Here is a 106276-nt window from a genome sequence, read left to right as displayed (position 1 = left end):
AGGAGTGTTTGGGGCCCTGAACAGTGGGAAGGGAGGCTCTCTCTGCGACACCCTGGTCCATTCCTCTATCACCCCTTCCCCTTCGCCCGGCACCTTCCCGTGCAAGCGCAGGAGATGCAACACCTGCCCTTTTACCCCAGAGTTAATGGCCGAGATTTTCCTTAAGCGGGTCTGGGGCGGGCGATTTCGGTGCCGGGACACGGCCCCACTGCTTGTTCCATCCAGCTCTGGAAAATGAATTTATGTTAAAGGGCTTGTTCAGCCCGCCCAGCGCATTTCCCGGTCTGATTAGAAGGAGCGGGTCTAGTGAAATCATTCATGACGCGTCTTAAGTCGGTTTCCTTAAAGGGACCATAGCCAAGTGTTTTGTGTTTTCAGTGTTCTACAGCATTGAAGTGCTGCAAACACTGCCAATGACTGCACAGAGATGCAGGGCTGCACCCGGGTTCTCCCATGACTCCCTCCATATGCTTATGGGGGAGCCAGAGCATGCAGGGAGATCCTCTTCCCTTCCCATGGGCGGAAGACACCTCCCTGGAGACCAACACAGCCTGGTTCCACATTGCAGAGGAGGTCACCAGCAGGGATGTCATCAGAATGACCTGGGTGCAGCGGCGCAAACCTTTCAATGATCTCATTAGATCAGGAAACGTTAGTCCAAAGCCACACTCACCTTCATCCTGCTGTGCCTCTCATCACATCCCCATCACTCTGCCTTTCCTACCCTCCTACTGCACATCCTTACTCACACCAACTTACCTTGCACTTCCACCCATCCCCCTCTATCCACATTATCACATCCCCATCTCACTAGCTACCCCTCACACTCGCCCTCATCCTAGTGCAATCATACCAATTAACAACATACAAGGGTAGGCACTTGGGTGTTTTATCCAAAGTTCATGTAAAGCTTCTGTTAATGTGCTGTCAAACACTGAAACCTTTATTTTCAACACTTTCTGTTCTTGGACAGATTTGTGTGCACCTTTGGAAGTGGCTTAGTGAGTTGTAATGAATGGTGAGGCATAACGGTAACCCCCGCAATGGTGGGGAAGGTGAAAGGAATGGCTTGGATATGCTTTATGGCGTTGCTGAGGGGTGGTGCCAACCTGGCACATCATGTGAAGTAAATCTGGCCATGGTGAGGCCATCCCTGGCCTCCCAGGCAGCAATGTGGTCGGGTGCTGATGCCCTCTGTCCTGTGCAGCATCAGGTGATTGCGGAGGTGGTTAGTGGTGTTGTTGGTGCTGCTGGTGTGCCTGGTGATGCTGGTGTTGGGGCTGATCGTGCTCAGATTCTGAGGACCAAGGTGAGAGAGTGTAAATGGCACCCACGTTGATGGAATAAATGGCAAGTGAAGTAGAGATGACAGAACCATTCTGTCAATGGTGAGAGAGTTCTTCCAATGAGGTGAGAGTGGATGGAAAGTGGAAAGCCTGCAGAATCTGTGCTGGAAATGGACTGAGAAAAAGCTTGTGGCTGAGGAAAGTGATAATGTGTCAGGTGGGAGCTTTTACTGTACATCTGAAGCTGTCAAGTAATCAGCTGGAGCAATGGCCACGGAACTCACGCCTCAGGTTGACAGCTGTGGTCCCTGAACAGTGTGGCAACCGTGGTCATGCAGTTAAAGTCAAAAGGTAAGTTTAAAAAAAGCCTGTTAAGCATCAGAAGTTAATGATTTTAATTGGATCGCCCGCCACTGCCGGTTGGGCGCGTTGCGGCGGGTTGACAGCGAGTTCCCAACCTGCTGTCAAAAATCCCATTTTCCCACCTGACCTGCCACCGATCCCACCTGCTGACATCCCAGAAAATCTCGGCTAATATTTCAGGTTGATGACCTTTCGTCAGATCTGGAAAAAGTTAGTGATGTAACAGATTTTAAGCAAGTGCAGGGGCAGGAAAAGGGGGGAGGGGAGGAAAGAACAAAAGGGAAGGTCTGTGATAGGGTGGAAGGCAGGAGTGATTAAATGATAAAAGGTATGATAGTACAAAGCAAAAGGAGATGGTAATGGGACAAGTAAGGAAACAAATGATGAGTCTAGAAGAGGTGTAAATGAATTTGGAGTGGTAGGTTGCAGCACAGAGAAGGTAACAAGAGATGGGCTGTGGTGAACCCATGAAAGAATTTAAACACCAAATGGGAATTTTAATTTTGTGACCTCGGAGACCAGGAGTTAACGTAGGTCAGCGAGTACAGGGGTGATGGGCGAGTGGGATTTGCTGTGGGACAGGATACTGGCAGCAGAGTTTTAGACAAGCTGAAATTATGGAGGAGTGGAGGCTGGCCAGGAGAGTATGGCAATAGTTGAGTCTGGAATGACAACGGCAAGGATGAGACTTTCAGCGGCAAATGGGCTGAGGTAGGGTGGAGGTGGACAATGTTACAGAGGTCATAGTAGGCGGTCTTTGTGACGGAGAGGATATGAGGCTGGAAGCTCAGCTGAGCCGAACAGGTTATTAACAGTCTGAGACAATGGCTGGGGAGGGGGTGAAGCAGTAGCGATGGTACAAAGTTTGCGATGGGTCGAAGATGATGGCTTTGGTTTTCCCAATGTTTGCTAATAGGTGGAGGAAATTGTTGCTCATCCAAGACTGGATGTTGGGCAAGCAGTCTGACAGCACAGAGGCAGTGGAGGGGCCAAGACGTGAAATAGGTAGAACTGGACATCAGCAGCAGATGTCAGTGATAATCCCATGTTGGCAAATGTCGCCACGAGGCAGATGAGGAAGGAGGGAGCCAAGGGTGAATCCTTAAGAAACTCTCATGGTGATGGTGCAAGGATGGTAAGAAAAGCCATTGGTTGATATGCTCTGGCTATGATTGGATAGTTAAGAGTGAAACCAAGCCATTGCACTCCCACCGAAGTAGACAACTTTCGGTGATCAAGGTCTTGATGTCTTGGTGCAGCAAAGGAGGGTGACACTGCATCAAAGCTGACACCTTAACAAGGCTGACATTTTTATAAATGCCATATTCATAGTCACTAACCATCTACTTTTCACACAGGCATAAGTGTTTCTGGCCCCCATTTGTGCTATTCACACAAGGGCCCACAAATCAGCCTATTTTAAATTGCCCAGTAATGTATTGCGGACACCTCTTCTGCGTAGGCATGATTTGACTACATGTGCAGAAGTGAACTTTGTGTGTTATGGGGAAATGCAACTGTCCCAATATCAACATGTGACCAGCTCCTACACAATTATTATCTATTGAGTAAAACATAATACTCTTGTTGCAATGTTTTATTAATAATTTGATACTTTCACGTTGAAAAAGCAGCATGTCTATAATCAGCAGATTTCCCTGCCCTGTACTCTTGGAAATCAACTTCTTGCAAGTTTCATGTAAAGTGAACCTATCACCTACCTCAATCTGCTTAATGGCACTTATTACACATACATTATGCCCAAGTTAAAACCTGTACCGTATTTTTTGCCTAATGCAGTGGTGTTTTACTGGCTTCTGGCCATCTATAAGTGAACTTTATTTTAGGCAATCATTTCTGCATTACCACAACACACAAGTCAGGTCCCAAGGATAGTAGTTTAATAAATGTCTTTAACATGAGCAATTTGTGCTCAATACAGTTTTTCTTTTTGCAAATAGAAAGCAAATATTGTGTAATAATTAATATTGGCAACACAACTATTTTATTTACATTCACCTCTTGGAGCTATACTTGTATTTCTACAGATGTATCTTCATCTCAGCTGATACAAACGTGCCTATACAGTCGCAAAATGGGCAGTGCATCTTCTGTCCATATTGTATCTCAGCTGCCCATCTCCAATGTTTGTTGAGTAAATAATGTGCTTTTACTTACAACAGGTCAGCTTCTGAGCATACGCACAATAAATGCCATCTTGGGAATTTATATGTTGTCTCAAAGAGAAATGTATCTATTCTTGTCGTAAAATACACAGAGTTGCTTTAAATGTGGAGTTTGCTGATCACGACTGTTGATGGTGACATGGTTGCCAATGTAGAAACAGTGGGAAACTGGTGCAACTAAAGAGAAAAGTGCTGGCCAAAATCTTCAAAACCAGCTCAGATTTTTGAAAGGCAGTGCCCAACAAATTTATTAGGATTGTATTTGAAATGTAGGGGATATTATATGCATAGTTTTCAGAAAATGCTGACGCACAGTAGCTGGTATGTTTCAAAATATTTGATTTATGATTTTTAAACTTTTGTTATGCTTCTGAAGCAAGGGATTGTTGTTCTATTGCCCAGCACCAATTTTACATAGGAACAAAAGTAGACCATTTAGTCCCTTGAGCCTGTTCCGCCATTCAATCAGATCATTTCTGAGCTGTACCTCAACTCAATTTGCCCGCCTTGGATCCATATCCCTTGATACCCTTACCTAACAAAAATCTATCGCTCCCACTTATGAAAATTTCAATTCACTCAGCATCCACAGCCTTTTGGTAGAGAGTGCTCCAGATTTCCACTACCCTTTGTGTGGAAAAAGTGCTTTCTGATTTCACTCCTAAATGGCCTAGCTCTGATTTTAAGATGGTGTCCCCCTTGTTCTGGATTCCCCCACCAAAGGAAATAATTCACTGTATCTACCCTGTCAAATCCTTTTCATAATTTTAAACACCTCAATCACATCACCCCTCAACCTTCTAAACTCAAGGAAATACAAACTATGTTTATGCAACATGTCCTCATAATTTAACCCTTGAAGCCCTGGTATTCTGGTGAATTTACACTGCACCCCCTCCAAGGCCAATATATACTCCCTGAGGTGTGTTGCCCAATACTCCAGATGGGGTCGGACCAAGGTTCCATACAACTGAAGCAAAACTTCATCCCCTTTGTATTCAAACCTCCTTGAGATTCCATTAGACTTTTTGTACCTGTGTACGAGCTTTAGTGATTTCTGTACATGGAACCAAATCCCTTTGTTCCTCCACAGTTCCTAGTCTCTCACCATGAAGAAAACATTCCAATTTGCTTTTCCTGGATCCAAAGTGGATGACCTCACACTTCCCCACATTGAACTTCATCTGACACAGTTTTACCCACTTACTTAATCTGTCTATGTCCTTTTGCAACTTCCCGCTCCCATCTACACAACTTACTGTTCGTCTTAATTTAGTGTCATTTGCAAACATGAATATATTCTATTCCTTCATCCAAGTCATTAATATATATGGTGAAAAGCTAAGGCCCCAGTACAGATCATTGTGGAACACCACTCATCACACCCTGCCAATCAGAGTACATTCCCTCTATCCTTAATCTCGGTCTCCTACATCCCAACCAATTACCAACCCATGTCACAAGGTTACCTCCAATTGTGTATGTTTTATTTTTGCTAATAATCTCTAGGCGGAACCTTATCAAATGACTTCTGGAAGTCCATATAGACAACATCCACCATGTCAGTGACCTTAAAAAATGTAACTAGATTAGTCAGAGATGACCTACCCTTCACAATCATGCTGACTCTCTGATCAGCTCATACTTGTCCAAGTGCTCAGTCACTCTTTCCCTGATGATAGTTTCTAGTAACTTTCCCACAATTGATATTAAACTGGCAGGTCTGTAGTTTCCTAGTTTCTCCCTCACCTACGCCTTAAATAATGGAGTGACATTTGTAATTTTCCAATCCAAAGGCACAAATCTTAAATCTAGAGAGCTTTGGAAAATGTAATACCCTGGGGTAAAAACCATCAGGTCCTGGAGGTTTGTCTATCTTAAGTCCCATTATTTTCTCCATTACCATTTTTAAAAATTTGTATTAAATCCAATAAGCTCCAATTACTTATTTTTAGGTTCACTTGTACATTTGATAATGAACATTGAGCACTCTCAATTCGAGCATGGAATACCAAGCTAAGGTGCAGAACAAAGCTTTCCACCCCACCAATGTGCCTTAAACCTAATTTCATAAGCTACTGCTTCAGTGTGACATTTCCATTTCCTACTTAACCATTCTTAATGACCAGTTTGACATTGTCAGTTTGATGTTCTGAATTCTTAGTTTTTCAAATGAAATCACAATTTGTGAAATTCATGACTTTTATTTTATAATGCAACTGATGGAATATTGGATATATCTGCAGCTTAAATCATAACAAGTTCATGTTCCACTGCACTCCCATTGTAACTACTTTTTTGTATGTTTTATGTGAGGCCATTGGGTTTTAGTTTTCACAGAAAACAAACTGAATTATGGAATATATTCCCAAAATACTAATAAAAATCCTGAAATTCAATGTAACAAAAAAGAATTGAACTTATTCTGTCACCTTGAAGCAGTTATGTTTGTCTTAGTCCTTTATTCAGGATTCTTTTTCAGTTGTAATTTTTTTGTTTGTTTATCAGCTCTTTTAGTGTTGTGTCAGCTTTTCCAAGCTTTGTAGGTTGTCATATGCATATTCAATAGCTAATAATCAAGTGCCTTCCATGCTTAAATGTATCTATCAATTAGTTTGAAAACTCATAAAATGAAATGCCCATCAACTTACTGAAATTAACAGGTTCCAAAGGTTGATCAGAAGGTTTGCTTTCTGATGTGGATAATTACGCTACATATAAATAATGTGACATAATAAAATGACTGTAGAAGGGTTGGCTTTTTGTTAAAGTGAAGTGACAGGTTGATTGTGTTATTTTTATTGCTTTACAGTTTGTTGAACTTGTGCTGGTAATCCAATTAATCTATTGCTGGGTCATTGTCAAACAGTTTGCAATATGCCTGAGAGGTGAGTTCATTTGCAAAGTTTTTTAAATATTTCACATGTTCTGGATTTTCCTCCACGTTTGCCTTCGCCACTTCCTTCACCTGCACTTCCTACTCCTCCATTTGCTGCTGCAGGAAGATAAAGCGAGTGAGATCTCAGTTTTGTTTATATTGACTTGATACATAAACTAGTTCTAAAAAGCTCAAAGTGACAACATTCTGCAATAGGATTATGAAATAAAGTATATAATTAGAAAGATCTAAAGACTTTTCTAAACAATAATAATCCTAGTGTTCATGTAACACTTCTGACCCCTATATTGTTTTTTGGGTTCTGCTGTTGTCAACATGAGACAGTTTGTGTTTCTGTCACAAAGGAGAAAATACTCTTAAAACTTTGTGTTTGTATTGTAGAAAAATTGTAGCCCATCACACTGCACTCTTATTTTCAAGCTAATCTACCTGTGTTGAGATTTATCATATCATATAATCAGTCTCTCTCTCTCTCTCGCTCTCTCGCTCATCCTCTCTTTCTCCTTCCCAACTTTGTGACCACTAGTAAAGTATGGTCAAGAATTTGTTCTTAATTTTTTTCAGTCTATTTAAAACGTTTTCTCCCCTTCCCCACTTCACGTCTCCTTTTGTACCCAGGGAAGATGGCATCAACTTTGCCTGCTATTTTCTATTCTTTTGTGAACATCAACTAACTCATTTAACGCACCAACTACCACATCTAATTCACACTAAAACTGTGCATTGCACAAGTCTCCCAGGATCTCAAGCCTCCACAGAATGAAGTTGTTTTAAAGTATTGAGGCCACATAATGGCTTTACAGAAAAAAGAAATTGTTCAGTAAGATGGCCTTCATAACACATTTGCTCTTTGGGTTTCGAAGTTATGCCCTGATGTCAGTCTATGGTAAATTTATTGTAAACCAACAAATCCCAAAGTATGTCCTCAATTTTATCGTTGTTAGACCAATGGTCTTTTTTTGTGAACAATACAACCAAGGTAAAAATGTGCCATTCTGGTTAAATTAATACTGGGTGCACTTAACTAAAGTGAGTCTCATTGGAGCTTAATGAGGAAAAAAATGATAAATTGAAGAGCCTCCTAACCTTTTTTGGCTGCCATTTATAGAAACATAGAAACATAGAAGATAGGAGCAGGAGTAGGCCATTCGGCCCCTCGAGCCTGCTCCGCCATTCGATGAGATCATGGCTGATCATCCAAACTCAGTACCCCATACCTGCCTTCTCCCCATATCCCTTGATACCTTTAGCTCTAAGAAATATATCTAACTCCTTCTTGAATATATTTAAAGACTTGGCCTCAACCGCCTTCTGTGGTAGAGAATTCCACAGGTTCACCACTCTCTGGGTGAAGAAATTCTTCCTCATCTCTGTCCTAAATGGCTTACCCCTTATCCTTAGACTATGACCCCTGGTTCTGGACTCTCCGACCATCGGGAACATTCTACCTGCATCTAGTTTGTCCAGACCTGTCAGAATTTTATAAGTTTCGATGAGATCCCCTCTCATTCTTCTAAACTCCAGCGAGTATAAGCCCAATCGACCCAATCTCTCCTCATATGTCATTCCTGCCATCCCAGGGATCAGCCTTGTGAATCTTCGCTGAACTCCTTCCATGGCAAGAACATCCTTCCTCAGATAAGGCGACCAAAACTGCACACAGTACTCAAGGTGTGGTCTCACCAAGGCCCTGTACAACTGCAGCAGGACATCCTTGCTCCTGTACTCAAACCCTTTCGCTATGAAGGCGAACATACCATTTGCCTTCTTCACCGCCTGCTGCACCTGCATGCTTACCTTCAGCGACTGGTGCACAAGGACACCCAGGTCTCGTTGCACTTCCCCTTCTCCCAATCTATTGCCATTCAGATAATAGTCTGCCTTTCTGTTTTTGACACCAAAGTGGATAACCTCACATTTATCCATGTTATATTGCATCTGCCACGTTTCTGCCCAATCACCCAACCTGTCCAAATCATCCTGGAGTTTCTCAGTATCCTCCTCGCGGCACACACGCCCACCCAGCTTTGTGTCATCTGCAAACTTGGAGATATTACATCTAGTTCCCTTATCTAGATCATTAATGTATATTGTGAATAGCTGGGGTCCAAGGACCGATCCCTGCGGTACCCCACTGGTCACTGCCTGCCACTCGGAAAAAGACCCGTTAATTCCTACTCTCTGCTTTCTGTCCGCCAACCAGTTCTCTATCCAAGTCAATACCTTGCCCCCAATCCCATGTGCCTTAACTTTACGCGCTAATCTCTTATGCGGGACCTTATTGAAAGCCTTTTGAAAGTCCAAATACACCACATCTACTGGTTCTCCCTTATCTATTTTCCCAGTTACATCCTCAAAAAATTCCAGTAGATTAGTCAAGCACGATTTACCTTTTGTAAATCCATGTTGACTTTGTCCGATCCTGTCACTGTTTTCCAAGTGCTCAGCTATTACATCCTTTATAATGGACTCTAGCATTTTCCCCACTACCGATGTCAGGCTTACCGGTCTGTAATTCCCCGCTTTCTCTCTACCACCCTTTTTGAATAGTGGGGTAACATTAGCTACCCTCCAATCCATGGGTACAGTTCCAGATTCCAGCGAATTTTGGAAGATGATCAGCAATGCATCTACTATTTCTAGGGCCACCTCCTTAAGTACCCTAGGATGTAGATTATCAGGCCCTGGGGATTTATCAGCCTTCAATCCCGTCAATTTCCCTAACACCATTTCCCTACAAATACTGATTTCTTTCAGTTCCTCCCTCTCATCAGACCCTATGTTCTCCAACATCTCTGGGAGGTGATTTGTGTCCTCCTTTGTGAAGACAGAACCAAAATATGCCTTTAATTGGTCTGCCATTTCTTTGTTCCCCATTATAACTTCCCCTGCTTCTGACTGCAAGGGACCTACACTTGATTTCACTAATCTTTTTCTCTTCACATATCTATAAAAGCTCTTACAGTCAGTTTTTATGTTCCCTGCAAGCTTACTTTCATATTCTATTTTCCCCTTCTTAATTAATCCCTTTGTCCTCCTTTGTTGAATCCTGAACTGCTCCCAATCCTCAGGGTTACTGCTTTTTCTGGCCAATTTATATGCCCTCTACTTGGATCTTATGCTATCCCTAATTTCCCTTGTTAGCCACGGTTGAGTCACCCTTTTTGTTTTATTCTTATCCCAAACTGGGATGAACAACTTCTGTAGTTCATCCATGTGGTCTTTGAATGTTTGCCATTGCCTATCCACCATCAACCCTTTGAGTGACATTCCCCAATCAATCCTACTCAATTCGTGCCTCATACCATCGTAGTTTCCTTTATTTAAATTCAGGACCCTAGTCTCCGAGTCAACTACTTCACTCTCCATCCTAATGAAGAATTCTATCATATTATGATCGCTCTGACCCAAGGGGCCTCGTACAACAAGATTGCTAATTAATCCTCTCTCATTACGTAATACCCAGTCTAAGATGGCCTGATCTCTGGTTGGTTCCTCGACATATTGTTCCAGAAAACCATCCCGTAAACATTCTAGGAATTCCACCTCCACAGTATTTTTACTAATTTGGTTAGCCCAATCTATATGTAAATTAAAGTCACCCATGATGACTGCTGTGCCCTTACTGCATGCTTCTCTAATTTCCCTTTTAATGCCATCCCCAACCTCCGTATTACTGTTTGGAGGTCTATATACCACTCCCACTAACGTTTTCTGCCCCTTGATATTTCTCAGTTCTACCCATACAGATTCCGCATCATCAGAGTTAATATCCTTCCTTTCAATTGTGTTAATCCCCTCTTTAACCAGCAATGCTACCCCACCTCCCTTTTTGGCCTATCATTCCTAAATATTGAATACCCCTGGATGTTGCGGTCCCAGCCTTGGCCACCCTGGAGCCATGTTTCTGTAATCCCAATCAAATCACATTCGTTTACCTCTATTTGCGCAGCTAATTCATCCACCTTGTTCCGAATGCTCCTTGCATTAAGACACAAAGCCTTCAGGCTTGTTTTTTTAACGCTCTCGGGCCTATATGAATTATTATTTACTGTGACCATGTTTGATTTAAACCGTTGAGTTCTTTGCCTTCTAATTTTGTTTTTCTCCTTCCTGTCTTTTGCTTTTTTCCTTGTTTCCCTTTCCTCTGTCTCCCTGCTCAGGTTCCCAACCCCCTGCCACTTTAGTTTAAACCCTCCCCAACAGCACTAGCAAACACTCCCCCTAGGACATCAGTCCCGTTTGTACTGGTCCCACCTCTCCCAGAACCGGTTCCAATGTCCAAGGAATTTGAATCCCTCCCCCTTGCACCATTCCTCTAGCCACGTATTCATTTGAAATATCCTCCTATTTCTACTCTGACTAGCACGTGGCACTGGTAGCAATCCTGAGATTACTACCTTTGAGGTCCTATTTTTTAATTTACCTCCTAACTCCCTATATTCTGCTTTTAGGACCTCATCCCGTTTTTTACCTATATCGTTGGTGCCTATGTGCACCACGACAACTGGCTGTTCGCCCTCCCCCTCCAAAATGTTCTGCAGCCGCTCCAAGACGTCCTTGACCCTTGCACCAGGGAGGCAACACACCATCCTGGAGTCTCGATTGCGGCCGCAAGAACGCCTATCTATTCCCCTTACAATTGAGTCCCCTATCACTATAGCTCTTCCACTCTTTTTCCTCCCAGCCTGTGCAGCAGAGCCACCCATGGTGCCAGGAAGTTGGCTGCTGCTGCCTTCCCCTGATGAGTCATCCCCCCCAACAGTATTCAAAGTGGTATATCTGTTTGAGAGGGGGATGGCCACAGGGGATTCCTGCACTTCCTGCCTGCGCCTCTTACTCTGCCTGCTGGTCACCCATTCCCTTCCTGCCTGTACACCCTTTACCTGCGGTGTGACCAACTCGCTAAATGTGATATTCACGATGTCCTCAGCATCACGAATGCTCCAAAATGAATCCATCCGCAGCTCCAGTGCCGCAATGCGGTCTGTCAGTAGCTGCAGCTGGACACACTTCCCGCACACATGGTCATCAGGGATGTAGGAAGCATCCGTGATTTCCCACATAGAGCAGGAGGAGCATACTACAGGGCTGGGTTGTCCTGCCATGACTTACCCTTTAATTAATTAATTAAAATTAAATGAATCCCACCAATTTCACTTCAATTAAATGATATACTCAAAGGCCCTTGCTTAATAGTAGTCCCCGCTACACAACAGAGACCTTAGAAACCACAAAATTTAAGTTTAGAAAAATTTAGAAAGAAAATACTCACCAACCAATCACTTACCTGCTTCTTGGTGACGTCACACTTCGATTACTTTTTGCTTCCCTCTCCCGGAACCTGGATTGGTAAGCCGCCTCTGGTGCTCCCTCGCAGGTCCGCCGCCTCTCCGCTCTCTCGGGGCTCTGGGCTTCGCCGCTCGCTGCCTCGGGGCTGCTCCTTAAATACCGCCGCTGCCTCTGGTGCTCCCTCGCAGGTCCGCTGCCTCTCCGCTCTCTCGGGGCTCTGGGCCTCGCTGCTCGCTGCCTTGGGGCTGCTCCTTATGTACCGCCGCCGCCTCTGGTGCTCCCTCGCAGGTCCGCCGCCTCTCCACTCTCTCAGGGCTCTGGGCCTCGCTGCTCGCTGCCTTGGGGCTGCTCCTTATGTACCGCTGCCGCCTCTGGTGCTCCCTCGCAGGTCCGCCGCTTCTCCGCTCTCTTGGGGCTCTGGGCCTCGCTGCTCGCTGCCTTGGGGCTGCTCCTTATGTACCACCGCCGCTTTTGGTGCTCCCTCGCAGGTCCGCAGCCTCTCCGCTCTCTTCCTGTTCCTTTTGTTCTTCAGTCAGCTTCATCTTTGCTTCATAATCATCAGCTCGTGTTTTCCATTCAACTCTGTTGTTTTGGAGCCCATCATACATTGGTGTTATTTCTTTGTGGAATCTTGAAAATTCCTGCAAAAGACATCAGTGTAGGAACTGGGGTTCCTAGCCGAAGAATTGAGATCAACTCAGAAAATCAAAAACAATAAAATTTAATGAACAAACGAAGCTGTACAGGAAACTGTAGGATACAATGCAAATAGGTCTGGTCTGCTTGAAAGCCTCTCTGGAAACTGCTAGCAGGTTCCGAGCTCTACTGCTAGAAGGTTCCGAGCTCTGACGTCATGACGTCATCACGTTCTTCCCGCCGTTGAGAGATCACGTGACGGACGGCATGACGTCATCACGCGGAGTACAGGAAAGAAGCCCTAGTACAGTTAACAGATACATTAAAGGTGCAGCCCCCAGCTGTACTACATTGCTGTAAAAGGAATTATATACAATTGTCCGTAATCCTCTGGTGGTTCCGCCACATCAGCAATTAAATGCCAGTTTAGTGATAATTAAATGGTGTTAAACATTTAATGAATAAGTCTGTATTATAATGATAACTAAAAAATAACACCAATTTAATAGAATTCAGACTAGATAGGGAATAAAACAGTAATTGCACCTACTTTATACACAAAAAGGTGCACACAAAGTCGATGAAACCAACTTGTAGTTTGGGGAGTTTGCCTCCTTTTGTTTCTGTCCATCATGGGCTGTTTAAAACAAAAGAATCAGAAGAGATTTTTTAAACTGATGTGTATTTTATTAGACAGAGCTTTATTGATGAAGCAGAAAATGATGAAGCAGAAAAGGAGCATGTATGACAGATGTCAGGTTGCAAATACATCTGAGAATCAGGCTATATATAGAAAGGTCAGAGGAGAAGTGAAAAAGAAAATAAAAGGGGCAAAGAGAGGGTATGAGAATCGAATGGCAGCCAACATAAAAGGTAATCCAAAGGTCTTCTATTAGGCATATAAATAGTAAAAGGGTAGTAAGAGGAGGAGTGAGGCCGATTAGGGACCAAAAAGGAGACCTATACATGGAGGCAAAGGGTATGGCTGAGGTACTAAACGAGTACTTTGCATGTCTTCACCAAGGAAGAGGATGCTGCCATAGACATAGTAAAAGAGGAGGTAGTGGAGATACTTGATAGGCTAAAAATTGATAAAAGAGAAGTTATTAGAAAGGCTGGCTGTACTTAAAGTAGATAAGTCACCAGGAGCGGATGGGATGCATCCTAGGGGGGGATGAGGGAGGAAATCATGGTACTGGCTATAATATTCCAATCCTCCTTACATACGGGGGTGGTGCCAGAGGACTGGAGAATTGCAAATATTACACCATTGTTCAACAAGGGTGTAAAGATAAACCAAGCAACTACAGGCCAGTCAGTTTGACCCCGGTAGTGGGGAAGCTTTTAGAAACAGTAATCAGGGACAAGATTAACAGTCATTTAGACAAGTGTGGATTATTAAGGAAAGCCAGCATGGATTTGTTAAAGGCAAATCGTATTTGATGAGGTAACAGAGAGGGTTGATGAGGGTAATGCAGTTGACATAGTGTACATGGATTTCCAAAAGGCGTTCGACAAAGTGCCACATAATAGGCTTGCCAGAGAGTTGAAGCCCATGGAATAAAAAAGGGACAGTGGCAGCATGGATACGGAATTGGTTAAGTGATAGGAAACAGAGAGTAGTGGTGAACGGTTGTTTTTCAGACTGGAGGAAGGTATACAGTGGTGTTCCCCAGGGGTCGGTTCTAGGACCACTGCTTTTCTTCATATATATTAATGACTTGGACGTGGGTGTACAGGACACAATTTCAAAATTTGCAGATGACATTACAGAAACATGGCTGCAGGGTGACAATGCCTGGGAATTAAACATACCAGGCTATTTAACGATCAGGAAGGACAGGCAGGAAGGAAGGGGAGGTGGGGTGGCTATGTTAATAAAGGAAGGAATCACTGTAATACAGAGAAATGATATTGGGTCAAAAGATCAGGATAATGAAACAGTTTGGGTGGAGATAAGGAATAAGGGGGAAAAAACACTAGTGGGCGTAGTCTATAGGCCTCCGAACAGTTGCAACTCTGTTGGACGGAGTATCAATCAGGAAATAGTTGAGGCTTGTAATAAGGGAACATCTATAATTATGGGGGATTTTAACTATCATGTTAATTGGACAAATCAAATTGGGCAGGGCTGCCTTCAGGATGAGTTCATTGAGTGTATTAGGGATGGGTTTCTTGAGCAGTATGTAACTGAACCAACCAGGGGGCAAGCAACCTTAGATCTGGTCCTGTGTAACGAGACAGGATTAATTAAAAATGTCCTAGTAAAGGATCCCCTTGGAATGAGTGACCATAACATGGTTGAATTCCATATTCAATTAGAGGGTGAGAAGGTTGGATCTCAAACAAGCGTGCTAAGCTTGAATAAAGGAGACTATGAAGGTATGAGAGCGGAATTGAGTAGAGTGGATTGGGGAAATAGATTAAAGGGTAAGACGATACATGATCAGTGGTGTACATTTAAGGAGTTATTTTACAACTTCCAAAAAATATATATTCCACTGAGAAGAAAAGGGTGTGAAAGAAAAGACAGCCATCCGTGGCTAAGTAAAGAAATTAAGGAGAGTATTCGAATAAAAACAAGGGCATATAAGGTAGCCAAATCTAGTGGAAGGATAGAGGATTGGGAAAACTTTAAAAGACTGCAAAATATAACAAAAAGATTGATTAAGAAAGGGTAGCTAGATTATGAAAGTAAATTAGCAAAAAATATAAAAACAGATAGTAAGAGTTTTTATAGTTATATAAAAAGAAAAAGGGTGACTAAAGTAAATGTTGGTCCCTTAGAGGATGAGACCAGGAAATTAATGGTGGGAAATATGGAGATGGCAAAAACACTGAATGAATATTTTATATCAGTCTTTACAGTAGAAGACACTAAGAATATCCCAACACTGGACAAACAGGGGGCTAAAGGGGGGGGAGGAGCTAAACACGATCAAAATCACAAAGGAAGTGGTACTCGCTAAAATAATGGGACTCAAGGCGGATAAATCACCTGGACCTGATGGCTTACATCCTAGGGTCTTGAGGGAAGTGGCGGTAGGGATTGTGGATGCATTGGTAATTTTCCAAAACTCCCTGGGCTCAGCAAAGGTCCCGGCAGACTGGAAAACTGCTAATGTAACACCCTTATTTAAAAAGGGCAGTAGACAGAAGGCTGGAAACTATAGACCGGTTAGCCTAACATCTGTGGTAGGTAAAATTTTGGAGTCCATTATTAAGGAGACAGTAACAGGACATTTGGATAATCATAATTTAATAGGACAAAGTCAGCATGGTTTTATGAAGGGGAAGTCATGTTTGACAAATTTGCTGGAGTTCTTTGAGGAAGTAACATATAGGGTGGATAAAGGGGAACCAGTGGACGTAGTGTATTTAGACTTCCAAAAGGCATTTGACAAGGTGCCACACTAAAGATTATTGCTTAAGATAAAAAATCATGGGATTGGGGGTAATATTCTGGCATGGATAGAGGATTGGCTATCTAACAGAAGGCAGAGAGTTGGGATAAATGGTTCATTCTCAGACTGGCAATCAGTAACAAGTGGTGTTCCACAGGGGTCAGTGCAGGGTCCCCAACTCTTTACAATCTATATTAACGATTTGGAGGAGGGGACCGAGTGTAACATATCAAAGTTTGCAGATGATACTAAGATGGGAGGGAAAGTAGTGAGTGAGGAGGACATAAAAAACCTGCAAGGGGCATAGACAGGCTAAGTAAGTGGGCAGAGATTTGGCAGATGGAATACAATACTGGAAAGTGTGAGGTTATGCACTTTGGCAGGAAAAATCATAGAGCAAGTTATTATCTTAATGGCAAGAAACTGGAAAGTACTGAAGTACAAAGGGATCTGGGGGTCCTGGTGCACGAAACTCAAAAGGTTAGTATGCAGGTGCAGCAAGTGATTAAGAAGGCCAATGGAATGTTGGCTTTCATTGCTAGGGGGATAGAATATAAAAATAGGGAGGTATTGCTTCAGTTGTACAAGGTATTGGTGAGACCGCACCTAGAATACTGCGTACAGTTTTGGTGTCCATACTTAAGAAAGGACATACTTGCTCTCGAGTCAGTACAAAGAAGGTTCACTCGGTTAATCCCGGGGATGAGGGGATGGACATATGAGGAGAGGTTGAGTAGATTGGGACTCTACTCATTGGAGTTCAGAAGAATGAGAGGCGATCTTATTGAAACATATAAGATTGTGAAGGGGTTGGATCGGGTGGATGCGGGGAGGATGTTCCCGATGATGGGTGAAACTAGAACTAGGGGGGCATAGTCTTAGAATAAGGGGCTGCTCTTTCAAAACTGAGATGAGGAGGAACTACTTCACTCAGAGGGTGGTAGGTCCATGGAATATGCTGCCCCAAAAAGCTGTAGAAGCTACATCATTACATAAATTTAAAACAGAAATAGACAGTTTCCAAGAAGTAAAGGGAATTAAGGGTTACGGGGAGCGGGCAGGAATTTGGACATGAGTCTAGGTTCGGATCGGTCATGGCCCTGTGGGTAGCAGAGCGGGCCCAGGGGCCGTGTAGCCTGATCCTGCTCCTATTTCGTGTGTCTAATTCTGTTAGATTCAGGAGATGGTTCTGTGATAGTAGATTGGCGGTTAGGATCAGATCAGCCATGATCTTATTGAATGGCGGAGCAGGCTCGAGGGGCCGATTGGCCTACTCCTGCTCCTATTTCTTATGTTCTTACTTCAGGAAGACATCGACAGGCTGGTGAAATGGACGGACATGTGGCAGATGAAATTTAACGCAGAAAAGTGTGAAGTGATACATTTTGGTAGAAAGAATGAGGAGAGGACATATAAACTAAATGGTACAATCCTGAAGGAGGTACACAAACCGAGAGACCTGGAGGTATATGTGCACGAATCGTTGAAGGTGGCAGGGCAGGTTGAGAAAGCAGTTAAAAAGGCTTACGGAATCCTGGGCTTCATGAATAGAGGTATAGAGTATAAAAATGTGGAAATCATGATGAACCTGTATAAAACACTGGTTCGACCCCAACTGGAGTACTGCGTCCTATTCTGGGCACCACACTTTAGGAAGGATGTGAAGGCCTTCGAGATGGTGCAGAAAAGATTTACGAGAATGATTCCAGGAATGAGTGACTTCAGTTACGTTGATAGACTGGAGGAGCTGGGACTGTTCTCCTTGGAGCAGAGAAGATTAAGAGGAGATTTGATAGGTGTTCAAAATCATGAGGGGTCTGGACAGAGTAGATAGAGGGAAACTGTTCCCATTGGCAGAAGGGTTGAGAACCAGAGGAGACAGATTTAAGTGATTGGCAAAAGAACCAAAGACGACGTAAGAGAAAGCTTTTTTATGCAGCGAGTGGTTAGGATCTGGAATGCACTGGTGGAGGCAGATTCAAACACGGCTTTTAAAAGGGAGTTGGATAAGTATGATGAAAAGAAATTTTCAGGGCTACGGGAAAAGGGTGGGGGAGTGGGACTAGCTGAAGTGCTCTTGCAGAGAGCCGGCACGGGCTCGACCGGCCGGATGGCCTTCTTCCGTGCTATTATGATTCTATGATTGGTATGAAACATTATACTACACTGTACACCCTCAAAGTTACAAATACAGTGCTGCTATATTAGTGTAGAGTTACAAATGTAATGCAACATAAGCTGTGTTTTTTTGCTTTTTCCCCTGCTAACACTTTTTATATATCACATCACTAATTATCCCCCCAAAAAATTGTGGATTTAAAACAATGTTACATCAGCATTAATTTAAGCTTTGAGATCTTACAATTGGTTGTTGCTGTAAAACGGTCCGTTCCAGATCACCCTGCTCCCAGAATTAATTAGAAACCATATGCAACCTGGAATGAAAACACAGAGTGAAATATAGCTGAAGAAAATATTTAATTGCAAATCTAACTGGCATAACACAAATAGTGGTCTTGTAGAAACAAGTTTTAAACAGGCTTAAAGTCTCTCACAGCAAACAAAGGGCACATTGAGCATCCATACACTAATATGGCACAAAGTAAATTCAAGGCCATGTGAATCCAAACTTTACATAAAATTCCCTGTGACTGCTTTTCCACGTGTCATAAACTGAAAGCACAAGTTTCCTTTTAAACACTAAGTGTCACAATTTCATAAAAAAGAGTTTGGCAAACCATCGTTTCATTGGTTTATAAACACAGAGATGTAAATTACATCAAAATGCATCATCCTGGCATTTGTATATGACACCATCAGGATAAAAATTACACATACATATTTCTGTCCAAAATATAAAAAGGTTTGTCAAATCTCTCTCATTCTATGAAATTCTGGCATATGAAGATGATTATGTTTTCATGGAGTAAGTTCAAGATATTATTTAAAAAAGAAAAAAATTCATTCAAAAACACTGGCATCCATCTAATCAAAGACATTGAGCCATGCTAAAATACTTGGAACAATAGAAAACCTTTAAGATAGTTGGGGAATTTTAAAACAAAATAAATATGAATGCCCTGCAATCATTTTTATTTTTCATGTTGAAATTTCCAATACCAATCCATTTATTGATTTAAGCAATTGTTAGACTGTAATAACTTAAATCGTAACATTTTGTGCTCATTGTCTTTTCAGACTTCTCAATGTAGTTGGTTGGAAATTCAAAATAGTGCATAATACCAACTGCAGTAAGGTTAAGATTGGCATTTTTGCATACCTTGCATACCTTCCCAAGGCTTGGTAACAGCAGACAAATCACATCCTGTCATCATTATTGCCCTGCAAAGGTACGAGAAGATAGTTGGTCAATAAAGCCAAAGAAATACAAAGGCCGGAATTTTTCAGGGGGTCAGGGGGCATGTTTGGAGCCGGGTCAGCTGAGAAAATTGGTTTTTTTTGACAGCGGGTAGGGACCTGACACCACCCAGCAGGGGAGGCAATTTAGATCATTAGCTGGATTGTTAAGAGGCAATTAACTAGTATTTTAATCTTACCTTTAGATTTTTAGAGTTCGCCAACGACTTTCCCGCTGCTTGGGGATCATGTCAGGTAAGGAGGTCGGGCATTGTGTCAGCATGGGATGATTTCTAAACTTGACAGCTGCAAATGGTCTATAAAAGCTCCCATTTCACAGGTCTTCATTCTCCAAGGCTAGAAGCTGCTGCTTGCTGCATTTGGAAGACAGATTGAGCTTTATGCAGCTTGCAAGTGTTTGGAGTAAACTCACTATCCAGTGTCATCTCATTGGAACAACCTCTCACCATTGACAGGTCGTTTCTGTCATCTCAACCTCACCTGCTGTCTATTCCATCAGCATGGGTGCCCTTAAAAAAGTCTCACCTTGGTCTGCAGAATCCCACCACAATCAGCCAGCAGCACCAGGCACACCAGCAGCTCTGACAACAACATCAACCTTCTCCGCAATCAGCTGGTGCTGAATAGGACAGAGGGCATCAGCACCCGAGCACATTGCTGCCCGCGAGCGACAGGAATGGCCGCACCATGGCCACATTTACTTCACTTGACACTGTACACCCTGGCTGCCACATGATGCGACAGATTGGCAACACCATAAAGCATCCCTACAATGCCCAAGCCATTCCTTTCACACTCATCGCCATTGCGGGGGGTAGCGTTATGTCTCATCATTCACTGCAACTCAGTAAGCCACTTCCAAAGGTGCACACAAATCTGTCCAAGAGCGCAGTATTGAAAATAAAGATTTCAATGTTTGACAGCACATTAACAGAAACTTCACGTGAACATTGGCTAAAACACCCAAGTGCCTACCCTTGTGTGTTGTTAGTTGATATGATTAGACTAGGGTGAGTGTGAGATGGGGAAGTGATGGGTGGAACATAAGAACATAAGAAATAGGAGCAGGAGTAGGCCAATCGGCCCCTCGAGCCTGCTCCGCCATTCAATAAGATCATGGCTGATCTGATCCTAACTGCCAATCCACTATCACAGAACCATCTCCTGAATCTAACAGAATTAGACACACGAAATAGGAGCAGGATCAGGCTACACGGCCCCTGGGCCCACTCCGCTACCCACAGGGCCATGACCGATCCGAACCTAGACTCATGTCCAAATTCCTGCCTGCTCCCCGTAACCCTTAATTCCCTTTACTTCTAGGAAACTGTCTATTTCTGTTTTAAATTTATGTAATGATGTAGCTTCTACAGCTTTTTGGGGCAGCATATTCCATGGACCTACCACCCTCTGAGTGAAGCAGTTCCTCCTCATCTCAGTTTTGAAAGAGCAGCCCCTTATTCTAAGACTATGCCCCCTAGTTCTAGTTTCACCCATCATCGGGAACATCCTCCCCGCATCCACCCGATCCAACCCCTTCACAATCTTATATGTTTCAATAAGATCGCCTCTCATTCTTCTGAACTCCAATGAGTAGAGTCCCAATCTACTCAACCTCTCCTCGTATGTCCATCCCCTCATCCCCGGGATTAACCGAGTGAACCTTCTTTGTACTGACTCGAGAGCAAGTATGTCCTTTCTTAAGTATGGACACCAAAACTGTACGCAGTATTCCAGGTGTGGTCTCACCAATACCTTGTACAACTGAAGCAATACCTCCCTATTTTTATATTCTATCCCCCTAGCAATGAAAGCTAGCATCCCCCTAGAGATGCAAGGTAAGTTGGTGTGAGTAAGGACGTGCAGGAATAGGGTAGGGAAGGCAGAGAGATGGAGATGTGATGAGTGGCACAGCAGGATAAGGTTGAGTGTGGCTTTGCAGTAACGTTTCGTGATCTACTGAGATCATTGAAAGGTTTGCGCCACTGCAGCCTGGTCGTCCTGATGACATCCCTGCTTGTGTCCTGTGCAATGTGCAACCAGGCTGTGTTGATTTCCTGTGGAGGTCTCTTCCACCCATGGGAAGGGAAGAGAACCTCCCTGCATGCTGTGACTCCCTCCATAAACATATGGAGAGAGCCTGGGTGCAGCCGTGCTCCTCTGTGCAGTGCCTGTCAGTGTTTGCAGCACCTCAATTCTGTAGAACAGTAACAGCAGGACTGTCAAACTAAATTGGCGCATGGTCCCTTTAAGGAAACTGACTGATGACACGTCATCAAGTGACGTCATCCGACCTGCTTCCTTCAACTGGCCGGGAAACGTGCTGGATGAGCTCAACAAGCCCAATCAGTGTAAAAAAAATTTCACAGAGCGGGATGGAGCCAGCAGCGGGTTTGCACCCCGACCGCACCGTACCCGCCTTGGAAGGCAAAATCACAGCCAAAGTCTTAGCAATAAAATATACATATAATAAAGAAGAAAATACATACATGACAATTTCTTTCTTGGTTGGGTCAGAAGAAATATACTTTATGGCCTCTTCCTCATTCTCTGTTTGTTCGACATAGTCAACAATTTTTTGAAACATTGTCCTTTTCCTTTAAAACATTTCAAAAAGTATATTATATTAAAATAGTTTATTTTTCCAATCAACTCCACTTAATTTGTTTCCACTGAGAAGATATCACAATGCAGACTATAACTTTTTGATGGCACTATACGTAGTACTCCGTGGTTAATTACTATGCCAATTACTGTCGCCTCTGTTAATGGAAAGAAAAATCGGGTGGGATGTAAAACAGCTGCCTATTCGTTTTTGCCCAAGACTAATTTTACCCCAGTCATGCTTTTTGCTCATCCAAAGGACCAGAGGCCCAGCAATGCACTGAGTAGTCGCCCCATCTTTAAAGCACCAGGCTTAGCAAATGTCTTGGTCTAACTTTGAAATCAAATTCCTTCAAACATCTATTCAGTTTACTTTCCTTTATTATATTGGTGTTTCGGAGACTTGTATATGGTATGATCAACATTGCTGAAGATTCAAGCAAAACAGCTCAGTTGAAATGACAACTGTTGTGTATGTACCTTTAAGGAAAGAACTGGTTTTAGACTGCAGTACCGGCAGTGACCACCCCTGTATAAAAGGCCCTAGCAGGCTTCTGTATTTCAGTCTGACGTTGCCCTCCTGTTCAGTAAAGTGCCTGTTAAACTGTTCTCCCGAAGTCCGTGTATTATTGAGGCGCGGACTTTACAGTGGCGACGAGTAAGTTCGGACTCACCTGCAGTGTTGCATCATCTCACGGGGATCTCACCCTGAGAGGAGGTTTCTTGGAGGTCGTAGTCTGAGCAACGGGCGTCGACCGCGGGCAACCGCCCAAAGGATTCATCGGTGTTCGGAGAATTGCGGGAGAGGCTGTGGAGAGCTGTGCTTGGCTCCCCAGTTAAGGTGTTCCAGCAAATCGTGCTGGTAGCAGGTAGTGCGCTGACCCTTCCGGACTGCGGCGGGCTCAAGCTCGATCGAGCGGCTCTACAAAACGGGCTGCGCAGCGTCGCCGGGAAAAGAAAACAAGAGAGGGTGGAGCGCACAGCGCGCGGTCGGTGCTCAAGAACTGGGCAGCGGAGAGAAAATAAACGGGGGGAAGGAAAGCGAGACGCGCCGAAGCCGCGGGTCGCCGCCATTACCCTGTAGAACGCTAGGAGCAGCGTGGCAGCAAGGGGAAGAAGGAAAAGCGTGGGAGGCGCCATTTTATCCCGTTGGGGAAGAAGGAAAAGCGCGGGAGGCGCCATTTTATTCCATTGGGGAAGAAGAAAAAGCGTGGGAGGCGCCATTTTAAATCACCCAAGATGCCGAAAAGTGGCAGTATCACTGCTTTCGACAACGAGGTAGAAGACTGGACCACGTATGTGGAAAGAATTGAAGTGTACTGCAAGGCAAATGAGGTGGCCGATGGAAAGAGGGCGTCGGTATTATTGAATTTGATGGGCGCGAGTACGTACGGCCTATTGCGGAATTTAATTACCCCAGCTAAACCAATGGAGAAAAGTTTTGAGGAGATTGTTAATATCTTACAGGAACACCTAAACCCTACACCGCTGCTGATAGCAGAAAGATTCAAGTTCCGTAAAAGAAACCAGCACAAAGATGAGAGCAATGCTGACTATCTTATGGAACTACGCAAGTTATCGAAGCACTGCCAGTTCGGAGCAGGACTGGCAGACGCCTTACGGGATAAGTTTGTCTGCGGGCTCCAGAGTGAAGGAACCCAGAAACGACTACTTTCGAAAAAGGACCTGACGCTAGAACAGGCTTTCAGCGTGGTAGTATCCTACAAAGCAGCAGCATAGGGAGCTGCGGAAATACAACGGAAACCACAAGAATACAGCGCTAACGAAATGGTGTATGGAGCAGAAAAGTGCTATCGCTGCGGCAGAACAACCCATGAGCAGAAGGACTGCTGGTTTAAGGACAAAGTATGCAGGCAATGCGGAAAAATGGGACATATAGCAAGAGTCTGCAGGTCGGGAAAGAAAACCAACACGACAAGAACTACTAAGGAAAAGTACAAGAAAGTAAAGAAATTGACAGACAGTAGTTCGGAAGATCAGGAGAGTGACAAGGACTCCGGGAGCAGGAGACTAAGTTGTCTAAAGTTACACAACGTGATCGCAAAGGAGGATCACCGAACCATTTGGGTCACCCTCATGATAGCAGGGTCCCCAGTAAAGATGGAATTGGACACAGGATCAGCCCTAACTGTCATGAATCGACGAGACTATGAGCGGCTATTCTCACACATACCCTTAAAGGACACGTCCATTGTATTGAAGACATACACGGGGCAAAAAGTCTACCCCAGAGGAAAAATAAGGGTGCCAGTTAAATATAACGGCAAGGAAACACAGAAACTATATATGTATATACTACGAGATGGAGGACCACCATTATTGGGACGTGAATGGATCTGAAAAATACAATTGGATTGGCATTCCATTCAGGCGCTAACTGTGACTGACAAAAAGGATGATGACGTCGCACCTGGACGTCTATCACAAATTCTATCTGACGCGGAAGAGGTGTTCCAACAAGGACTTGGGACTCTAAAAGGAGTAAAGGCAACCATAAAGGTTGAAGATAACGCAAACCCAAAATGTTTTAAGGCCAGACCGGTGCCATACGCGATCCGCCCAGCCGTTGAAGCTGAACTGGAGAGTCTGGAGCGTTCGGGTGTGCTGTCCAAAGTGGACTGGAGCGAGTGGGCCACACCCATCCTTCCTGTAATGAAGAAAGCATTGAGCAGCTCGTCTGGGGAGCCGAAGAAGGTTCGCATCTGTGGGGACTTCAAGGTGACTGTGAACCCAGTCCTGCACACAGTACAGTATCCACTTCCGTGGATAGAAGATATTTTCACCTCACTATCTGGAGGGAAACGTTTTACAAAGATTGATCTGGCCCAAGCGTATCTACAAATGGAGGTGGAAGAAGCATCTAGAAAATACCTCACGATAAACACTCACAAAGGCCTTTACCAGTACAATCGACTGGTATTCGGGGTAGCATCAGCCCTGGCTATTTGGCAGAGGGCGATGGAACAAGTCCTGCAAGGGATCCCGGGGACCCAGTGTTATTTGGACGACATCCTGGTTACGGGCGAAAATGACAGTGAACACCTTGCCAACCTGGAGCAGGTGCTCATGAGATTACAGGAATATGGGCTACGAGCCAACCGCCCCAAATGCGAGTTCTTCAGGAGACAAATCTCGTATTGTGGCCACATGATTGATGAGGAAGGGTTGCATAAGTTGCCGGACAAGATTGAGGCTGTAGTCAAGGCTCCAGCACCAGAAAATGTGTCGCAACTGAGGTCATTCCTCGGGTTGGTGAACTACTACCATAAGTTCTTGCCGAATTTATCTACAATTCTGCACCCACTGAACACCCTACTGCAAACTGGAGTAACATGGAAATGGAGTGATGAGTGTAAGCGTGCCTTTCAGGAATGTAAATGCCTAATCACTTCAAAAGAAGTATTGGCCCACTACAACCCAACACTACCGATTCGGTTGGCATGTGATGCGTCACCCGACGGCATTGGAACGGTGCTGTCACACAAATTCCTTGACGGTTCAGAGAGGCCAATAGCCTTTGCGTCGCGCTCGCTAACCTCAGCCGAGCGTAACTATGCCCAGATTGACAGGGAGGCCCTCGGCCTGGTGTGGGGGGTGAAGAAGTTCAATCGCTATCTGCACGGGCAGAAATTCACCCTACTGACTGATCATCAGCCCCTGGTCTCCATTTTTAACCCAAAGAAGGGCCTTCCGGTGATGACGGCGCAACGGCTGCAAAGATGGTCACTTTTTCTAGGGGCACATCAGTATGACATAGAGTACAAGGGTACGAAACAGCATGGAAACGCTGATGGGCTGTCGCGCCTACCGTTGCCTACGGTAGAAGAAGCACCTGCAGTGGACCCTGTTGAGATATTCCATGCGACCATAGTCGAATGTTTGCCTGTTACAAACTCGAGTATAGAGAAGGAAATCCGAAATGACCCGACACACTCTCGGGTCTATGATTTGACGGTGAAGGGATGGCCAGCATATGGCGACTCACTGTTGCCAGCATTCTCGCCAAGGAGAGAACAGCTGTCAGTGTGCCGGGGGACCTTGATGTGTGGATCCCGAGTGGTAATTCCACCTAAGTTGAGAGATAAAGTGCTCAATGAGCTTCATGAGGGTCATCTGGGAGGGGTAAAAATGAAGAGCCTAGCCAGGGCATTTGTGTGGTGACCGGGAATCGATAAAGAAATCGAGGATATGACCAAGAGATGCACAGGATGCCAGAAGGGTCCAAAACGCTCCACCACAGGCCCCGCTACATCCATGGGAGTGGCCCTCATCTCCATGGCAACAGGTACACATTGATTTTGCTGGTCCATTTATGGACCCAATGTTTCTAATCGCTGTGGACGCCCATTCGAAATGGCCAGAGGTCATTAAAATGTCCTCCACCACCACGGAGAAAACTATTGCAGTCCTAAGGACCATCTTCGCCAGGAATGGGTTGCCAGAACAGATTTGCTCTGACAATGGGCCACAGTTTGTGTCTGAGGATTTCCGGAGGTTTCTGAGGAATAATGGGGTGAAACATTACACATCTGCCCCATATCATCCAGCCACAAATGGATTGGCTGAGAGGTTTGTTCAGACCTTTAAAAAGGCCATAAAGCCAATGTATAATGACGACATACCACTACAACACAAGGTGGATAATTTCTTGTTTGCTTACCGGAATGCGACACATGCAGTCACCAACCAAGCTCCAGCCGTACTGTTCTTCAACCGAAGGCTAAGATGTCGCCTGGATTTGCTCAAACCAAACATAAGACGAGATGTTGAGGATAAGCAATTCCAGCACATACATGAGAAGCCAACCAGGAGCTTCAAGATAGGGCAACCAGTCTTGGCCCGCGACTACCGAACAGAAAAATGGCAGCCAGGAACGATATGCACACAGCAGGGACCACTAATGTACACAGTGGACGTTGGAGAGAGCATCGTGAGGCGCCATGCTGACCAGATTCTAGAGTCACAGGAACAAGCCAAACCCATACCACGAGAAGGTGCACCCGGTAATCAACCCGAAGTACAGATTGCGTCTACCTCAGAAGCAGTGGTATTGGAAGCTGACGAACCAACGAATGACAATGAACCAGAATCAACTCCGCCGCAAGAACAGGATACTCGAGAAAGGCGCTATCCAGTCAGGATCAGGAAGCCTCCTCAAAGATTGAACTTATAAATGATTATTTCAGTTGATGTATACAGTATCCAGAAAATTGTAATTAGTTATTATTTAGTTGTTAAATGAATGTTATGTACTGTTTAGCTAAAAGGGGAGGAATTGTTGTGTATGTACCTTTAAGGGAAGAACTGGTTTTAGACTGCAGTACCGGCAGTGACCACCCCTGTATAAAAGGCCCTAGCAGGCTTCTGTATTTCAGTCTGACGTTGCCCTCCTGTTCAGTAAAGTACCTGTTAAACTGTGCTCCCAAAGTCCGTGTATTATTGAGGCGCGGACTTTACAACAACATATATGCAATTTATGCATAGTTAAACTGAGGACATGGGTCCATCCCAAACAACAGATAGCTTTTGTGACACTCGATTCAAACTATTTTATTGGCTAAAACAGTGGTTCCTTTGTAACATTAGTTCATGGATCAGAAAAACCATTCAGCATGTCCAGGCTCCTCCTTCCAGTACATTTAACTTTTCCTTCAGCATGATAACTAATTACATTTTGAAATACCCCAATATTTTGCCTCTATTGCCTTGCTTGGTAAATGATTCTGTATTCCAAACATTTTTGGGGGAAAAGATGTTTTTCTTGATATCTTCTAAATTTATTTCCATTTATGTCCTATGGTACTATTTTGTTGGTTTACTTTGAAGTAATAATTGAGTTTAACTTATCTATACCTTTTAATATTATTTATACTTCAGTGAGATCCATCTCCACAACACCTTCTTTGTAAGCTTGTGCTATACAGACTTTTCTCATGGCTCATCCCCTCAACACTTGGGAACAGTCTTGCTGCTCCTTTCTAAACACATTCAAATATAAGGTTTTTTTTTGTGTGGTGGTGGTGAACAAAACTGAACATAGTGTTCTACGATAAAAAGAAAAAAGTGAAATCCTGCAAATAATAGCAGGTCAGTCAGTAAAGAGAAAAGACAAATTATGACATTTTGGGTGTGCGAGCCTTCATCAGAACAGTATTAGAGTCATAGAGTAATACAGCACGGATAGAGGCCCTTCGGCCCATCGTGTCCGCGCCGGCCATCAAGCCCTGTCTAATCTAATCCCATATTCCAGCATTTGGCCCGTAGCCTTGTATGCTATGGCATTTCAAGTGCACATCCAAATGCTTCTTAAATGTTGTGAGGGTTTCTGCCTCCACAACCCTTTCAGGCAGTGAGTTCCAGACTCCAACCACCCTCTGGGTGAAAAAGTTCTTTCTCAAATCCCCTCTAAACCTCCCGCCCTTTACCTTGAATCTATGCCCCCTAGTTATTGACCCCTCTACTAAGGGAAAAAGCTCCTCAGCATCCATCCTATCTATGCCCCTCATAATTTTGTACACCTCAATCATGTCCCCCCTCAGCCTCCTCAGCTCCAAGGAAAACAAACCCAATCTGCCCAGTCTCTCTTCATAGCTGAAGCGCTCCAGCCCTGGTAACATCCTGGTGAACCTCCTCTGCACCCTCTCTAACGCGATCACATCCTTCCTGTAGTGTGGCGACCAGAACTGCACACAATATTCCAGCTGTGGCCTAACCAGTGTTTTATACAGCTCCATCATAACCTCCTTGCTCTTATAGTCAATGCCTCGGCTAATGAAGGCAAGTATCCCATATGCCTTTTTTACCACCTTATCCACCTGTTCCGCCGCCTTCAGGGATCTGTGTACTTGCACACCCAGATCCCTCTGACCCTCCGTCTTGCCTAGGGTCTTTCCATTCATTGTGTATTCCTTTGCCTTGTTAGTCCCCCCAAAGTGCATCACCTCGCACTTTTCCGGGTTAAATTCCATTTGCCACTGTTCCGCCCATCTGACCAACCCATCTATATCGTCCTGCAGACTGAGGCTACCCTCCTCGCTATTTACCACCCTACCAATTTTTGTATCATCCGCGAACTTACTGATCATACCCTTTACATTCATATCCAAGTCATTAATGTAGACCACAAACAGCAAGGGACCCAGCACCGATCCCTGTGGTACCCCACTGGCCACAGGCTTCCAGTCACAAAAACAACCTTCGACCATCACCCTCTGCCTTCTGCCACTAAGCCAGTTTTGTATCCAATATTCTAAGTGTGAATGACCAGTGCAATGCGTAACTTTTGTCGAAGTTTATTTTATATTCTGAATTATATAATCCCAGCATTCTATTTGTGTTTTTTAATTGCTTCACCACATTGTCTGGATATTGACGATGATGAGTGTACTAACATTTTCAGGTTGCTTTCTAGTTTTCCTGGATGCTAATTCAATTCCACTCATAAATGTATTTTGTGCAATTTTTCCATTTATCATTGATAAACTGTGTCTGCCAATTATTTAACCTTTGAAAATGCTTTTGTAAATCCATTCCCTTGCTCTAACAGGGTTTGTGAGCTATGCTTTAAATCCCACACCGTATCCATCACCAAGAATGCTTATTTCCATCTCGGTAACATTGCACACTTCCACTCCTACCATGGCCCCTCCATCACTTATACATACCTTCAATTCAACACCTCCAAATTCAACTATTCTAATGCACGGGATAGGTTCATGATTTAGGTGTTGACCCGTTGCCAGAGCACTGCTCTGTGTATGTCCAGATAGTTTGTTTTCCTTATAAGATCATTCATTAGAATGTATTTTTATGACTAAAAGAAATGTTTTGTCTCCTACAATCTCCAGTCATCGAAAATGTGCCCTTTGCACTGCTTCAGCTAGCTAATTATTAGTGAATAACAAGAAAAGGTAATGTAAATGAGCACTTACTTGAAATACAAGGCCAAATCAGTCGCGATTATAGCAACTTCCATTAAATGGATGACTGTTTCATGTTGACGTTGGTTCAGGTTCTGAAAAATGTTTATGCTCTGCCCGTTGAAGAGAAGTAAAGGGAAAACAGTAAAATCAAGATGTATATCCTATCAATATTTAAAATAAAGATGTATATCCTATCAATATTTAAAATAAATAACTGCACTTTTATGTGAAATGTCATGCTAATATACTCAGAAATGATTGGCATACTGACCTCATCCTGAAGCAACATTTTACTGTATTCAAGGTGATGTCTTTCCAAAATAGAGGACCCATGCAACCTTGCTAGAGGTGCTTGTGATCTGTGGTTGAGCATCATTTTAATATATGATTCAGACTTTATAACATGCTTCATAGACCTCAGTATTATCAATCAGTAATTGATTAGAATATCCACAGCAAAGAACATGATCTTTTATGTTTTGGAGAATAGGAAAAGAATTTATAAGCTATTACTTGTGTGAGTAGTTGCAACTCCTAGGCCTAGAAATTCGGTAGGCTTAGCGCCGCATTTGAGGCGCTAGAGGGCCTAGCGCCGGAGTTATGGCCAGTTGAGAAATTCCCTGGGGCCCTAAATCGGCGTTGCACCGGTAGCGCTGCGCCGGCACCGATGACGTCATCGGTGTGCGCAGCGTCCCGGTTGCCGTGGTAACCCGGCCCCAAGCCGAAATTCAGTTGCGCCCGCCTCGCCCGTGGCAGGCGCAACTAAGACTCTGGCAACAGAGTCTTCCCCCAGTGTGCGCCGGCGCATAAAGGTGGAGCGGCGGCCGGCCGCGTTCCCGGCGGCCGCCTGCCCGCACCTCCCTTCCCGGACTCCTGCATTCCCCCCCCGCGGCCCTGATCAGTGTCTCATGCGAGCCCGGCACTTCCCCGAGGTGCCGGGCTCAGATGTCGGGTCAATCCGCCGGACAGTTGTCGGCTGCAGGCAGCTCCTCCTTAACAGGAGGAGGAGGCCTGCAGTTCCCCCGCCTGCCGCACCGCATCGGGTGCCGCAGCGGGGGATTAGCGCTGGGAAACCCAAGTTCACGCCCGTTTTGAGGCGCTAAAGGAGGGTTTTAGCGCCCGCCGCCGTCTGGGCCCGGCGCACCCGAATTTTCGTCGCGCGCTGCCGCATTACCGCTGGCGCAAACTTTCTGGCGCTACAGCCCTGGCAAGACCAGAACCCAATTTCTAGGCCCTTATCTTTGCTAGTCTCATCTCTGATTTGACTGAGCTTTGTAGGGGTAACATTCACTAGGTGGTGGATTTTTACTGTTAGGCCCTGCACCTCGTGTTTCTCATATGGTGACAATCGAGACAACGCATCTGCTAGCACCATTTCCTTTCCTGGCTTATATTTAAGTGTGAAGTCATAGCTTTGGATCCTTAGAAGTAGTCTTTGCAGTCTTGCAGGCGCTTTGCACAGATTCTTCTTATAGATCTGTTCTAGTGGACGATGGTCACTCTACTGTAAATCGCCTGCCATATAGGTATGTATGGAATTTCTCGCATCCGTACACTACTGCTAATAGTTCTCTTTCTATGTTGGCGTATCTCGTCTCGGCTGATGTCAAGGCCTTTGATGCGAAAGCTATCGGCTTTCCTTCCTGCACCAGAGCTGCCCCTAGTCCTCTGGTAGAAGCGTCTACTTGCAGAGTGACTGGTTTTCTTCTGTCATAATATGACAGACTTGTTTCTTTGCACAACAGTTCTTTAAGTTGTTTGAAATTCCTTTCGTGTGATTCAGACCACTGGTATTCGGCGTCTTCTTTCAATAGCTCTCTGAGATTTGTTGTATGTTCCGACATGTGTGGGATGAAAGAACTCGTGTATTGGACGAAGCCGAGTTAACTCCTCAGCTCTTTCTTGCCTTTGGGTGGTTTCATTTCAGCAATCGCCGCAATCTTCTCTGGATTTGGCTTGACTCCCTCTGGTGTATAAATCATACCGAAGAATTGGCATTCCTTGACTTTAACTATGCACTTATCTGCATTTAACTTGATGCCAGCCTTCCTGGTACTCTCCATGGCCTCATGTAGGTGCATGAGATGGTCTCTTTCATCTGCTCCATAGATCTGAATATCATCAGCTATTCCTATAGCTCCTTCACAGCCTCTGTATGTCTCGTCTATTTTCTGTTGAAAGATATCTTGACTGACCTTTAGCCTGAATGGTAGCCGCAGGAATTTGTAACGCCCAAATGGTGTGTTGAATGTTGTCAGTGTTGTTGATTCCTCATCCAACTTCACGTTCCAATATCCATTTCTGGCATCTAGTTTTGAGAAAACCTTGGCTCCTGCCAGTGATGGCGTAATCTCCTCTAGCGTTGGGGTGGGATAGTGGTCCCTCTTTATCGCCTGGTTTAGATCTTTGGGGTCCAAACATATTCTGAGACGCCCGTTTGGCTTTTCTCGTACCACAATTGAGTTTACCCAGTCTGTGGGTTCAGTGACCTTTACGATCACTCCCTTTTCTTCCATCTCCTTTAGCTCTCTTTCAAGCTTTGTCTTCAGCTCGATGGGTACTTTTCGTGGAGCATGGATAACAGGCTTTACCTCTGGATCGATGGTGATGGAAACATCCCACTGTATCATCGAAACATCCCGGATACATGTCCATCAAGTCTTTTTTACTCTTGATTTGTGGGCGGTTCTCCAGTGGGGTGTTGCTGTCTATCTTCAGTGGCGTTTCCATCAGCTCGTGATGCACTGAGATCAATCTCAACTTCTCGCAGCTGTTTAATCCCAGGATCGCAGTTGATCTTTTATGTGTCCCTTTGATAAAGGTTATTCTGAGTTGTTTAATCTCACTCCCCCCGTATGCTGTCAGCGTGACATTACTTGCCTTTAAACAACCATTTTTCGGGTAGCCATCTTCTCTCAGGTTTTTGGGAAAGATCTGCTGGTACAGTCTCAATGGGAGAATGTTTCTCTGAGCCCCTGTGTCCAGCTTCAACTTTAAGTTGATGGTTTTGGGCCGACCTTTGACTTTTTTTTAATTTGGATGATGGTGTGCAATTCTCTCCTCGGAGTATTTTCTGCTCTGGACATCTCGTGAAGCTGTATCTTTATGGTTTCAATGTTTAGTGCATTGTCATGATCATCATCATCATCCTGCTCATCCATGGCATGGATATTGTGTTTCTTTCTCTGGTTCTGCTGTCCGCCTTTGTTTTTGATGTATGTTCCTTCTTTCCTCATTCTACACCTCTTTTCCCAGTGGTTTAGTTTGCCACATGCATTGCAGCTTGTTCCATATGCTGGACATTTCCTCTTGTCTGTGTAATCGTGCAGTCTTCCACAATTTCTGCATATGTTTCCCCCGTTGTCATGTGCATGTCTTTGTGTGTTGTACTTTTCTCTCACTGCATCCACTCTGTTGTCTGTCTCAGAAGCCGTCCACATGTCAGCCGTTGGAGAAATCAGCGTTTTCATTTGCTGCTTCATGAGCTCTCGCAGTATCTACAGCCTCTGTTATTCCGAGCTTTTCTTTTCCTATCAGGGCTTTTTGTACCTCTACATGCGCTGACCCCCATATTAGCTGGTCCACAAGCCTTTCTTCCATTTCCTTAAATTTACACTTGCTGGCTTCATTTCTCAGCCTTGTCAGGAAATTGTCAGCTGTTTCACCGGGTTCCTGTCTTAGACTCTGAAATTTGTATCTGTGTATACGGTGATTGGATTTAGGCTCTAGATGGTTGCTGAATTTATCAAAAATTGTCGCAGGGTTTTCCTTTTCCTCTTCAGTCAAACTCCAGCTATTATACAAATCTAGACCTTTTTCTCCTGTCCACAACAGAATGTAACTAACCTTTTCCTCGTTGGTAGCGCCCTTCAGGAAGCTTTTGAATGTAAGCTCACATTTCTGTTTGAACTTGCGGAATGTTTCTACTATATCGTCGGCTTCCCAGTTCATGAGGGGTTGCATTTGCACAGTTGTCATTTTAGTTTCCCGTACGATTCACTCTCAAATCACCGCAGACATCGGCACTCACAATCAGCTCATAAAATCACTTCGTCTTATTCGTAGTTCGTATAGCACAATTTTGTACTCACTTATATCGCTGCCACCATGTTGTGTCTCCTTGTGTTCTTATACTATAAATAATACAGACACTTTTAGCTCGTTTTAGTTACTGCTTTTACTAGCTGTATCCTTGCCTTGTTTCTCTGCTGCCGCATGGTGTGGAGTGATACAAGATGTCCGACGCTGCACTGTGCACTGCCCGTGCACAGTGTGCCACATAGCAATATAACTATACCATACCAAAGTAGTTCCATACCAAAGTAGTTCCATTTAACGATGTGATACTATAACAATGTAACAGAGTGGAAAAGCCTTTTTGAAACTTAGTGTGTATATTTGTTTTGGAAAGATGCTACTACAAATGATGCATATAAATTCAAGTTCTTTCTTCAGGTATGCTAATCATAGCATATTCATTTACGCAAATGATTTTGTTTATAAAATAGATTTACTTTTATAATCTAAAGTACTGTTACACAGCCAAAGTGCTGTATCATTGCTATTTTAAAGGTAGTATATTTAAAAAGAAAAAAGACTTGTATTTATACAGCATCTTTCACGGCCACCGGACGTCCCAAAGCGCTTTACTGCCAATGAAATACTTTTTGAAGTCTAGTCACTGTTGTAATGTAGGAAACACAGCCGCCAATTTGCGCACAGCAATCTCCCACAACAGCAGTGTGATACTGACCAGATAATCTGTTTTATTGATATTGATTGGGGGATAAATATTGGCCAGGGCACACAGAACATTTAATTCTTTTCCAGTTTCTTTCATCTATATATATAAATCGGTACTTCTGTCATTCTGTCTTTCTGTCTATCTGTCTGTCATCGCGTGTGCGTTGCGGGTATGCACTCGAAAGTTACAGGGCGTACCTACGCGCGCATTACCTCCAAAGAAAGCTTACGCTTCCGAGACGGTTTTAAGCGTATTTACGTTTCGGCCGGGCTAAAGTTGCGCCCGCGGTATCCCAAAAACCTTCAACATTCCGCTCATTAGCATCTCATTATCCGCTCATTAGCGACAGAGTGACCTCGAGCTCGACCAATCGTACGCCGGGCCAATCGGTGCGCGTGTGGCCGGGCTTTATCGTTCTGAACCGAGGTGAGTCGCCGCCATCTTGATTCCAAACTTTTCCTTTTTCCCGCTTTCTGCGTCTTAAAAAAAAACGTTGCTTTTAAAACACATATTGTTTTTTTAAAAAATGATTTAGAAAGTAATTAACTTATCTAATCTCATTAATTTTCCTACCTTTCCCCGTTTTTCCAGGTAGGCCTAGAAGCCTCGGCGTCTCCTCCGCACACACGCCCGAGCTAGGCACCTCCCGGCCCCACTCGAAGGCTGGAGGGCCGAGCCTCAGCCCAGCGCCGCTAGGGTGCGCGCGCAGCAGGAGCTGAGACGTCTCTCTCTGCCGGGGCTTGCTGAGCGTCCAGCGTTACCCTGGCAATGGGCGCAATCGGCGGTCTTCACCTCGGGGGGAGGGGGGGCGGCCGCGACCCTCGGGGGGGGGGGGCTGCGCACGCAGCAGGAGCAGCTGAGACGCGGCGTCTCTCTCTCTGGCTTGGTCAGTGTCACGGTTGCCCTGGCAACCGGGCCCGCCAGCCGAGAGAGACGCCGCGTCTCAGCTCCTGCTGCGCGCGTAATCGGCGGTCTTCACCTCCGGGGGGGGGGGGGGGGGGCGACCCTCGGGGGGGGGGGTCGCGACCCTCGAGGGCCGCGACCCTCGGGGGTGGGCGCCCGCCGCCCTCCCTCCCCTCCGCCCTCCATCCCCCCTCCCCTCCCCCGCCCTCCCTCCCTTCCTCCCGCCCTCCCTCCCCCTCCCCCCCGCCCTCCCTTCCCCTGCCCTCCCTTCCCCCCCCTCCCTCCCTCCCCCTCCCCTGCCCTCCCTTCCCCTCCCCCCCTCCCCCCTCCCCCGCCCTCCCCTCCCCTCCCTCTCTTCCCCCCAGTCGCTCTCTCTCTTCCCCCCCAGTCGCTCTCTCTCTTCCCCCCAGTCGCTCTCTCTCTCTCTTCCAACAACAACATGCCCTCGAAAAAGCCTCGGCACCGCCGGGCACTTCAGCTAGTACTGCATACACTAAGATAAAAGTCCTTTCAACAGAGTAATGCATGATGAGCTGAATATTGATTATGAATGCCAGTGGCTGCTATAGTGAACCCATGTAATGGTAATAGGAATGGAAAGCAACTAATACCAACCAAGTTAATCATTGCCTTTATAAATCTACTTACAAAGCCATTTTCAGCGACGTAGGTTGGCAGCCCACTCGCAAGGGACCAATGATCTGCAAGGGGGGACCTTCAAGTTTAAAATGAAGGCAAAGTTATGACTTGTTAGTGCCTTTCTAATAAAATATGCTTTACCGGTTTGTAAAAAGCTGGTAGTACTTACGGGATGACTTTGATTTCCTCTTTCCCAGCCAGCAAATAATCAATGATCTTATAAAAGATGACTTCCTGCACAATTTGAGAGACAGTTGTTTGTTAGTAATACACATGATGTATTTCAGGGATTGAATATGAACTGATGATGATACACGTGTATAAACTTACTCTGCCATCTGGGGTTTTGGGGCCTTTGTAAGGGGGGACGTCTCCCAGCAGGATTGGCCATTCATCAAAGAACTCCTAAGATATACATAGTATTTCATTAGATCTTATTTAATCAAACAAAGCATAATCATATGTTTTAATTGTGGATGACATTTTTAAATAACAATCAAAAGAAAGATGTATAATTGTAACAGATAGCTCAACTACCTTTTGCTTGGTCATATCTAGAAGAGCAACTGAATATCTTTCGACATTTAAAGAAATTTGAACTGTGTACAAAGCTTTGTGAAACTGGCGTTCAATGTCTGTAAGTTCTTCAAACACCTTGTTGGCAGACCGCAATAGGATCTGTTGATGGGAAGCAAAGAGACATTTACAGAACACACAGGAAAAATGCATTTTATCACACTAAATCTGGTAATTACATCTTGGTTCATACAGTATCGATAGATTGAAGTATGAAGGGATTTGTACAGACTTAGATGGCTCTTTACAGTGAGGGCATTTAGATTGTTGGGAGTAAGGCATAGTCATATGGGTACAACAGGAAGCAGGAGTATGTGGGAACATAGGAACAGGAGTAGGCCATTCAGCCCCTCGAGTCTGTTCTGCCATTCAATTAGATCATAGCTGATCTGCACCTCAACCCCATTTTCCTGCCTTTGATCCATATTTTTTTTAAATTTGTTTATGGGATCTGGGCGTTGCTGGCAAGGCCAGCATTTATTACCCTACCCTAATTGCCCGTGAGAAGGTGGTGGTGAGCCGCCGCCTTGAACTGCTGCAGTCCGTGCGGTGAAGGTACTCCCACAGTGCCGTTAGGGAGGGAGTTCCAGAATTTTGACCCAGCGACGATGAAGGATCGGCAATATACTTCTAAGTCAGATGGTGTGTGACTTGGAGGGGAATTTGGTGGTGTTCCCACGCGCCTGCTGCCCTTGCCCTTCTAGGTGGAAGAGGTCACGGGTTTGGGAGGTGCTGCCAAAAAAGCCTTGGTGAGTTGCTGCAGTGCATCTTGTAGCTGATACACACTGCAGCCACGGTACACTGGTGGTGGAGGGAGTGAATGTTTAAGGTGGTGGATGGGATGCCAATCAAGCGGGCTGCTTTGTCCTGGATGGTGTCAAGCTTCTTGAGTGTTGTTGGAGCTGCATTCATCCAGGCAAATGGAGAGTATTCCATCACACTCCTTACTTGTGCCTTGTAGATGGTGGAAAGGCTTTGGGGAGTCTGGAGGTGAGACACTCGCCGCAGAATACCTAGTCTCTGACCTGCTCTTGTAGCCACGGTATTTATGTGGTTGGTTCAGTTAAGTTTCTGGTCAATGGTGACCCCCCAGGATGTTGATGGTGGGGGATTCGGTGATGGTAATGCCGTTGAATGTCATGGGGAGGTGGTTAGATGCTTGCTTGTTGGAGATAGTCATTGCCTGGCATTTCTGTGGCACGAATGTTATCTGTCACTTATCAGCCCAAGCCTGAACATCGTCCAGGTCTCGTTGCATGCGGGCATGGACTGCTTCATTATCTGAGGCATTGTGAATGGCACTGAACACTGTGCAGTCATCAGCGAACATCCCCATTTCTGACCTTATGATGGAGGGAAGGTCATTGATGAAGCAGTTGAAGGTGGTTGGGCCTAGGACACTGCCCTGAGGAACTCCTGCAGCGATGTCCTGGGGCTGTGATGATTGAACTTCAACAACCACAACCATCTTCCTTTGTGCTAGATATGACTCCAACCAGTGGAGCATTTCCCCCCCGATTCCCATTGAACTCAGTTTTACTAGGGCTCCTTGATGCCACACTCGGTCAAATGCTGCCTTGATGTCAAGGGCAGTCACTCTCACCTCACCTCTGGAATTCAGCTCCTTTGTCCATGTTTGGACCAAGGCTGTAATGAGGTCGGGAGCCGAGTGGTCTAGCGGAACCCAAACTGGGTATCAGTGAGCAGGTTATTGGTAAGTGCCGCTTGATAGCACTGTCGATGACACCTTCCATCACTTTGCTGATGATTGAGAGTAGACTGATGGGGCGGTAATTGGCTGGGTTGGATTTGTCCTGATTTTTGTGGACAGGACATACCTGGGCAGTTTTCCACATTGTCGGATAGATGCCAGTGTTGTAGCTATACTGGAACAGCTTGGCTAGAGGCGCGGCTAGTGTAGTGTATGTAACCGCTCCACCTTTAAGAGAACCGTTCCACCTTTAAGAGAACTATTTTAAGAGTTGCACTACTTTATCTTGGCTGCTGTATACTGTAATACCGGTGGTGACCACACCGGTATATAAGTGCTGTGTAAGGATTTATTGGGCAGTTCCACCCTGACCTTCAACTAGTAAAGACCTGTTAAAATTTACTCTTGTGGTCTGTGTAATAATTCTCATTATAACACACAGACTTAACAGTGGCGACGAGTACAATCTTACCCTGCGGCAGAGATACATCCAAGGCAGTTTAACGGGCGTCGAGAAGAGGCATCCGCCCTCATCATTCTGCTGAGAAAAGACTCGGGTCTGCAGAGCAAAGGAAGAATTCTGACACGAAGCCTTCCATCAGCAACAGGCAGTGATCATCCCTTCTATCACGGTGGTGGGTAAGCCGATCAGCGACGAGCAGCAAGTCGGCCACGTTGACTGTGAGTAGGGGAGAAAATAAAAAAAACGGAGGATATAAGGGCGGAGAACTCGACCACGGCTGGGGAAAAGAGCCGGACAGAAATCGGGGCCAGAGGCGCTGAGACTGGGGCAGTGTAAGGCACGGAAGCCGCGGTGAATGCAAATGCAGCCGGTGTGAGAGACCGGGCTACAAGCGGGCTGGGAGACGCAACAGCGTCGAGAGAGAGCTCGACCGCGACCGATGAAAAAGGCCGGGCAGCTACCGAGGCCGCAAGGCGCAGCGACCGGGACAGCGTAAGGCGCGGGAGAAAATAGCGGGCTGGGAGACGCAACAGCGTCGAGAGAGAGCTCGACCGCGACCGGTGAAAAAGGCCGGGCAGCTACCGAGGCCGCGAGGCGCAGCGACCGGGTCAGCGTAAGGCGCGGGAGAAAATTTTTTAAAAACCGCGGAGAACTCAGCCGCAGCCGGGGGAAAGGACCGGACTGCAAGAGGGGCTGGGAGGCACGATTTGAAAACCGCTGGGGAGGGCGAACGCAGCAATATGGCAATCGCCATTACAGCCAGCGGGGGAGAAAGGCAAACGCGGGAAGCCGCCATTTTAGTAGGCGGGGAAGAAGACAAGCGCGGGAGCAAACGCGGGAAGCCGCCATTTTAGTAGGCGGGGAAGAAGACAAGCGCGGGAAACCGCCATTTAAAAAAAAAAAGTTAAAGAAAAATTTCTTCTTGTTCCTCAAGAAGATTGCAAGGATGCCTAAGCGTGGTAACATCAACGATTTCGATCCCGATGTTGAAGATTGGGCCACGTATGTAGAACGCATAGAGATATATTGTAAGGCAAATAAAATATCAAATGAAGATAAAGCATTAACCTTACTAAACTCAATGGGTGCGAAGACATACGGGCTATTGAAGCATCTTCTATCACCAGCTAAACCGGCGGATCAGACTTTCGCTAATATTGTTGCTGTCCTGAAGGATCATTTGAACCCCACACCGCTGATGTTAGCGGAACGATTTAAATTTTATGTGAGAACGCAACTGAAAGAGGAAAGCAACGCGGAGTACTTAATTGAACTGCGTAAGCTAGCGAAATACTGTCAGTTTGGGGAAGGACTGACAGAGGCACTGAGAGACAAATTCGTGTGCGGATTGTCGAAAGAAGGAACACAAAAGCGGCTACTTGAAGAGAATGATCTTACACTTGATGAGGCTGTCTCTATTGCAGCATCGCACGAAGCCGCAGCGAGAGGCACTGCGGAAATGCAGTTGAAGGCAGCGGTACTCAGCGTAGATCAAATGGCTTTGGGTACAACAAAATGTTATCGTTGTGGGAAGACAACACACGATCAGAACCAATGCTGGTTTAAAAACCAGGAATGTAGAAAATGTGGCAAGCTTGGTCACATAGCTAAAGTATGCCGGTCAGGAAAGAAGACCAGCAACAAAAAGTCACCGCAGGAAAAGTGCAGCAAGGTACACAAGGTGGCTGAGAAGAGTTCGGATGAACAGAATTCAGATTCAGACTCCAACAGCAAGGAACTGGGTAGTCTGAGAATTCACAATGTGAGTAAGGAAGCTGACCGACAAACTATCTGGGTCACCCTGCAGATAGCAGGAGTCCAAGTGAAGATGGAATTGGACACCGGATCGGCGTTGACGGTCATGAATAAGCAAGATTACAAAAGGTTATTCACACATATTCCCCTACGGGATACGGAGATAGTATTAAAGACATACACGGGGCAAAGAGTATACCCCATCGGAAGGATAAAAGTCAAGGTGGTACACAAGGGCAAAGAACACCAAGGAATGGACATATATGTACTACCTGAGGGAGGTCCACCACTTCTGGGACGGGAGTGGATCAGGACAATAAATATGGACTGGCACCCCCTAAAAGCAATAACGGGAGATTCCGGAAAAAGAAAAGATGTCAAACCTGCACGATTGTCCAGAATATTGGATGAGGGCATATGCAGCAGTGACAGTTACAAAGCAGAGAGTGAGAACTCGGTGAAGACAATCAGCTCAGACCCTGGAACTGATGATGGTAAGACCAGCCCATGTGCAAAAGACAAGTCTAAAATGGACTTGCAGACTAATGATGGAAAAACGAAGGAGTGTATAAATGCTTCAGGAGAGAACAAAGTATCAGAACAGAATTCCACTGAACAACAACAACATAGTTTGACAGAGAATTCTGAGTCTGTCCAGTCTACAGACATGCACATTTCTGAGGAACACCGGGCTCGAACTCAACTCAATTTCAAACTACAACAGCAATTAGAACAAATGAGTCGCCGTTTTGAGCAAGAGATGAATGCAAAGAAAAAGTTCTTTGACACAGAGTGGGAGAATCTGGAAAGACAGCAGAAGCAGCTGATTGAGAAAATGGAACAGGAACACACAAACCGTCTGCGCGATGAGGCCAAACGAATCAAAGCTGAGCAAGAAAGGGAATATGTCGAATTCATCGATCAGTTGAAAGCTAAGAAGAAAGAGCACCCTTTTGTGAGCAGTGTCAGCAGTAATAAGCCACTCAGGGAATTGGTGGCAGAGGCAAAACCTGAAGATGCTGCAGAGATCAAGTTTGTTGCTGAAAGCGCTACTTCCAGAGCTTTGCTTCGAATTAAAGAATTGCCAGTTAAAATTGTGAAACCCTTAAGAGAGAAGATTGGCATGGAGAAACATCGTGTCATTTTCGAATGCAAGGTTTCCAGGTCAAATGCTGCTGTCAAGTGGTATTACAAAGACAAAGAGATTCATCCCAGTAATAAATATGAGATTGTGAGTGAAGATGTGTACAGGAAGCTCGTTATTAATAATGTCGCTTTTGAAGATGAAGGCAACTACATGTGCGATGCCATAGATGACCAAAGCACAGCAAAGTTATATGTAGAAGAGCAATCAATTGCCATCATTAAACCCATATGTGATGTGGAAGTGACAGAGCCAAGTGACGCCATTCTTGAGTGTGAGCTTTCAGTTGCTGACGTGAAGCCTCCAAAATGGATACTAAATGGTGAAATTCTTCATGCTTCTGAAGATGTGGACATTGAGCATTGTGGCACTATTCATCGTCTCACTCTGAAAAAAACAATTTGTAAGATGACCGGCTTGCTGCAGTTTATTGCAGGGAAATCAAAATCTAAGGCGAGGCTGACTATTAAAGAGCCTCCGTCAAAGGTAGTCAAAGAACTACAGAACATTACAGTGGAAGAGAAGCATTCTGCTACTTTGAGCTGTGAGTTTACACCTACTCCCAAGATGGTCAGATGGTACAAAGACCAGAGCTTAATCGAATCTTCTGACCGATACAAATTTAAACAAAATAAGAATGTGATAGAACTTACCATTAAAAATCTCATACCCAAAGACTCTGGTGAATATAGCTGCAAATCAAGTAATGCACAGACCACAGCCACACTCATAGTTGAAGCTCCAAAAATAGAAATAATAAAACATTTGGAGGACGTAGATACTGAGGAGGACAGCAATCTAGTATATTCATGTGAGTTGTCCCAGGATGATGACTCATCTGAACCATTATCACCCCTACCAGGTCACGCACGTGGTCCCTCCGAACTGAGCCAAATCAGTCTGGACGCAGAAAAACTTCCCAAGGTACTCGAGCCTTTAGAAGTCAACAATGCTGGTTCTGAAGTTACGAAAATTCAAGCTGTTAAGCCCAGTGAAGGACTATTAGATGAGTCACCCCAGCAACGAAAACCTACTACACCACCGAAAACGACGACACCACCGAGGCGTTATCCGGACCGAGTCAGGAGGCGCAGGAGGCGCCGCCTCAGCGACTGAATCTGTGAACTGTTTTTACATGAAGTTGTGTATATATGTTATGATGTTATGTTTAATGGGAAATATATACTGTTAAGCTAAAAAGGGAGGATTGTAGTGTATGTAACCGTTCCACCTTTAAGAGAACCGTTCCACCTTTAAGAGAACTATTTTAAGAGTTGCACTACTTTATCTTGGCTGCTGTATACTGTAATACCGGTGGTGACCACACCGGTATATAAGTGCTGTGTAAGGATTTATTGGGCAGTTCCGCCCTGACCTTCAACTAGTAAAGACCTGTTAAAATTTACTCTTGTGGTCTGTGTAATAATTCTCATTATAACACACAGACTTAACAGCTAGTTCTGGAGCACAAGTCTTCAGCACGATAGCCGGGATGTTGCCAGGGCCCATAGCCTTTGCTGTATCCAGTGCACTCACCCGTTTCTTGATATCATGTGGAGTGAATCGAATTGGCTGAAGACTGGCTTCTGTGATGGTGAGGACCTCGGGAGGAGGCCGATATGGATCATCCACTCGGCACTTCTGGTTGAAGATGGTTGCAAACGTTTCGGCCTTGTCTTTTGCACTCACGTGCTAGGTGCCACCATCATTGAGGATGGGGATATTCATGGAGCCTTCTCCTCCCGTTAGTTGTTTAATGGTCCACCACCATTCACGACTGGATGTGGCAAGACTGCAGAGCTTTGATCTGATCTGTTGATTGTGGGATCACTTAGCCCTGTCTATAGCATGCTGCTTTCGTTTTTTAGTATGCATGTAGTTTTGTGTTGCAGCTTCCCCAGGTTGGCACCTCATTTTTAGGTACTCCTGGTGCTGCTCCTGGCATCCTCTTCTGCACTCCTTATTGAACTAGGGTTGGTCCCCTGGCTTGATGGTAATGGTAGAGTGAAGGGATATGCCGGGCCATGAGGTTACAGATTGTGGTGGAATACAATTCTGCTGCTGCTGCTGATGGCCCACAGCACCTCATGGATGCCCAGTTTTGAGCTGCTAGATCTGTTCTGAATATATCCCATTTAGCACGGTGGTAGTGCCACACAACACGATAGAGGGTGTCCTCAGTGTGAAGACTGGACTTCGTCTCCACAATGACTGTGCGGTGGTCACTGCTACCAATACTGTCTCGGCCAGTGGTGGTGCTACCGAGCCACTCTTGGTGCTGGACATTGAAGTCCCCCACCCAGAGTACATTCTGTGCCCTTGCTACCCTCAGTGCTTCTTCCAAGTGGTGTTCAACATGGAGGAGTACTGATTCATCAGCTGAGGGAGGGCAGTAGGTGGTAATCAGCAGAAGGTTCCCTTGCCCATGTTTGACCTGAAGCCATGAGACTTCATGGTCTGGAGTAAATGTTGAGGACTCCCAGGGCCACTCCATCCCGACTGTATATCACTGTGCCACCACCCCTGGTGGGTCTGTCCTGCCGGTGGGACAGGACATACTCAGGGATGGTGATGGAGGAGTTTGGGACATTGGCTGAAAGGTATGATTCTGTGAGTATGACTATGTCAGGCTGTTGCTTGACTAGTCTGTGGGACATAGAAACATAGAAAATAGGAGCAGGAGTAGGCCATTCGGCCCCTCGAGCCTGCTCCGCCATTTAATGAGATCATGGCTGATCATCCAAATTCAGTACCCTGTTCCTGTCTTCTCTCCATATCCCTTGATCCCTTTAGCCTTAAGAAATATATCCAACTCCTTCTTGAATATATTTAATGAATTGGCCTCTACTGCCTTCCTTGGCAGAGAATTCCACAGGTTCACCACTCTCTGGGTAAAGAAATTCCTCCTCATCTCTGTCCTAAATGGCTTACCCCTTATCCTTAGACTGTGACCCCTGGTTCTGGACTCTCCGACCATCAGGAACATCCTTCCAGCATCTAGTCTGTCTAGTCCTGTTAGAATTTTATAAGTTTCGATGAGATCCCCTCTCATTCTTCTAAACTCCAGCGAGTACAAGCCCACTCGACCCAATCTCTCCTCATACGTCATTCCTGCCATCAGCCTGGTGAATCTTCGCTGCACTCCTTCCATGGCAAGTACATCCTTCCTCAGATAAGGCGACCAAAACTGCACACAATACTCAAGATGTGGTCTCACCAAGGCCCTGTACAACTGCAGCAAGACATCCTTGTTCCTGCACTCAAACCCTCTCGCTACGAAGGCTAACATACCATTTGCCTTCTTAACCGCATGCTGCACCTGCGTGCTTACTTTCAGTGACTGGTGCACAAGGACGCCCAGGTCTCGTTGCACTTCCCCTTCTCCCAATCTATTGCCATTCAGATAATAATCTGCCTTCCTGTTTTTGACACCAAAGTGGATAACCTCGCATTTATCCACGTTATATTGCATCTGCCATGCTTCTGCCCAATCACCCAACCTGCCTAAATCATACTGGAGTTTCTCAGCATCCTCCTCACGGCACACACGCCCACCCAGCTTTGTGTCATCTGCAAACTTGGAGATATTACATCTAGTTCCCTCGTCCACATCATTAATATATATTGTGAATAGCTGGGGTCCAAGGACCGATCCCAGCTCTCCCAATTTTGGCACAAGTCCGCAGATGTTTGTGAGGAGGACTTTGCAGGATCAACTGGGCGGGGTGTGCCATTGCCGTGTCCTTAGCTGGTGCCGAGTGGTCCCTCGTTTCCAGTTTCATTCTTATTATTGTGTTTTGTAGCAGTTTGTTACAACTGAGTGGCTTGTCAGGCCAGTTCAGGGGGCAGTTAAGAGGCAACCACATTGCTGTGGGTCTGGAGTCACATATAGGCCAGACCAGGTAAGGATGGCAGATTTCCTTCCCTAAAGGACATTAGTGAGCCAGATGAGTTCTTACAACAATCTGATAGTTTCATGGTTACCATTACTGATACTAGGTTTTTTTTATTCCAGATTTATTTAATTAACTGAATTTAAACTCCCCAGCTGCTGTGGTGGGATTTGAACTCACGTCTCTCTGGATCATTAGTCCAGGCCTCTGGATTACTCACCCAGTGATATTACCACTGCGCTACTGGTCCATATCCTGCGATATCCTTACCCAACAAAAATCTATCGATCTCAAGTCTTGTAAATTAGAAGTAAGAATCTATCTTCCATTGAAAGGTGATGGTGCTGCTCTGGTTGTTATGCTCTCCATGGAATTTAGAGTTAGGTTTAGGATCTTTTTGCCATTGTCTCTATGTATCTGACTAGTCAGCCTTTACACCATTCATAGGAAAGAATATAGGGTTGCAGAGGTTAGGGGTGATAGGAGGAATCTAATTGAGTGGGCCCAGAAAGGGATCACCTGATATTTCTCCAGTTCTGGTTGTAGCCTATTCAGATTGATATATATGAAGAATTTAATCTAGATGTTTATTGTGGCGCAGTCCTGTATTCTGTCATACCTGCATCACCATCTTGAACAATGGGCTAGCTAGTGGGATATGGTGTTGGGTGCAACAAGTGCGGTATTATGGTTTCACATGGTGCAAAAAGCAATCGTGAATCTCTTTAGTGGAAGATACAAGGAGCATCCATCCTAAATATTGATTCATAGTGGTATCTGCAAGTTCTGGTGAATGCCAACTTTAGCCTGGACACAGTCCTTTGGGACTGCCCTGAGAAGCAACAACAAACACCTTGGTCTTTCTCTTCTTTCTTCAATGATAACAAAGTCCTAATGCAGGTTAAGATTGTAGTGTATAAGGTATGTGTCCAAACAGTTTTCCTCATAGTTCAGAACTCCTAGGCATTCAATAGAAAAACTTCCTTCAGGACATGTAAAAATCCAAGACCAAGTTGTGAGGTGAATTTGTAACAGAAAGGGAAAACAATTGTACAGAAGGAGGGTTTCATTCTACACCGACCTGTCACTGAACGCCCTTCAGGTGGGGTCAGCTTCACATCGAGCACATCTCTTTACCAAAGCCTCTGAATGATCTGAATTAAGCAGATGAGTAAACCTAATATGCAACGTGGGCCTTGGACATCTGGAATATCGAGGTGATCAGCATCTTGCAAGCTGTTCTGCGTAATTCTTTCCACTATACTGCAGGTAGACTTTTGACAAACCGCTGATGAGGAAACTCTGAGATTTGGGGTGAAAGCTTCTGGAAGGCATTACCAGGAGACTGGGAAAAGAAAGAAAGGCTTGCATTTATATAGCGCCTTTCATGACCACCGGACGTCTCAAAGCGCTTTACAGCCAATGAAGTATTTTTGAAGTGGAGTCACTGTTGTAATGTGGGTATGAGAAGATGTCCTCATATATCCAGCCTTCATGCCTATAATGATTGGCTTGTAGAGGCAAGCAGTTGTGGCTGAAGCTCTGCACCTGCCGCTGGTACAACCACCATTCAATAGGGTGTGGTGTGTACCTGTGCTGTGGTCAGGTGGATAGTGGCAGTGCATAACACATTTTATGGTGAACTGCGCTGTTCACCATGTCACTTACAAGGAGCTCCTGGTACCGACTACTCCCCTTCAAGCTTATCAGTTGTGTAATGACCAACTGGTGATTACTCTGCTTGGGGCAGGGAGAGTAGCTCCGAGATGACATGCCTGGCAACAGACGATCAGAACGGAATCAACTCTCTGTGGCAGGTTTGGTAATCTGATGCCCGAACAGGAAAGTCTGCAGTAAGGCGAAGCACGATGAATGATTGACCAGCCAGTCTGGCTCCCTAATGGGACCTAGAGAGGTAGACTTTGCATTGGGAACTGGCACTCCTGCCACTCAACACCAAACAACCCTGCAAGAGAGTACCCCAATGGTTAGGCTGCTCACCACCTGAGACAAATGGGCAGAGCGATCACTGAATAATGAAAGTGATCATGCTTATTTGTACGTTTAATGATTTGATAGAGGACAGTGTTGCAAACTTGCATTGAAAATCAAGTGAGGAAGTTTCTTTTGATTCTTGAGCAATATGAATTGAGAACAATGGATACCTGGAAATGATTACATGGTGGTTGTTATAAATCTCATCATTCATCAAGAAACTACTCGTGAAATAACGCTGGACGGCCAGCTGGTGGTGCCGTCCAAGGAGTATAAATACTCGGGCGTGGGCCCAGCTTGCCAGGGACATTTTGTAAGACAAGGAACTAGTGAAGTACAACTAGACCTCCATGTTCTGAAACAAGTTGATTAAAGCCTTATTTTATGCTCAAACCAAGTGCATAGTGAGTTTTATTACGTCAATTTAATCAACTTGATATCGACTCCACGCTTTGGGAACAGCCAGCTACGACTTGAACCGTAGAAGGGAACTCAGACAAGTAATCGATCCATCATGGAGAAACTACTCAGACCCGCCCATCTTGACCTGGACCCGAATTCACGTACCTTTAGCAACTTTCTTGAGGAGTGTGATGAGAATGTTCCTAACAAGTTACGAATGCTTGCTAATTATGTATCCCCTCATGTGTTTGATTATATCAAAGACTGTGTAGATATGACGCCGCTATCCAAATACTACAACAGCTATATGTCAAGTCCCAGATGAAATTTTTGCTCGGCATCTACTGGCCACAACTCGACAATAACCCGGGGACTCACTTGACGAATTCCTTCAGAAACTTCGCAGGCTCAGCAAGGATTGTAATCTTAAAGCTGTTACAGCTGAGCAGTACCAGGAGGAGTTAATTTGTGATTCCTTTATTAATGGGATTGCGTCTCCCTTCATACGTCAGTGGCCTGTTGGAGAATAAAATCCTCAAGTTACAGGCTGCCGATGACCAGGCATGTTCTCTGGACTTAGCAAAGAGGAATGCAGATACCTATCTTTCACCACGTGCATGGGCTGCTGCTATCATTTTTAGTGACTCTTTCGATAGGCCTCGGGCGGAAGCCCTCACGGATGATGACTCCAACCCGGCTGATGACAACCCCACCCTAGAAACCTTCACTGATGATGACCCTGCCCTAGCGGCATCTTGGCAATCTGGAAGGAAGTGTTTCTTCTGTGGAGGTATGTTCCAATATAGGAAATTTTGTCCTGCTCGTAAGGTGACCTGCAATCATTGCAGCAAGAAAGATCACTTTTCTAAGGTATGCCAGTCAAGAGCCGCTTTTAGTAAGAAAGGCCACTTTTCTAAGGTATACCGGTCGAGAGCTCCTGTTAGTTTTGCAGCTACTATCTATAAAACTGCTCCTCCCCCAAGAGCCACTACTAAGGTTACAGCTGCAATCTATAAAACTGCTCCTCCCCCAAGAACCACTACTAAGGTTACAGCTGTTAAGGGTAAAACTGCCCCTCCTCCCATCACAGCTGTTTTTCCCCAAAGTCTCTCCCATGCAGACACGAAGGTTTCGGTAAATGGACACATTTTGAGTGCACTAATCGACTCATGCAGCTCTGACAGCATCATTAGTGAGCGGGCTGTCAGTAAGTTAAAACTGCGTATTTACATAAGAACATAAGAAATAGGAGCAGGAGTAGGCCAATCGGCCCCTCGAGCCTGCTCCGCCATTCAATAAGATCATGGCTGATCTGATCCTAACCGCCAATCCACTATCACAGAACCATCTCCTGAATCTAACAGAATTAGACACACGAAATAGGAGCAGGATCAGGCTACACGGCCCCTGGGCCCATTCCGCTACCCACAGGGCCATGACCGATCCGAACCTAGACTCATGTCCAAATTCCTGCCCGCTCCCCGTAACCCTTAATTCCCTTTACTTCTAGGAAACTGTCTATTCCTGTTTTAAATTTATGTAATGATGTAGCTTCTACAGCTTTTTGGGGCAGCATATTCCATGGACCTACCACCCTCTGAGTGAAGTAGTTCCTCCTCATCTCAGTTTTGAAAGAGCAGCCCCTTATTCTAAGACTATGTCCCCTAGTTCTAGTTTCACCCATCATCGGGAACATCTTACCCCCATCCACCCGATCCAACCCCTTCACAATCTTATATGTTTCAATAAGATCGCCTCTCATTCTTCTGAACTCCAATGAGTAGAGCCCCAATCTACTCAACCTCTCCTCATATGTCCATCCCCTCATCCCCGGGATTAACCGAGTGAACCTTCTTTGTACTGACTCGAGAGCAAGTATGTCCTTTCTTAAGTATGGACACCAAAACTGTACGCAGTATTCCAGGTGCGGTCTCACCAATACCTTGTACAACTGAAGCAATACCTCCCTATTTTTATATTCTATCCCCCTAGCAATGGAAGCCAACATTCCATTGGCCTTCTTAATCACTTGCTGCACCTGCATACTAACCTTTTGAGTTTCGTGCACGAGGACCCCCAGATCCCTTTGTACTTCAGTACTTTCCAGTTTCTTGCCATTAAGATAACTTGCTCTACGATTTTTCCTGCCAAAGTGCATAACCTCACACTTTCCAGTATTGTATTCCATCTGCCAAATCTCTGCCCACTTACTTAGCCTGTCTATGTCCCCTTGCAGGTTTTTTATGTCCTCCTCACTCACTACTTTCCCTCCCATCTTAGTATCATCTGCAAACTTTGATATGTTACACTCGGTCCCCTCAGACAGGGAAATTGCAATGGCTCTGACGACACTGACCACCAATTCTTCCGGCTTTTGTCTTGTTGACCTTATTCTCAATGGCCGCACTTATTTCTCCACCTGGCTCGGGGTGCTCAAGAACCTATGCAGTGATGTGCTCCTGGGACAGGATTTCCAGAAACAACACAAAAGACTCACTTTCGAGTTTGGCAGGTCAAAGCCGGAGCTTACTATTTCTAAAGTACCGTTTTGTGCGCTTTCGGCGGCTTCGCTCGACGAGCCCTCCTTGTTTGCCAATCTTTCACCCCGATGTAAGCCCATAGTCACTAAATCACGACGTTTCAGCCAAGATGATCGATCCTTTATTGAGACAGAAATCTCTCGCCTTCCAGCTGACGGTATCATTGAGCCATGTTCATCTTCCTGGCGGGCTCAAGTCGTCGTTGTTAAAAATCCTCTGAAGCAACACAAGAAACGTCTTTGCATCAATTACTCGCAAACTATTAACCAGTATACTGACCTGGATGCCTACCCACAATCACGCATCGATGACATGGTCAATAACCTTGCCAACTACAAGATATTTTCAACTTTTCATTTAAAGAGCGCATATCATCAAGTACCGTTAAAGGACTCTAACAAAAAGTATACGGCCTTTGAGGCCAATGGTCGGCTTTACCAGTTTTGTCGCCTTCCATTTGGGGTCACCAATGGGGTGGCCGTCTTTCAATGGGCAATGGATAGCCTAGTCAAACAGGAGAACTTAACAGACACTTTTCCATATCTGGATAATATCACCATTGCTGGTCATGACCAGAAGGAGCATGATGCCAACCTCCAGAAATTTTTTGATGTTCTCCGTCGTCGCAACTTAACCTTAAATGAGTCCAAATCTGTGAAATCAGTACCATCAGTCAACATCCTTGGCTACTGGGTGGGCAACGGTGTCATCAAACTGGATCCAGAGCGACTTCGTCCGCTTCAGGAGCTCCCTCCCCCTACGAATCTCGGCTCTCTTCGTCGGGCACTCGGCATGTTCGCCTATTATGCGAAATGGATACCCCACTTCTCCGACAAGATCCAGCCCCTGCTTCACGCAATGTCATTTCCATTGGAGGCAATGGCTATTTCAGCTTTCAACCTCCTCAAGCGACAACTGGAAAAAGCCACGCTTCGTTCCATTGATGAAAATCTTCCTTTCGTGGTCGAGTACGATGCATCGGATGTGGCGATCTCTGCTACCTTGAATCAAGGTGGTCGACCCGTTGCATTTCTGTCCAGAACTTTGCAGGGTAGCGAGCTCCATTATCCTCCTGTCGAGAAGGAGGCTACAGCCATCATCAAAGCGGTACGTAAATGAGTCATTTTCTCGCTCGTCGCCATTTCACACTTATAACCGATCAGCGCTCCGTGGTCTTTCTACTGGATAACCGAAAACGCACTAAGATCAAGAATAACAAAATACAACTCTGGAGGATGGAATTGGCCGCCTTTGGATACACCATACATTATCGACCCGGCAAAGAGAATGTGGCCCCGGATACCCTCACGCGGGCATTCTGCTCTTCTATGTCAACTTCGACACTGGCGGATCTTCATACTGACTTATGCCATCCTGGCATTACCCATATGTTGCACTTTGTGCGATCTAAAAATCTCCCATTTTCCTACGGAAGATGTGAAAAGAACGTGCTCCTCTTGTAGAATTTGTGCGGAATTTAAACCGCAATTCTTCCGTCCGTCGGATGGCTCGCTCATACACGCTACACAGCCTATGCAGCGACTCAGCATTGACGTTAAAGGGACATTGCCTTCCTCAACGCGAAACACCTACTTACTGACTATGGTGGATGAATATTCACGCTTTCCCTTTGCTTTCCCCTGTCCCAATATGCTTACTTCCACAGTGATCAAATGCCTTGATCAAGTCTTTTCCCTTTGCGGTACGGCCAATTTCATCCACTCTGATCGGGGGTCCCTCCTTCATGTCAAGTGAACTCAAAAGTTATCTCTCCCAACGGGGAATCGCCACAAGTAAAACGACACCATACCATCCCATTGGTAACAGACAGGTTGAGAGATACAACGCTATCATTTGGAATGCTGTTCATCTTGTGCTGAGGTCACGCAACCTACCAGACCAGCAGTGGGACACTATGCTCCCTGATGTGTTGCATTCCATCAGGTCTCTCCTTTCTACGTCTACCAATGTCACACCTCATGAGCGATTCTTCAGCTTCCAGCGTCGCTCCACCCATGGGACGTCTCTACCGTCATGGTTGGCAGCTCCCGGCCCCGTGCTGCTCTGAAGATTCGTCCGATCATCTAAAAACGATCCTCTCATCGACGAGGTAGAACTCACGGACGTCAACCCCACATACGCGCACGTGCGGTACCCTGATGGTCGGGAGTCCACCGTTTCGCTCCGGGACCTGGCTCCCTGTCTAGCCGGTTCCACGGGGATGATGCCGACACTCTGCGCTCCCCCGAAGATGACGCCCTACCTGGGACGTCGAGAGATCTGCCAGCTGCCCCACCGAATCCACTCGGGGAGCCGAGCGCTCCCCATGGGATGGCCACCCGAGGCCAGGACGCCGGTCAATTCCTGGCTATCCAACAGGATGAAGCCAGTTCTGCGCCTGTGGGGACCCACACCTGGAGTCACGATCTCCGCAGCCTCCCTCGGGTCGATCAGAGCAACACGGGCCCTGTCGATTCACCGGTACGGATCAAGTGGCCCAGGGACCAAGACACGGTCCAGGGAGACATGCCTTCTAGCCATAAACAAAAATCTAAAAGACTGCGGCTATTCGTGGTCCGCCTAATCCGCTAAGAGGAAGTCGTCAGACTTCCAAATCTTTTAGGCAAGAAGAATGTTATAAATCTCATCATTCATCAAGAAACTACTCATGAAATAACGCTGGACAGCCAGCTGGTGGTGCCGTCCAAGGAGTATAAATACTCGGGCGTGGGCCCAGCTTGACGGACATTTTGTAAGACAAGGAGCTAGTGGAATACAACTAGGCCTCCATGTTCTGAAACAAGTTGATTAAAGCCTTGCTTTATGCTCAAACCAAGTGCGTAGTGAGTTTTATTACGTCAGTGGTTATGTCATATCATTTTCAGTTTGCATTATCAACTGCAAGAGAGAAGCTTCAGGAGTTATAACTCACCTGGACACACCCCGGGGAAAGATTTTCTCTTGCAGCCCTTCCTATGCTACTGATTTCATTATTGTTCAGATTAGCACATTCTCAATCGTGTAGATTAACATTAAAATGTAATGTATGAGCATCAGAGAAAGAATCAAGTTTAATGAGAATTTATTTTAATTTAATAAAATATTACCTGGAACCGTCACAATTCCACATTGTAGAGGTAATTCACGTGAGAGAATTTCAGTGCTAAAGATGCAAAATTAAGATATTTTGTAAAAACCTAGGAATATAAAATGTGTAGATAGGTTATCAGTCAATAGATTTGCTTTTCCTTAAACGTGTACAAAAATCTCAGACAGTTATCTCTATTTACCTCTTGGTCTTCCTTTGTGAACTGTGGTTCACCAATTTTGTTGATCACCATCAGGACTGCTAATACCTCCTTCCCCTGCACCATTGGAGCAGCTAGCATGTTCAAGGTCGTGTAGCCAGTCTGTTTATCAACAAATTCAGAAAAATGGGCATCGTAGGACAGAACCACAGAGTCACATTTCCGTTTGTCTCCAAGACATGTTATAGGCCATTTTTACAATAATAGTGTCCTCGTATTTAGATGTCTAAGTAAACGTTCATGTACTCCATTTAATTATAATTCTATATTTTAGGAAAACCAGGATTCTCCCTCCATTCATGATGTTCAATATTGCAATTTCTCCTTTTTATAATTCTGGGGGGAAATGAGGGATGTGATAAATCGAACAGAAATTGTTATTTTTTTTTACTATGATAATAGTTGAACTGCATTCTATGAAATCTCTATTACAAGCTTGCACACATCCACTTGCCAGTTAAAAATAGGAAAAGTCAGTCTGTCGAAGTTTGGAAGAGACGTGCTATGCAGGTAGGAGCGGGGTGAGACGTTAATGGTAAATTTATTTAATCAAGACAATCTGGCAAAGCCACACCCGCCTGCATCCACTGTGGGATGTAGCAAAACTTCATGAAAACAGTTATTGTTGATTGGAAAACCCTCTGGATTATCTCAAACGGAAATAAAGCCCTTGATTTGGATTTTCTGTCACCGCGTCGTCATAATTTCGCCAAAACCCTGTTTACACGCATCAATGGGTTTTCTGTCATACTTCCAGTTAAATTATGGTGCGCAGTGGCTGAAGATTCAAGGAAATTCAAGGCTACAGTAACAGATTTTGGATGCACTGGCCAGTCAATACTCATTAGTGTGACTGTCTTTCAATAGCTAGAGTTACAGAGGAGCCTCTACTATTCGCCAAAGTACAAAGCCCACCCCGTGCATAACGGAAATTGGCAGATCATTGAAAGTTCCCCATGGTCATTTTAACTTTCGCCGATAGTCTAAAACAGGTGATTTTTGAGGGGTGACGCGTTGTATGCCACGCTCGATTTTCTTTTCCATTGAAGTCAATGCAAAACAAAATCGGGGCGTGGTGTATAATAGGCGGACTATCCGATACCGCCTGTTTTACATCATCGCCGAGTGTTAAAATTACCCGCTTTGTTCTCGCATATATGGTATAGCGACCCATTAGGCACAGGAATAAAGACATGCGCAAAACAATTAACAAAACAAACATGTAATTTTGATGTCTGGCACAGTACAGTTCCACAAAAATTCTGGCAGATAATCAGGAAGGTAGATAATTGGAATATGGGTAATGCAGATACCGGTGCATTAGCAAACACCAGGATCAGAGACCAAATGCTTCAGGGGCTAGTGTGTTCCCACCAGAGAAGCTATTTTGTACGTTCTGACCACAAATTGTGAGGACAAGGCAAGTCCTGAGAAATGCATATCTGTGTGATCCCTCTTGATCATTCCCTTAATCAGCCTTAAGTTTAGAAGGATTTCCCATCATTGTCTTGATTTAGCAGTAAGTGGTTGAAAGTCGATAGCTGTAGTGTTTAACTTAGTAACATATGGAACTACTCTTAGTGATGTAAACAAGTTATAAAGACCTGTTTGGTCCATGCATATAACTATTACAGTAATTATATCATGTATGATTATTTATCTAGCTACGCACATATACACTATCCATGCACCTACACTACCCATGCACATACACTAAACAGGCACATACACTACCCATGTACCTACCATCCCCATGTAAATAAACTAAAATGCACATGCTAAACATACATATATAATTATGCATATATTACCCATGAACATATGCTATTCATGTACATACACTACCCATGTAGTTACACTACCCATGCACATATACTACCCATATATACACATGTACATACACTGCCCACATATATATTCTATTCATGTACATATACTTTGCATGCAGTTACACTACCTATTTGCACATACACTACCTGTGCACATACACTACCAATGTACATATGCTATCCATGAAAATATACTACCCATACACATACCTACCCAACCATATACACTACCCACGCACATACGCTACTTTCATAAAATTTAGGAACTTCAATGGCTTGTAAGAAAGGGTTGGGAAGAGTGATCATAGCATGGTAGAATTTCAAATTCAGTTTGAGTGTGAGAAAGCTAGGTCTCAAACTAGTGTCCTGAACTTAAATAAAGGTAATTACAAAGGTATGAAGGCAGACTTGGTTAAAGTGGACTGGGAAAATATATTACAGTGCAAGGCTATAATCATGGGAGATTTTAATCTTCATATTGATTGGACAAAGCAAATTGGAAAGGTAGACTTGAGGAAGAGTTCTTAGAATGTATACGGGATGGTTTCTTGGAACAATACATTGTGGAACCAGCCAGGGAGCAGAATATTTTAGATCTGGTAATGTGTAACAAGGCTGGGTTAATTAATGATCTCGAAGTGAAGGATCCTCTTTGGAAGAGTGATCATAGCATGGTAGAATTTCAAATTCAGTTTGAGGGTGAGAAAGCTAGGTCTCAAACTAGTGTCCTGAACTTAAATAAAGGTAATTACAAAGGTATGAAGACAGACTTGGTTAAAGTGGACTGGGAAAATATATTACAGGGTAAGACTGTGGAAAAGCGGTGGCAAACATTTAAGGAGATATTTCATAACTATCAGCAAAGATATATTCCAGTGAGAAAGCAAGACTCTAAGAGAAGGATGAACCATCCGTGGCTAACTAAGGAAGTAAAGGATGGTATCAAATTGAAAACAAAGGCATACAATGTTGCGAAGAATAGTGGAAGGCCAGAGGATTGGGAAATTTTTAAAAAGCAGCAGAGGACGACTAAAGAAATGATGAGGAGAGAGAAGATAGCTTATGAGAGTAAGCTAGCAAGAAATATAAAAACAGACAGTAAGAGCTTCTACAGGTATATCAAAAGGAAGAGAGTAGCTAAAGTAAACGTTGATCCCCTAGAGGATGAGTCTGGGGAGTCAATAATGGGAAACAGGGAAATGACGGAGACTTTGAACAAATATTTCACGGTAGAAGACACTAAAAGCATCCCAATAATGGATAATCAAGGGGCTATTGGGATGGGGGGCAACTTAAAACAATCACTATCACTAGAGAGAAAGTACTTGGTAAACTAATGGGACTAAAGTAGACAAGTCCCCTGGACCTGATGGCCTGCATCCTACCATCTTAAAAGAGGTGGCTGCAGAGATAGTGGATGCATTGGTTGTAATCTACCAAAATTCCCTGGATTCTGGAACAGTCCCAGCAGACTGGAAAACCGCAACTGTAACGCCCCTATTTAAGAAAGGAGGGAGACAGAAAGCAGGCAACTATAGACCAGTTAGCCTAACATCTGTCATTGGGAAAATGCTGGAGTCCATCATTAAGGAAGTGGTAGCAGGACATTTAGAAAATCATAATATAGTCAAGCAGAGTCAGCATGGTTTTATGAAGTGAAGTAAGCCCCCAAAGTGCGGACCAAGTGATATACAAGGTCGACGTCACCGGCTTGTTGTAAGAAAGACAGACCAATTAATTGAAGTCACAACGGTTTATTCAGGCCTGGGGAGAACCTTTCAGATTGCTGTCTGAATCCGACTCCACCGATATCCTAGCAACGTTCACAATTATGCAAAAATCAAACCCCTGCCCTAGGGGCGGTGGAAAGCTTATCAGCATATACAGAGTTATAGCTAAATGGCAATTATAAACCGTAACATTTAATCCTTCCTGCCACCTACAAACTCGCAGTTCTGTTATTAGTTGGTCCTGTCACTTTCTGTGACTGGGGCCTCATAATTACTTTACAACCGTCCAGTTGTCTCTGACCAGGTGGTTTGCTTGTTACATGTTTTCTTTAAGATAACAGTCCTCGTTAAATCTCTGCAAAGCACAGATTCTGACCTTGTCTTGGGTTGCTTCTGCAAAGCAAGCACATCCTGATTAGCCCCACCATACTTTGATGTAATGGAACCCTGTTGTGAGTTTACAACAAACGAATTCTTCGATATGTTATCTTGTATATGTGCTGCCTCGCCTGGCCGAGCAGCAATCCTCCCCAATCTTCCCACGAGTTGCTCTGCAGTTTAATTTCTCAGCATTTGAAGTCACTTAATCATGTTTTTAAAGCTTAGCTGGGTAAATGCAATATACAGACCCATATATCGTTTAACTCAGGGTATGAATTAACTCATTACCTCCACTTTGTACATTGGTACTACATTATACATATTCTAACATAAAAATTAAAGTATAATAGTAATTTGGTTACTTCAGTCCCCCCTTATGGCCCATTGGTCACTTTGACCCAATATGGCCAATATGCTATATTTTAAGATTGTTTGCTATGTGTACCGTCACCCTGGTGGTACCGAGCCAGGGTGTCTAGTACTCATACTTCCGCAATCCTAAACACAGTTTTCATAATAATTCTTCTCACGCCCTACCCCTTGTTTGTTGGTGGTTAGCAACAGTGTTTCTTTAAGTCTTAAAATTTCCTTTGTTTCCTGCCGTAATTTCTTCCAAGCTTCCTCTTCCTCTAACTTAGGAATTGCCTTGGGCTCTGGTATGACATAAGTTTCAACCTCTTTATTAAGTCCCATATTATCAAGTGACCAGGTTTTCGTTTCCTGTGGTCTTAGTGGGTGTATATATTGGTGTCCTATCTGTGTAGATATCTTTGGATCAAAACAAAAGTTTGGTTGGGGAATGGGACAAGTCAGATCTTGATATTCATATTTCTGTTCAGTTGTGGTGACACAAAATGTCCCATTGTTCTTTGGTGCTACCCTTGTTCGGTGTATCCCCCTTGGGTGTACTTGGTGTTTTTTGTAAATCCGCACTCGGATGTGTCTCCCTCGGTGGGGGGGGGGGGTGTGCACGCCCTTGTCCTTCCCTTGTGGTGGCACCCCGTCCATTACCACCCCCCTTAAGGTTCCATTCTTCTGTTTATTATCTTCATCCCCTTCCCAAAGTGCCTTGGTAGGGACATCATGATATTTAACCCAACTCTCCCTTTGTACCTCTCCTATATTAATCACGTCGTATAGGGGCTGTCCCTCTTCTGGGATTTGTGGGATGGCCAGTACAAAGCCAATCACCTTAGTACATGGGGTCAGACTATTGCCTGCCCGGTATACTTGTCCCATTTTACGCCCCTTACATAGGCTTTTATTTGTGTCAATCCAAGGTTCCAGATCCTCGTTAGTAATCCAATCAGGGATCTGTCCATTATTTATTTGCTTCATGTTATGCTGAGCATTCGACAATAGCCATGAGCCATACATGGCACATATTAGTTCCTTATGGGTTTGGCGAGAAGCATTATTAAGTCGATCAATAATTGTATTGATTGTTTCTGCATGGGGGGCTACTACCTCTTCCACCCCCAACATTTGCATTATTGTTTGTTTTCCTGCCAGTGCCAATTGCTGGCTATTTCCGGTAGCTTGTTTTAGTAACTTCTCTATTTTTGCTTGTAGTTCTACTCCTTCGTTTACTCCTTCTATGTCCAAGCGATTAACTGTTGCTAACCCGGCCGCATACCCTGCTCTGGCCATTTCCAATACTCCCCGTTTCTTACATCTTTGTAAGATAGATTTTTCCTGTGGACCCTCTAATTGTTTTACCCACAGGGAGTTCCATATTTGTTTTGTATGATTGTTACACATTGTGGGCATCTCAAAAGTACTCATATTAATGGCAAGCTTAATAACTCTACGTGCCACACTAAAATACACCTCATCCTGTGTTTTCCTTATTACTAATCTCCCTCGACAACGGCAATACTTATGTTCATCCCTAGGATCAAGGCGAGGACACTCCACCTCATTCCGGACGTCCAGTGTTCCTGTAATTACAAAAAGGGGGCTGGTCGTCACCAGCCAATTAGAATTATTCTATTCTTATCCGTTTTATCAGTTCAAACTGCTGTACATCTTGTTCATTTCTTGGTCTGTGGCTCTGTCTCCAGACATACCTGAAGATGCAAACTATGGCATATAACATTATCATCATACACAGCCCTATCATTGATATATGTAGAAGCTCCCCTTCCCATTCTTTATACCTTCTAGCATACCCCTCACTCTGCTCAAAAGGCACCATCTCTGGCTTACTCATTGTCTTTGTTATATATTTTTAACTGAGTCCAGTGCTTCCACCTTCCTTTACCCATTCCGTTCTCATCTATACAAGCGCATGTGTCACTGTTCATTAATACTTCATAAGGTCCTGACCATCTGGGTGCTAGCCCTGGTTTGGCTGGTATTATTTTTGCCATCACCTTGCTACCTACAGCTGGGACCTCCTTCTGGTCGTCCCGTGTATCCTGTTCTAGATCCCGTATAATCTGTTGGTCTTTGGCCTCATGTCTCTAACTATCTGTATAGATTTACCTTTGGGTAACAGGACAGCCTCCCAAGCAGCCTTCTGGCCATTTGAGACAGTGCTGCAATTAGTTTATAAGATAACTTCCATTTATCAAATCATAATTTTCCTTCTATCACTGTGGGGAAATATTAACTTAACATTAAGAAACTTAAATTTAATAATGTCCAATATCTTTAAATTCTATTCAGTAATACTGAAGTTGTTGCTGTCAGTGGAAAGGGTTAACTCCTTTGCAGGCTTTTGAAGGTGGAGCAAAACATTCTTGCGTCACTTCACGTAACTTAAAAAAACATTCCTGACCGAAAGACAGTTGTGGTTTCACACTTTAACTAAACATGAACACTTGGGCTTCATTGGTCAGATTCCCTTTCTCAGCTGCTCGCTTAGCTGCCTCGTCTGCCCATGCATTGCCCTGTTGGTGTCAGTCAGTAATCCTCTTGTGTGCTTTAATTTATTATTGCGCACTCTTTGGGTAGGAGAGAGGCTCCTATGAATTCCTTGATTATATTCTCGTGTCTTATGGGTCCTCCTCCTGGTGTCATATATCCTCGCCTACTCCAGGCTACCATGTAATCAGACGCCACCCCAAAGGCATACCGACTATCTGTATATGTTTACACTTTTTCCTTTGGCTAACCTCAGGGCTTCGGTGAGAGCCACCAAGTCTGCTACCTGAGCCGATAGGCTTTCTTCTAGCCGACTTTCCCTTTTAACCTGTCCGTTGCCATTGTAATGATCCTTACTGTGGTAGTTATAGATGTGGAATGGCCTATTCTGGTCTGGTAATCCCAGGGCAGGAGCACTTACGAGGGCTTGTTTCACTTTACAAAAGCTGTTTCATGGTCGGGCCCCAGTCCACCAACTCCTGGGATGGTTTCCCCCCTTTGATCAAATCCTATATAGGCTGGGCCATTTCTGCATCTTCTGGGATAAAGTTCCGGCAATAATTAAATAGCCCTAATACCTGCCTGACCCCCTCCCCTCTCTGGCGCGGTCCCTTCCTGCTGCCATCTCTGAGGGCTTCCCCCTTTCATTTCACAAACCTTGCCCTTTGGCTTATTCATTACCCCGATATTCCTTTTATCTGTCTGGCGCACCTCAAAGCGCATGGTCATTTTCCTCACAACTTTAGCCTTTGTATTTACCCCATCTTCTGGATCAAAATCTGACCATAGCTGCTTGTAAGTACGGGAGACTGTGAGAAATCAAAGTTTGCTGCTCCTGCTAGCTGTCCTCTTGGTCCTAGTGCCCCTCCCATGTGTGCCACAGTTTGTCGCATATGCTGCCGGAGTCTCATTTGCTCTACGTCTGCTATAGCTTTTAACAGGATCCCCTCCTAGCCCCAACTTATTCATATTACTGGACAATTTCCTTAAATCCTCCGTATTACACAGAATCACAAACTCCCGATCGAGCAGCCCTAAGTCTCTAATCTGCTTCCTTCAATGGCCACACATCACACTGATTCTGATTAGTTATCACCTGGCTCTCAAGGTACTGTTCTTTATTAACCCACCTTTCTGTCTTCGGGCATTTGTCTCTTCCCTTGTGTTATTAAGTATCCTAGGTAGATTACTTCATCCTTCCCTACCTGTACCTTTCTAGGGTTTAACTCTAGTCCCACATTCTATAGGGCTCCCAGTACCATAGTCAATTAAATATTGTAGAGGGACCTGCCACTATCGGATATTCTTGCGGAGTGGAGTTATCTTATTCAATTCGGACTACACCAATTTACACCAACCAGAATTTCACTGTGGCCACAATGAAAGTCTGGTTTTAATAGGTTAATTTACCTCATAACTCCAAGGTTAAATCTTAGACTGAAACTTAATCTTTTGTTAAACAAACTTTTTGTTGCTCTTCTCAGTTTTTACACACCAGCTTAACTTAAATTGTAGTAGGTTTTTTCATTCTGAGGGCACAATCTTATTTGCACATTCTTAAAACTTCCAAAATCCAAGAAAAGACAAAAGGGTTAAATGCTTTTTTTAATACAGAGAAGTGGGTGGAGCTAAAACACACAGCAGACATTTCTTTTTTTTTTAAAGGACAGACTTTCAGACAAAAAAATATTGTAACCTCTTAAACATTCCTAGTCAGGAAAACATTCACACTTTAACACACAATTTTATACAGCCTGAAATTCCAGCATACTTTTAAGGTTCCTTTCACTCAGCAAATCTTGTGTTTTACTTGTCTCGGTACAGATGCTAATAACTTCCATGTTGGTAAAGCTTTAAGTTTATCTTTTTCTTCCTTTTTAAATTGGTGACTCAGCAGCTTTCCCTGGCTTCCAAATCCCTGTTTATTTCTTTTTTTTCCCCTTTGCTGAGTTTTCAAATTGGTTCGCCTGCAAATTAGATCTTTTTCCTTCTTTATCTCTCCCTTCTGTTTCAATTCCTTACATTGTTTCTGGTAACAAGCTAAGATTACCATTCCCTCTTTATCTTTGGTTTCTCCCCCCCACCAAGCCTTTTGGCTCTCTGCACTGTCTTTTTAATTTTTTTATCTACCAGGAATCGGGTTATAGAATCCAGGTCACCCGACAGTGGGGAGTCCTCCTTTCCATCTCCTTTTGTTCCCCATGATTCTAAATTCACTCATCTCACTTTATATATCTCTTCTCAGATTTCCTTCTTTACTTCCTGTCAATCACTCCGTTTCATTAAACACACACACCAACCCTTTAGTCACAAGATTTTGATACTGTGGGGTCTGTGTCTCCCTACGTCCTACTTGATCCTGGCCATCACGTGGGACTACTGTCCTCTTAATTCCGGCTCAGGCTAGGCGTTTGGGACAGACCTCACCCTTGTCCGTTTTAACCTCTTTGTGACTATTGAGTTATTTCATTTACTCACGATTGTACAATCATTTATTCGTTTACTGAGGTTTCGCCGCCTCTCGGCTTATAAGGATTTCCCACCTCCCGGGTTAGGGGACTTACCGCCCCTGTCAGTTTACTTTTTCGGCCAGAAGGACTCGTCCTTCACCAAGTGTTAAAACAAACCATTTAACTACTTCTTTTAAGAGCCGCACCTCATGGGCCTACCAGGTTTCTAAACCCCTGTTTTCTGGTACCGCAGTCCGGCAGTTTTAACCGCCTTCAATTAAAGGTGTCTTTCTTTTTATAGTTCTTTTTGTACGTCGATCTTACTTGACGTCTCGCCAGCGATTAACCTCTAATTTTACAGGTGGTAATTTAAACATACTCACCTATCTTAGGTTATTGTTGTCTGAGAGTTTTGTTCAGATCGCGTATCCCATCCTCGTCGCCAATTGAAGTAAACCCCCAAAGTGCGGACCAAGTGATATACAAGGTTGATGTCACCGGCTAGTTGTAAGAAAGACAGACCAACTAATTGAAGTCACAACGGTTTATTCAGGCCTGGGGAGAACCTTTCAGACCGCTGTCTGAATCCGACTCCACCGATATCCTAGCAGCGTTCACAATTATACAAAAATCAAACCCCTGCCCTAGGGGCGGGTGCAAAGCTTATCAGCATATACAGAGTTATAGCTAAATGGCAATTATAAACCGTAACATTTAATCCTTCCTGCCACCTACAAACTCGCAGTTCTGTTATCAGTTGCTCCTGTCACTTTCTGTGACTGGGGCCTCATCTTAATTACTTTACAACTGTCCAGTTGTCTCTGACCAGGTGGTTTGCTTGTTACATGTTTTCTTTAAGATAACAGTCCTCGTTAAATCTCTGCAAAGCACAGATTCTGACCTTGTCTTGGGTTGCTTCTGCAAAGCAAGCACATCCTGATTAGTCCCACCATACTTTGATGTAATGGAACCCTGTTGTGAGTTTACAACAAACAAATTCTTCGATATGTTATCTTGTATATGCGCTGCCTCACCTGGCTAAGCAGACATCCTCCCCAATCTTCCCACGAGTTGCTCTGCAGTTTAATTTCTCAGCATTTGAAGTCACTTAATCATGTTTTTAAAGCTTAGCTGGGTAAATGCAATATACAGACCCATATATCGTTTAACTCAGGGTATGAATTAACTCATTACCTCCACTTTGTACATTGGTGCTACATTATACATATTCTAACATAAAAATTAAAGTATAATAGTAATTTAGTTACTTCAGAAGCTCTGGAATTCCCTCCCTAAACCTCTCCACTTCTCTACCTCTCTCTCCTCCTTTAAGACACTCCTTAAAACCTACCTCTTTGACCATCTGTCCTAATATCTCATTATTTGGCTCCGTGTCAAATTTTGTTTGATAATGCTCCTGTAAAGTGCCTTGTAGTTTTACTACATTAATTACGCTATATAAATGCAAGTTGTTGTTGTATTCACAACTACAGTGTAAATCAAAGAAAATAGAATGAAGTATAATGTTATAGAAACATTACAGGATCTTTATTATATTTGAGTACTGATAGTGCCTGGAGGTGCTTTGCATGGACAAAGCCCATCTGCATGATCCATTCTGAAACACGATTATCTGTCAATGGTGGATTTGCAATAACCGTCCCAACAATATAATTAATGACTCAGATTTAAGCCCTCGCTTTTCTCAAAACAAATCGCAACTGACTGAACCTTTTATTTTGTGGTTCGTTGAGGTTTATCCCATATTGTTAAAACCAGAATACTGTTAAGAACATTTTTCAGTTCTATTGGATAACAGTTACTTAATGGAATAATATTTTTGGGTGCATTTCTATTACCACTTTCATATCAATGCAAAGCACCTTCTGCTGTGCAGAGTATAGCTTCAATCCAGTGACAAGAGCTGGGTTTAAAAAATACTCAGTCCATTGGAGCTCCTGCACTTTATAAACTTCCTACCGAGTCTGTTTAATGTTATGAGAAAGCAGACGCATCCCCATTTGTACTGTCACATGTTAAACATTCCAACTAGTGAGCAAGGTTCTGCACATGCAACATTCAACACACCCGAGTTAGAATTACTTTATTGGCAAGAAGCAGCAAATGTGCAAAACAGTGGGCAGAAATATAATGGTAGTTTATTGTCTTGGAGAACATAGGAACAGGAGTAGGCCATTCAGCCCCTTGAGCCAGTTCCGCTATTCAATGAGATCATGGCTGATCTGTGACCTAACTCCATATATCTGCTTTTGGCCCATACCCCTTAATACCTTTGGTTAACAAAAATCTATCAATCTCTGATTTAAAATTAACAATTGATCTAGCATCAATTGCCATTTGCAGAAGGGAGTTCCAAACTTCTACCACCCTTTGTGTGTAGAAGTGTTTCCTAATTTCACTCCTGAAAGGTCTGGCTCTAATTTTTAATCTATGCCCCCTAGTCCTAGAATCCCCAACCAGCAGAAATAGTTTCTTTCTATCTACCCTATCTGTTCCCGTTAATATCTTGAAAACTTCGATCAGATCACCCCTTTACCTTCTAATTTCTAGGGAATACAACCCTAATTTGTATAATCTCTTAACTTAACGCTTGAAGTCCGGGTATCATTCTGGTAAACCTACGCTGCACTCCCTCCAAGGCCAATATATCTTTCCTAAGGAGTGGTGCCCATAACTGCTCACAGTACTCCAGGTGTGGTCTAACTAGGGCTTTGTATAGCTGCAGCATAACTTCTACCCCCTTGTATTCTAGTCCTCTAGATAGAAAGGCCAGCATTCCATTAGTCTTTTTGATTATTTTCTGTACCTGTTCATGACATTTTAATGATCTATGTACCTGGATCCCCAAGTCTCTTTGAACCGCCACTGTTTTTAGCTTTTCACCATTTAGAAAGTACCCTGTTCTATCCTTTTTAGGTCCAAAATGGATGACCTCACATTTGCCTACATTGAAATCCATTTGCCACAATTTTGCCAGTTCACTTAATCTGTCGATATCCCTTTGTAATTTTATGATTTCATCTACACTGTCTACAAAGCCGCCTATCTTTGTGTCATCGGCAAACTTGGATTATGATTTTTTATGCCAACATCTAAGTTGTTAATAAATACTGTGAATAGTTGAGGCCCCAACACAGATCTCTGCGGGACACCACTAGTCATATCCTGCCAATTGAAGTACCTACCCATTATCCCTACTCTCTGTCTCCTTTTGCTTATCCAATTTCCTAACCAGGTCAATAATTTGCCCTCAATTCTGTGGGCTATTATCTTAGTTAACAGTCTCTTATGTGGGACTTTATCAAATGCCTTCTGGACGTCCATATAAATAACATCCATAGATATTCCCCTGTCCACTACTTTAGTCACCTCCTCAAAAAATTCAATCAGGTTTGTTAGGCATGACCTACCTTTCACAAATCCATGCTGGCACTTTCTGATCACCTGAAAATTTTCACGGTGTTTAGTCACACTATCCTTAATTATAGACTCTAGCAATTTCCTGACAACAGATGTTAGGCTAACTGCTCTATAATTCCCTGGTTTCCCTCTCTCACCATTCTTAAATAGCGGAGTGACATGCGCAATTTTCCAATCTAAAGGAACGGTTCCTGAATCGAGAGAACTTTGGAAGATTATAGTTAGGACATCTACAATGTGCTCACCTACTTCCTTTAAAACCCTGGGATGGAAACCATCTGGCCCTGGGGATTTGTCACTCTTTAGTGCCATTATTTTCTTCATTACTGTTATTTTACTTACATTAATTTTATTGAGTCTCTGTCCCCGATTCAATATTAGTTTCCTTGGGATTTCCGACATGTCATCTTCTTCCTCTACTGTAAATACTGGCACAAAGTAATTATTCAACATGTCCGCCATTTCCTTATTATCATTGACAATATCACCGCTTTCAGTTTTTAAGGGGCTAACATTGCTCCTGACTACCCTCTTTCCTAATATAATTGTAAAAACTCTGTGTGTTGATTTTGATATCCCTTGCAAGTTTCTTTTCATACTCCCTTTTTGTAGCTCTTACTGTCTGTTTTGTGACCCTTTGCTGTTCTTTGTATATTTCCCATTTGCCAGGATCTGTGCAATTTTTTTGCATTTTTGTATGTTTTTTCTTTTGGTTTTGTGCGGTCCCTTATCTCTTTAGTCGTCCATGGCTGTTTTTTTTTGGCAAGTAGATTTCTTATCCCTCAGGGGTATAAACTGGTTCTGTATCACCTTGTATTCTTTTTGGAACATCTTCCACTGATCTACTGTCATTTTACCTATTAACAGATTACTGTGGACAGTCTCTGTCTCATCCCGTTGAAGTCGGCCTTACACAAATCTAGAATCTTAGTAGCTGTTTCTCGTTTCTCCATTTTAAATGCTACATTGAACTCGATCATATTGTGATCGCTATTGAATAAATGTTCATGCACAGTTAGGCTGTTAACTAAATCTGGCTCATAACAAAATCTAATATGGCATGCCCCCTTGTTGCCTCTAGGACATATTGTTGTAGAAAACTATCCCAGACACACTCAAGAAATTTACTACCCATCTGACAGGTGCTAGTCTGCTTATCCTAATCTATATGAAAGTTAAAATCACCCATTAAAACTACTCTGCCTTTAGAAACATAGAAACATAGAAGCGTTTGCTACACGCTTGTCTAATCCTTTGCATTTATACAATCTAGCACTTCACATAGACACATAGATACATAGAAGATAGGAGCAGGAGTAGGCTATTCGGCCCCTCGAGCCTGCTCCGCCATTCAATGCGATCATGGCTGATCATCCAAATTCTGTACCCTGTCCCTGCTTTCTCCCCATATCCCTTGATCCCTTTAGCCTTAAGAAATATATCCAACTCCTTCTTGAATATATTTAATGAATTGGCCTCTACTGCCTTCTGTGGTAGAGAATTCCACAGGTTCACCACTCTCTGGGTGAAGAAATTCCTCCTCATTTCTGTCCTAAATGGCTTACCCCTTATCCTTAGACTGTGACCCCTGGTTCTGGACTCCCCGACTATCGGGAACATCCTTCCTGCATCTAGTCTGTCCAGTCCTGTCAGAATTTTATAAGTTTCAATGAGATCCCCTCTCATTCTTCTAAACTCCAGCGAGTATAAGCCCAATCGACCCAATCTCTCCTCATACGTCATTCCTGCCATCCCAGGTATCAGCCTGGTGAATCTTCGCTGCACTCCCTCCATGGCAAGTACATCCTTCCTCAGATAAGGTGACCAAAACTGCACACAATACTCAAGGTGTGGTCTCACCAAGGCCCTGTACAACTGCAGCAAGACATCCTTGTTCCTGTACTCGAACCCTCTCGCTACGAAGGCCAACATACCATTTGCCTTCTTAACCGCCTGCTGCACCTGCATGCTACCAGGGGGCCTATACATAAGTCCCACTACAGTCTAAAATCCTTTTCTATTTCTTAATTCTACCCATAAAGTCTCCACTGCCTACTTAGCTCTTGTTATATCCTCTCTTATCATTGAATGAGCAATTTGTGGCTTATTGTAACAAAGTTTTACATCTGGTATGCACTTCTTGTGCTTACAAGATCAGATTTAGCTATTTCCATCATGTCTGCAAGCTAGTTTAAAGCCATACTTACCAATTACACTTACCTTTCAGATTTCCCAGTGCTAGGTGATGCTGTTGCTCCTCCAAACTCTATCTCCTAGGTGCAGTCCTCCTGACACTAGGTAGCATTGCTGCTCCTTTTCCAGATCCATTATTGAACTTCCAGCTAAGTTTTTGGTAAGTTTTATTTTTTCTAAGTACTTGCTTTTCTAGTTTTATTTCTTCCTTCCATATTGTTTGACATCTCCCCCTCCCCTCCTCACTGCCACCATGGGCCTTAGGCTGCAGCCACCTCCACAGGCCTTAGGCCTCAGGCTTCTCCTCCTACTGCCAACATCCCACTCGCGATTCTCCCCTACCATCCATGGACCTGCTACCTGTTTTTTTACTGCCCCCCCCATGTATTTGTCCTCGAGGGTACAGGATTCTACCTTTGGACCATCCTCCCAGCCAACAAATACATTATAAATGCTTTCAGCACCTTTAAAAACCAAATTGCCAAATTTTGAGCTCATTGCAACAAAACAACCTGTAGGTCTAGGGGAGTGGTGGGGAAGGTGTTGGTGGTGGAAGTTATGGTTCCAAAACAGTTGGAGGTGACATTGGTATGTGGATAGGAAGGGGGGGAGGGGGAAGGTGGGAGGGCAAGAGAGGGACATGGACGACGGGACAGGAAGCTTAGGGAAAGATGCAGTGGGCAATGGGGAAAAAAGGGGCTGGATGAAGAGAGAGAGCATAGAAGAGATCAAGCAAAAGGGAGGAAGGTAGGAAAGATGGAAAAGAAAGGGTGTGGGAGGAAAAGGAGCAAAAGAGAGGAGAGAACAAGACAGGATATGGGAGGGGAGCAAATGGAGAGAGGAGTAATGGGAGAAAAAGGATAAGGGGAATGGAGGGAATTGTGAAGCAGGGAGAGGAGTGTAAGGGAAAAGGAGCAAGGAAGAGATGGGTCAGGCGACATGGTCAGGTTATTGTGCATGATGACAGTGAGGTGCTGTGAAGATGGAAGGCAGGAACGCATGGGGTGACGGCATTGGGAGGGTGGGAGAATAAATTATAGGGTGAAGGGGAGGAGATCAAACAAGGTGTAGCACTGGGGAGCAGATGTGAAATGAAGTGGTTCTAGTATGACCCTTTCCACATTGCTTTCCACTTCTACTCTGCACCTTAGGCAAAGCAACCCCACCCCACCCCCCTCGCCCCGCCCCACCCCACCACCTAAACATCACCCGAAAGCTCCCTTGGTGAATCCCTCCCCTAACCATCACCTCCCACCGACAAAAGATAAGAGACAGGGAAGCCAACCAACTAGAGACAAAGCACAAAAGAAAGGAGAAACAGAAAACAATGCAATAGCGAAAGAACCGCAAAAGACCACAGACACAGAAGCAAAAAGCACACAGAGGCAATGAAATAAAAACAGAAGTGGGCATAGTGAATTAAGAGAAGAATGAAAGACACACAACTCACAACACAAAGACAACACAGACAGATGAAAAGACAGCAAACTATGAATTCTCCAGTCACAGGAGATTCACTAGGAATTGTGTTTACGTCTTGTGTATATTGTGCACAGCATGTAATATTTATGTGTAGATGTAAATGTAGGAAAGTTTAAACTTTTTAAACAATAATTCTCAGTTAATTGTTTTAAGAAAGCTACCTTGTATATATGGTGCTGATTAGATACTGATTTGAATTGCACTAAAATGTAGCTACTAAATATTATTGAATGCATGACATCACATCATTTCAATGGTTCAGTAGCAACCTACCTTTTTAACATCAGCAATATTCTGCATCTTCTTGGTATGTGCAGCCCATCCCACAACCCCCATATCCAACGGGAAAACAATCTCGCTTTGTGGTGCCACAAGATTATTCTCGAAATTGGAGTCTCTGGTCACATTAAAAAGTCTTGTGGCCAGCTCGGCGACGCCGTTCCTCGACCTGAATGCGAACATGCTGCCTCTATCTGCATTGACCAGGGTCACAATCCTCTGTAGCACCTTGTGTATCTGCTTCTCGACATTGGAGACATCCTGCATCTCTTTGACCAGCTCAAACACAATGTCAGACTCCTCCAATTTGCACAGATCTTTGAAGGAAGCCCCGTCCTTTAACTCGACCTTTGCACCGTTGAAGATTGCACCAATTAACTCTAGCCTGAGCTTCCTGTCAAAATATTCCTTGGCAAATTGTGGGTTATTCTCCAGATATTGCTCGACGGCTTCCTTGCTGACGTCCCCCATGTTTGCTGCTGTTTTCCTTTTTTTAGATTTGCATCACCGAGGGTTGGGAGGGAGAAGGGTGGAATCAGCAGTACCCCTCTGCCTGCCGCGGGTCAGGGTGAGATCCAGGCACCAAGCAGCCCATTTGTCATGAGAATTGTGACCAGCCGCTTCCAAAGCTGCTGATGCCTTTGGGACATCTTCCAGACTGCTCCTAAACCTGACGTCAGGACTTTAAGATAGCAAAATACCGCAGATGCTGGAAATCTGAAATAACAACAGAAAATGCTGGAAAAACTCAGCAGGCCAGGCAACATCCCTGGCCTGCTGAGTTTTTCCAGCATTTTCTGTTGTTAGTCAGGACTTTAAGTCCTGATCATTCTTAGATCGTGAAGGCCAATCTTCATTTGAGATTGACCAATCCCATTAATATTCCCAAAGATCACAGGTCCACGTGAGACTCGCACAGTAAATTTAGACTTCTTTTCAACTAGAAAGCTTTATATGTGTGCAATGTAAGACTGATCTTTAACATGAGGTTTACTTCTATCGTCACCCAACAGACACATGTTTACTGTTAAGTTTGCGGATGGTTTCTATCCCATTATAAAACAACATTTTGCAACCTCAACCCCTTGGGGCAGAGCCGGGTGCTTTGAGAAGAAAGGAAGGTTACTGTTACGCTGTTGGGACGGTGGAGAAGCCGCATTATTATGAAAGATAAAACCTCTTGCTTCCTGTAATTCCCCATAATACGATCAACGGTGTTGCTATTTACACCTCGGCGATTAGAGTGTTCGCTAATGTGCTTTCCGAATTTAAATAATCTAAAAAGAGTGGAAACAATATTTAAATTTAGCTGGGCGCTATTCTATTGTTGAGGGTCTATCAGAAATCGCAAGGAATTAAAAATCGTTGTGTGTTTAAATATTGAACAATGACACTAACTCAGTACATCGGCGCCGTTCAATAGGAGAGCTTCTCCCAGTTAAACCGACAGAGAATGGCTCCAACAGGATGGGGTCACTCCCACTGTGCCAAACTGCGACTGAAGGCAGGAGAATGTCACCAGCCAGGTGACTGAAAGCCAACCACAGGGTCCTCGTGGATGTAAGAAAAAATTAATGCGAATAATGTCCTGTCTCGTGGCTGTTTTCACCTTTTGATAACTGACATTTTTCTCCATGTATTTTCTACCTGGTTTCATAACGGGTTTTCGTTACTTCCCTGGAGATACTAGTTGAAGTAATCTGGGAAGTTTGTGTATGAGTTCTGTACATATATATGAGCTGTCAAGAGTGGGCAAGAACCTCTTTTATCCACATTAGGTCGTGCACAACTAATTCAGCAGATTTCGATGCATGTCGATACACAGGGTCATTGGTCAAATGGATCTGTAACTTTTCTGAATAAAAACATATGATTAAAATGTATTCTATGACATAACTATCATAGGAGCAGGAGGAGGCCATTCAGCCCCTCAAGCCATTCCACCATTCAATTAGATCATGGCTGATCTGTATCTTAACTCCATCTACCACCCTTGGTTCTGTAACCCTTGCCTAACAAAAATCCATCTATCATATAATCCGATGAAGGATCTACACTTGAAATGTTGACTGGTCTCTTTCATAGACATTGGCAGATGTGCTGAATATTTTCTGTTTTTGTTTCAGATTTTGAGCATCTGCAGTTTTGTGCATATCGTAGTTTTCTACCCATTGGTTTTCCTTTAACTTTCTTGCAGTATATTACTGATAACATTTCATGCCACTATATTTTATATGTAATAATATTTCAGAAGGGTTTTTGTAAAGAATCTGTGTAGCCCTTTTCAGGCATTTTATATAATCCAGTATCTGCACTAATGAATTAATGTTCCACCTAAATTTAACATCCTAGGTCAAACTGGGGCATAAGTTCAGTTAGTGTAAGAATTAAGGGTGGGGATGTTCATTTTCTGTATAGCGTTGTTTAAGTTATAACAAATGTTCCACAATTATGACTGGAATTATAGGAGCAGCTTCCCCACGAAAAAGTGTTTAGCAAGCTTTTTCCATTTCTTACAAACATACGTTACCATGCAAAGGGTGCTGGTCACCCATCCACTAAGCAGGCTCCAGTTAAGGTAACCACAAAGAGACAGAGAGCTGTTAGCCTTATTTTGCTGGAACCAGCAAACTGGCACCCGTTTCCCCCATTGCCACAAAATAACCATCAGTTACCGACAAGTGCTGCCTTCTACAAGGAGGGCACCACTGAAACAATTGGCATAAGACAAACTAAGAGTACGTGTATAACTAAAACAAAAGCAGAAGGCCTTTTAATGCAGCACCTGAAGACGCTTCAGAAAGTCGTGAGCGTCTGCAAAGGTGATCCAGTGTGTTCTGAGGTCAGGAGGGTCATTAGGGAGATGAATGAGGATCAGTAGGTTGTATTTATCCAAAAGGTTGCATAATTACACTTAATGATCTTAAAGTTGTGAGAGGTTTTGATGAGGTAAATCGGGAAGAACTATTTCCACTGGTCAGTGAGCTAGTAATTAAATGGCATAAATTTCACATCATCCTCAATAGAACAAAGAGAGAGGTTAGGAGATTTTTTTTTATGCAGAGGGTTGTTAGGAACTGGAAGGCCCTACCAGCAATAGTGGTGGAAACAGAATCCGTAATAGATTTTAAAAGAGAAGTGGATAAAGATTTGAAAAATAAAAAAGTTAAATGGTAAGGGGAATGGGACTGAGTGGAGAGCTCTTTCAGAGAGCTGGCACAGGTGTGATGGGCTGAATGGCCCTCTTCTGTGCTATAGAATTTTATGATTCTAAATTATTTTTCTATTAGCTAAAGTCTGTCCTCAATCATAAAACTGGACTAGTGACAATGATTGGCCTTGGAGGGGATACAGTGCAAATTCACTGGAATGATACCAGGGCTTAAAGGGTTCAATTATGAAGACAGTTTGAATAAACTTAGTTTGTATTTTCTTGAGTTTAGAAGATTAAGGGGTGATCTAATCAAGGTATTTAAAATGATTAAGGAATTTGATAAGGTAGATACAGAGAAACTATTTCCTCTGGTGGGGGAATCCAGAACAAGGGGACACAATCTTAAAATTAGAACTAGGCCATTAATCCAATGGGGTATGGTGCGTGTCTTTGCTGTCCTCAGGGGAATGGTAGCAATGAATTCACATATCTTATGGTGACTTGGGCTGCTCATCAGGCTTCTCATAAGGAGCTCCTTTTACCTGCTGTCTATCTTGCGAGTGTCAAACCCATAGTTGTCCACTGATCAGCTAGTGGCTATCCTCCTTGTGCTTGTGTGCGGGGGGGGGGGGGGGGCGGTGAAGTGAGGGAAGTAGGGTATTTTTGGCTCCAAGATGACACACTTGATAATGCCAACTTTATGTGGTAGATTCGATAATCCAGCATCCATACTAGGCAGGTCTGCAGTACTACAGGACGTTGCTAATGATAAGCCAGCCAACCTAGCTCATGAATAGAACCTGGAGGGGTAGGCCAGAATTCATCTCATTGAGCTCTAGATAAATAAAGAAGAAAGAACTCGCATTTATATAGTGCCTTTCACAATCTCAGGACATCCCAGCTAATCCTGCAAATTTATGCACCAACTGTTAGGATGGTTCTAGCTGCATGATTTTATCTGATTAAACTCCAGCAGTATCCCTGTGCATATTTTAGGATGAAAATAAAAAAAACAACAATGCAGTAACTTGTATTAAAATGCTGCATCCCTAGGGTCCATAGTTCCTCTTACTTGGCTCCAGCTAACCGTCAAGCCAATGCCCTAACAGGTAGGGTGGTGCTAGATGGAAAAGTAACAGCATTATGAAGATCATGCTTCTCTTCTAAATATTGAAAGGTGTTCACCAAATATGTTTTCAGGAAGGCAGTATAACTTTAGTAGGTTATAACCTATAATATTTTTAATACATTATACTTTATTGATTTTCATTATTGCAATTATAACACATACTCATACTTTCATAATTTGTAGTTTGCAGAGTGCCTCAGCGTAACAGACAAAAATACATGCTACTTTTTCTTTCTTCTTATGCCACAGGCTCCAGCCAATGGGTCCCAATCTGCTGCAACATTCACATGTTAAATTCATCCGATTGTTTAAGACTGGCAACTTGGCCAGGAAAACAAGTATTTATTTTTATTCAGTCTTCCCGGCTGTCGGCATCCCCAGTAAACAACAGTGTGTTTATATAGCCTCCTTAACATAAGAAAATACCCAAGGGGCTTCACAGGAGTGTAATCAGACAAAAATTGACACAGAGACAGAGAGGGAAATATTAGGACAGGTGACTAAAAGCCTGGTCAAAGAAGTAGGTTTTAAAGGGGCTCTTAAAGGAGGAATGAGAGGTGGAGAGACGGAGATGTTTAGGGAGGGGATTCCAGGGCTGAGCAGGATGGCCAATGGTGGGGCAAAGGTAGTGGGGCATAGATAAGAGGCTAGAGTTGGGGGTACCCAGAGATCCTGGAAGGTTGTAGGGCTGGAGGACATAACAGAGATAGAGAGGGGTGAAGCCTTGGAAGATCAGTGTTGTTCAGTGGCAGCATGATCCCTGTAGTGACGTCATGATGTCAGTATATTGAACAAGCACTATATACCGGGATCCATTTTGTAGCTGGTTCATATGGAGACCAGACACCTTGTTGGAATGTAAATCCCCCATTCGTTGCAACTGATGGTACTACATGAATTCACACAATATCCACATGCCTGATTGGAAAAGCTATGCTTCACTGTCCAAGCTAGGATATGAAGAGTAGCTACCTGGGCAAGGTACTGGAGGACTGCTGGGCTCTGTAATCCAGCAAAAGTTACCACCTTTTGGGAAGGAGGGGAAAGAGGAGAATATGGGGATGGAGAAAAGCAGACTTCACACTGGGAGTTATTATGCTGCTATAGTACAAAGCAAAAACTCTCTCTTAAAGGTGCACTGGTGGGCTGAGGATCTCAGTGCTTCACCAGCAACAAAGGTGCAGCATAAGACATCATGAATCACTTCAGCCCTACTGCAAATGAAATATAACAAAGGTCCATTTATATAATTTTGTGACGTGGATCCTGTTGAATTATGCAATTAAAAGAAGTTGGCAAGTAAACTCAGAGACACATTGAACTTGATAAACCTTTTGTTCCAGAATACATTTACTTGCAAAAAAACTAAAGTCAGCGTGCAGATAACATCGTTTTAACAAATATATTGCACTCGAACAAAGTGCAGCATTTCAGTATATGGCACTGACCCAGTTTCCAGCAAGTCTCTCAAACATCTGTGACCGCTGCACAGCCAAGAGCTGTCAGCATTGGTGCCAGTTATTTGTGGAATATAGAGGATTGTGCAAGGGAAAGGGGGATTGTACAAGGAAAACTGTTGTGAAAGCAGCTATTTAACCGTCCCAAACATTTGCAGAGCATCTGCGTTCTGTCAAGAAGCAGGCACCTCCTCGTTCTTCTGTCGATGGCTGCCAGATGTGAGCAGCACAAGTTGTGCTGCTTTTCAACACTATCTGGAGAATCATAACTCAGAAATCCAGCATCACTTTGAGAATCTTTCATGGAGTTAAATGAATGTGGGGAAAAAGGCCAGCAGTGTGTGTTGTGCGTGGAGGGTGGACTGGGAAGACGATCAATCGTGCAGTTATGTAACTGTTGAGAGCAGGGTCTACAAATGGTCAATGATTTACATTCCAACGCTTTTCCCTGTTTGGGTGGGGGGAGGGGACGGACAGATTACGAAAGATAGACGACACGGGGGGGTGGGGTGTGATCGATGTATATATAGGTGCAGGGAGCCAACTAACTGTTCGGGAAAGTTGCTTACAGCGTTTTATTCACAACTGGATTAAAGGTAAATCCCTATTTTGATTGAGATCTTCACACGAGCGATAATTGAGACTTGTACCACACACACACACTCTTGACGGTAAGCACAGCATGAGTTTGGTATTTCAGTGTCAGCAGCTGGAGCCAGACTGCACGCAACGTCTCGGCGGATTCGCCCATTTACTGTGTATGTGTTTTACTATAGAGATTCTGAAGGACGATGGTACAGTGCAAGATCTTGGGGCTTCTGGTTGCCCTGCTTTCCATTTCCAGTTGCTTCGCCAAGTCCGACTGCGTCGTGAGCAATTTCCAAGTGAAGGAGAACTTCAACAAGAGCCGGGTAAGTTGGTGACTGGTGTTCGCAGGCGAGGAGAAGGAGATGATCATCCCCCCCCCTAACCCTCCGCCCTTTCTCTGTCTCTTACAGTACGCGGGGAAATGGTACGCTTTCGCAAAGAAGGATCCAGAGGGCATTTTTCTGGAGAGTAACATCCACGCCGAGTTCAAGATTGAAAACGAGACGATGACCGCCAAAGCAACAGGACTGGTCACCTTACTGCCGTAAGCACTTGTCCCCCCAGGCCAGCCTTTAGTGAGCGCCAGCCTCCTCACCCCCCTCTCCTAACCACCATCTCTGCACCTTGTCTTTTTATTCTTGCAGGGAGTGGATCGTGTGCGCCGAAATGATGGGAACCTTCAACAATACCGAGAACCCCGCCAAGTTCAGACTGAAATACTGGGGCGCGGCCGAGCACCTCCAGAAAGGCGGTGAGTAACCACCAGTCTGCGCAGGGGCCCAAGGTCAGCGGGCAGCTTTCTTTCAAAGTAAAAGTCAAAGCAGGCTTCCCGCATTTCACCTACGATACTGGGCATGTCATAGCCTAGACCAGAGGCCGCACTTAAAAGTTTAAATCCATCTTCTCATTCAGTTTTATATGTTTCAAGTTGCCGATGTTCAAAAATCTCGGCGTTCTGAGCAACAGCACAAAGAACAGCCCTTTCCAAACTTCCCACAACATCCAAACAGGACAAACCAGGAAACAGCAAACAGGGCAGAGCTGCTTGAGTTTGGTGGGTCAGAGTGGCAGGGTTTGGTGTGTCAGAGTGGCAGGGTTTGGTGGGTCAGAGTGCCAGGGTTTGGTGGGTCCGAGTGGAAGGTTTGGTGGCTCAGAGTGGAAGGTTTGGTGGGTCAGAGTGGCAGGATTTGGTGGGTCAGACTGGCAGGGTTTGGTGGGTCAGAGTGGCAGGGTTTGGTGGGTCAGAGTGGAAGGTTTGGTGGGTCAGACTGGCAGGATTTGGTGGGTCAGAGTGGCAGGATTTGGTGGGTCAGAGTGGCAGGGTTTGGTGGGTCAGAGTGGAAGGTTTGGTGGGTCAGAGTGGCGGGGTTTGGTGGGTCAGAGTGGAAGGTTTGGTGGGTCAGAGTGGCAGGGTTTGGTGGGTCAGTGGCAGGGTTTGGTGGGTCAGACTGGCAGAATTTGGTGGGTCAGACTGGCAGGGTTTGGTGGGTCAGAGTGGAAGGTTTGGTGGGTCAGAGTGGCAGGGTTTGGTGGGTCAGACTGGCAGGGTTTGGTGGGTCAGAGTGGAAGGTTTGGTGGGTCAGAGTGGCAGGGTTTGGTGGGTCAGAGTGGCAGAGTTTGGTGGGTCAGAGTGGCAGGGTTTGGTGGGTCAGAGTGGAAGGTTTGGTGGGTCAGAGTGGCAGGGTTTGGTGGGTCAGTGGCAGGGTTTGGTGGGTCAGACTGGCAGAATTTGGTGGGTCAGACTGGCAGGGTTTGGTGGGTCAGAGTGGAAGGTTTGGTGGGTCAGAGTGGCAGGGTTTGGTGGGTCAGACTGGCAGGGTTTGGTGGGTCAGACTGGCAGGGTTTGGTGGGTCAGAGTGGCAGGGTTTGGTGGGTCAGAGTGGCAGGGTTTGGTGGGTCAGAGTGGCAGGGTTTGGTGGGTCAGAGTGGCAGGGTTTGGTGGGTCAGAGTGGCAGGGTTTGGTGGGTCAGACTGGCAGGGTTTGGTGGGTCAGAGTGGAAGGTTTGGTGGGTCAGACTGGCAGGGTTTGGTGGGTCAGAGTGGCAGGGTTTGGTGGGTCAGACTGGCAGGGTTTGGTGGGTCAGAGTGGCAGGGTTTGGTGGGTCAGAGTGGAAGGTTTGGTGGGTCAGACTGGCAGGATTTGGTGGTCAGAGTGGCAGGATTTGGTGGGTCAGAGTGGCAGGGTTTGGTGGGTCAGAGTGGAAGGTTTGGTGGGTCAGAGCGGCAGGGTTTGGTGGGTCAGAGTGGCAGAGTTTGGTGGGTCAGAGTGGCAGGGTTTGGTGGGTCAGAGTGGAAGGTTTGGTGGGTCAGAGTGGCAGGGTTTGGTGGGTCAGTGGCAGGGTTTGGTGGGTCAGAGTGGCAGGGTTTGGTGGGTCAGACTGGCAGGATTTGGTGGGTCAGACTGGCAGGGTTTGGTGGGTCAGAGTGGAAGGTTTGGTGGGTCAGAGTGGCAGGGTTTGGTGGGTCAGACTGGCAGGGTTTGGTGGGTCAGAGTGGCAGGGTTTGGTGGGTCAGAGTGGAAGGTTTGGTGGGTCAGAGTGGCAGGGTTTGGTGGGTCAGAGTGGAAGGTTTGGTGGGTCAGAGTGGCAGGGTTTGGTGGGTCAGTGGCAGGGTTTGGTGGGTCAGAGTGGCAGGGTTTGGTGGGTCAGACTGGCAGGATTTGGTGGGTCAGAGTGGCAGCGTTTGGTGGGTCAGAGTGGCAGGGTTTGGTGGGTCAGAGTGGAAGGTTTGGTGGGTCAGAGTGGCAGGGTTTGGTGGGTCAGACTGGCAGGGTTTGGTGGGTCAGAGTGGCAGGGTTTGGTGGGTCAGAGTGGCAGGGTTTGGTGGGTCAGAGTGGCAGGGTTTGGTGGGTCAGACTGGCAGGGTTTGGTGGGTCAGAGTGGCAGGGTTTGGTGGGTCAGACTGGCAGGGTTTGGTGGGTCAGAGTGGCAGGGTTTGGTGGGTCAGAGTGGCAGGGTTTGGTGGGTCAGAGTGGCAGGGTTTGGTGGGTCAGAGTGGCAGGGTTTGGTGGGTCAGAGTGGCAGGGTTTGGTGGGTCAGAGTGGCAGGGTTTGGTGGGTCAGAGTGGAAGGTTTGGTGGGTCAGACTGGCGGGGTTTGGTGGGTCAGAGTGGCGGGGTTTGGTGGGTCAGAGTGGCGGGGTTTGGTGGGTCAGACTGGCGGGGTTTGGTGGGTCAGAGTGGCGGGGTTTGGTGGGTCAGACTGGCGGGGTTTGGTGGGTCAGACTGGCAGGGTTTGGTGGGTCAGAGTGGCAGGGTTTGGTGGGTCAGACTGGCAGGGTTTGGTGGGTCAGACTGGCAGGGTTTGGTGGGTCAGAGTGGAAGGTTTGGTGGGTCAGACTGGCAGGATTTGGTGGGTCAGAGTGGCAGGATTTGGTGGGTCAGAGTGGCAGGGTTTGGTGGGTCAGAGTGGAAGGTTTGGTGGGTCAGAGTGGAAGGTTTGGTGGGTCAGAGTGGCAGGGTTTGGTGGGTCAGAGTGGCAGAGTTTGGTGGGTCAGTGGCAGGGTTTGGTGGGTCAGAGTGGAAGGTTTGGTGGGTCAGAGTGGAAGGTTTGGTGGGTCAGAGTGGCAGGGTTTGGTGGGTCAGTGGCAGGGCTTGGTGGGTCAGAGTGGCAGGGTTTGGTGGGTCAGACTGGCAGGATTTGGTGGGTCAGACTGGCAGGGTTTGGTGGGTCAGAGTGGAAGGTTTGGTGGGTCAGAGTGGCAGGGTTTGGTGGGTCAGACTGGCAGGGTTTGGTGGGTCAGAGTGGCAGGGTTTGGTGGGTCAGAGTGGAAGGTTTGGTGGGTCAGACTGGCAGGATTTGGTGGGTCAGAGTGGCAGGATTTGGTGGGTCAGAGTGGCAGGGTTTGGTGGGTCAGAGTGGAAGGTTTGGTGGGTCAGAGCGGCAGGGTTTGGTGGGTCAGAGTGGCAGAGTTTGGTGGGTCAGAGTGGCAGGGTTTGGTGGGTCAGAGTGGAAGGTTTGGTGGGTCAGAGTGGCAGGGTTTGGTGGGTCAGTGGCAGGGTTTGGTGGGTCAGAGTGGCAGGGTTTGGTGGGTCAGAGTGGCAGGGTTTGGTGGGTCAGAGTGGAAGGTTTGGTGGGTCAGACTGGCAGGATTTGGTGGGTCAGAGTGGCAGGATTTGGTGGGTCAGAGTGGCAGGGTTTGGTGGGTCAGAGTGGAAGGTTTGGTGGGTCAGAGTGGCAGGGTTTGGTGGGTCAGAGTGGCAGAGTTTGGTGGGTCAGAGTGGCAGGGTTTGGTGGGTCAGAGTGGAAGGTTTGGTGGGTCAGAGTGGCAGGGTTTGGTGGGTCAGTGGCAGGGTTTGGTGGGTCAGAGTGGCAGGGTTTGGTGGGTCAGACTGGCAGGATTTGGTGGGTCAGACTGGCAGGGTTTGGTGGGTCAGAGTGGAAGGTTTGGTGGGTCAGAGTGGCAGGGTTTGGTGGGTCAGAGTGGCAGGGTTTGGTGGGTCAGAGTGGCAGGGTTTGGTGGGTCAGAGTGGCAGGGTTTGGTGGGTCAGAGTGGAAGGTTTGGTGGGTCAGACTGGCAGGGTTTGGTGGGTCAGAGTGGCGGGGTTTGGTGGGTCAGAGTGGCGGGGTTTGGTGGGTCAGACTGGCGGGGTTTGGTGGGTCAGAGTGGCAGGGTTTGGTGGGTCAGAGTGGAAGGTTTGGTGGGTCAGAGTGGCAGAGTTTGGTGGGTCAGAGTGGCAGGGTTTGGTGGGTCAGAGTGGAAGGTTTGGTGGGTCAGAGTGGCAGGGTTTGGTGGGTCAGAGTGGCAGGGTTTGGTGGGTCAGACTGGCAGGATTTGGTGGGTCAGACTGGCAGGGTTTGGTGGGTCAGAGTGGAAGGTTTGGTGGGTCAGAGTGGCAGGGTTTGGTGGGTCAGACTGGCAGGGTTTGGTGGGTCAGAGTGGCAGGGTTTGGTGGGTCAGAGTGGCAGGGTTTGGTGGGTCAGAGTGGCAGGGTTTGGTGGGTCAGAGTGGCAGGGTTTGGTGGGTCAGAGTGGCAGGGTTTGGTGGGTCAGAGTGGCAGGGTTTGGTGGGTCAGAGTGGCAGGGTTTGGTGGGTCAGAGTGGAAAGTTTGGTGGGTCAGACTGGCAGGGTTTGGTGGGTCAGAGTGGCGGGGTTTGGTGGGTCAGAGTGGCGGGGTTTGGTGGGTCAGACTGGCGGGGTTTGGTGGGTCAGAGTGGCGGGGTTTGGTGGGTCAGACTGGCGGGGTTTGATGGGTCAGACTGGCAGGGTTTGGTGGGTCAGAGTGGCAGGGTTTGGTGGGTCAGACTGGCAGGGTTTGGTGGGTCAGACTGGCAGGGTTTGGTGGGTCAGAGTGGCAGGATTTGGTGGGTCAGAGTGGCAGGGTTTGGTGGGTCAGAGTGGAAGGTTTGGTGGGTCAGAGTGGAAGGTTTGGTGGGTCAGAGTGGCAGGGTTTGGTGGGTCAGAGTGGCAGAGTTTGGTGGGTCAGAGTGGCAGGGTTTGGTGGGTCAGAGTGGAAGGTTTGGTGGGTCAGAGTGGAAGGTTTGGTGGGTCAGAGTGGAAGGTTTGGTGGGTCAGAGTGGCAGGGTTTGGTGGGTCAGTGGCAGGGTTTGGTGGGTCAGAGTGGCAGGGTTTGGTGGGTCAGACTGGCAGGATTTGGTGGGTCAGACTGGCAGGGTTTGGTGGGTCAGAGTGGAAGGTTTGGTGGGTCAGAGTGGCAGGGTTTGGTGGGTCAGACTGGCAGGGTTTGGTGGGTCAGAGTGGCAGGGTTTGGTGGGTCAGAGTGGCAGGGTTTGGTGGGTCAGACTGGCAGGGTTTGGTGGGTCAGAGTGGCAGGGTTTGGTGGGTCAGAGTGGCAGGGTTTGGTGGGTCAGAGTGGCAGGGTTTGGTGGGTCAGAGTGGCAGGGTTTGGTGGGTCAGAGTGGCAGGGTTTGGTGGGTCAGACTGGCAGGGTTTGGTGGGTCAGAGTGGAAGGTTTGGTGGGTCAGACTGGCAGGGTTTGGTGGGTCAGAGTGGCGGGGTTTGGTGGGTCAGACTGGCGGGGTTTGGTGGGTCAGACTGGCGGGGTTTGGTGGGTCAGACTGGCGGGGTTTGGTGGGTCAGAGTGGCGGGGTTTGGTGGGTCAGACTGGCGGGGTTTGGTGGGTCAGAGTGGCAGGGTTTGGTGGGTCAGACTGGCAGGGTTTGGTGGGTCAGAGTGGCAGGGTTTGGTGGGTCAGAGTGGCAGGGTTTGGTGGGTCAGAGTGGCAGGGTTTGGTGGGTCAGAGTGACAGGGTTTGGTGGGTCAGACTGGCAGGGTTTGGTGGGTCAGAGTGGAAGGTTTGGTGGGTCAGACTGGCAGGATTTGGTGGGTCAGAGTGGCTTGACTTGGGAGCTGCAGCCTGGACATCCCAAACCTAGACAGTTTTATGTACAAATTATAAATCACTAGCTATATAAATGTCGAGCCCACATTCATCATCTCAGTGTCACGCTTTGTTACATATGCAAAGTATGTGTCAAACTTGCACCTGATTCGCTCAAATGTCATCATCATATTCATAAAACAGCAACACATCACAACTAACCAGACAGGAAACCTATGAAGAAACGAGCAGTAAACAGAAATGACAACTACCCATTCAAAAAGTACCAATTAAAAATGAGCAGTGAGCAAACAGCCACCAGTAACAAGGAAGAGAATGAAATCTCCAAATGCTTTTTGAAATTCCTTTTGTCTGCCATTTTGCCTCAGTATGAGGAATAAGGTTTCTACCATAACAACGCATTAAAATTACCAATTCAACTGCCTTTCCATGTTTGACACCCAGCACCTGCCCCCCAACCAAAACACCCCCCGACTACCCCCCAACTACACCCACCCACTACACCCCCCCACTACATCCCCCATTAAACCCCCCCACTACACCTCCCCCCACTACACCCCCCCCACTACATCCCCCCACTACACCCCCCATTAAACCCCCCCACTACACCTCCCCCCACTACACCTCCCCCCACTACACCCACTACCACCCCCCCCCCATGCCCCCACCTCCCTACTGCAGCACTTACCCACCCCCAACACCATGGGAGATCTCTAGTGTTATAAAATAACACATTGTGTGTTCCATGTTGAACACTCCTGCCATCCTCTCACTCACAATTCACAATTCACAATTCAAATCGCTTTATTGGCATGATAAGTTACATCTTATGTTGCCAAAGCATCAAAATACATTTATGGTTGAGCACATAAACGCAGTTCTATTCATACAGTGTATAAACAGGTATATCCCTGAGTGTATAAATATACATTCGCATTGTTTATATATATTTTCTTAGTTTACTGGTTGTCCCTCTGTTCATGGCAAGCTGTAACATAGTGTGCCGCCAGTGTTACACAGCTTCTCTCCTCTCCCAGTAGGAATGGGAGTTTTTGGTTGTCATTCACTCACTCACTGAGGAGAATTTTCAACTGCACCGCCTGGGCAGGAACCTGGGGGAGCAGATTGCCCGCCCGATGTAGAACCCGCCCAATTTTCGTGGCGAAGTTAAAACTTACCTGCACTGTGATCAATATCACAGGAGATCCATTAGTAGCGTGTAAAGATTGGAAAGGCCATTGCTAATAATTATTATTAAGTATTTTCTGTGTGCCTCCCCCCTAATGCTGTGTATGGGAATGATTTGAATTACCATCATGTCGCAATGTTTGAATCCCACCAATCCTGTTCACTTTTATACCTTCACTGCTGCACATGTTGTTAAAGGGCCCACAAACCAGCTTAGCTCTCAAAGTATTTGAACTTAAAACTAAAGGAATGACTTTTCCACTCATGGCACTCATGTAGTTCCGAGGATCCTCTGTGTTTCTCCCTGGTCTATTTATTTATCTTTTTTATTACTATTTTATTGCAGTATATTTGCCTGCATATCTGGACCACTCTACTTGGCTTATGTTAAGAATATTTTATGTTTGCAAAAGGAACAGAATCTCTTTTGCTCTGTGGTGCAACACATTTACAAACGGCACCACCCTTCTCCTTTATTAAAACCTATTACAAGGATGTATTGATTACAATGCCCAGGATACCATGCCCAACCTGTAAGGCCACTTACAGTGTCAGCTGTTGCTCAGTGGTAGCACTCTCGTCTAGGAGTCAGAAGGTTTTGTGTTCAATTACCACTCCAGAGATTTGAGCACTAAAATCTAGGCTGACACTCCAGTGCGGTGCTGAGGGAGTGCTGCACTGTCAGAGGTGCCGTCTTTCGGATGAGATATTAAACCGAGACCCTGCCTGCTCTCTCAAGTGGACGTAAAAGATCCCATGGCACTAATTCAAAGTAGAGCAGGGGACTTATCCCTGGTGTCCTGGCCAATATTTATCCCTCAATCAACATCACAAAAACAGATTATCTGGTCATTAGAGTCATAGAGTCATAGAGTTTTACAGCACAGAAAGAGGCCCTTCGGCCCATCGTGTCTGCACCGCCCATCCATCCCTGTCCAGTCTAATCCCATTTTCCAGCATTTGGTCCATAGCCTTGTATGCAATGGCATTTCAAGTGCTCATCCAAATGCTTCTTGAATGTTGTGAGGGTTCCTGCCTCTACCACCCTTTCAGGCATTGAATTCCACATTCCAACCACCCTCTGGGTGAAGAAGTTCCTCCTCAAATCCCCTCTAAATCTCCTGCCCCTTACCCTGAATCTATGCCCCCTTGTTATTGACCCCCCCACTAAGGGGAAAAGTTCCTCTTTATCTACCCTATCTATGCCCCTCATCATTTTGTACACCTCAATCAGGTCCCCCCTCAGCCTTCTCTGCTCCAAGGAAAACAACCCCAGCCTGTCCAGCCTCTCTTCATAGCTGAGACGCTCCATCCCAGGTAACATCCTGGTGAATCTTCTCTGCACCCTCTCCAAAGCAATCACATCCTTCCTATAGTGAGGCGACCAGAACTGCACACAGTACTCCAGCTGTGGCCTCACCAGCGTTTTGTACAGCTCCATCATAACCTCCCTGCTCTTATATTCTATGCCTCGGCTAATGAAGGCAAGTATCCCATATGCCTTTTTAACCACCTTATCTACCTGCTCCGCTGCCTTCAGGGATCTATGTACATGTACACCAAGGTCCGTCTGACCCTCTGTACTTCCTAGGGTCCTACCACTCATTGTGTATTCCCTTGCCTTATTTGTCCGTCCAAAATGCATCACCTCGCACTTTTCAGGGTTAAATTCCATTTGCCACTTTTCCGCCCATCTGACCAACCCGTTTATATCGTCCTGTAGCCTGAGGCTTTCCTCCTCGCAATTTACCACCCCACCAATTTTCGTGTCATCTGCGAACTTACTGATCATACCTTTTACATTCTCATCCAAATCATTTATGTAGATCACAAACAACAAGGGACCCAGCACCGATCCCTGAGGTACCCCACTGGACACAGGCTTCCAGTCACAAAAGCAACCTTCGACCATCACCCTCTGCCTCCTGCCACTCAGCCAGTTTAGGATCCAACGCGCCAAGGCACCCTGGATCCCATGGGCTCTTACCTTCTTGACCAGTCTCCTATGCGGGACTTTGTCAAAAGCTTTACTGAAGTCCATGTAAACCACATCCACAGCATTTCCCTCATCCACCCCCGTAGTCATCCCTCGAAAAATTCAATCAGATTTGTCAGACATGATTTACCCTTGACAAAGCCATGCTGACTATCCCCGATTAATCCTTGCCTCTCCAAGTGGAGATTAATTTTGTCCCTCAGAATTTTTTCCAATAATTTCCCCACCACAGATGTTAGACTCACTGGCCTGTAATTCCCTGGTTTATCCCTGCTACCCTTCTTGAATAATGGTACTACATTAGCTGTTCTCCAGTCCTCTGGTACATCCCCTGTGGCCAGAGAGGTTCTGAAAATTTGTGTCAGAGCCCCTGCAATCTCCTCCTTTGCCTCCCACAGCAGCCTGGGATACATCTCGTCCGGGCCTGGGGATTTATCCACTTTTTGGCCTGCTAAAACCGCTAGCACCTCCTCCCTCTCGATGCTAATATGTTCAAGTATGTCACAGTCCCCTTGCCCGATTTCTATGTCTGCATCGTCTTTCTCCATAGTGAACACAGATGCAAAAAATTCATTTAAAACCCCGCCTACATCCTCTGGCTCTACACACAGATTGCCACTTTGGTCCCTAATGGGCCCTACCCTTTCCCTGGTTATCCTCTTGCCCTTAATATACTTATAAAACATCTTAGGATTTTCCTTTATTTTGCTCGCCAGTGTTATTTCATGGCCCCTCCTCGCCCTCCTAATTTCTTTTTTAAGTATGCCCCTGCACTTTTTATACTCCTCTAGGGCTTCTTCTGTCTTTAGTCTTTTGTAACTGCCAAAAGCCCCCCTTTTATTTCTAATGCATTTTTGTATATCCCTTGTCATCCAAGGTTCCCTTTGCTTGTTGGTCCCACCCTTGACCTTTACAGGAACATGTTGGCGTTGTACTCTCTCTATTTCCCTTCTGAAAGTCTCCCACTGTTTTGATGTGGATTTTCCTATAAGCAGCTGCTCCCAGTCCACTTTGGCCAGATCCTGCCTTATATTAAAATCGGCCTTCCCCCAATTTAGAACCCTTATTTCCGGGCCGTCTTTGTCTTTTTCCATGACCACCTTAAATCTCACCGAATTATGGTCACTGTCGCCAAAATGCTCTCCTACTGACACTTCCACCACTTGCCCGGCTACATTCCCCAGAATTAGGTCCAGTACCGCCCCCTCTCTTGTAGGACTTTCTACATGTTGGCTCAAAAAGCTCTCCTGGATGCACTTTAAGAATTCTGCACCCTCTAAGCCTTTCACACTCTGACTGTCCCAATTTATATTGGGGAAGTTGAAATCCCCCACTATTATTACCCTATTATTTTCGCACTTTTCTGAGATTTGCCTACATATCTGTTCCTCTATCTCCCCCTGACTGTTTGGGGGCCTATAGTACACTCCCAGCAAAGTGCTTGCCCCCTTTTTGTTTTTAAGTTCTACCCATATGGCCTCATTAGAGGAACCCGCTAATATATCATCCCTCCTTACAGCAGTAATTGACTCCTTAATTAATATTGCAACACCCCCTCTCCTTTTACACCCCCCTCTGCCTCGCCTGAAGATTCTATACCCCGGAATATTGAGCTGCCAGTCCTGACCTTCCCTCAACCATGTCTCCGTGATAGCAACAATATCGTACTCCCATGTGTTCAACAACAACTTCAGTTCATCCACCTTATTTGCAAGACTCCTTGCATTAAAATAAATGCCTTCCAGCCCTGCCATATTCTCTTTTGCCTTCACATATTTGCTCTGCCTTCCCAGCTGACTTGTTTTTCCCTCTGTATTTGGCTGTAAATCACCCCCTACTATAGCTCCACTCTGTACCCCAACCCCCTGCCAAGTTAGTTTAAACCCTCCCCAGCAGTGCTAGCAAACCTCCCCGCAAGGATATTGGTGCCCCTCTGGTTCAGGTGTAAACCGTCCGACTTGTACAAGTCCCACCTTTCCCAGAAGCAGACCCAGTGATCCAGGAAACTAAAGCCCTCCCCCCTGCACCATCCCTTTAGCCACGCATTCATCTGTTCTATCTTCCTATTCCTATACTTACTAGCACGTGGCACCGGGAGTAATCCAGAGATTACAACCTTTGAGGTCCTGCTCTTTAATCCTTCACCTAGCTCCCTAAATTCTTGCTGCAGGACCTCATCCCTCTTTTTACCTATGTCGTTGGTACCAATGTGGACCACGACCACTGGCTGTTCACCCTCCCCCTCCAGAATGCCCTGCAGCCGCTCAGTGACATCCTTGACCCTGGCACCAGGGAGGCAACAAACCATCCTGGATTCACGTCTACGGCCACAGAAACGCCTATCTGTTCCCCTTACTATAGAATCCCCTACCACTATTGCTCTCCCACTCTTTTTCCCCCCTTCCTGGGCAGCAGGAGCACCCCCAGTGCCAGGAAGTTGGCTGCTGCTGCCTTCCCCTGGTGAGTCATCCCCCTCAACAGTATCCAAAGCGGTATACTTGTTTGAGAGGGGAATGGTCACAGGGGTCTCCTGCACTACCTGCCTGCTTCTATTGCTCCGCCTGGTGGTCACCCATTTCCTGTCTTCCTGTGCAGCCCTTCCCTGCGGTGTGACCAACTCACTAAACGTGCTATCCACGAACCTCTCAGCATCGTGAATGCTCAACAACCCATCCACCCGCAGCTCCAGCGCCTCAATGCGGTCTGCTAGTAGCTGCAGATGGATGCATCTCTGGCACACGCAGTCATCAGGGGCACCGGGGTCCCTGAATTCCCACATAGAGCAAGAGGAGCATATCACGGGGCTGGGCTCACCTGGCATGACCTTCCCTTTACTTAATTTAAATTAATTTACTATCACCAATTAAAGATATCTCTAAGGCGCTTGTATAGTCTGCCAACAGTCCCTGCTGCACCAGAAAGACCCTGGTAACTATAAACTACAGAGTTAAAGTTTAAAAAAGAGAAATACTCACCAACCAATCACTTACCTGCTCCCTGGTGACGTCACACTCTGATTACTTTTTACCTCTCTCCCCGCTGCTGAGTTGGTATGCCTCGCCTCTCTCCGGTTTTTATACCGGGCTCCGACTCGCTGCTCCCGCTGGTCCCGACTGGTCTCGGGCCTCGCCTCTCTCCGGTTTTTATACCGGGCTCCGACTCACTGCTCCCGCTGGTCCCGACTGGTCTCGGGCCTCGCCTCTCTCCGGTTTTTATACCGGGCTCCGACTCACTGCTCCCGCTGGTCCCGACTGGTCTCGGGCCTCGCCTCTCTCCGGTTTTTATACCGGGCTCCGACTCGCTGCTCCCGCTGGTCCGAACTGGTCTCGGGCCTCGCCTCTCTCCGGTTTTTATACCGGGCTCCTCCTCGCTGCTCCCGCTGGTCCGAACTGGTCTCGGGCCTCGCCTCTCTCCGGTTTTTATACCGGGCTCCGACTCACTGCTCCCGCTGGTCCCGACTGGTCTCGGGCCTCGCCTCTCTCCGGTTTTTATACCGGGCTCCGACTCGCTGCTCCCGCTGGTCCCGACTGGTCTCGGGCCTCGCCTCTCTCCGGTTTTTATACCGGGCTCCGACTCGCTGCTCCCGCTGGTCCCGACTGGTCTCGGGCCTCGCCTCTCTCCGGTTTTTATACCGGGCTCCGACTCGCTGCTCCCGACTGGTCTCGGGCCTCGCCTCTCTCCGGTTTTTATACCGGGCTCCGACTCGCTGCTCCCGCTGGTCCCGACTGGTCTCGGGCCTCGCCTCTCTCCGGTTTTTATACCGGGCTCCGACTCACTGCTCCCGCTGGTCCCGACTGGTCTCGGGCCTCGCCTCTCTCCGGTTTTTATACCGGGCTCCGACTCACTGCTCCCGCTGGTCCCGACTGGTCTCGGGCCTCGCCTCTCTCCGGTTTTTATACCGGGCTCCGACTCGCTGCTCCCGCTGGTCCGAACTGGTCTCGGGCCTCGCCTCTCTCCGGTTTTTATACCGGGCTCCTCCTCGCTGCTCCCGCTGGTCCGAACTGGTCTCGGGCCTCGCCTCTCTCCGGTTTTTATACCGGGCTCCGACTCACTGCTCCCGCTGGTCCCGACTGGTCTCGGGCCTCGCCTCTCTCCGGTTTTTATACCGGGCTCCGACTCGCTGCTCCCGCTGGTCCCGACTGGTCTCGGGCCTCGCCTCTCTCCGGTTTTTATACCGGGCTCCGACTCGCTGCTCCCGCTGGTCCCGACTGGTCTCGGGCCTCGCCTCTCTCCGGTTTTTATACCGGGCTCCGACTCGCTGCTCCCGACTGGTCTCGGGCCTCGCCTCTCTCCGGTTTTTATACCGGGCTCCGACTCGCTGCTCCCGCTGGTCCCGACTGGTCTCGGGCCTCGCCTCTCTCCGGTTTTTATACCGGGCTCCGACTCACTGCTCCCGCTGGTCCCGACTGGTCTCGGGCCTCGCCTCTCTCCGGTTTTTATACCGGGCTCCGACTCACTGCTCCCGCTGGTCCCGACTGGTCTCGGGCCTCGCCTCTCTCCGGTTTTTATACCGGGCTCCGACTCGCTGCTCCCGCTGGTCCGAACTGGTCTCGGGCCTCGCCTCTCTCCGGTTTTTATACCGGGCTCCTCCTCGCTGCTCCCGCTGGTCCGAACTGGTCTCGGGCCTCGCCTCTCTCCGGTTTTTATACCGGGCTCCGACTCACTGCTCCCGCTGGTCCCGACTGGTCTCGGGCCTCGCCTCTCTCCGGTTTTTATACCGGGCTCCGACTCACTGCTCCCGCTGGTCCCGACTGGTCTCGGGCCTCGCCTCTCTCCGGTTTTTATACCGGGCTCCGACTCACTGCTCCCGCTGGTCCCGACTGGTCTCGGGCCTCGCCTCTCTCCGGTTTTTATACCGGGCTCCGACTCGCTGCTCCCGCTGGTCCGAACTGGTCTCGGGCCTCGCCTCTCTCCGGTTTTTATACCGGGCTCCTCCTCGCTGCTCCCGCTGGTCCGAACTGGTCTCGGGCCTCGCCTCTCTCCGGTTTTTATACCGGGCTCCGACTCACTGCTCCCGCTGGTCCCGACTGGTCTCGGGCCTCGCCTCTCTCCGGTTTTTATACCGGGCTCCTCCTCGCTGCTCCCGCTGGTCCGAACTGGTCTCGGGCCTCGCCTCTCTCCGGTTTTTATACCGGGCTCCTCCTCGCTGCTCCCGCTGGTCCGAACTGGTCTCGGGCCTCGCCTCTCTCCGGTTTTTATACCGGGCTCCGACTCACTGCTCCCGCTGGTCCCGACTGGTCTCGGGCCTCGCCTCTCTCCGGTTTTTATACCGGGCTCCGACTCGCTGGTCCCGACTGGTCTCGGGCCTCGCCTCTCTCCGGTTTTTATACCGGGCTCCGACTCGCTGCTCCCGCTGGTCCCGACTGGTCTCGGGCCTCGCCTCTCTCCGGTTTTTATACCGGGCTCCGACTCGCTGCTCCCGACTGGTCTCGGGCCTCGCCTCTCTCCGGTTTTTATACCGGGCTCCGACTCGCTGCTCCCGCTGGTCCCGACTGGTCTCGGGCCTCGCTGCTCTCCGGTTTTTATACCGGGCTCCGACTCGCTGCTCCCGCTGGTCCCGACTGGTCTCGGGCCTCGCCTCTCTCCGGTTTTTATACCGGGCTCCGACTCACTGCTCCCGCTGGTCCCGACTGGTCTCGGGCCTCGCCTCTCTCCGGTTTTTATACCGGCTCCTCCTAGCTGCTCCCGCTGGTCCGAACTGGTCATTATCACACTGTTGTTTGTGGGGCCTTGCTGTGCGCAAATTGGCTGCCACATTTCCTACATTACAACAGTGACTACGCTTCAAAAGTACTTCATTGGCCGTAAAGCGCTTTGGGACATCTGGTGGTCATGAAAGGCGCTATATAAATACAAGTCTTTCTGTTACCAGGCATATCATTTTAGGCCCAACCAGTCCCCATCCACCACCACCCTCCTCCGCCTGGCTGAACTTGTTCTCACATTGAACAACTTCTCCTTTGACTCCACTCATTTCCTCCAAATTAAAGGTGTTGCTATGGGTACCCGCATGGGTCCTAGCTATGCCTGCCTTTTCGTGGGATATGTGGAACACTCTTTGTTCCAGTCCTACTCTGGTCCCCTCCCTCACCTCTTTTCCGGTACATTGATGACTGTATCGGTGCTGTTTCCTGCTCTCGCCCTGAACTAGACAATTTCATTCACTTTGCCTCCAATTTCCACCCTTCCCTCACCTTCACATGGTCCATCTCCGACCCTTCCCTTCCTCGACTTCTCCGTCTCTATCTCTGGGGATAGGTTATTGACCAACATTCACTACAAGCCCAGTGACTCCCACAGCTACCTGGACTACACTTCCTCCCACCCCGCCTCCTGTGAGGACTCTATTCCATTCTCCCAGTTTCTCCGTCTCCACCGCATCTGCTCCGACGATGCCACCTTCCACACCAGTGCTTCCGACATGTCTTCCTTTTTCCCCAACCGAGGATTCCCCTCTACCGTGGTTCACATGGCCCTCGATCGGGTCCGTTCTATCTCCCGCACTTCTGCCCTCACCCCTGCCCCTCTCTCCCGGAACCACGATAAGGTTCCCCCTGTCCTCACCTTTCACCCCACCAGCCTCCACATTCAACGGATCATCCTCCGCCATTTCTGTCACCTCCAACATGATCCCACCACCAAACGCATCTTCCTCTCCCCTTTCAGCATTCCGTAGGGACCGCTCCCTCCGAGACACCCTAGTCCACTCCTCTAGCACCCCCAGCACCCCTTCCCCTTCGCCCGGCACCTTCCCGTGCAAGCGCAGGAGATGCGACACCTGCCCATATACCTCCCCCCTTCCCACTATCCAGGGCCCCAAACACCCCTTCCAGGTGAAACAGCGATTTACTTGTACTTCTTGCAATCTAGTATACTGTATTCGCTGCTCACGATGCGGTCTCCTCTACATTGGGGAGACCAAACGCAGATTGGGTGACCGCTTTGCGGAACACCTCCGTTCAGTCCGTAAGGGTGACCCGAGCTTCCGGTCGCCTGTAATTTCAATTTACTGTTCCATTCCCACTCAGACCTCACCGTCTGTGGCCTCTTGCATTGTTCCGTGGAAGCTCAGCCAGCGTAAACTCAAGGAACAGCACCTCATCTTCCGATGAGGCACTTTACAGCCTTCTCGACTCAATATCGTGTTCAACAATTTCAGATCATAACCTCGGCCCCTATTATATTTTTATATTTTTTATCCACACTTTTGGTTTGTGCCTTTTCCTTTTTTTTCTCTCTTCCCACATGGCAGCTGTCTTTCACTCTGCCAGCGCATTTCACACTTCATCTAGAGCCATTGTTTGTTTATTTACCTGTCCCATTACCATCTCGTCTCACCTTGAATATCTCTTAATGTCTCTTCTTTCATCCCCTCCCCCGTTTCCCAGCCCCCAAACTACCTTTTAATCTGTTTCATTTCCTGCCTTTTTTCTCAGTTCTGAAGAAGGGTTTCGACCCGAAACATTGACTCTGTTTCTCTCTCCATGGATGTTGCCTGGCCTGCTGAGTTTTTCCAGCGTTTTCTGTTGTTATATCATTTTAGAGCCAGCTTGACCACCAAGTGACCCCGTTTACTTCCCTTTCTTTCTTCCAAAATACAAGATGCTGTCCCACTGGTATAATGGCCCATAAATACAAGATGCTGTCCCACTGGTATAATGGCCCATAAATACAAGATGCTGTCCCACTGGTATAATGGCCCATAAATACAAGATGCTGGCCCATAAATACAAGATGCTGTCCCACTGGTATAATGGCCCATAAATACAAGATGCTGGCCCATAAATACAAGATGCTGGCCCACTGGTATAATGGCCCATAAATACAAGATGCTGGCCCATAAATACAAGATGCTGGCCCACTGGTATAATGGCCCATAAATACAAGATGCTGGCCCATAAATACAAGATGCTGGCCCACTGGTATAATGGCCCATAAATACAAGATGCTGGCCCATAAATACAAGATGCTGGCCCACTGGTATAATGGCCCATAAATACAAGATGCTGGCCCATAAATACAAGATGCTGGCCCACTGGTATAATGGCCCATAAATACAAGATGCTGTCCCACTGGTATAATGGCCCATAAATACAAGATGCTGGCCCACTGGTATAATGGCCCATAAATACAAGATGCTGGCCCATAAATACAAGATGCTGTCCCACTGGTATAATGGCCCATAAATACAAGATGCTGTCCCACTGGTATAATGGCCCATAAATACAAGATGCTGGCCCACTGGTATAATGGCCCATAAATACAAGATGCTGTCCCACTGGTATAATGGCCCATAAATACAAGATGCTGGCCCACTGGTATAATGGCCCATAAATACAAGATGCTGGCCCACTGGTATAATGGCCCATAAATACAAGATGCTGGCCCATAAATACAAGATGCTGTCCCACTGGTATAATGGCCCATAAATACAAGATGCTGTCCCACTGGTATAATGGCCCATAAATACAAGATGCTGGCCCACTGGTATAATGGCCCATAAATACAAGATGCTGTCCCACTGGTATAATGGCCCATAATTTCTGATTGGAGGCTTCCTGCGTGTGGATGCCCCCTATCGGGAAAAAATCTACGTCCTCACCTGAGGGCTCCTGAGGTCCGGACTCTTCCGCTCCTGGTGCGCGCACGCAAAGGCCCAGATATCCCAGGGGCGCATGCGGTTCGCAAACATCCCTGGGATCACGTGGGCCAGGCGAGCCAATTGGAGAAGGAAATCCCCCTTCATACGTTTGACAGGTAGACCTGTCAAAAGTATGAATGGGCATCACTGAAAAAAGACACTACAACATTAAATACATTTTTAAAAAAACCATCACGTTTTTAAAATGAGTTACAATTATGAACTCATGAAAAAAATAATTTAAAGTTTTTTACGGGGCTTAAAATAAACTTATCTTTTTTTAAAGTATTTTTTAAATTATAAATGAGTAAAAAAAAACTTTTAAAAAACTTTTTAAAACTCTTATGCTGATAAAAGCAGGCCTTACGCCTGCTTTTACCAAGCGTAAGATTTTTAAGGGATTTCAGCGGACGGAGGTTCTGCAGAAAGCGGAACTCTCCACCCGCAGAGGCCCTTCTCCAGGGCAGGTGTCCGATCTGTCAAGAGCATTCTTGACTGATCGGAAGTGCCGGTTTTCAGTGCATGCACTTCGGTACACACCCATAGGGACCGGAAAATACGGGCCAATATTTTTCTATTGCCAGGGTAAGCCACTTTAACCTGGCAGAATAATTCCCACAGTCTGGTTCATTTACAATGCTGAATGTAAATCATACACTTTCATGCAAGACAAACTCCTTTATCCAGTTATTCATTTAACTACTAACAGAATCCCTGTTTACATTACCATACAATAAAACCCTCTCACCCAATAAACTAAGATTATGTACATTTCCTTGTTTTCTTTCCATAGTTCCTTTATCATTTTGTTTTTTCCTGCTATTTTTCTCTTTTGGTCAGAACAACATAAAAGAATATATAAATATACTTGGGTAGAGTAATGACAAAACATGGAATAACACAGGTGCTCAGAAATGTTGATTTTTCATATTTGTTGACAAAGCAAGTTCTGCTCTGCTCCAAGCAGGATTGGTCCTTGGATGTGTGCCGCAGAAGTGAGCACGCATCAGTGGACTTCTGAGGATCCTGCTCTCCTGGTACTGGCATTACTGGCCTAGGTAACTGGTCTGGCTTTGCAGCTCCACATATGTGACATAAAATCAGACAGACAGTGTGCAAACAACAACTTGCATTTATATAGTGCCTTTAAGGTAGTAAAGCATCCCAAGGCGCTTCACAGGAGCGTTATCAAACAAAATTTGACACCGAGCCACATAAGGAAATATTAGGACAGATGACCAAATGCTTGGTCAAAGAGGTAGGATTTAAGGAGCATCTTAAAGGAGGAGAGAGAGGTTTAGGGCCTAGGTAACTGAAGGCATGGTCACCAATGATGGAGCGATTAAAATCGGGGCTGCGCAAGAGGCCAGAATTAGATGAGCGCAGATATCTCAGAGGGTTGTAGACTGGAGAAGGTTACAGAGCTAGGATGGGGCGAGACCATGGAGGGATTTTAAAACAAGGATGAGGATTTTAAAATTGAGATGTTGCCGGACCAGGAGCCAATGTAGGTCAGCGAGCACAGGGGTGATGGGTGAACGGGACTTGGTGCGAGTTAGGATATGGGCAGCAGAGTTTTGGATGAGCTCAAGTTTATGAAGGATGGAAGATGGGAGACCGGCCAGGAGAGCATTGGTAACAGTCAGCCACTATTGTAAGTATACCAATCTGTCCATTAGTTTCCAATACAGTCACTGGTACCTGAAACTTCTCTTCATGTTCATCCTAAGGTCCAAAGGTACCATGCTCTTCCTCCTCCCTGTATTTGGGTGAAATCAAATCGTCTTATACTGTCTCAAACCCATTCTCTCCTGGGACCTCAAGACTGAAGAATTTCTTAATTCCCTCAGTCTTCCTTTCCTCCTGTAACCTACACGCTTTCAAAACTCAAGCTAATCCCTACGTCTTGATTTATCTTGTCTCTCTCCTACTCTCTTCACCTTGTGCTGTCCTGCACTATACGCCATGGTCCTTCATCTAGGTTTTTCGATAATAATCAGGGACTAGGTTAAATTGCTATTCATTAGGGTAAAAAATACATTACAACATGTTTCTTTATTTCAGATGATGATCACTGGATTGTTGACACTGATTATGATACCTATGCCATCACGTATACATGCCGAAAGCTGAATGAAAATGGAACTTGTGCAGACAGCTATTCATTTGTGTTCTCGCGGGATTTTAAAGGACTGACCCCTGAAGTACAACGCATAGTCCGAAAACGGCAAGAGCATCTCTGCCTGGCATACAAATATAAGCGTGTCGCTCAAACAGGTAAATGTGTTGAAAATTGTGGTTGTGTTCCATTGTAAAGTGCTATGTAAACATTCCAGTGGGGATTCGTATGTAAAATGTCTACACGGAGTTGTGATGCTTCCCTCTAATGGTAAGAGGTACTCTAATAGGATTACCAATGTTAATCTGATCACTGGCCTGTAATGGCTCCCTGTAACACCACACTTTACTCAAAATCCTTCCAGTCTTCAGCATTGGAGTTGCAGGCCTTGCACCACTGATGGTGCTTTCAAGTCTCTGTCTCAGCTCCCAGCTCCACCACCCATCGGGGTAGGTTTTTGTCTTCACAGCATGGGCTGTAATCTGGTGGGGTGGAACGCAAACCCTTGATAGAACCTGCCTGGTTTTCATTCCACAATGGAATAAGAATCAAATGGGTTCTATATAGGGTTGGGCGATCTGCCTCACCAGAATACCGCCCATGCAGTGAAGACAAAAATCTACCATGTAGTGTCACGGTAGGGTTCCATCTATCAATACTCAATCTTTCTTTTGACAGAGGTAAGTAGGTTTTTCATTTTGAATTTAAATTTTTCAATATTCTTTCTTTTGGCATTTTATGTGGGACCCAATCCCCTGCACCTGAGAAAATGACTCCCACAGCTGGAATCACGGTTGTCTCCCAATTGCCCACTTAACCTCACCAGAGGAAAATGGCACTCGTCACCGCCACCTTCCCCTTTCTCCCCTCCTCCCCCTCAGCCAGTCATCCCATTTCCAAGGACTCCCACAGTAGCCTCTGGCCTGCTTCCTCTGGGTCTACTGGTCCTTTCATCTGGCTCCGCCATTCATTCCCTCTCTGTAACCCCCCAACCTCTAATCATGCTTCACCTCGGCATCTAACACTGCTCTACCTCTTTCCAGTTTCCAATTATGTTTCATCTCCCCCGCCCCCTGCTCACCTTGGCCTCTAACGCTGCTCTACCTGGCCTTCCGCCCACTAGCCATGCTACACCTCCCCACAGCCCACTAACCCTCTAGGCTATAACTATGGTCTACACTCTGTGGTAAACCACTTTTATCGTTCACTACCGTTACACTATGGTTATCACTGTTATATCGTTACACTATGGTTATCACTGTTTACACTGTTGTATCACTACATGAGGTCGCCTCTTGCCACGCTGTTATACCTGGGCTGACCACTGCTGACTCCGCCCATAGCTCCGCCTACTTGCCCAGGTATAAAGGTGGTCGACTGGCTGGTATTCCTCCTTGTTGGATCCGATCACCCACGAGGGTGGGCTCTGTTATTTAGCCAATAAAAACCTATAGTTACTTTCTTAACTCGTCGCTTTTCATTGGATGAATTGATAGGTATATCAATTTTATTGGCTAAATTTTAAAAATGTCTAACGAACCGTCAGACCAGTCAGACGCCCAGCTACAACAGCCACAGCAGCCGGCCTGGCTGCGAGCCCTCCGACCGCCGTACCTGGATCTAAACCCACAGGCAGCAAACTCAGCCCTCGACTTCAAACACTGGCTGAGCTGTTTCGAATCCTACCTGGGAGAATCCGGCGTGCCTCAGAGATCCAAACTAAGAGTGCTGACCGCCCAAGTGAGCCCTAAAGTATTCGCACTCATACAGGACCTTACTACATACGAGGCCACCATCAACCTGCTGAAACAGCAGTACCGGAGCCCGGTAAATTCTATGTATGCCAGACACCTCCTAAGATCCCGCCCGCAACAGCCAGGAGAGTCTGTAGATGAATTTTTACGGGCGCTACAAACACTCGGCAGGGACTGTGACTTTAAAGCGGTAACGGCTGCAGAAAATACTGAAGAGAATATCCGCGATGCCTTCGTGAAAGGCCTTCGGTCCGACTACTCACGGCAAAGACTGCTCGAATCAAAGGACCTCGACCTGAACACAGCTGCAGCCCTCGCCCGCTCCCTGGAAGTGGCCCATCGGGACCTCGAGGCGTATTCCAGGTACTGTACTGCGCGACCCTGGGACTCCGGCCCGACCCCGGCCGTAATACCCCTCGCAACGCCGCCTCCGGGACCTACCTCGGCGTCGGCGTCCCAGAACCGATCGGGACCGCCACCCCCGGTACCGGCTGCAACATCGGACCCCCGCGATCGGGCCGCCGGCTGCTTCTTCTGTGGCCAGGCGAAACACCCGAGGACGCGCTGCCCTGCGAGAAACGCGACTTGCTCCCATTGCCAGAAGAAAGGCCACTTCGCTAAGGCCTGCAGGGGGAGAGCCACAGACGCCAGCGGTGCCTCATGCGAATTGTGGGGGCGGCCATCTTTCATCCAGGCCACAGATGCCAGTATCCCCTCGTGTGAGTCGTGGGGGTGGCCATCTTTGATCAAGGCAACCGACACCAGCAATGCCTCATGTGAGTTGTGGGGGCAGCCATCTTATTCAACCTCGTGGGCGCCGCCATTTTGTCCACCACAGTCGACCGCCACCTTGTCGCCAGACCCGACCACCGCCTCACCCGCAGACTACAGCAGCTCGCTCAGCCATACACTAGCCTCCGTCACACTGGACCAAGCTCGCCCGCATCACCTGTCCAAGTCCATGATGGACATCAAAGTAAACGGCCACGCCACGACCTGCCTGTTCGACAGCGGAAGCACGGAGAGTTTCATACATCCAGACACGGTGAGCCACTACTCCCTCACTGTCCGGCCAACGCGCAACCGGATCTCGATGGCATCGAGGTCCCATTCTACAGACATCAGCGGCTACTGTATTGTGACCCTGTCGGTTAGGGGCACGGAGTATAAAAATTTTAAACTCCTCGTCCTGCCCCAGCTCTGCGCTGCCGTCCTACTAGGGCTGGACTTCCAATCCCACCTGCAAAGTGTCACTTTGGCATACGGTGGACCCCTCCCCCCACTCACAGTCGACAACCAGCAGCCTTTAAACCGCCCACCGCATACCACCTGCGGCCTATCCACCCTCAAGGTCCCGCCCCCCTCCCTGTTCGCTGACCTCACCCGCGACTGTAAACCCGTCGCCACCAAGAGCAGGCGGTACAGCGCCGGGGACAGAGCTTTTATTAGCTGTGAGGTGCAGCGTCTCCTGAAGGAGGGCATCATCGAGAGGAGCAACAGCCCCTGGCGTGCCCAGGTCGTAGTCGTTAAGACCGGCGATAAAAACCGCCTAGTCATCGACTACAGACAAACCATAAACCGGTACACCCAGCTGGACGCATACCCGCTTCCCCGCATATCTGATATGGTCAATCAGATTGCGCAGTACCGGGTATTCTCCACCATCGACCTTAAGTCGGCCTATCACCAACTCCCTATCCGCCCTGAGGACCGCCAGTATACAGCCTTCGAGGCGAACGGCCGCCTCTACCACTTCCTTAGGGTTCCCTTCGGCGTCACCAACGGGGTTTCGGTCTTCCAAAGGGAGATGGACCGGATGGTTGACCAGAACGGGCTGCACGCCACGTTCCCCTATCTAGATAACGTCACCATCTGCGGCCGCGACCGGCAGGACCACGATGTTAATCTGAAAAGATTCCTCCGTACGGCCCAACGGCTGAACCTCACCTACAATAAGGAGAAATGTGTGTTTAACACCTCGCGCCTTGCCATCCTCGGCTGCGTAGTAGAGAACGGAGTCATCGGCGCCGACCCCGAAAGAATGCGCCCCCTCATGGAGCTTCCCCTCCCCCACTGTCCAAAGGCGCTGAAGAGAACCCTGGGGCTCTTCGCCTACTATGCCCAATGGGTGCCAAATTATGCGGACAAAGCCAGACCCCTCATGAAGTCCACCTCCTTCCCCCTGACGGCAGAAGCGTGCGCAGCCTTCTCCCTCATTAAGGGAGACATTGCTAAGGCCACAATGCACGCGGTGGATGAGTCTATCCCTTTCCAAGTGGAGAGCGATGCATCCGACTTCGCCCTAGCCGCAACCCTCAACCAGGAGGGGAGACCGGTGGCCTTCTTCTCAAGGACCCTCCAGGGCCCTGAGATCCGACACTCTTCGGTCGAGAAGGAGGCCCAGGCGATCGTGGAGGCTGTACGACGCTGGAGGCATTACCTGGCAGGCAAACGATTTACCCTCCTCACCGACCAGCGTTCGGTCGCTTTTATGTTTAATAACAAGCTGAGGGGCAAAATCAAGAACGACAAGATCTTGAGGTGGAGAATCGAGCTCTCCACCTATGATTATGATATCTTGTACCGGCCTGGTAAACTGAACGAACCCCCAGATGCTCTATCACGAAGTACATGCGCCAACGTGCAAACTGATAGACTGCAGACCCTCCACAACGACCTCTGCCACCCCGGGGTCACCAGACTTTACCACTTCATTAAGGCCCGCAACCTGCCATACTCCATCGAGGAGGTCAGGACCATGACCAGGAACTGCCAAACCTGTGCCGAATGCAAACCGCATTTCTTTAGGCCGGACAGAGCAAGCCTGATCAAGGCCACCCGCCCCTTCGAGCGCTTGAGTATCGATTTTAAGGGGCCCCTCCCGTCCTCTGACCGTAATGTGTACTTCCTCAACATCATTGATGAGTACTCCCGTTTCCCCTTTGCCTTCCCCTGCCCAGACATGACCAGCACCACGGTCATCAAATGCCTGAACGACCTCTTCTCCTTGTTCGGGTTCCCGAACTATATACATAGCGACCAGGGCTCCTCCTTCATGAGCGAGGAACTTCGCCAGTTCCTATTAGCGAGAGGTATCGCTGCAAGCAGGACCACCAGCTACAACCCCCGAGGGAACGGCCAGGTGGAAAGAGAGAACGCGACTGTCTGGAAGGCCGTTCTCTTAGCCTTAAAGTCTAAGGGCCTCCCAACCTCTCACTGGCAGGAAGTCCTCCCGGCAGCGCTGCATTCCATCCGGTCACTACTTTGCACAGCCATTAACGCCACCCCCCATGAACGAATGTTTGTTTTCCCCAGGAAATCGACTACGGGAACCACGCTGCCAACTTGGCTGACTTCTCCGGGGCCCGTCTTACTGCGAAAGCATGTGAGGGCCCATAAAACGGACCCCCTGGTCGAGAGGGTGGTCCTCCTGTACGCCAACCCCCAGTACGCCTACGTGGCATACCCAGACGGGCGGGAGGACACAGTCTCCTTACGAGACCTTGCACCCTCGGGCACCCCTGAGACACCACCGTTACCCCCCACCACCCCCCCAAATCCAGCCCAGGTAGACGGCATGCCGGAACCCCACGAGCCTTCGTCAACCACGCAGACACCAGCATTAACACCGGAGACTGCAACACCGCCGCCGCTGCTGCGCCGATCAGAAAGACTTACGAGGCCTCCGGACAGACTGACATACCCGAACTGGTAGTACACTTCACCCCGCCGGACTCAAATCTAAACAAGGGGTGAATGTGGTAAACCACTTTTATCGTTCACTACCGTTACACTATGGTTATCACTGTTTACACTGTTGTATCACTACACGAGGTCGCCTCTTGCCACGCTGTTATACCTGGACTGACCACTGCTGACTCCGCCCATAGCTCCGCCTACTTGCCCAGGTATAAAGGTGGTCGACTGGCTGGTATTCCTCCTTGTTGGATCCGATCACCCACGAGGGTGGGCTCTGTTATTTAGCCAATAAAAACCTATAGTTACTTTCTTAACTCGTCGCTTTTCATTGGATGAATTGATAGGTATATCACACTCTAGGGCCCCCTTCCAGTTCTTTCAAACTCTGGGGCCTTCCTCTTAGTACTACCAAACCCTTGGAACCTCTCCCTCCCCAACACTTCCAGACCTTGGGCTTCTCTCCACAAGGCTTTCAGACCATGAGACACCCCCCAGAGTACTTCCAGACCTATAACTTTCCCATTGCTGCCAGGTCCCATGAATTTCACATTGCTTCCAGATGCCGAGTTCATTCCTTAGTATTCCCAGATCCTGGAGCCTCTCCCAAGCGCTTCCAGACTCAGGAACACACCTTCCTAGTATTCCTGGACACAAGGGTTGCTCCCCTCCTGCTTTGAGACCCCAGCATATTCCCTGAATGATTAGACACCAAGACCCTCTTACCAGTGCAGCCAACCCCAAAATAAACCTACCAAAGGAAACCAAAACTGACCTAATCAAACAACTCAAAATGTCTTTTCAAAACTTTTCATTTGCCATTTTTCATAAACTCAAATATCCAGAACTCAAAATAACATTATAAGAAACATAAAAATTACATTTTTCACAATGACATGGTTTAGCTTACCCATAAAATAGTTTGTCTTTGAATGCCTTCATTCGTGTATTTACTCAGGGGCCTCATGCTCCCTCAAAATCCTGAGCTAGGGATAGATATTTTTCTCAGGGCTATCACTCTTATTAGCTGAAAGGAATTACCAGCTATCCCATGGCCTCCAATTCCCAAGCTGCCACTGTTGAAGTGCATGCTGCGTGAAATATTTTCCAGGATGCATCAGTGTAATTCTCTCAGTGCAATTGGAACTGTATCTTTTCTCATGCTGTGAAAAGGTTTGTATGTTCCTTTGTTCTTCCAAATGATTTGAAAACCAACTTGAAGGAGGAATTTCACTCGCTGAGAGAAGGTAGACATGGGTGGAGGAGGAGGAGACGTATTGGAAATGTATTTGGTACAATATTGCTCAAATGGGCAAACAAAATAGTAATCAAAACTATTTTCAAAAAATATTTTGAATTACCTAATTGGTTTGTATTTTTTTATTGGAAACTATTCCCTAACTACCAATTTTTGATTGTTAGTTTTGCACTCCCACTTGCTACTTGTTGATTGGTACATGCTGCATCTGTTTAATTGTGATTTGTTGGTATTTTATGAAAACAATATTTAAATAGAGCAGTTTACAACTGTGATGCACACTTTCAAATGTGATGCTTTGAATTGTGGCAGATGCATGCTAAACCTTGGCAGATTCCCAGTGACATTGCTCATGAGTAGTCTGGAGATGATTGTCATGTTTAGCTGCTAACCTTGGCTGTGCCTTTTAAGGCCACTCTTTGTATTCTATCTGGAAAAAGATTGGTCTACATGGGCAAATCCAGCTAATTGTAGCAGCTTGAAAACTCAAGGTCAGTCAGAGTGCAATTGTGACTACTTGTAAATCTCAGACTCCAAGTTATGAACTTTTTTTTTCTAAGGTTGTTTTGCATCTTTAGTCAATTGTTATATCTGGAGTCTGTGTGCTGATGTGCCATTTTAAAATAGGATAGACGTAGATATTATCTACAATATATATAAAAATCTTCTGAATGCATGCACTTCCTATCTATAAAACTATGTCTCCTGGTGTCACTTTTTCCTGTTCTAAATTCCTATGTCCATATTTATAGTAGAAACTGCCAATAGAAACTTGTAATGCTGTAATTATAGCTAGTGGTGGTGCTGTAACTCAGCCTGTGTTGTCGAGAAACTCCTGCTCCAACCATCTCTACTTCTCTGCTTCCCAAATTGCTGTAAGTTTTATTAAACTATAAATAATATAAAATCAAACTATTGCATAAAAATAAGTACAGAGAGTATGACTTTAAAATGGGGACTGAATTATGTCTGTGTCCTGGCCCAATTATCCCCCCCACCCCACCCCCACCTTCAAACCCCACTTTACCTGAAAACTATACTTGCTCTTGACTCCCCTTACACAATGCATTGGGAGATCAACAAGTAATATTTAAAAAATGGCACATCAATATATACGGACCTCACACTCCTAATGCCATGCTCCAAACATCACATGTTCTTACAGGTGCAAAAACAACCTTAAAATGCTGGGTGCTTGTCACCAGCAAATGAAATGACAACACACTCCAACTTCCATAGTTCCCTCACCAAACAACAATTCGTGAACGAGCAAAGAGTTTGCTATTAAGGCAGATTTGTGAGAATATAGTTTCAGAAGCAAGGCTCCATATGTTTTTGTTTTATTTCCTGTGCTCTACAAGGTGACGTTTTATTTGGTTTCACATCTGTCAAGAGTGAGATGAAATATCGGGGGAAAAAATGAGAAAAAAAGTTAATAACTTGGAGTCTGAGATTTACAAGTAGTCACTATTGCACTCTGACTGAGCTTGAGCAAGCCGCACTGTTAAATGCTTTTTGATTTATCTGTTGATTCTTTGAATATTCTTTACTTTCAATGTTTGTATCTTTGATTGAAAGGAATATTTACGCTTAACTATAGCAATCCATCAAAGTCCATGCTAGAGGTTGTTGATATCATGGTTACAGTGTCTGATGTACATTTTGCTTCATGTGCAGGTTCGTGCCCTTAGATCCACTGGATGATTGTCACCTTGGCAAAGATTGTGGCTGCGAATTTCGGTCTGCAGGACTGCTTCAGTCACCTTGTGAATATATTTTTTCTAAAACTCACATTTTAAATACAAGCGGATTTTCAGTCATGTATTACTTTCATGGTATTGTTGCTCTTCAAATAAAGTTACAACAAACATTTGTGTACTGTATAAATGTTTCTACAATTTTAATTGTTAAGAGTCCATTTCGTAGGTCAGGCCAACTATAGAAAGCTAAAAAAGTTACTAGCTCTATCATTTTTACACAGTCATATAATGTGACTACCAAGATGGTAGAAGGCAAACTATGTGGTCTTTCTTCATCTAGCAATCCTACGTTTCTATATACATATACTAGCTGGGGGTGCCCGGTGGTGCCGAGGGTTTTTTTGAGGGCATGTTGTTGTTGGAAGAGAGAGAGAGTGCGACTGGGGGGAAGAGAGAGAGCGAGCGACTGGGGGGAAGAGAAGAGAGCGCGCGACTGGGGGGAAGAGAGAGAGCGAGCGACTGGGGGGAAGAGAGAGAGCGAGCGACTGGGGGGAAGAGAGAGAGCGAGCGGACTGGGGG

At 46.2% G+C, this 106276-nt stretch overlaps 2 protein-coding genes across 3 annotated transcripts; one reads left to right on the top strand and one right to left on the bottom strand.

Annotated features, from left to right (window-relative positions):
- Positions 1-6168: 6168 nt before the first annotated feature.
- On the bottom strand, positions 6169-71208 carry pde6c (phosphodiesterase 6C, cGMP-specific, cone, alpha prime). Its single transcript, XM_085996137.1, is given in 19 exon segments — positions 6169-6830; positions 7821-7838; positions 12535-12667; positions 13213-13224; positions 13227-13280; positions 13282-13299; positions 18429-18501; positions 19343-19408; positions 21934-22041; positions 30001-30101; positions 30263-30407; positions 36131-36201; positions 36287-36353; positions 36447-36511; positions 36608-36682; positions 36815-36955; positions 53864-53953; positions 54047-54199; positions 70712-71208. Coding segments are annotated over 19 exon segments (1968 nt in total). The 5' UTR covers positions 71189-71208; the 3' UTR covers positions 6169-6729.
- A 5744-nt stretch (positions 71209-76952) lies between these two features.
- rbp4 (retinol binding protein 4, plasma) lies at positions 76953-105867 on the top strand. Of its 2 annotated transcripts, none has more exons than XM_085994803.1 (6): positions 76953-77053; positions 77234-77368; positions 77456-77589; positions 77690-77796; positions 97235-97447; positions 105675-105867. In XM_085994803.1, the coding sequence occupies exons 2-6, from the start codon at positions 77249-77251 to the stop codon at positions 105686-105688; spliced, it is 588 nt and encodes a 195-aa protein (XP_085850929.1). In that variant the 5' UTR covers positions 76953-77053; positions 77234-77248; the 3' UTR covers positions 105689-105867. The 2 variants fall into 2 exon arrangements, with proteins under 2 accessions (XP_085850929.1, XP_085850928.1); XM_085994802.1 differs by having other exon boundaries at positions 76975-77128.
- The last annotated feature ends 409 nt before the right edge of the window (positions 105868-106276 follow it).

This window comes from Somniosus microcephalus, chromosome 8 (genome assembly GCF_052327205.1).
Source record: "Somniosus microcephalus isolate GS21.2 chromosome 8, FLI_Smic_1.0, whole genome shotgun sequence".
Lineage (NCBI taxonomy): Eukaryota > Metazoa > Chordata > Chondrichthyes > Squaliformes > Somniosidae > Somniosus > Somniosus microcephalus.
The sequence above is the reverse complement of the archived record's forward strand: the minus strand, read 5'-3'. Positions and strand labels throughout refer to the sequence as shown.

Bases quoted from the DNA above. Each gene is read 5' to 3' on its own strand.
- rbp4 (XM_085994803.1), top strand. From the start codon at position 77,249: ATGGTACAGTGCAAGATCTTGGGGCTTCTGGTTGCCCTGCTTTCCATT. The intron at 77,369-77,455 runs GTAAGTTGGTGA...TGTCTCTTACAG, and splicing joins AGAACTTCAACAAGAGCCGG to TACGCGGGGAAATGGTACGC. The intron at 77,797-97,234 runs GTGAGTAACCAC...TCTTTATTTCAG, and splicing joins CGAGCACCTCCAGAAAGGCG to ATGATGATCACTGGATTGTT.